The sequence below is a fragment of the Gordionus sp. m RMFG-2023 genome, chromosome 2 (assembly GCF_954871325.1).
Source record: "Gordionus sp. m RMFG-2023 chromosome 2, tfGorSpeb1-WG-v2, whole genome shotgun sequence".
NCBI classification, from domain to species: domain Eukaryota; kingdom Metazoa; phylum Nematomorpha; class Gordioida; order Chordodea; family Parachordodidae; genus Gordionus; species Gordionus sp. m RMFG-2023.
Genome location: NC_088776.1, coordinates 3,465,374 through 3,609,552, shown reverse-complemented (window position 1 = coordinate 3,609,552; position 144,179 = coordinate 3,465,374). Strand labels below are relative to the sequence as shown.

The following is a 144,179-nucleotide window of genomic DNA, read 5'->3' as shown; positions in this document are numbered from 1 at the left end:
ATGTAAAATGGTGTACATTTATATTATTCATAACAATTTTTCTTTTATACATTTTAAATTGATTAAATTTTGTGATTAAAAACTGTAATATAATTGTACTTATATTATAAATAAATAAAAGTAACTAATAAAGTTAAATTCTACCATAAAGTTCTCTTATTATAGGAAATATTTAAGCAACAATTGATATATAACATTAGATAATTTTAAATGGCTCTTAATAAAATAATTATAATAAAGTAGTAATGATTTTGCAAGATATATTTCAAAAAAATCTGAAAGAGATTCAAATGATATTTATAAAATGATAAATATGATATTACATACACAGAATAATATATTAGAAAATAAAACTAATTTAAAAAATACATAAATATCATAATTCACAAACAATTAATGATAAATACTTATTAAAGATAATGAATAAAATAAAACTAAACTAGTATATATATTTTTTTTATTAGAGATGCCATTTAGGCTTATATGCTGAATACAAGCTATATTTAAAATAGCACAGAAAAACCAGCAAATCTAATATCATAAAAAAAATGATTTAACCTAGTATATCAGAATCCTTTAATGCAATTAATAAAATAAAACCGACAATTACCCAAAATAAAATTGATAAATTGATATGTGCATTTTTGTCAAGGGTTTACACCCTTTGAGCCTAGTTGAACAGCCTGAATTTGTTACAATGATGGAAGGTTATATAATTTATATATAGATAAATATTGATATGATACTCTAGATATTCTTAGTAACATTGGATCATTTAAAAATTTTTCGAGGTGGTCTTTGCAGAGAAGAATAGAAATTTTTAAAAATCATGTACATACTTTAAAAAGTACCTTAAAAGCTCAATCATATATATGCACCACGGCAGATTTGTGGTCTTCAAAAACCCGTAGTTTTATGGGAATAACAGCTCACTGGGTAATATTAATATCTTATTTAATTTTTCTTAATAAATTATTTTTAAAGATAACACGAGAAGAAAGGCAATCAAGAGCCTTGGCATGTAGAAGAATGCCCGGCACCCAATCATTTGATAAAATTGCTGAGTTATTGGAAGAAGTCTATATATTAATAATTTTATCTGTGCCAGACCCTATAATTAGTTGCTTTTCCTCCATTATCTGAGAGGACGAATATCAATTCCTCCAGATGCTGCAATACACAAGTGACATATTTTCGATAACTATAAAAATCGAATTGAATATCTTCCGCACATATTCAACTCGACTAAATTCTATTAAAAAAACTTTTTCGGGGTCGTGAAAACACATATAAATCCCACGGTAAAAAAAAAATAGAGATCAAATAGTTGTATAATTAGATTTATCTATAAACAAAACAATAATAATTAAAAAAAATATAACCAATTTATTTTAAATAATAAAATTTTTTTTTAAAAAAAAAACATTAAATATCGCATCTTGTGTCAATTGACCATCCAAGATATAATGGCCAAATAATATCAGGAACGCATTTGGTGACTACAGGAGGTTTTTGAGTTGGTCTAGTTATAACCAAAATTTTGGTCTTTTTCGTACTGAATTGATCAAGACCATCGCCAGCACCCTTAGACGCCGCCCTCTTTTTCAACAAAGCTCTTTTCACCCTCAGCGCTGAATTTTGGTTAATATAAATTATTTATCTGGGGTTTATATTCAATAGCAAATTATAATAGTTTTTATATTTGAGTTTTTCAACGTTATAATTAATTATTTAAAATTATAATCCTTTCATTCTTTTTTTATTTCTTTCTTTCTTTTTCCTTTGTTTCTTTGTTTCTTTCATTCTTTCTTTATTCTTTTAACAATTTTCTAACAAAACAAATTCCTAATCCATACTAAAAATCTCTATAAACTTTAAATGCTGATTAAATTAATAACCCACTAAAAATCTGTACTGTTAGAACCCCTGCGTGGTAAGCTTTCTAGCCCCGACCTAACTAGTAAACAATATTTTTATATGAGTTCGAGTTTCCTAACCACCATTCGTAAATCATTTTTTGCAGGGTTTTCTGCACCCGAATTCGGGTGCTGTTTTGAACACTATTTAGCGGAAATCTGATAATAGGGAACTTAACCTAAAACCAATTTTATAAATGAGATCGAACCAGCCCCGGTCCAGAACCCTGTTTTTTATTTTTGGTGAATAAACAAAAAGAAAAGAGAAAATTTGGGCGTGGCCCAAAGCCTTATAATTTTACACCCGGCCCGCGGCGGATCAAGATTTAAAGCCTAGTGACATGGGGCCTAATTTTTCAAGCCCGTCCTGGCCCGAAATTTTTCTTAAAAATTTTTCCGGTCCGGTCCGGCCCTAACCCGAAATTTTTCTTAAAAATTTTTCCGGTCCGGTCCGGCCCTAACCCGAAATTTTTCTTAAAAATTTTTTCGGTCCGGTCCGGCCCTAACTTGAAATTTTTCTTAAAAATTTATCCGGTCCGGTCCGGCCCAAACCCGAAATTTTTTTAAAAAGTTTGCCAGTCCGGCCCGAATTTATTTAAATATAGAAACTAATTTCTTTAAAAAAAATATAATTACTTTTAAAATAAAAGATATATGTCATGTGGCGTCTAGTTCTTGCATAAAAATTTAAACCTAAAATTGATAAATTTAGATAATTTAAAAAAAAAATTTCAAGGCTCAACCCAACCCCCCCCCCCCCCCTAATTTTTTTTAAAGAAATATTAGGCCCGGCTATGGTAAAGGCCGGGCTTACTTTTTCCAGATCTCTAGCTTCACATTATATATATTTAGCCTCTACCACTTTAATAAAAGAATTAATAAATTTTTAAATGTTAGTTATAAGTTTATTTGTTTGTACCATTCAAATTAACGTCTACAACATCGTTTTTCTGACGGGAAGCTATTGATTCCAACATTTCCATCTTCTCCCTAGATACCCTATTCTTTACGTTTTCTCTTTTATTTAATGATTTTTTTTTTAAAAAAAAAGTTATTATAAATCATATTCCAGAAACGGAGGTAAGAACATCTACAAGATTTTCAGCCATCGAAACTGATTGCAACAAAATGGCCAATTTAAATCTGTATATATATTTTAAAATTTTTTAACCTCTTTTCGAGAACAGAGTTGCCAGGTCAAAATTTTTCGATTTGAAAAGAGGAAAATTGTATTTTATATAAAAAAAACAATGTAATTTATTTCCTTTATAAATAATCCTAAATTAAAAACGTTTTTTTGCGTTTTATTTTACGAATAGTAGTTTTTTATTAAGTTTTTTTCCCCTTTAAATTTAAGGCTATGTTCCTAGGTCGGCTTAATTTGGATACTTAATTGCTTTTTATCATTGACTAAAAAGTTTTTGAACGAGGACTTTTAAGTATTTGGCTGTTTTTTTTGTTTATTTGGTTATGTTTTTTTTCGTTTTTTAAAAAAAATTTTCCTTCCATGTTTTTGCTTTTTAATGTTTTTTTGTTGTTTTTTTTCGTTTTTTTTAATAAAATTTTTTGGCTATTTAGTAATAAGCCGACCAAGAGCACACGGCCTGATAGGGTATAGTTTTTTTTTACATACAAAGACTTAGCGCAAAACAAACTTTCAAATTTAGAATTACTTAATTGGTTATTATTTTAATTATATTAAATTCATTGTAAGAAATATAAACAAATCACTGCAAGTCACCCTCATAAACCAGGAAAAATTTATTTCTGCTCCTACTGTCCAAATAATTGAGAAATAATACAACATTAAAACTCCATTATATTTTACAGTAAACGCTTAAGCTTTAACTTATAAAGTTAATTTATACTTATTGATGATATCATCTTTTCGTTATTTAATGTTAGAACCAAATTATATACGATTGAAGATATTTTCTAAATTTTTAAACGATATTTCAAAATATTTTTTTATATAAAATGCGATACTTATAAAATGCAATGGGCAATTGAACATTTGAAAATATCATCTACAAAAACTTTAAATTTATAATTGTATACAAGAAAATACCTCGCTTTACTCGCAAACTAAGGGTTGGGGGGGGAGGGGGGATGCTCGTATTGTCGTGTTTAGTGGTTATTAAACAGCTCAATTTTTTATAGCGCAATATTTTAGCCAAAAATAGTATTTCTAAGCCTAGCGATATCGTTAATAGATTTTGTACAAACCTTTCTGCCATCAATGAGTAAAATCTCCAGGGGTGCGTAATATTTTTTTCGCTAGAATATTGAGCATTTTGAAAAAGTTTACTAGTCGTGTTACTGGTTAAAAACCTATTTTATTATTATTATTATTATCAGAGTTGTTAAAAGATACTTTTTAAATGGATCATACAGAATCAACGTCTAAAATAATATCTAGATACATATTATTTAATCAAATAGATACAGATACAGATACCACATTTTTATATCCAGATACAGGATCTAGATACTTGTATGTAGATCCTTTAACAACTCTGATTATTATAATTTAGAGACTAGCTTATAAATAGAAAATAAAAGGAAGGCTTCTGATATTTCTTCACTTGAGAATAATCGCTTATAGAACAAACTGGACATGTTTATTGACAATTCCTTAGATTAAACGTTAGAATAGATATAGATTTAAATAGCGCCTTAGAGCGTTTCTATGGGTGTTTGAGAGAAAAGAAAAATTAAAGGTATTCTCATGTTAATTGGGGGGGGGGGGAGAGAGAACCTGATAATCCTGTAGTGAATTATTCTAGATGGTTTTCATTTAGCGCTAAGCTTGAAACCAGAATTAAGAACCCCGTTTGTTTAAACAAAAAGTACACATAATTTATGTGCAACATTTTATTTTGCCCAAAATGTGTAAATTCATTTTAGAGAGTTTATTTATTGTCTAAAACTTCTTCTTTTTTTTAAAAAAAAACATCAAAACTCGAATGTAAGAACCAACAAAAACCGCGCCAAATCTAAAAACCCAAAATCTTCTTGGAAAAATTATAGGAACCGGAAATCGAAATCACCTTTTCCAAAAAGTATTTAGAATAGGAACCCGTATTTAGTCCAGGGCTCCAAGTATTTAAATTTTTCGATTTTTTTTTCCCATTCAGTTTTGACAGTTCTGGCACCAGAATTTAGTTTTGATATTTTAGGAAAAACTCAAACCCAGAAAAGTATTTATTAAAACAGGAAATGGAATCAGAATTTAATTTAGTTCATATTCCAAATATTCCTTAAAAAAATAAATCATTTTTTTTAAAAATAAAATTTTACTTCAACGCTAAATTTGGATATGGTAGAACTTCATCGACCATGGATAATCGAACCTCTGGCGCTCTCTAAAAGTGCGTGAAAAGATTTAGGAATTGATTGAATTATAATCTTACAAAAAAAACATCATTTGTATACATTTGAATAAATTTATAAAATCTAATTTTTAAAAATCCTTCTTTCCTTCCTTCCTTCCTTCCTTCCTTCCTTCCTTCCTTCCTTCCTTCCTTCCTTCCTTCCTTCCTTCCTTCCTTCCTTCCTTCCTTCCTTCCTTCCTTCCTTCCTTCCTTCCTTCCTTCCTTCCTTCTTTCCTTCCTGCATAAAAATCAATGATGTTCAAAGCTATACATCTTTACTCTAAATTATTAATTATTAAAAATATAATGTTATTTACGCAAATTAAAAAAAAAATTATATGCCATTAATAAGCAATAAGAATAAGATAGAGAATATATAGGAGAAAAAAAAGAAACCAATATAACAAGTAGTGATCTGCTTTGGGTTGGGCCAGGCCTAATATATTTTAAAAAAATTCGGGCTGGGTCGAGTCGGGGAAATCTCGCTTATATCTCCTAGAAAAAATTTTTTAAAGTAAATTTAAAAATTGATATTAATAGATGCTAGGGGAAGTAAATACATCTATTTATTTTAAGTTTTTTTTACCAAAAATGGGCGAAATATTCTTCATACTTTCTTTCTTTCTTTCTTTCTTTCTTTCTTTCTTTCTTTCTTTCTTTCTTTCTTTCTTTTTTATTTGGGAATCAAATTGAGGACAAAGATGATATAAAGTCCATTTTTGGAGATTTTTCTTTAAAAAAAACTTAATCTTATATATATGTATTTAATTTCCCTAGCATCTTATTAATATCAATTTTCAAAATGTACTTTAAAAAGAGGTTACAAGCGAAATTCTCAATTTTTCACTGTTTCGTAACCGAATTCTTACTTTTTGCAGAAGAGTTTGGAATAATATCGTCAATATAAAACATTCGAACATGAATGACATTATTATATTAAATTTAAATATATATAATATTCTTTTTAAAAACTAATTTCTTTAGATTTAAAATATGATTTTAAAATATAAATTCGTTTTTGTTTTCAACAATCAAAAAAAAAATCCACAAGTACATTAAATTTACTCTCTTTAAGGTTACGTCCAAAACTCAAAAAAATATATATTTACAAAATTTGCCCAAAAATAGAGAAAAAAAAAGTATCCTTGTTAGGAAAACTTAATGAGACCGGCAAGGACACCTGGGGCAAGATGGCAAAATGATGGGCAGTGCCGTTGATATTATAGGGAAAACGGAAGCGTGCATAGTGATGAAGAAGGAGATCCGGTGGTGGAATGGGGAAGTCCAAAATTGAGTAAACGAGAAATAGAGGACGGTACAAGGTATGGTATATTTCTCAAGACCCGAACTACAAAAACGCTTTTCAGGCAGTTAAAAGAGCACCAAACAAAGCCGTCTTGATGACACAAAAAAAAACAGGGCGTATGGTGATGACTAAGAAATTGTATTTGAAAATGGGAAGATAAAATAATGTAGAAAATAGTCTCCAGATTCACTTATTTTATAACATTGAGCATATAAATTATAGGATATGATAAAATTTTTAAATCGCCATTATTATATATAAAAATTAAAAAATAATTATTATATATTTTTTTAAAATATCCTGGTCGGGCCTTGGAAATGGTACCATCTCTGATATTTATTAATAGAAAAAATAATTTTTTTAAAAATTTAAATTGTTTTATTAATAATATTTTATCTGTGCCAGACCCTATAATTAGTTGCTTTTCCTCCATTATCTGAGAGGAATAGCAATTCCTCCAGATGCTGCAATACACAAGTGTCATATTATCGATAACTATAAAAATCGAATTGAATATCTTCCGCCCATATTCACCTCGACTAAATTCTATTATAAAAACTTTTTCGGGGTCGTGAAAAACAAATATGGGCATATAAATCCCACGGTATAAAAAAATAGAGATCAAATAGTTGTATAATTAGATTTATCTATAAGCAAAACAATAATAATTAAAAAAAATATAACCAATTTATTTTAAATAATAAATTTCTTTTTTAAAAAAAACATTAAATATCACAACTTAAGTCAATTGACTTTCCAATAAATAATGGCCAAATAATATTGCATTTGGTGGTTAATAATACTACAGGAGGTTTTTGAGTTGGTCTAGTTATAACCAATATTTTGGTCTTTTTCGTACTGAATTGATCAAGACCATCGCCAGCACCTTTAGACGCCGCTCTCTTTTTCAATAAAGCTCTTTTCACCCTCAACGCTGAATTTTGGTTAATATAAATTATTTATCTGGGGTTTATATTCAATAGCAAATTATAATAATTATAATAGTTTTTATATTTGAGTTTTTCAACGTTATTTAATTATTTAAAATCATAATCCTTTCATTCTTTCTTTCTTTTTTCTTTCTTTCTTTCATTCTTTCTTTATTCTTTTAACAATTTTCCAACAAAACAAATTCCTAATTCATACTGAAAATCTTTATAAACTTTAAATGCTGATTAAATTAATCACCCACTAAAAATCTGCACCGTTAGAACCCCTGCGCTTCTAGCCCCGACCTAACTAGTAAACAATATTTTTATATGAGTTCGAGTTGTTTCCTATCCCCCATTCGTGAATCATTTTTTTGCAGGGTTTTCTGCACCCGAATTCGGGTGCTGTTTTGAACACTATTTAGCGGAAATTTGATAATAGGGAACTTAACCTAAAACCAATTTTCTAAATGAGGTCTAACCCGCCCCGGCCCAGAACCCTGTTTTTTATTTTTGGTGGATAAACAAAAAGAAAAGAGAAAATTTGGGCGTGGCCCAAAGCCTTATAATTTTGAACCCAACCCGCTTAGGGTTAATATTTTAAGCCTAGTGACATAGGGCCTAATTTTTCAAGCCGATCCCGTTCCAAAATTTTTTTAAAAAGTTTACCAATTGAAATATAGAAATCAATTTCTTTAAAAAATATTTATAATTACTTTTAAAATAAAAGATATATGTCATATGGCCTCTAGTTTCTATATATTTTTATATTTGCATAAAAATTTTAACCTAAAATTGATAAATATAGATTAATTTAAAAAAAAAAAATTCCAAGGCTCAACCCAACCCCCTACTTTTTCTAGATCTCTAGCTTCACATTATTTATATTTAATCTATACTATTTAATAAAAGAATTATAAATATAAATTTTCAAATGTTAGTTATACGTTTATTTATTTGTACCATTCAAATTAACGTCTACAAAATCGTTTTTCTGAAGGGAAGCTATTGATTCCAACATTTCCATCTTCTCCTTAGATACCCTTTGCTTTAAGTTTTCTCTTTTTTTTATTAATGATTTTTTTTTAAGTAATATAAATCATATTCCAGAAATCGGAAATAAGAATATCTACAAGATTTTCAGCCATCGAAAATGATTGCAACAAAATGGCAACTAATTTAAATGTATATATATAGTTTAAAAATTTTTTAACCTCTTTTCGAGAACGAGTTGCCAGGTCAAAATTTTTCGATTTGACAAGAGGAAAATTGTATTTTATAAAAAAAAAACAATGTAATTTATTTCCTTTATAAATAATCCTAAATTAAAAACGTATTTTTTTGCGTTTTATTTTACGAATAGTAGTTTTTTATTATGTTTTTTTCCCTTCAATTTAAGGCTATATTCCTAGGTCGGCTTAATTTGGATACTTAATTGCATTTTTATCATTGTCTAAAAAGTTTTTGAAAGAGGACTTGTTTTTTTTGTTTATTTGGTTATGTTTTTTTCCATTTTTTTTTAAAACATTTCCTTTTTTTTGTTTTTTTCATTTTTTTTGTTGTTTTTTTCGTTTTCTTTTAATAAATTTTTTTAGCTATTTAGTAATAAGCCGACCAAGGGCACACGGCCTGATACGGTATAGTTTTTTTTTACATATAAAGACTAAACGCAAAACAAACTTTCAAATTTAGAAATACTTAATTGGTTATTATTTTAATTATATTAAATTCATTGTAAGAAATATAAACAAATCACTGCAAGTCACCCTCATAACCAGGAAGAATTTATTTCTGCTCCTGATACTGTCCAAATAACCGAGAAATAATACAACATTAAAACTCCATTATATTTTATAGTATAACGCTTAAGCTTAACTATATAAAGAGATGGAGATTATGACATTTAATATCTTGTATTAGAATCAAATATCATTTTATTCTCATAGTTTTAATTGATACTTATTGTTGTTATCATCTTTTTTTAGTTATCTAATGTTAGAACCAAATTTTATGCGATTGAAGATATTTTCTAAATTTTTAAACGATATTTCAAAATTTTCTTATATATAATGCAATATACTTATAAAATGAAATGGGCAATTGAACATTTGAAAATATCATCTACAAAAACTTTAAATTTATAATTGTATACAAGAAAATACCTCGTATAACGCAATATTATAGCCAAAAATAGTATTTATAAGTCTGGCGATTTCGTTAATAGATATTGTACTTCTGCCACCAATGAGTAAAATCTCCAGGGGTGCGTAAAATTTTTTTCGTTAGAATATTGAGCATTTTGAAAAAGTTTACTAGTCGTGTTTTTGGTTAATTTTATTATTATTATTATAATTATAATTTTGAGACTAGCTTATAAATAGAAAATAAAAGGAAGGTTTCTGATATTTCTTCACTTGAGGATAAATCGCTTATAGAACTAACTGGACTTGACAATTCCTTAGATTAAACGTTAAAACAGATATAGATTTAAATAGCGGGAGATTTTCCTTAGAGCGTTTCTATGGGTGTCTGAGATAAAAAAAAATTAGCGGTAGTCTCCTGCTGATGGGGGGAAGAGAACCTGATAATCCTGTAGTGAATTATTCTAGATGGTTTTCATTTAGCGCTAAGTTTGAAACCAGAATTAAGAACCCCGTTTGTTTTAACAAAAAGTACACATAATTTATGTGCAACACTTTTTTGCCCAAAATGTGTAAATTCATTTTAGAGGGTTTATTTATTGTCTAAAACTTCTTCTTTTTTTTAAAAAAAAACATCAAAACTCGAATGTAAGAACCAACAAAAACCGCGCCAAATCTAAAAACCCAAAATCTTCTTGGAAAAATTATAGGAACTGGAAATCGAAATCACCTTTTCCAAAAAGTATTTAGAATAGGAACCCGTATTTAGTCCAGGGCTCCAAGTATTTAAATTTTTCGATTTTTTTTTCCCATTCAGTTTTGACAGTTCTGGCACCAGAATTTAGTTTTGATATTTTAGGAAAAACTCAAACCCAGAAAAGTATTTATTAAAACAGGAAATGGAATCAGAATTTAATTTAGTTCATATTCCAAATATTCCTTAAAAAAATAAATCATTTTTTTTAAAAATAAAATTTTACTTCAACGCTAAATTTGGATATGGTAGAACTTCATCGACCATGGATAATCGAACCTCTGGCGCTCTCTAAAAGTGCGTGAAAAGATTTAGGAATTGATTGAATTATAATCTTACAAAAAAAACATCATTTGTATACATTTGAATAAATTTATAAAATCTAATTTTTAAAAATCCTTCTTTCCTTCCTTCCTTCCTTCCTTCCTTCCTTCCTTCCTTCCTTCCTTCCTTCTTTCCTTCCTGCATAAAAATCAATGATGTTCAAAGCTATACATCTTTACTCTAAATTATTAATTATTAAAAATATAATGTTATTTACGCAAATTAAAAAAAAAATTATATGCCATTAATAAGCAATAAGAATAAGATAGAGAATATATAGGAGAAAAAAAAGAAACCAATATAACAAGTAGTGATCAGCTTTGGGTTGGGCCAGGCCTAATATTTTTTAAAAAAATTCGGGCTGGGTCGAGTCGAGAAATTTAGCTTATATCTCCTAGAAAAAATTTTTTAAAGTAAATTTAAAAATTGATATTAATAGATGCTAGGGGAAGTAAATACATCTATTTATTTTAAGTTTTTTTTACCAAAAATGGGCGAAATATTCTCCATACTTTCTTCTCTTTCTTTCTTTCTTTCTTTCTTTCTTTCTTTCTTTCTTCTATTTGGGAATCAAATTGAGGACAAAGATGTTATAAAGTCCATTTCTGGAGATTTTTCTTTAAAAAAAACTTAATCTTAAATATATGTATTTACTTTCCCTAGCATCTTATTAATATCAATTTTCAAATTTACTTTAAAAAATTTTTCTAGGAGGTCATAAGCGAAATTCTCATTCACTGTTTCGTAACCTAATTCTTACTTTTTGCAGAAGAGTTTGGAATAATATCGTCAATATAAAACATTCGAAAATGAATGACATTATTATATTAAATTTAAATATATATAATATTCTTTTTAAAAACTAATTTCTTTAGATTTAAAATATGATTTTTAAATATAAATTCATTTTTGTTTTCAACAATCAAAAAAAAAATCCATAAGTACATTATATTTACTCTCTTTAAGGTCATGTCCAAAACTCAAAAAAATATATATTTACAAAATTTGCCCAAAAATAGAGAAAAAAAAAGTATCCTTGTTAGGAAAACTTAATGAGACCGGCAAGGACACCTGGGGCAAGATGGCAAAGGAAATGATGGGCAGTGCCGTTGATATTATAGGGAAAACGGAAGCGTGCATAGTGATGAAGAAGGAGATCCGGTGGTGGAATGGGGAAGTCCAAAATTGAGTAAACGAGAAATAGAGGACGGTACAAGGTATGGTATATTTCTCAAGACCCGAACTACAAAAACGCTTTTCAGGCAGTTAAAAGAGCACCAAACAAAGCCGTCTTGATGGCACAAAAAAACAGGACGTATGGTGATGGCTAAGAAATTGGATTTGAAAGAAGATAAAATAATGTAGAAAATAGATGATAGCATAGGTAAAATTCTGGATATCATATGTGTAATGATAAAGAGGAAGATAGAATAAGCGTGAATCGTCAGCACGTGGTGATCGGTGCGACACTACTTTCAATTTCTTCTAAACAAGTGAAAATCTAATGGATCGGTTGGTTCCACTAGGTCCGCTAACATGGACAGCTGTTCTACGGTCAATAAAGTAAAGTCTGAAAGCATAAAGATGAAAAGGGGCAAAGCTATGGGCAGAAATATTGATATAAATTTTAAAAAATAAAATCAAAGAAAAACATTTTATTTAAAAAATTTTTTTTTTAACATAAATCATGTCATCAAAAAAAAATATAGTTATGATATGTGATTATAAAAGTCACTAATCAATCATTCATAAAAAAGTGAATCAAAATCATTTAGTAACCCTTACCCCCCTCCCTCTAAAGACTGAAAGCAAGTTGCACCTACATTCCCCTGCTCATGTAGACGCTACATATACGAGCCGAGTTGGTTATTTCCTACTTGGGCCTTTATTTAAAAAAGGTCACATGGCATGTTACATGATCCTTTCTAAGAGATTGGCCCAGCTGTTATATTTTGTAATTTAATCGCCATGATCACTGATAGATAAACGATAGCTTAGCGGTAGTATTTTCAGTTGCGTATTTTGTCATTTAAGCACTTCAATTTAAAGATCTTGTACGATACCCAAATGACATCTAGACTGACGAAGAGCAAATCAGCTGGGGACACTATTGATGCCATATTAATTTCTCCTTAGCAAAAATTTGTAATATAAAAAAAAATATTATAAGACTAAGGCAATGACTTCAAATAAAATATCCTACCAATTATTGACGATACCTACAAGATTTCTAAAAAGAACATATTTTTTAAAAAAAAACATATTAAAAAGAAACATGTTAAAAAGAATATTCGATTTAAAATATATATTATTATTTTTTGCATTTATAATAGAAGTCTTATTTAAAATATTCCCAAGGAATTTATAATAAAAAAAAATATATCACGAAATTTGCCGGGAAAAGCTCAGTTATATTCCGAAGATTTGATATAATAATATTTAGCCCAAAGTAAAAAAAAATCTAATTTTCTAACAGGTTATTTCTATTTTAATTTTCTGTTAGGAAAAGGAACAGCAAATAAAAATATATTAATAGTGTTAAAACATGGGGCACATTTTTAAAGGATTTTGCCTACTTTTCAACCTTATAGTGTTCCTAATGGTAGTCTCAAAGGTCCCCTGGGTTACTTTTGGTATTTTAAAACAAATATTTTTATAAAAATGAATTAATAATAATTTTATATATGATTTTTTACCTTTACTATAACATATATATACATAATACGTCGTGTTAAGAAATTGAAGAGCCTTAATATATATATATGTCGTATTAGAATTCGGAATCCGTGGAGATTTGGAATCTCTTGATTTAAAATCCTTTACCGAGAGCAAAGTCCGATTTAACCGGAAATGTATTCTAGCATGGTCTGGGCAGAGCACCCAATCTGTGCCGTGAACTTTAGAATTACTTCTAAATTTACATTTTTTATATGGATTTTTTTCATATAAATTAAAAAAAAAATACTAAAATGTCTATGGGTGAAATTGGCTGAATTTATAGGGGTAAATACTCTACACATACTGAAATACAATTCCTGTAAAATCAGACTTTTAAAATCCAAAAACCGCCATTAGTGAATGATTTAAAATTGAGAGATTCCGAATCCCAATACGACATATATATAAAATTCTCAAAAAATCCATTCGTGTATTGAACGCCATAATTACCTCCTTTTCTCACGATCGGTCAGATACTTTTTGCGATGAATAAATGGGTCACCACATTTATTCATCGCAAAAAATGGCACCACATCGCATCGTTAAGTTTAAGACCCCTTATTTTTTAGTAGCGAAATCTCGTGGCCATAGTAGGTAATATTTCCTGACTAAAAAAAAAAAATATTGAGTTAACCATTTTTAAAAAACCGGCTCAAATTGTGCCGTTTAACAACCACTAGTCGGATGTAACCAAACGAACTGACTCATTTAGAGGATTAACCCTATCGGTGGCGGTTGCAAATAGAAAGGAAGGAAGGAAGGAAGGAAGGAAGGAAGGAAGGAAGGAAGGAAGGAAGGAAGGAAGGAAGGAAGGAAGGAAGGAAGGAAGGAAGGAAGGAAAATAGTGCGACATCGCGTTGCCTACACAATATATAAAGCTAAATTTTACGTGCAAGTTATAATTTAGCCACGAATCGAGCACCGTATAGCCAGCGATATTTGTGCCATCTGCGAACAAAATTCTCTGGCCCTAATATTTTTCTGGATAAAATATTGAGGAGTCAGCTGTTTATAAAAATCGGTTTAAATCGAGCAGGTTAACAACAGCAGATCCGTCCCAAATTTAACGCTTTACTATTTGTTACATATGCGACACTTATTTTGGAATAATTCTTTGCGGGATACCTTCCAGAATATTTTTTTAAGATAGTATACGTATGTTTTCTTTCTCTACACCTCATTCCTTGGGGGGGGGGGGTGATTCCTATTGACAATTATTCCATTCTTGTCATCTCTACCCTAAATGTTCTTATAATCAACTTTCATACATGAAGATGATAATAAATAATGAGGTCTCTATCAAATAGTGCTGTAATTGCTTATCTTTTCTCTCTTTTATAATATACAATTTCAAAAATATATCGGCACCTCCTTGGATATTTTTTTTTAAAAAAAAATTTTAAAATTTTAAGTGGTTTAGATAGTAAAACACTATTAAATATTATAATATAATAAATTTAATCAAAAAAAAATATTTGTTCACATTTCCCGGTAAAAATGAATTTTTAAAATTTTTTAAATACGCCCGCAAAATAGGTCCGTGAAGTTGGCAGAATGACTTGAGGTGCAATTGACAAAATTTATGCCTTTATTTAGAGTCTTTTGCACTTCTATCCGGACATCAGCAGAATGAACCGTTCGTGAGTTATGAAATAAGGAAAAATAAATGATTTTAAAGTTGGAAAAAAAATAAATTAACATTGATGCTAATGCTAACATATATATATTATTTATAATATTTCGACAAATTCAATTTAGACCCATGGAATGGAGAAGATGATTATAATGATAAACTAAGACGCTTTAGGTATAAAGGATGAACAAAGGTGCCGAGGACCTATCTACCAAGATGGGGTTTAAATTGTTAAAAATTATTTTATAACGTAATTTTTGCAATTTTACAAAATATTTTCGAAAATATAATTAACCCTACAATGTTATTTATTTTCATTTATATTATATATTTTCTTTTTGCGAGAAAAAAATATTATCATTATTCAGTAAATAAAAACGCGGTAAAATTAAATTACAGTTTAAGCGCAACCACAATTTTATGACATTCAAATTAAAACTAAATGTCAGTTTTTCTCTTTCAATTTTTTTAGCCAATTTTAGTATAATTTTACAACTTTGTAATTCTTCATTATGATATATTTTTTTGATTTATACGTAAATTTGTTTGTTATAACTAACATGATTATTCTTATTTATAATTGTTGGATATAATTTACTATTGCCTTTATATATAAATTATTTTACGGAATTCTATAGCCATATGGTCTAGTAAATTTGTTTGTTATAACTAACATGATTATTCTTATTTATAATTTTTGGATATAATTTACTATTGCCTTTATATATAAATTATCTTACGGAATTCTATAGCCATATGGTCTAAATATTTCTCACACATGCTTAGTTGTAATCATTAGGGATTTTTGGAGCAGTGTTTTTTTTTACAATCGTGCCCTTCCTGACATCAACCCTCTTAGATGTTTTTTTACCCTGCTAAGGGACGGTGATCTTATTCTGAACCCAGACTAAACCTCCATTGGCGACCAAAAGACGTTGCCACTACCCCTATACGATAAGACTTAATGTAAGATTTTGGGAGAAACCCTATTCTATTTATAATTTAGTTGTTCTCGATGAATATATAGAAAAGAATGAGCTTAGATATCGCGGATAAGAAATCGCTTAACCCAAATCATTCTAATCTCTATCTATAAAACTCATTCATACAAAGATATAATGGGATATATCATAGATGCCATACAGAATTGCCAATCTAATTCTCTGGGGAATTTGTTAATAATTTACTACTACTCCAAATTTAACTTAATATTTTTTTTTACGGATATAATAATATAATGCATAAAACTTTTATTATCTATTTACTCTACTAATTTAAAGTATATAAGTACGAGATAAATATAAGGATGCAGCAATTTAAAATATTTAGGACATAGATGGCCAAAAACAAATATTATTTTTTTGCATTTTAAGCGAATTGTAATATTCTAGAAGAATGAAAAGTATCTAAAAAAATTTGGTGTACTATCTATGCTACAATATTAGTACCAGATATTATATCTCAAAAATTGGCTGATACAGTCCTGATCTATCTTATAATTGATACATACAGTTCAGCTGATTTACTTGGTAGACAATCTCTCAGTTATCAATTCTATAAAAACATATCTTCAAGGTATCAAGATACATTATCGGCAAATGATGGCAAGAATACCGGCTAATATTTAAGAAATGAAAGTTCTTCTTATAATATTAGGGTAAGATTATGTTTGCGAGCACCATTGGTTGGTTGAATTTTATTAATTTATTTTTTTTAAATGAATTTTTTAAATTTTAATAATTTTTTTAATAGTGAGATATAAAAATATAGAATACATATTTTGTTATAATTTTTATATGTTAAATTTGAAAAATAAATATTTTGAATAAAGAGTCAGGAATCTAATTATATGCTCCGTTATATGCAATTAAGAAAAAAGCCTATAAGTAATGGATATAAGCGACCATTGAGAAAGAATCATCTGTTAAAAATTATTATAATTCAAAGTATGAAACAATTGGAATAGGTATCTGAAAATCTGCAAGGCATCTCTATAATTCATCAAGATATTTTACCCTTATCCTGCTCTTTATTTAAATTTTATCCTGTGCATCCCATTTTTATTTTGTTTCAAAGAATGTTGATCAAACCAATCATATGACAGATAAATAAAAGATAACCAATGGTAATTATTGCTTATAAACTATAAACTTACCAATATAAGATCTATAAAATGTCTCTTACACCTGAATAATAGCAGATTGTTGGACTCATAACAGAAAGGAGGATGCAGGGCTCTGAAATAACTTGTGGTACATTATTTTACAAATTCGTTCCTTTCATATTATCTCTATGCATCATGCTGGAAAATCAAATATCGGGGTAAATTTTCTTTTTAAGTTTTGCGGATCGAGTTTGGTCAAAAAAAAATATATTTTTCGGTTCGGGATGAAAAAATTGTTTCCTTATGGGTATCTAATTTATATAACTTGTAGCTAAGATATAGTAACTTAATGCAAATAAAAAATTGTAGCTATACCCGAGCTCCAGATTTTCTATGGTAGCCCCTAGCTTGTAGCAATAGAGAAATCATATATTTTCTAAGGCAGTTTTAGCTTGTAGCGCTATGCTGCAGATTTCCTACAATAGCAAGGTTCTAAGGTAACCCTAGCTTTGCTATACCGAATCTGCAAACTGGTAACTCTGCAGCCATAACAATTTTCTAAGGTATTTATTAACTTTTAACTCTAGCGAGCCTACCGATTTATTAAGGTAGATCTAGCTTGAGGCTTATAGAATGATTTTTTTTTAAAGATAGGTTGCAGACGCTCATCCATGGGTATTAAAACAAAACGATATTTAGAATGTATATGAGACAATCTCAGTTTATGCGGAATATGGACATCAGGAGTAACCAATTTTATTATATATATATATACATTATTATAATAAATAAATAATTAAATACAAAAATATATTCAATATTATATCAATTATTTATATTTCTTGCGTCTATTTGATATTAAATCGGGATTAAATTGGGAATTATAGTAGGTATCCTCGTTTGCACGCCGATCGTTTGATATCGCTAAAACAGTTTCTATAATTTTAAAAAACAATACACATTATAATATTATATGATTCGTGGGTGTCATTTTATTTAGTATCCTAGATATCTTATGTTTAAATTGTTGAGAAAATGTTTCTTTTAAAAAACATTTTTATATTCGTAAAACGAATAAACTTAAATTTATTTAAAAACATATTTAAAGTGTTGTAAAACCACCTAACTTTGGCCAGCTCTAAAACTTTTTAATCCAAAAATAGTCTCTATCATTAAGTTGAGGCTAAACTTAGACGTTTAAGTCAACTTTTTTAGGGGATAATCTTGACGACGCCATATTGGAGTTGGTTCATCAAAGTTAGGTGATTAAACATCACCACATATTTAGGTAACCTCAATTTTTATTTTTAAAACAACTAGATAATCGTTTATATTTTTCTCCTCCACACATTATTATTTATTCTGATTCCTCCAAAAAGCAATTAGTCAGTAAAATAACAACGAATTGAAACGTTTCTTTTAATAAACAAACAAACAAAAATAGAAAAAAATAATTATTAATTTACTAAAATGATGGATCAGGACAACGAAAAAAAAATGAGGTATCCGTATTTTAGCGTTGTTAAGCGGCTCGTTTTCGAGGCGATTATTTAAAAACGGCGAACTCAATATTTTAGCCAGAAAAAAAATCGCCTAAACCTCGAGATTTGGATAATATATGTCTTGAACCTTCGTACCTTCTATGAACAAAATCTTCGGGCTTACGTAACATTTTTCTGGGTGAAATAGTGAGTTAGCCGTTTTTAAAAATCGGCTCAACACCGGTAAAATAAATTTTTATTGGGGAAAAGGGCTAGAAAAAAACCCCCCATCTCGTATAATTCGTTTCAATAATTCAATATTTCTCTATAATCGGATGACTATCCGATTCCGAGAATCGTGCCTCTATAAGTGCAAGGCCATAGTTAAAGCTAGAGATCTAAAAAGCCCGGCACGATACCATGCTCGGGTAACGTCTGACAATTATTTATTTGAGCAGGGCAAAAATTATTAACGGGCTGGGCAATTTTTTTTCGTAATTCTGTTAATCTTATAAATTATAGACCCCTCCCCAATATTATAGATAGTTGTTTATTTTGGTGTTCAACAACGTGTATTTAGATCTTGTATTCAAAATGAAAATGGGCTGGGCCACCTTAGTAAAAAAAATTGAAAGTAGGTTGGGCCAGGAAAAAAATAAATTCCCACCAGGCCGGGCCGGAAAAATCAGAGCGATCTAATGTTTGGGAAATTGAGCGTTTGGTAGTCATTACTATAGTTGGGTAATTACTATATTTTTAGCCGTTTACGCAAATTTAGCTGAAAACTAGCACTTTTGCATCTGGGCTTTTCTTAAAAAGGTAGCGCCTCAAATTTGGAAGAAACTGATTATATTAAGACGCCTCAATGTTAACGTATTTTTTCCGTCAGGGGCCTGAAGATTTAGCCATTACCCAAAATTTACAAAATGATTAAAACTATACCGAATAATTTTAAGTACATTATATATACATATGCGTCCTATTGCTATGAGATTACCGCTGTGGTACGACTTTACCCTATTTATTACACAGCCATCTTTTCTAAAAATAAATATATTTATAAAAAAATAAATAACCAGCTTGAAGTTCAACACGATCACGATTCGACCCAGACATTTTAGTCATGGTGTGAGCCTTGATATAATTTTCGGCCTTAAGACGCTCATCCATTTCCCGTTTAAGTCTTTCGCGTCTGAGCTTGTCCATATCTAAAGAAGATGTTTCGTCTGATTTGTTTTTCTTTCGTGTAAAAAAAAATATATTATTTGATTTAGTATAGAACCGGAAGTAATTGTTTGCTTCCTTCCGGTTTTGAATATACATTTTTATAAAGGCAGTAATTTCCTAAAATTTTAAAAATGGGCGTTCTGGTTCTACTTTCAAAAAAGATTATGGGTTTTATTTCCGGTTCTGATAAAAAAAATTGACAATTTTCCCCGGGTTCTTGTTCCGTTCCGAGAGTTCAAGATTCTGGTTCCAATCTCTGATTATACCGGCCTGGCCCGTATTTTTGTACATCAAACCCTACCCGTGATAATTATTTATGAATGAAAACTACATAAATTTGCTTAATAATTAACTATAAAACAACCTTTCCAAAATTTTGACCCAGCCAGTATAAATATTTTGCACAACTTACCTGGTCCAACCCAAAGATTTGCCTGGCCTAGTCCATAAATACAATTTATCATGATAATAACATTGAAAAGTCCGCTCAAATATTAGGTAGCAGGTTTCAAAAAAAAATTGTATATTTTTAGAAGAATTAAGTGTGATCCGGTATAGCCAGAGCATTTAGTGGAATACCTTTTTTATTATTAGAAAAATTTCGCGGGATATCGTTTAATGGTGGGAAAAAAATTGAAAAGTAGCTTTATAATGTCTCCGATTATAAATTTGTGATTTCTTATTTTATTTGAATTTATAAAAAAAAAATTACTTTGTAACGATAAGGTAACTAATATAATGATATGGAAAATTAGACCGGATTATTTTCCTCCTTAATGGTTAGGTATCCTAATGTGATACTCTTTAAATAGAGGAGATGAGCAAAGTTCAGCCAGAAAATTTTTTTAAAAAAATTATAAAGCCTGGGCCACTTGCGCGAAAATTCTTAACGGGCCTAAACGGTCTAGGTCGGGTGCATATCTCTAATTCCTTACGCTAAAAATTACAAAAATTTCCATGATTTGTAAATAAAAAAACTCATAATCTGATAACAGAAATGCAAATTTTAATTATTTAAATATAATCACAAGTTTTAATTAAACTTTCATAATAAGCAATATTTGGGATATTTTTTTAAGGTTGGCACAATTTACCGCTTTAAAATCCTATTCTTTAACGGTTAACATTGCCGTGTGGACCGCTTGTGAATGGTAACTAAAAAGGAGGTCCCTAAAAAGATATTCCACAAACCCCTGACGTGATACTGAATATCCATGAGGAAATTTGGATTAAGATTGTTAAATAAATTACTTTCCTTAGTTTTTTTCCTTCCTTCCCCTTTTAATTCTCATGTTGCAATATTAGTTTTTTTAAATATGTAGGTTTGTATCAAATACCTTTCGCAAACTTGTGCATGATTGGTCGGAACTACTAGATTCAGATATACTGCGCGAATCTCGATGCTTCCTTGAAGATTTTTTCATCAATTCTTTCGTCGATTTCCGCTTGTGTCCTTTTTTATGTTTGTGTGATTTTTTCGGTGTTGTGTCAAGGATTTCATTAATTAGGATTCCTGCCTAATAAAAAAAAAATTATAAAAAAAATTATTAAAAAACAAAGGATTCAACTATGGACCTAACTCAAAAAGGTAAAAATGCAAACATTGTGAAGTCAATGTTGACAGGGTCCAGACTTTGCTTCCACTGCCGATTTCGCCGACCGTTTCCCATGATACCAAGACCTTATTTTGCGAGGCGTTAAATTGGCGAGTATCACCTCTATTGAACCAAGAGCCTATTTAGAACTGACGAGCCCTCAATACCTTAGTTAAGAGGGGGGGGCAGCTTATGGTTTGGGGCTTTATTTGCATTATTCTAAATGCTCCATCCAACAGTAGCATCGATGTTCTCGCTTGCTGAATCTCAGAAAATAAGTAAATATAATTCTTTCCACCCCCATCTTACAACATTCTAACCCATCACTAGATCCCCTCAAAGCTGAAACGGATCCCCAAAAAGACCGATCAACACAAATATTCGCTCTTCTTATGATAAAAGGCCGAATAAGCTCTCATGCCCCCCTCCCATATTACCTTCTTCTCTTCTCTAGATTATCTTCTTATTACTTTCTTGAATATCTTCTTCCATTCTTTTTTTTCTATCCTTTAATCATAGTTTTACATTTAACTATTTTTATTTTTACGAAAAAAAAATGGCACTACGTTCCTCCTTCGTTATATTATGACATATTCAATATATTCACCTAAATAATGAAAGAATTGCATTTGCATTTTAAATCGCCGGTTGAGTATTATAGTGTTCTATCCTTCGATTAGATAAATAATTTCTTAAGTTTCCATATTAACCAAAAGGTAAAATAAAAATATATTAGAATAATCGTTTTTTTTATAATCTTATGTTTCCTTGTAATCTCCAGAGTGATTCAATCAACGCGCCGCTTTTTCTCAATACCGAAAGCTAACGCTCTCCTTTAAGGAGAGAATAGCTAAATAGCGCGCTATTCCGCTATGGTCTACATTGGGCGGGTGACGGATTTTATTGATGTACCTATTTCAACATTTATGTGTGCATTTGAACTTAGATAATTGTTATAAGGGATGACGTATCGATTATCGAAAGGGCTTATCTCCTTACTTATCTCTAAGTTGACAAAATGGATATCCATTCGCATCGTGTTGAGTGAAAATCTTTCGGAAGTTTTTTTGTACGTGAACCATTTTCCATGCATGGTGAGTGAGGATTCAAAATACCACAGGGTCCATGTATCACAAAGCGAGTTACAACAATATTATATAATCGGGGTTCGACATTTTTATCTGGGATTTTAGCTCGAGCATAATTAATTATCCATACACTCAGCTGTTTCGATTTTATTATTTTCGCGTAATATAATGAGCAGATGAGCATGAAGTAATCCTCTCATTTGAAACTCTATGGTATAAAAGATTTTTTTTAAATGATATCGTGTAATAATTCAGATAATTTTAAATGAAAAACTCTGGCTAATAAATCAGGCCTATCTGAAGGATTCTGGCCTTTATAAAGACTTTCTTTAATTTCCCTCCAATTGGGATTGCCTGTAAATGTTTTAAATAAATCCGGTTTACCTAACCTAGAAACGATTGTCATAACGTCGTGATATCGTTCACGCATGTTTCTATGAGACTCCTAAAAAAAAGAAGGCAGAAATATGATCCATAGGCCCTGAATAATCCTCTACACGTAATTTTGATTGGTTTCATTTTATATAATTCAAATTATTAGCTTCGACTAGGAGATAGGAATCAACAACATATTGATGAAATAATCGCCCAGCATAAAGAATATGATTTAAAATATCAGCACGAACTTGGTATTTTAAATTGTAACTTAGTTATATTTGATCTTGTTCCCTTGTTAAATGGCTAATTAAATTTCATATCATATGTCATCCATGATGGATTCATGATAAAATTTACCATCAAACTTCGCATTTATATCCTCCTAATGGCGTTTCCCCAAAATATGCACAATTATATGTTCTTGAAACATCTCAGGGATAATCGTTCACTTTTAAAAGAAAATTCAGCCTGTGACATTCATTTATTAAGAAAACTTGATATTTTAATTCGTCAAATCCGTATGCTATTAGCTTTAAAACAATAGATGAGGTTAAGAAGGTCTTTAGAAACCCGTTCAATATCAAAGGTAAATATGATTCTTCGCCGTGATCGCACCAATGATCGAAGAAGATTTAATATTCCTACTATTGATGAAGTAGCAATGATTTTTAATAACAATGATGGAGAAACCACCTTTTCAACGTGGTGTTAAAGTTTATCCACGAAATGATTACTCAAATTTTAGTTATCTAAAGATCCTATGGGTGTATCCTTTACTATTTCCTTATGGCGATCATTGTTGGCATACTGATATGAAATTTAATGGGCCATTTAACAATCTCCAAGTCGAAGCTAATAATTTGAATTATATAAAATTAAACCAATCAAAATTAGGTGTAGAGGATTATTCAGGGCATTTCAAAAGTATAAGATAATACTAATTTACCTATAGGAAGAGCCGTTGTTTTGCCTTTTTCTTTCAAAGGGCCAGATAGAAACATGCATGAACGATATAATGACGCTATGGCAATCGTTTCTGAGTTTGGTAAGGCGGATTTATTTATAGCATTTACATGCAATCCCAATTGGAAGGAAATTTTAAAAAAATCTTTATAAAAGCCAGAACTCTGCAGATAGACCTGATTTATTAGCCAGAGTTTTTCATTTAAAATTATTAGAATTATTACACGATATTATTAAAAAAAATACTTATTTGGCAAATGTTCGGCATACGTTTATACGACAGAGTTTCAAACGAGAGGATTACCTCATGCTTATCTGCTAATTATATTACGCGAAAATAATAAAATCGAAACAGCTGAGTGTATGGATACTCATCGTGGCGCAACGTCTGACGACTAATGGGAGTCTAAAAGGTTCCCTGTGGTCTGGGTCTAGAATAGGACACCGCTTCCTCGACGGGGTGTAAAAACCACCTAAAGGGGTTGATGTCAGGAAGAGCATCCGATTGTAAAAACCTTGCTACAAAATTTCCCAATGATTAAATCGAGGGAAAACTGGCCAACCAGGGTAAATCTGGAAATCGCCATTAAAGAAGAAGATTATCAGAATTGAAACCTACTGCGCATTTCGGGAAAAAAACGCGTTGAGCTATCGCCTTATCCGTATATTATCATAACTTCTTTGATTAAAAACATAATACATAATATAATATTTACGTTATTGTCAGTAGATATTGTAGAATTGTTATTGAGGTAATCCAGCGTTTTTTGTTTGAGTTCTTTCTGCCGATCCTCTTCGAGCTTCTTCATCTTGGCAGCGGCAAATATATCCTCTATTTCTTGACTAGCATTTCATTTTTATTTTTTAAATTTTATATCAATTCCAATTCGAGAATGGCGTGGCCCAAACAGCCCTTTAAGATTTTTTTTATGATGGTTTTTATGATCAAGCTCTTTACACAAGTAAATTGGTTACATTACATCCATAAAAAAAAATGTCAAGTCCTGATATGCTTTAGAAGGGGGGGGGGGGGGTCATATAGGTCTGTAATATAAATATTTCTCCTTCCCTATCAAATCAGACCTAAAACTAAAGCCAAATATTGGACCTCTTTAACCGTTTTAAAATCTAAAAAACCGGAAATAGATCCAGTTTTTTTAAAAAAATATTAAGAATCGGAGGAGGGAGGGATTCCAACTTGTTTCCACTTTTTCAATCCAAGTATCCTTTATTTTTAAGATCTGTACCATATCCTAAATTTTACTTTTAGAAGTAGGGATTTGAATTTCTTTTATTGGACTGTTTAAAAAAAAGGTAAAAGAATTAGACAAAAGTGGATTCAGGATCTTTCTATTGTCCGATAAAAAAATCTAGGTCACCCTGCGCATTCACAGCTGACTCGAATTAGGGGCGAAGCATTAAAAAAAATGCAGTGTATTTTGTATAATTTGCCGGGAATTTGCGCTAACTATGAACGAGCGGGGTTAAGGTTCGAATCCAACCTAGTCCGAGCAAATGTCTCTTCCAACACGAGCAATGTAAAATCCATTTGGATCAGTTGACGTAGGAGTAGGATTCTCTTACAAACGAGTTATTTGTATCGTTGTTAAAAACGAATTGGGGTCAATTTTCTAAAAAGGGTCCAATTAAGATTTTAGCCAAAATAATATTCGCTCAAGGAATATATAAATCCTTTTCATTTTAAAATATAAAAGTGAATATAAACTTTTCTCTCGAGAAATCCTTGTTGGCACTTTTCTCCTTATCTTGTTTGGACTTTAAATACCAAGGAACGCATTCTGTTTTCATAAGTTATTTTTCAATATATAGATTAATTGTATCATAATTTCAATGCACAACAATCATTTTGCCTAATAGGTGAACCTTCGAATAAAGAAAAAATTTTAATCCGATGATTTATGACAATTCCTTTTCTGGGAAAATATGTGTTCAGGAAATTTAAAGATTTCTAAAAAATAATTTCATTTAGAGATGATTATTCTATATCCATAAGTAAAAGGTGGTCTCTCACTTTGGGTAAAGAAAAGTAAAGATTAGAGATAAAATTATATGACTGACCTAAGCATAATTAGTTAACTTTAAGAATTGCTTCCTTTCTTTCTTGCTTGCATATAAAATATTATAGTTATTCCATCAAATAATTAATACTCATCTTTCTAAGACCACCAATTTTTGTTTCGCTGTCCTTAATAGAAACGTGAAACTCTTTTCGGGTTTTATTTTAATAGAGCAGAGTAGTGTTGTTAAAAAGCGAGATTAAGATCTTAGCCAAAATAATTAATGTGTAAGCCTCGGAAGTATGGCAGATAGATGTATAAATAAATAAAGAGAGAAAGAGAGAAAGAAAGAAAGAAAGAAAGAAAGAAAGAAAGAAAGAAAGAAAGAAAGAAAGAAAGAAAGAAAGAAAGAAAGAAAGAAAGAAAGAAAGAAAGAAAGAAAAAAAAGCCATCTATTAGCAAAATCTCCAGGCTTGCATATTAATATTTTAAATAGACCCAAATTGGGCTTTTTAACAACACTAGAGCAGAGTTTTAATTTAGGGGTTAAAAAATCAATTAATTCGGCTTCGTTTTAAAAAACAATATTTTGAACCCGGTTTGGTTATAAGTGAATCCGAAAAATAGGGAAATATTCGAGTAAAGGTTTAAAAAATAGATTCAGAGTTCCGAGTTTGGGTTTGATTCGAAGCCTAGATTCTTATTTTATTCATTCTATTCTATTCTTTCTTTCTTTTTTTATTTTCTTTCTGCAAATTTATTTATTTTTAACTTTGAGAGTCGACCGCACTTTGGCCCAAATAATTAAGTATTCCCATCTTCTTTTCCCAATTCTCTATTTCTTCCTTTTTTTCCGCTTCTTTTTCAGCGTTTTCGAAATTTTCGATCTTATCCTATACGGAAAAAAAGAAAGAAGGAATGAATAAATCAAATTAATAAATAATTGTTATATATGGAAGATGTCCCAAAAAGTAGACTGTTAAAAAAAAATATGTCGATTCCAAAATCAAAAGATACGAATAATGCACAAGGATTCACCCAATAACCAGATGTTTCGGTTTTGACAATTAATAATGCTCTAATTTATCTTAAATCTTGAACAAGAGTCTATTAGTAGTTTTATTTTCTATCACTTCTAATAAATAAACCTGTACACCGCCCGTAAATCCGACACCGCTGGTGATTGAGCCGCTAAAAAGCGTCAAGCAAATCAGCCACAGTGTTTGATTGGACCGCTAAAGTGTCGGCTCTAATCACACCGTCGTAATATATTTATTTTATTAGTATTAAATAATACATTCAAATGTTTATTCGAATATATATATATTAATATTATATGATATTTGATATATATATTAAATAGTTTTTGAGTTATTAGAATAATATTAAAATAGATGCTATCAAATTAAAAATGTACAAACAACATATATATTTTTGAGATATACAATATATTTTATTTTGTTTTAAAAATGAGCTATTTAGAAATAATATACTTTAAAATATATAAAAAATTATCGTATTTTATTTTAATTGTATTCTAATATATAAACATATTATAAGAGAAATGCTATATAAAAACATAGTTATATTTTTTTAAATAATTTTAAAAACACCTTTATAATTTACTTATTGATTATGACTGCAGCTTGCAATACATTTTTTTGGAATTTCTTCTTAATAGTAGATTCATATAAGAAGTAGCAGTGAATATCAATATGACGTTTATAATCATATTAAGGAAATATTTTCTAAGTACAATTGATATAAAATTAGTTTTATTCAAATTATTGTGCCTTAAGCTTAAAGAAATAGGATCTTAAATTATTCAGCTCTGAATGGGACTTTGAGAAAGAACTTTGAAATTTTCTTAATACCTTCAAGAACACCATTTTGTTTTCCTCCATTCAAAAAGATATATACCATAAACATATCCTCATTATTTCAGAGTGAAATTAATAATAATTTGAAGAAAATGATAGTTCTGCTCTACATTACATATACACCCACCTATGTGCAATAATATTTCTTAGGCATAATATGTAGATTTTCAATAAATCAATCTTCAGATATTAATTAAAAATAAATAAAATAGTGTGTTTTTAAAAAAATTATATATCTCTTTGTTAATTATTTTTTATATTTAGGTATTATGAGGAGCACTTTTAGACCCTCACTTTCACACTTTCACTTGATAAACATAATGAATGGATATTCTAAAGAAAAAAAGGTGAATTCAGTACTCTGCAAACTTGCTGCATCTCTCCTTGCTTGCATAATCTACCAGATTGTGCCACCAATATGATTTCTATTTTATGCTATTCATAAATTTTTGTTGGAGATCTTTAAGTCCACTTATTATGCTTTTTGGCTATATGCAATTTTTGTATAAATATTTTTGGGTTTTCACATTTTTATATAATTAAAATGCTTTTTTTCTAAAAATTTTGAATAATTGTTAATTAAAATGTTATTAACTTTTACTAATTTTCCTTTTAAATTCTTCCTTATGATATATTGTGTGCATTTTTGAGGAGAGGGGTGGGGAGTGTGTAGGGGGAAAATATTACCTTAAAATATTTATTTACAATTGGCAAATTTGTGATGAGGGAGGGGCTTTCCCCCTATTGGTTATACATCTGCATTAAATAAATAAATTTAGTAAAAAAAATAGCCTAAAATATATTAGGTGCCATCACATCACTACAAATGATTATGACAGTGTGAAGTAAGGGACATGTCTGCACCAGTTAATCATTTTAAAGAAGAAGCTCCCACCAATAAAACTGTTGGTGCACAGGTCTATCAATAGTTATTCAAATGTTAAAAAGAAAAAATAAGAACTTCCAAGACCTACAGTTTTAGCTAGAAGAATATGTCCTCTATAAAAAATCCAAGTGAACATGCTCATTGGACTCATTTTAACTCAAAAAGGATTATTTCAAAATTGCTAAATTTCTAATAATATTATCATTAAATATGAAATAGTAAATTTTGTTAAGAAAAGAATGTTTCCACAATCTATGTGTAAAATTTCTTTTAATAAGATAAAAAATCCATTATCAGGGTTGGCTTAAATACATTATATACAAAGATATAATTTTTAAAGCTTAACAAAATATCAGACATATTTTGCCCATCATTGCTATAAACCAGAGTTTAAAAAAAAATGTTCAATAAAAGATTACTTACACATGAAAATTACTAAAGATTTACTTATAAAAGATTTCGCATTTTAAGGTAAATTTTTTATTCAAACTCTGTTATAAACAATGAATGGGCTCAAATAATTAACTCAAATTTTCTACATTCAGATAGTACATTATTAATGAATCATAAAAAAAGGTTATCTAAATATATATTAGGATAATATTATAGCTTGTTGTGTTAATATGCATGCAAATATTTTAAAAATAAAAGTTGTGAATAAAAATTAATGAATAACAAAAGAAATTAGAAAGAATAAAATATTAAAAAATAGATAAATCTCATTTTATTTAAAGATTATTTGTAAATATTTTAAAAAATTACTCCTTTTTCAATATTTGCAAAAAAATTGATATGAGAATCTGAGGAATGAGCTGTATTCATTTCATCTACAATAAATCCTTGCTTTTTCATTAGCTTTTGCCTTAATATATTAAGTCTCGCTTCACTTTTCTATAAAAGAATTATTTTTTTAATTAATATTATAATAAAAGATTTTACATATTGTGTTTGCTTATGTTGTTTTTTCATGTCATCCTCCAATGCTTCCGCCTCATCTTTTCTAACACGAGCAATATTATGCTTTCTTCTAACATGCCAGCTAATTTTATATAATATCACAATATAATATTCAAATTAAATTATTTAAGGAACCTTTTCGTTGATAACAGATTCATTTTTATTTATGTATGAATGATTAGAAGCTAATATATTAGCATATTTTGTTCATGCTAAACCTTGACCTGCCAACACAAGCTCTAAGATGGAATGAATATAAATGGTGAAATGAATAACAAAAATTATAAATTATAAATTTTTGATTTCTTTCTTTAAAATAAAATAATAATATTTTTTAAAATACAACATATATAATAAATTAGTTTTCTGAATCATAAAATAAATAAATCAATAATTGAATAATTATTAGAGATAAAGTTTTATTTGTGTTTTTTATAAATTGGGAAAGTGAAAAATTGTTCTTAAATGGGGGGCTTTTAATTTTGCTGATAAAATTTTAATGATAAATATGAGCAACGCATATTTTAAAAAAAATTAATATTCTGCATATCCCGTGCATATATATAATCATTGTAAACAATAGAATATTAGTTTAAGCATTTATCTGCCTAATCTTTTATTTAAAAAAAAGGATATTATGTTGGTACAAGATGCGATGCCATTTCCGACTGAAATTAGTGATCGATTTACGAGGCAGTCTTGCACCTCGCAAAATCTTAGTAAAGCCTAAGATAGCATGAGCTTTAATAAGTTGTCTTCACTGAAGACGGCAATTGGAATTTTTAGAATAATCCTATATATATGGTTTCATTTAACCTATTATATATGAGAAGAGATCCAATATATCAATATAACACATTTATATTGATTTTTAATTAATCTTGATCCGTTTATAAAATATTTATTTGATTACAATATTTATTTTTTATCATTACAGATGTATTTGCCAATGCAGATATATCGAGTAAAAACCTAAATTTTAACTGTAAATACTCTTTCAATGAATATTCGCTCGGTGTTCATTATCCATATCGATTATTTCTTGCATATAAGATTGGAGCAACATATATATCTTTTTTTAGAATGTTTAAAAGAGCTCCTATTTGAAAATTAATAAAATCCGCATCTATCTTATTTCTATTTTTGTTTCTCAGCCCCTGATTGTTTCCCATCTTTTTAAACTCTTTATAACTTATGAAATAAATGTTTATATGGCACGTTCGATCAGTTCACTATAAAAACATCTTTTTATTGATCTAGTTTGACATTTTTTAAGGGTCTAAAATTAATATATATTAAATTAAACATCTATAATAGTCAAGCTTAATTAAAATAACTCAATTTAGAAGAAGATAATTTAAAGTATACCCACCCATAAAGTTTATTTTTTATCTTAAAGGAAAACTAATCATAAAATTTAAAGAGCGCCTTCTAGGCGATTTTAAAAACCAGATATTTAAAATTTATAAAATATAATTCATACTATTTTTTTTATAAATCTATTATATTTCTTTTCCCTATAATTTACCTTGTATCTTGAATAAATAACTTAAATTTTTAAAAAAAATATAAGATTATTTATAAAAACAAAATTTTAATAGCTAAATTTTTAAAAACAAAATTTTTGAATTTGGCATATAAGAAACTTATTTAACCATTAATGGCCTTTTGTACAAAATGAATTATATTTCGACTAAATCTTTAATCTAGGTTTCTGTCGAATATGACCATTTTTTTCCATTGACTGTTTTGTTAAGGTTATTTACTTTTAAAATATTAAATAAATTTGCATACTAGATGCTAATTCAATATGCATTAAATATCTGAACCATAAATTATAAAAATTTAATTTTTGAAATAAAACATATAAGATGTAAACAATACTACTATAGAAACATTATTAGAACCACATGTTTCAACTATATTTTAGAAAGTTTTATTTTTAAAATATTTAGTCAATAAGAAAAGTAAAATCTCCAGTTCATTTTCTGTGTGGATAAAGTATTGCCAAAATTCTATTTCATATTTAAATGTCAAATTTTTATCATATCCGATCATGAGCTCCTCTAAAAAAAATAAGTACAATTTTTTATTCTTAATCTTTCCCAGGAGCCTAAATTCTGAGGAAACTCGATAATTCAACTTGTTCCTCGGGTTTTGGATCCACCTCTACAAATTTACAATCTTGTCATGGAAATATCAAACCTTAATTAATATTATAAAAAATTTATGGAAAAATTGATTTAAATTAAAATATTTTCAAGATTTTATGGTAAATAAAAGTTATTTGGAACCAGAATATAATTCCAGATTTCACCTTATTAAAATCCTAAAAAATAGCTAAAAAATTTTTTTTAGCTATAAATGTTTTAAATGTTAAAGATTAATGCGTATTCAAGGGAAGGGGGGGGGGGGGGGGTTGTGGCAGCAATATGCGGTGTAATATCTTATATAATAAAATGATTTTTATAAGGAAGTATAATTTACGGTTGAAATTTAAAAGACTCTCTAAATAAATGATTTAAAGAGTTTGTAAAATGGCAACAAAGTAAATTATCAGGACTATCAGGACTTCTGAAAAATTGGTCATCAATATCTGCATTTTCTTATTACGCATATTGCTGGATTTTTTTTTCTTTTATTTCCTTCTTTTATATCCATTCCATTCATTTCTCACTTCAAAAATTCTCCTCTGTAAAAAAAAAATTGTCTGGAGTTCTTTAAATTTATTCAAAATTACATTTTTCTCTTCTCGTGTAATAGAAAAAAAATACCCCTCTCCCCCCTCCACTTTTTTAAAGAATTCAAAGTGGATCACGTTAAGAATCCTGGAGAGAAATCTCTTGAACAAAAAGAGCTTGACTAAAAGATTCCAATTTATACAATCTTTCTAAATACTTAAAAAGGGGAAAGTATTTTGGCCCTGTGACGTGTTGACCGGGTGTAATTTTATTCGTCTTTGTGACGGGGTCTTTTTTTCCCAGAACATTTCTGGCGGGAATTCAAACTTTTTAAAACGTAAACATATTTTATAATAGCAATAAACGATTTATTTAAATTTAATTTTGGAAATGTCTGGATCTCTATTTAATAAGGAACATTTTTTTTTATTTTTAAGTTTCAAAAGGCTCCCATATTTTATGTTATAATAATAAAAAAAAATTTATTAGCCAGTTCAGCATTTGGCGCCAAATCGCAATAAAAAAAATTTTAGTCAGCATTTGGCGCGAAATTTTTATTTTATTAAAAAAATATATTTTACAAAATATAAATATTAAATATAGATTTGACTTTGAGTATATAGAAGATACGTTCTGCTTAAATTAGACAGTGGACTAGCTAATGTTCTAAAACAGAGATCTACAGGCAGGGGAATTGCAAAGTGGGTTAGAAGCCCAACCAACCCCGGGCTTAAGAAAAATTTAAGAAGGCGTGGACCCTAAATTTTAAAAAATCCGCATCTGCTCAGGCTTGTGAGATTTAAAAACATATAGAACATTAATATTTTCTCTTATTTTTATCAAAATAAATTGTAGTTCGGATTTATATATAAGGAAAAAGTATCGATTACCCGGTCGCGTTTATAAAATTTCAATCAAAAATATAGGATGGTGTTCGATGGGCCAAAAATTTGCATTTTCACGTCTCTTAGTTAGAAGTATGTAAATTATATTAAAAATTGCTAATATAAAATATTATGAATGAATGGCTTTTATAAGTAGTGTGCCACGACGAATCTATCGTTCCGCCGGCGCAAGTTTAAAAAATCTAATCGGAGGCATGCATGCCAAGTTCAATGTTGGCCATTTTTTTGTGAAAATAAAAATTCAATTTTTTCTATAAATTTTGTCAAAACACTATTAATTAGATTTTTATTATTTCCAGATATGCTTTCAAACACATACATTATTCTATAAAAGAAGTGGCATTATCATCATTGGAATAATCGTCAATTTTGAAATTTTGTAAAAATATTAATATTATTTTTTAAAAAAAAAAATTTACGCGCCAACCGCGAGACGCCCTTTATGAAGATCGCCGCCGCTTCCACATTAAAAATCTAGCATAAGAATAACGGCGGGCGATGATTAGATCCTGCTTATAAGGGCTTATGCATAAAATAATCGTTTTTTTTATAATTACACGCAATTCCCAAAATATATTATAATTTTTTTTTTTGAATGGAAAAATGTTTATTTATATCTAAAATTGTTTCCTGTTGTAAAAATATAAAATATTATTTTTATCAATGGGCTTGGGCGGTATAGGGGGATTAAGAAGTTTTGTTTTTTGCTTGCTTGCTAACAAAAATTTAACTATAAAATTTGTTTTCATTTTATCAAATAAATTGATAAATCATTTTATATTTTTCATTCATTACTTTTTTTTTTGTTTTGCTTTCTTCTTTTGTAAACAATTTGTACTTTTATTTTGTTTTTCTTTTAAATTATTTTTTTTTGTATGTAAAAATAATAAATAAATGAATTAGAAAATCAGCTGTAAAATGGGGATTTAAATTACTATAATAATATTTTTTTTTAAAAAATGACAAGGAGGGGGGGGGGTGGACGGTAGGGGGTGGCGATAATAAACTTATCAAAATAAATAATTTTTATATTTTATTAAATTTTATTTTTATTATTTTTTTTTGGGACTTCTTTTATATTTAATTTATTTAAATTATTTTATTTTATTATATATATATTTTTTTCTTTAAAAAAAAAAATTAATTATTGATAAATTCACAAAAAAACTTTTCTATTTTCGCTTCAATAATTTCAAATTTTAAATTAGAAATCATTAAAGTTCAAATTCGAAATAATTAATCAATTCTCAAAAGTCAAAATTAAAAACACCAATTCTTATTGTTTTTAAATCGCGTTCTAATTTTAACTCCTAAAAATAATTATTAACTTGATAAAATAATGAAGAATATATTTCTAAAAATAACCTCTTTCCCCAAAAAATTATTTAATTTATAAACTTAAAATTAAATCTTTCGAAAAAATAAAGATTAATTAATAAGTTTTTTTAATAGTATAAAATGATCAAAAAAATAAAAACCATATTTTATATATAAATAAAAAAAAGTATTATTTTTTTTTCCATTTATTTCTTCAAAAAAATTTAAAAAAACTATAATTTTTGTTATAAAAAAAATGGAGAGTTTATGCTCATTGTATCGTGGCTCGCCCGCGCTATACCTTATATCGCCACCGGAAAACGAGAATTCATCTTCGCCTCTAAAATGCCATACTCCCATCTTGCAATCCGGACTCTCATCCTCGGAAGAATTTAATACCCCGGAACCCGCTTTACGCCACAACCGCTTTCCTTCCGAGTCTCTTAACCAACCTTCGTCTTCCCGCGCCCATCAAACGCATAATGCTATTAACAACTACGCTAACCATCATCGCACCAAAAGGGCCAATAGAATGACCGAAACCAATCCCGGTAAAAGTGATAACCGGATTGGGTTAGATTACAATTACTCTTCCAATCTCGCAAAAAGTCTTCTCCCTAACGCGACTAACTTCGACCACCAGCCTATCCCCGCGCCGTTAGATTGGGACGCCATAATTGCTAGTCGATTGGGGAAAAAGAAAAACCCAATCTCTCCTAACGACGATATCATAAAGAGACCGGAAGTACTGTACCACCTGATATCCATAGAAGATAAATACCTCTCGTCCCCATCCTACTTCACCTGCCTTCAAACCGAAATTGAGCCCTACATGAGGAAAACGTTGGTTACTTGGATGTACGAGGTAAGAAATAATATAATTTTATATAAACGCGGGGTAACATTGGGGGATTCATTAAGCTCCTAAGATCTTCGCCGACGCCACAGCTGATAAATTTATTTCTTAAAACAAAACAAAAAAGGTATGCGAAGAATTGAAACGGCGCAAAGATGTGTTCCAATTGGCCGTGAATTACCTCGACAGATTTTTATCCTCAATTAACACGCCCAAGTGCCATTTACAACTCCTAGGGTCCGCGTGCATGCTTCTAGCATCGAAATTCAAAGAGGCCCTACCGCTTAGCTCTCAGATATTGATAGTTTACACGGACCATTCTATCACTTTACCCGAATTGTTGGTGAGAATTAATATATATATATATTTTTTTAAATGAATGAATGAATGATTAAAACTATAATTTCATAAATTCGTAGAAATGGGAATTATTACTATCCAGTGTACTGAATTGGGACATAGCCGCACCCACGTCCAGCCTAATTCTAGAGTTACTCGTCCAACTTCACCCCCATTTTTATAATATGAATCCTGATTTGAAAGAAAATATTCAAAAAACGACCCAATTTTTCTTGGACAAATGTTCGTTAGGTAAATATTAATAAATTTTTATTATACATATATTATTATTATTACATTAATAATATATATATTAATAATAATATATATATTCAATCATTTAAATAACCACGGAGCATATGTCTTGGACAAAGCTACCCCGAAAAAATATACCCCCCCCCCTTAAAATTTTATCTTCTAATTGCAATATATTTTGGTAAAATTATTTGTTATTCTATAAGTCCCAGCCCTAATGAAGAAAACTAAAAAAATCGGTTAAAATCTACAGGCGAATTCTAAATCTAAGATCTTCTAAAAATTTAGGGCTCGATATTTATTTATTTTTTCTTCAAAGTTGAGTTATATTTTTAAGAAATGAATCTTCGGATGATTGACGTAATTGCTTTCGGCTAAGGTTTAACCATTTTTCTTTACCCATTTTATTCTCTAGGAAAACAGAAATTTTAAATTTAAATGCCCCAATTATATTCTTATTTTAAGGGACCATGTTATTGTGGTTTTAAATTGTCATTTTTAAAGTATCGTGAAAGGAATTTTAGTTTAAACGTTATTTTAAATTTCTCAAAAACAAAAATGATTGAATTATATAAAAAGAACAAAAGTTTCCCGATAGAGATGACATATCTTTTGTTACACTTATGTAACAAAACAAAATATTATATAATTATTATGATAATATAAAAATCTATTGTTTTTATAAAAAAAATTTAAAACCGCGCTCGATAAGGGTTGGGTGGGGGGGCTCCTTAAATCTCCCACGTAATATTTTTAATTAATTTTTATTTTTCAAAAAAATTATAATTGTTTAGAAAAACAATTTTTATTTTTCACATTTTTTATAATTAAACTTGTTTGTGCCATTTAAATTTTTTCTTTTTTTTTTTATATAATTGTTATCTTTCATATGTAACTCTTTCTTATAATGATACAATAAAAGTTATTATGATGGTGAAAATTTAAATTATGTGCCTATAATAATATTTAATCATTTTTGGTCGTAAACAAGCTACTTACTTTTATATTAAAAAAAATTATCATTTATTTACATTCTATAACACTAAATAGCCCCCCCCCCAAGTGAATAAAGACATTTGTTGTATTAAGCATACGAAATCATATCGGGATGGCTGCTAGATTATACGATTTAGCGGTGATTCCCCTTCCATACAAAGGTGGACATAAGGCTCACCCATAAAATGGTGGTGCGAAACTCCCATTATTAAAATTATCATAAAATAGCAAATGGAAAACATCTGTCCACCATGATTCGCGCCTCCTCTAAAATCAATTATAAATTAACCTTATGGAAATCTTGTCACTGAAAACTAATGTAAATATATTTTTGGGGGTTTTTTTTAAAAAAAAAAAATATAAAAATTCAAGATTATTTTATTTTTTTAAAATGTAGAAAAGCGTGAAAAAGATTTTTGATTCTCAGCTGATATAATTAAATCATATATCAAAACATATTTTATTTTTTAAAGAAATAAAAATTTAAATATGTTAATGAAATATGTGAATTAAATACATAAGTTCGTTTTAAATGTAAATAATATAAAATTTTTATAAAAAAAATGTTCCCACCAAAAAAAAAATTTCTCGTTCATTCCTCGGATGGAAGGAATGGGGGAACATTTAATAAAAATTAACTTCAAAAAGTCAATAAGAAAATACAAAACAAGGAATATAGGTTTTCTTTTGGTTTGTAATTAAAAATAAATAGAAAAAAACCAAAAAAAAAATTAATAGTTTTTTTTTTTAACTTTTTAACCCCAACGAAGAAAGTCCTTATGTAATTTTATTTATTTGATATGAACTTTTTGAAAAGGAAATAATATAATGAAATGTATAAAAGTTAACTTTAAAAAAAATATATATATTAAATGTTATTAATTACATAAGTATAAATTTTCGATTTTATTTTCTGTTTAAACCCTTTATAGTTTGTTTGTATTTTACCTTGCCTGTATGATTCAAAAAATATAATACAGAAATCTGTAAAGCCCTTAGTTTTTCAAAAATAATCACGTGGGCCGGGCCTGACAAAAAAAGAAGACAATTTGTGCAAACATTCTTAACGGGGTAACGCGGGTCGGGCTCTGCAGACCTCTAATAGAAATAACTTGGGTATTAGCAAATCAGCTGATTTCTAAATATTTTTAACCACCCGGAGCTGTAATTGGGTCAGAAAATTTGTTATGATTTAAAAAATCGTAGCTGGACCGAAAATAAATAGAAATCCAAAAAATAAACCGTTTAGTTATCTAAAATCATCGCCAAAACAGCTATAAAATCGATTTTTTTTTTAAAAAAAAATTCTAGGAAATGATCATCTAATAAATATCCTTGACTTTGTCAGCCAAACAGTGGCTTAATTACGGAGGGGAAAAGCAGAATCTGCCCCTTCATAATAAATCAGAAACGAGACCCGAAGACAGCTAAAGATGGAGATTTTTCGGGCTAGGTCGGGTTTGGCGGACCTCTATTATAAATTTTATTAATTGCTTCATGATATTTCTGTCCGTGCCCGGGTTAAAAAAGGCCGGTAATTGTAAAAACCTTCACATTTGCTCTTAAAATTTTTATTGTGGCTAGTAGTGTTGTTAGACCGTTCGATTTTAGCCGAATTTTAAAAAACGGCTAATTTAATATTTTATCTAAAAAAAAATTCTGCAGGTCTGAAGATTATGGTCATAAGTAGTGCCTAAGGTTTGAACATCTTATTAGCGAAACCTTGAGGTTTAGGCAAGATTTTTCTGCCTAAAATATTGAGTTAGTCGTTTTTATAAAATCGCTTAAATAGTGCTGGTATACTTTTGTCCTGTGGATATTTCTGTCAGTGGATTCATTATTTTATGAACCAAGTTTATCACCAACAAAATTAATTTCTTAAAATGAATCAAAAAAAATTGCAAAATAATAAGCAAAATATTATTTATTTATCAGTGAATATAAAATAATTAAAAAAATTATCTTTAAAATTTTATGATAAACAAAATCTTATTTTTTTTAAAAAAATATTTAAGGTCCATTTTTATGGTTTTACAAATCTGCCCCTATTCTTATACTTGACCAAATTTGATCCCAAATATAAATGTCTACCATCAGATTAAAAGACACCGGATAATAATATCCCCTTTTTATTCGTGGAGTACTTTTACTTAGGATATTTATGGCGATTTTAGGATTTAAAGCTGTACAGAAGTGAGTTGAAATAATTTGAATAATTGAAGTAACTTCTGACTAGGACTAGAGTATTATACCAATACTAAGTATTAGTACTGATGAACTATCGTATAGGTTTAATAATTTTCCTATATTGTATTGTGTTTCCACTGTTTTATATTAAATATTGATTTGATTGTGGTATTTTAATAAAGCATCATCATTTTCTAAAAGAGCATGAAATTGGATGATTGTCTTTGTTCATTTAGAAAAGTTTTCAGTGTCAAGTTTATTTAAGTTTGTATTTTCTATACCCTTATTTCTATTTCACGTATGACATCCTAAATAAATAACTGATTTTATGAATACATTTCCTTTTCATAGATACAAAAATATTATAATTACCGTTCCTTTAACGCCAAAAATTTGCAATAAATCGTTAAATAATTGAATTTCAATGGGCAGATTTTTAAACCGAACATTCATTGCCCATTGTTTTAAAAAATTTAACCCCATCACCCGTCCGCCAATGGGGTTTTTTACTCTCCCGCCCACTCCTACCTATAATATAGGCGAGCTGGCTAAAAACCCGCCCATTACAGACCTATATTTGATATCGCTTTTAAGCCAATATATATTACTATTGGATCGATTTATCAGCTGTTTATAGTGAGACACTGAATTTTGTTTTAACGATATCTTATATTATTGGATTGGAGTTGAAGACCAGGAAAATATCGGGATTGTTTCAGCTATTTCTAAAAGGAATATAATTATAGATAATAGAAGAAACGGATTTTAAAATTTGAGGTTAATATCAGATGGGGTATAAATCTAGCTGCACTATTTTGAAGATAATGAACCGATTGGTATTATTTTTTTTTCTTCTAGATAATGAGAAAGATAAGTAGTCTATACTCTAATCTAATAACCATATACCCTTCCTACTAAATCACCCACCCCCTCCAATTTCAACGCTGATCTTGCGTCACCCCCGTGATAGAAATCCCTGAGATAATTACTAAATAAAAATAAAATAAGAATAACCCCAAAACATTACCCTAAAAAAAATATTTAAAAAAACCTTTTTTCTTTATGCGTGCAAAATTTACAATTTTTACAAAATATTATGTAGTATAATTAAATAGATTTTTATTAATCCGCTTACATAAAAATTTCATAATATTTTTATAATCTTTTAAATTTTTGCAAATATCTGCAATGTTTTTCAAATTTAAAAAAAAAAATATAATAATAAATTTTTATTATATATATATTTTTTTTTACTATGTATTCGATACATTTACATTGTTATATATTGTTTCCGGAAAATATATTTTTTAAATATATTAATATATAATATTATGCATATAATAATATTTAAATAAGATGATTATTCTGAAATGTTACTGAAGTTGAAAAAGGAAGAATATAACAAAAAATACACCCCATCCCTAAAAAAAATTACCAAAAATATATAGTTTATTTTTAGTTTTCTTCTTTTCATTCAACTAGGAAAAAAAGGTATTAAAAAAAATAGACGATACCAACCAACCCCATACCTTATTAGTACAGATATGTTCGTACTAGCATCTGTCCTTTTCTTTTTTTTTGTTTAAAAAGTTATATTATGTCAAATTATTCAAATAATTTTTTTTTGGGCATAAATAACTAAGTGTTTTATTCAAATTTTGAAAATTAAATGCTTTTGAGCTATGTAAATGTAATGTCACTAAGGAATTCTTGTTAATTTTAGTCAAATATGATAATTTTTATTACTGTATGCGTGTAAACGTGTAATTTTAAAAATATATAAGTTAAGTTGTTTATATGGCATGGAGATGATTTATTAAAAAACCATTTTGTTTTTGTTTTCCACGGAAGAACGTGATCAGTTTTTCTTGCCTAGAATTTATGTGGAGTTAAGTAGAAGTTCGGATAAAGGTCCGGAGTTTTTTTTAAAAAAAAGCGCACAATTGATAGACCGAACAATTTTATTTTTTGACCCCGGTGGGTAAACGGGTTTGGTCAAAAAAGTCATCTCTAGGTCTGAGCCGAGTTTCTAGATTCAACTTTATAGGCGGCCATACAACATGGGCCAAATACAGGTATATATATACAAAAACAGTCACGAATCATAACCTAATTTCATTGTTTAAATACCGTTTTAATGATGATATCGATGCATCTTTCCCGTTAAATTATCATTAGAAGCATAAAAATATTCGATTTGGTAACCGAGATCTTCGGTCAAGTCGTTAAATTTCCATGATACTGACGAACTTTATTCTTATGCGGTTTAAACATAGTTTTTTAGCCGGTAACTTCCACCTCAGTTTCGGAATTTTTTGGGAGTAACTCAACTTTGAAGAAAGGGGAAATAATTCATAACTCGCGTCTCCTTGGATAGCGGATTTACTTTGACACGCGTCTGTTAGAACCGTGCCAATTTTTTTTTAGTCATTTGCTAAACTACAATTTAATACAGCGGCCTTGATGTCAAAAACTTTTGTGATAGTTGCAATTTTATCGAATACATTGCTAAAATTTTCATACTTACTACTAACAAAGATAGTTACGTTAAACTACTCTTTTGGCCTGATTTTCAAAAACGGCTCTAACTCAATATTTTGTTTAGTAAAATATTATGGCAGACCTTAAGATTTTTGCACTCTTTCTGGCTAAAACATTGATTTCGCCATCATTAAAAATTTACTCAAATCTAGCCCTTTAAAACACTATAAACAAAGAGAATAAATTTTATGGTTTTTTTTAAAAAAAAATTAATTAAAATCCCAATTAGTCGATTCTATGATGAAGTTATTGACAATGGAAAAGAAATTTTATACTTATATATTAACCATAAATGAGTTTTCTGTGCATAATTCTTGAAAAAGGTATTTTAGTTTGGCAAGAAAAAAAAAGGAGATATGTCAATTACATTACCTCTTCTTTTTTTTTTATATAATGTTATAAAATAATATACGCTCAATTAATTTTTTTGCTGGATGTTTATGCGATAATAAATATATATTATATTAAAAAAAATACCCAAAAATTTTTATTTCGTCTCGAACTAAAATTCATATAATATAAAAATGTTTGCATTAATAATAGCACTAAAATAATCATATAAATATTAACCTTTGGTATGAATACCAGTTTTAAGTTCTTTTTATGGTAAATAAGTTTATATGTGTATACAATACATTCACAAAACATATCGGGGTTCCTTTGTTATCTAGAATAGTCCTAAAAATATTGTTATCAATTATGAATTTTTTCCAAAAATAAAATTTTTATTTTTTGTTGGTTAAAAGAATAAATTAAAGTTATGATTTTGCTTTTATATACATATATATATATATATATATATGTATATAATGATTATGATATAGCTTATTTAAGTCACACACACACATATATAATGTCTTACTATGTGGCACTCTGGCTCACCTCGAACTTAGCGAAATAAGCACGATTTCACCTGAGGGCCTAAAAAATTTACATTAAATTCGAGGCTGTTTTTTTTTCGTTTAGCTTGAGGCGGGCCTATGAAGTTACCTATATGGTATCGCGAAATGAAACCGATTTATAAGCCTTTAAAGTGAAACTTTAAAAAAAAATATATATATTTCATTTATAGAGTTCCTATATTCCTCTTTTCCGCCCTCCATGATGGCGTCATCTTGTTTGTGCATCGCTTACATCATGTACTCGTACGAATATTATCCAACTTTTCAAGATAACAGTCTCTTCGCCTTTTTGGATAATTTGACACTGCTCACCAATATCGAAACGGTAATAAAGACAATATATAATTTTCCCAAGAATTTGCGAAACTATGACCTTAAACCAAAGGCACCAAATCTTGGAACCGTAAATTAGATCTCATCTAAAAAAAAATTAAGAACCTCTAGAATCCAATATTCAAAACCGGAACTTCCTTTTTTAGTTCAGGTCTTGACTGATTGGATAATCGAATTTATATTCCATCCATCATAAATATAAGTTTGCCATTTAAATAGCGTGAGATAAAATTGATTTCACATCTTCAAAAAAACAAGAATTTTTTTTTTCGTTAAGTTTAAAAGAAAACCTCCCAAATGAAAAAAAAATCAAAACATATGGTTTTTTTTTAAATAAAAAAAAATGCATTCTATTTTGATTACCCAGGAATATAGGAAAGATTTGGGATGGTTTAAAAATATATAATTCTCTCTTTTTTTTTAGATATATCTCCCTCTTACATACCAAAACTATATTTTATTTTTAAAAAAAAGGATATCCTCAAAAACTTGATACCGGTTGTAGGCGACTATTTGGAAGGTTTTTACGATTCCAAGAATAATCTCAAAGTACCTAATAGCAATACCAACAACGATGATAAAAATAATTCGCATTTTCATGGTCGCAATAACGATACCAATATCAATAACACCCTACCCCCCGAATCACCGCCTATTCGGCCCGAAAGTCAGGACGATAACCAGCTCGTCGCTATCAAGTTCAACGCCGAGGGCCATCGTTATTCGGTGATTGAAAATGGTCACGATTATTGTACCAATACATTCGCCGATTCGCAGCATCCCGAAATTTTTTACGATACAAACAAAATGGATTCTTCCGAAACGCGTGATCATAATTCGTATATAAAAACCGACGATGGCCATATCAGGAAACTAGAGGACATTTATCCGACCCCTCCACCAATCGAAAAATTTGACAATTATTGAAAAAGAGAGGAGGGGAGAAAAGGGAAAAAATTAAAAAAAAATAATTTATCATTTTAAATTTTTTTTTTATATATATACATACCTCATAAAAACTCATATTTATTAAGAAATAATCCTAATTTTTATTTTAGATAATTTTTTTTTTCAACTAGATATTTCCTTCACCCAAAAATATAAATAAACATAGATCCTTAACACTAGTAATGGTATTACTTTTCAAAAACACTAAATCCTTACGAATAAAAATATAAAAATAATTATAACCGCCTTTATATTTGTATATATATTTAAACTTACCATATGATGTGGTTCGTTCTTATATAATAAAATCATAGTAATTTTTTTATTTGACTTGTCCAAAATATCAAAGCTAATCTTAATAGTCAGTGTTCAAACCTGTATAATATTTATAATAATTAGTCTCGCGATACCTGTACTTTCAAGAATAATTACCTGTTGATAAAATATTCAAAAATAACTTTTTTATATATATATATAAATTTTTTTTAAAATACATCTTACTAATTTGATAATATTTAGCATCTTTTATTAGTATTTACCACAAATATCCTTTTTTTTTTAAAAAAAACTAAATATATGTTCTACTAAATTAATTATATTTCCTCCAATGCAAACAAAAAAAAATCCAAAAAAAAAACGATTTTTTTTAAAAAAAATATTAATATTTATACATTTTTTTAAAGCTACGTCCCCCCTTTATAGTAGGCTCGAAATATTAAAATGTATTTCAAACAAAGCGTAATTCATCGCTAAGATGGAGTAACTGTTTAATTTAACATATATTAATGTCGCCCCCCATCTTACTATAAATGTAGGCCTTCGCCATTATAGCTGTAGCACAAAACCTCTGAAATTTTATAAATATTTAGAATTTTTTTTCTTCTTGTATTCCCCGATGATCCCAATTATCGCCCACAAATACAAGTTATAGTCCTTTTGTTTTGTTTTTAAAAAAGAAGATTAGTTTTATAATATTTATCTTCATATATAATAGTTATAACTGCGTATTAATGTTTCAAAATAAATCGATACATTATAATTGTACCACTTTACTTTATATTTAAAATATTACATTTAATATTTGGGAATATGAATTAATCAATAAAAAAAAATTTTTTAATTTTCTTTGATTTGAAATTAAAATATATTCTGGAGATTGTAATTATTTGATAAAATGTTATTTTGAGTGGGTAAACCTTTCTAGAAACTTCTGCTTGTTGTTGATATTATGAGTTTAAATTTCATTCATAAAATAATTATATTTTATTTAATAGAAGCTCAAATAGTAAAAATAAAAATTTATTTTTTTGATAAAAAAAATCACACCTTTATTTGAAAATTTTTTAAAAAGGGAAGAAAATAAACAATATATATTTTATGATTAATACTTTAATTCATTTATTTATGTTTTTAAAAAAATATTGAAAGTTAAATAATAATTTCATGGCAACAAGAATAGTTTAGTTTTTACTACTAATTTATTATAATAGAATAACTAAATAATCACCTGGGCAATTATTTAAATATATTTTAAAAAAAAATTTTTTCGTACAAAAATGTAATTTGATTTGAAACTAAGTATGCCTTTAAGGTTCAATAAACTTATTAGTGTATTCTTTCTTCTTTTTTTTGTAAAAAAAAAATTCTATAAATATTTAAAAATTATTTAACATTTTTCATTTCAATTTTTATTAAAAGTATTATTTAAAAATATAAATGAAATTCTAAATTTTTAAATGTTATAAAAATTTTCTTCTTACTAAAGTATAGATAATTTTTTTTTTTTAAAAAAGGTTTAGATTTTTAGAAGGATATACAAAAATATTCCAAATATTTTGCCCCTAAAAAGTATTTAATGTCAAAAATAAAATATATATAATTTTATTTTTTTTATTATATCATATTATGAATGTCGGTAAAAAAACAATCATCTGCTATAGTCTTTTTTAGATAAAATGGATGATATAATGGTGAAATTTTTATATTAGCAAAACTTAAAGGTTTGTTTTTGCTATTTTAAAATACCCCCACGACTTTAATGTTTCTTACTTTGTCTACCTACATCTTCTAAGATAATTATTATATTTTAGACCTATTCGAAAAGCCAATAATAATCGAAAATGAATTTATCTATATTTTTTTTGTATATATATAATTTTATTATCGGATTTTAATAATGAAAACAAAACTGATTGCAAATTATATTTATTTTATGAGAAAAGAAAGTTTATTATCAATAAATATTTTTTTGTCATAAATTATTCTTTTATCTTCAAAAGATATTAATAATTTTACAAAGTGATTCCTAACACAATTAGGAGGGTACATTTAAAAAAGAAAAAAAAATAATATTTATAGACTTACCCTTATTTCGTATTATAGTCGCATAATTATAACAAGGTCCTGAGTTTTTTTAAATTTAATTTTCGAATATAAAATGGCAGACGAGATCTAAAAATAAGTACATGGAAAACGTGATATAAGCACGTGATCGCTAAAGCAGACGATACCAATCATTAAATCAAATGTATTCTCGCAACTAACAATTCATTCAAGAATCATTTACGTTTCTATCTACTTTATTTTCTCAGAGTATAATTCTACCTAAAAGAAAAACTTAAGCATAGTTCAAAAATAATAATCATTGAAAGAGGTGAGGAGGAACAAATACGATCTACCTCTATAAGTAAAATTTCACCATTACCATTCACACATTCATAGTGCAAAAATTATTGTACTTATATCATATTTTGTATACTTACTCATGAACGCTAAGCAAAAAATGATATTTAACCCATAATTTTTTTGAACTAAAGTGATAAGAAAGAAATAGTGCTGCTAATTTATTTCTCAACATTCCTTTTACTTGGGCATGGTATATAAAGATCTAATCTTATATTGTAATATTTTAAAAGTGAAGAATTAAAAGATCTAAATATATGATCGAAATAATTTTTCTTTATTAGGTAATAATCAATTAATTAATTACATGATTCAATTATGTACATAATCTAGTGTTTTTACAATATACATTATGCAAATTTCAATATAATAGAAGTTTTGAATAATTGTCTAATTGTCAATGCTTTTTCTTTTTCGATTTTTTTATTTTCGGTTGGTTACCTATTCTGTTGCGTCCTTGAATTTCTTTTTCTTCTTGTCCTTTTTATCTAGTCAAATTTTAAATAATATTTATTAAATAAACTAATATTAACATTAAATAATTTTACTTTTAACATCTGTTTCAGGTACATCTGTCCCATTGACATCGGTAGTAGAACTTTGCAATTCATCCAAGATATCCTTGACTTTCTTTTTACTCTTTTTACTTTCTTTCTTTGCTTTATAATAAATAATAAAATTTACTACTACTACATCAACGAATATATTTATTTCTATTATGATTTCCAGCTTTGCCTCAGGCAAAGGCAATTATGTATTTCTTAAACCAAATTAAAGCCCGGAAGCCCATATGACATTAATGCTAGATCTCTGCAGATATTAAATATAGAATCAAGCTGACCCCTTTAAAAAAATATCTTTATTTGTTATTTTATGATTAAGGATCTTTGATTTTTAATTATTTATTTTTCTTTAAGATGGGCACCTGAGTTATGGAATTTTATTATTTTTTTTTACAAAAGATAAAGAGAATTTTCAGGGAATAAAGATAATCCGCCTCGTAGAATTCTATTGCCAGAAAATCTTAAGAATTTTTATTTTATTTAAAAAATCGAAAATATATTATGAATTTTATATATTAAATATAACTATTTTGATATTCATACCAACATATCGTCGCCCGAGAATTAGGTTATTCTATATTCACTTTTTGTAAAAGTGATTTATTTAGATAAATAAATTTTTTTAAATAATACCATTCTTATTTACATTTAAAAAAAACTCAAACTCATTTTTTTTGTATTGCTCCTCTGTAAAATTATGAAAAGTGGAGATAGAATATTGTAATTCTCAGGCGAGGATATATATTGCTCAAAATAAAATGCATATGCATACATAAAAATTTTTAAGTCTTAGTAGAAATAAAAAAAAAATTTTTTGCACAGAAAATTTAGATTTTTTTAAATTACATTTGGCTGAAAGGTAAATGGTAAACAAATTAATATAAATATCGAATCGGTTTTGAGCGAATATTGGATCGGATCGATGTAAAATATGTGGATCGGCATAGCGCTAATAAATATTAACTTAGATAGAAGATTCATTCATTAAAATTCTTTAAAAAGTTTGAAGACCGCCATTGAAAAGCCATTTAAGCGAATGTCTTTCAATGGCCTCTATTACAGCCAATGATATTTACCACAGCTGATTAATATTTATTATAGCTGAATTTCAATGTAAGTATATTTTTTTAAATAAATGAACTAGGTCTAGGTTAGCAATTAATGTAATTTGTTGAACCAGACAAAATTCCCAACATTTCAAAAGATTAAAACCTTTAGCATAATCAATCTCGTGATCACTTTGATCAGATTTGGCCTTTTTAGCTGTTGCATTGATCGAAGAAAAGGAGGAATTGCTTTCAAGTTCTAGTTTTCTCTTATGTGCTGTGGTGGGCAGGGTTGAATCTAATCCGGCGTCGTAAGGTTGGAATTGTGGCCTTCGTTAAAGACATTTAAAAAGGTTTTTAAATTTGAAACAATAAACAATTATCTTCTCAATATATATAAGTGTAGGATGAAACCGAACTACTTAAAAAACTTGTTTGATCTAACCGAAACTTAAGCAGTTACCACTTTTCTTTTAATCATGGCAACAAAAAATAAATAAATTATAATAAATATTTTTTGGTGCAAGTTTAAAGGAGGAATTTAAGAAAATTATGATATTTTGACTAGTTGTAAATATAGTTCCAGAATGACGATTTATATACCACAAGGATAGGAATCTCTGAGTTTTTACATCATTTACCGAGAGATTTTTAAATTTTAAGAGTCTATTATGATGGGGAAATCTATTCCAGCATTAACCAATCCATCTTATTTTGATATCACATTTAACAAAGAAGCCACAAGTCTAGTCGACTACTTATAATTATCAAGGTTACAGTCAAATACTAATAAATAGGTTTTATAATAATGATAGTTAAATTTTATATGTATATATTTCGTTTATTTAAATTGCCCTATAAATTTTAGAAAATTGTCGCCACAAAACTTCGTATTTTTATTTTAAAATTATCATGAAAAATCTACACAAAAAAATTGATATATATTACGAATATTTCAAAAGTTCTAAGCTAAATGTTTGAATTTCTGAGTGAGGGTCTATTCATGTTGGAATACGTTTCTAGGTCAGATCGGATTTTTCAAAAATTAAAAGATCGCGAATCACAATGAAATACGTATCCCCCCCCCACGAATACGGAATATATTTACCGACGATTCTTGCAATTTAATATTTCATCAATCTGTAATAGTCATCAAAATAAGCTAGAGCCTAGGCCAAAATTTTCAAGTGATTGTCGTGTCATTAAGCCCTAGAGAATTAGTATTATTTTCTATTTTATTTACCAAGATTAATCTAAAAAATCGGCACTGAACCAGATTTCGGAGCGGCTTATCTTAAATTAAAAATTGATGCTTAGTCCACATATTGAAATACATTATCTTTTTCGGTAAAATCTTTTTAAATTTAAAATCACGCTAAACAAATGAGCGCCTATTATCTAACTCGAAATAATTTATTTAGCGCGTTTTTTAAAAAATTTTTACAGAAAAGGTATTCCCAGATCTGCCCCCATTAGTGAGAGACTCTCTCAACACTCATCGGAACCAGAAAATTAATTACAACTAGCCACTACTCGATCCCTCAATGCTCTTCCCATGCTCGCTCTTACTAAACAACTTCTACCTATCATTCTTACCCTGTTGGCTGAAGTGCACACTAGCCTAATAGTCCCTATCTCCATTGGCGCAGATTGCAAGAAGATTGATCCAGACGTTTCAACATGTGTAGAAATATTTCACCTAAGGTTGCAAGACTTCAGGTTGTCAGACACCTGTCCATAAATTTAATTTCTCTGCTAAATAATTATCAATTAGTGAGCTATTAACTAAACTTTATGTCATTTGCCTATAAGACCTAACAAATCCCCATAAGAGACTAGGGATGCGACTATCTACGCCTAACCCCTTTAATCGCTTTGCCATGTCCTTTAAGAGTGATGAGTAAGGATCACAAATATTATAAGTAGAGGGTAAAATCGGATTTAGAATCCTCCCAATACGTTTTAAAGGCATTTGAAAAATCTATTTTAATCAGGTCACCAGGGTTTGTATCCAGATACAACTGGATGCAGAGAGATCTCACACCCGCCTCTTATTTTGGCTCCCAATTGATTGTGGGATAGGTTATATGGTATGGTGAATAGTATTCTACTGAAGGTAATATCATTTGAGCTAATAAAAAAAATACACTCCCCTCATCCAACTAAATTAAGAGTAATAAGAACTTTCCAAAAAAAAAATGTAGAACCACAAATATCTTTAACAAAAATGTAACCCAATCAAAGGCCCCAGTAAAATACTGGCCAAGTTTACTCTATCAATTTAACGGTATAAGATTGAGAAAAGGGTTATTTAAATTGGCCTATAAAATGAATATTACTCTGTGATATCGAATTTTTGTTGAACGAAATTGGGCTTCTTCGATCCAGTCAAACCTTTATTCTAAAAATATATATATATATGTATACACGCGCGAATGCAAAATTATATATATTTTTATATTTAAAATTCCTATATGTAACTCACTATCATTTATTTTAAAATAAAAATAACGAATACAAAATTATTGAATAGCGTTAAAAAATAGGCACAGTTGCGAAGTATTCTCGTTTATGAATAAATAAACAAGAAAGAAAGAAGGCAAAATTCTAAAATGGTGTGCGCTAGAAGATATTAAGTCAAATATCCTTTTGTATATAAAATAAAATGCGGTTTAAATTTGCATCGGTTAATAAATTCACAGTAGACAAAAAAAAACTAGTAAAAAAAATATTAATTCTTAATAGTGAGCACAAATGCAGCGCTTCAAAACGCAAATAATACATTTTAAATGTATTCGTTTAAATTGTATAACATTTTTTTTGTTTTAATTTTAGACGTTTCATATTAAAAAAAATAAATAAAAAATTAACGATTCAATTTAAACATGCGTTTACGTTTTTTTATTTGCGTATTTAAAACGTTCAATTTGTGCGCACTATAAGTCTCAAAAAAAATTTGATAATTATTTTGTATTAGGGCTGTGCCGATATTAAATATCGGCGGATGAGTCGATATTAACCGTTTTATTAAAATGGTCGTATGACCGGATATTTTTTTTAAAAACCGTTCGTATATTATCATTGTTTTATAATTATACCTAATTGTATTGTACAATATTTATTATTTTATACATAATTTCCTATATTAAAATCAATGACATATAATAATAGTTAGACTGACGATGCATTCATTAAACGAAGAAAATAAAAACAGCTGGGTACGCCATTTTGATTACCTATATCATTATTGAAAATTCTAAACGAGAGGCCAATTTATTCCTATGTCTGACGAAAACTTTATTAAAGAATTGCTTTATCAATTTAATAGTCGTTTTTAACATGAGAATAATTACTATATGGGTTAACAAAATGGCGGCTCCAGCTGATTTGCATTCAACGACGCTTTCAAAAGCATTATTATGAATGCATCGTTAGTCTAGGTATTATTAAATGTCATTGAATAAAACATATGAATAAATGGACCCGAAATTAAATTCTATTTATTTTGTTTTACAAAATTATTAAATTTAATAACATAATGTTATGTTATATTCTATTATAATAATATAAATTATATATAATATAAATATATTTCATCATAATTTTCATCCATCATATGTTAAAAAATATAAGAACATAAAATCAAAATATGTTTAAAAAAAAGAGGATTTTTTAAAATTTAGTTAGGTTTTATTTGCAATAAAAGTAAAGGATTTAAAAAAATATTAACGAGTCATGTTAAGCCATAATCATTGTCCACATGTTTAATATGATGATTCACTTTTGTAAAATCAGAAAAAAAAGCATATTTGGTGGAAATTGTTATTTTTCGTATTTTATCGTTTTTTTTACTAAAAATGTAGTCAGCTATTTAGTAATAATTCGAACCATGCATGACACATCCTATACACTTAATTTAATATCCGTTATAGATATCAAATATCACCTTGGCCATGAGATACGGAAAATTTTAAAATCTTTATTTTGTTTCGCTCATAGTTTACAGTTATAGTTTACAAATTTCTTATTTTTTTATGATATTGGTTGAAGGATAGATGGTAAATAAAAATAAATCTAAATATTGGATATATCGTTATATAAGAATATAGGATCGGTGAAAGATTTGTGGATAGACACAGACCCTATTTTGTATATACTAAAAGTAGGCTTATTAGGGGGAACATGATTACAGTATAATAAGATGATATTCTGAAAGAATTTTCAGGAAGCAAATTCACATACTTACATCATATAACCATTTTGTCAAATTTATTAAAAATCAGAAGTAATTTTGATATCATATTTTAAAAGAAATAATCTTCGAGGTTACTGTCAAAAATAGCTGACAGGGAAATTTGATTAAGCTGGATACTATCGCACGGGTAATACTAAATATATTACACTGGGCTTATATTCCTTTTTATTTTTCTTTACGGTAAGCTCTTTTTATTTTTCTTTACGATAAGCTCTTTTTATTTTATTTTTCTTTTAAACAAACCTTTTTTACTGAAAAAAAATCAATCAAAAACAAAAATTTAAAACCCACAAATAATTATTTGTTATTTTTTTCTACGCTATTTATATACATATTAATAAATAAATATTATCTTTTTCTAAAAAAAAATAATATTTAAAAAAAATAATAACTATTACTATTTAACTAAATGACGGTAAAACGATACATGTTAAAATAGAAATAACTAATACTACATATAGATAATATAAACGAAATCCCTAGCTACGACAGTTACAAAGGTAAATTCAATACAACTTATATATCATTAAATACCCAATTAAGTGACATTTTTACAAAAATTCTAAATTCATTCTATAAAATAACCTGTTGTTGTTCGAGTTGCCTGAGTCTAACTTCAAGTTTTGCCTTATGTTCCAAACCGAGTTCCATGTTAACTGATACGTTTTCTCCAAGAGCATCATATCTGGTGGCTAGAGCAGCTTTGGCAGCCAACATCCTGGATATCTGATTTAAAAAATTAACTTTTTTAAAAAAATATTATTACAGTTTATTTCGCTTAAAAGACGATTAATAACAGTGTTAAAGGGCTCGATTTAAGCCGATTTAAAAAAACGGCTACCTCAAAAGGAAATATTTACGGCCTGCAGATTTTATTCATAGAAATTTCTAGGTTTAGGGAATATTTTTCTTGTTAAAATATTGAGTTATAAAAAAATATACTTTCCGTGATGAATATTATGTTAATGATATATAATACTAGCTGATTTTTAACTTATCAGCTGTCCTTAGGATATTTTCCAATCATTACTGACCTAGACAAGTACGTCTAATCCTACTTAGTTTGAGGTGGTTACTTTAATTAATTATATAAATATAAACAACCGGATCTGGCAGTGAACTCAAATGGGCTTGGAAAGAGCCCACGAAATGAAATGATAAAAAAATCTTTTTTTTCATATTTAAACCTTTAATGTTTGCAAAAAGTTAGAAAAAAATTTCAGGTATTCCCTTTGACATTTTAATCGATAATTGATCAAAAAAAATTTTTTTATATTTTTATATTTTGACCATAATAATGCATTAACAAACAATTTATTATTTTATATATTGGTATGAGATAAAATAAAACAGTTTTTATTTGCATGGAAACATAGTGCACATTGACATTTCTAGAATTTACATGTGTAACACCTTTACATAGTGGATTTTTGCACCTTTGACGATTATTCGTCCACTCTGGGAAATGTCCAATTTGATCCGTGGGAATATCAAGGTACGAAAGACGTATAGGCCCCCTTCATTTTTTATCTAAATGAAAATATAATACAATAATAAATAATCACCTTCTATAAGATTTTCGACCACAAAAGAAGGACGTCCCGCGTTTCATTTCTCTTTTAGCTTCAACTTGACACATTTTTGTGGCTACTTCTTGGCGAAATTCCGATAGAGAAAAAACAGAATTGTCATTCTCACCTTGAATACGCCAATATAATAACCAGGAATTTACAACTGCCATATCAAGACTCTTATATACCACTTTTTGGATCTGGTTGTAATATGGTATCTTCCAATATTGCTCTCTAACAAATCAACTCCTCCCATATGTTTGTTATATTGTTTGACAAGCATGGGACAAGCTAAATTTAGTCTTTTCATGGTTTTGCGGTCATATCGTTCAATATGACTCTGGGGTAATTTCCCGTACAATGTTGACAAAAAGGTTACCGTTTTATTATCTTTCCATACTAAGAAAGTTATATCTACCCCTTCAATATTTGCCATGTATTCAAAGGATGACCCTCTGATCTCTTTTTTCATTTCGATCTCTGTAGGAAGCTTACAATTTGGGATCCTATTTTTCCTTACAGTACCAAGACTGTATATACCTATAAATATACTTGAAAAATTAAATATATAATAGATTTATCAAATATATCAAAAGGTTTATTGAGGTGTAGTAATTATCAAAATATAACTTAAAATTTTGATAGGTATTATTCAGCTTAAACGTACAACAATATTGCTGGACGCTCCTAAATCTGGTTCTGTCGTTGGTCTTTTTTCAGAATCATTTTCCTGCCCAGAATATAGTTCAAAATCATAGGCTTATAAAAGTAGTCTCAAGTGTGAAACACTTTCGATAGGTTTCGCACAATTCCTAAAGAGGAATGCTTGATGAGCAAATTTGCTCAACCAAAGCTCGTATACATTTAAAACAATATATGCCAATGAAACCTCACAAATGGGGCTTTAAATTCTTCATTCTATGCGGTGTATCAGGATTTGCCTATGATGATTTTGAACTATATTCTGGGCAGGAAAATGATTCTGAAAAAAGACCAACAACAGAACCAGATTTAGGAGCGTCCAGCAATATTGTTGTACGTCTAAGCTGAACAATACCTATAAATCAAAATTTTAAGCTATATTTTGATAATTACTACACCTCAATAAACCTTTTGATATATTTGGCAAAAAGAGGCAAAATAAATCTATTATATATTTAATTTTTCAAGTATATTTATAGGTATATACAGTCTTGGTACTGTAAGGAGGAATAGGATCCCAAATTGTAAGCTTCCTACAAAGATCGAAATGAAAAAAGAGATCAGAGAGGGTCATCCTTTGAATACATGGCAAATATTGAAGGTGTAGACATAACTTCCTTAGTATGGAAAGATAATAAAACGGTAACCTTTTTGTCAACATTGTACGGGAAATTACCCCAGTCATATTGAACGATATGACCGCAAAACCAAGAAAAGACTAAATATAGCTTGTCCCATGCTTGTCAAACAATATAACAAACATATGGGAGGGGTTGATTTGTTAGACAGCAATATTGGAAGAGATACCATAATACAACCAGATCCAAAAAGTGGTATATAAGAGTCTTCCAACACCTTATTGATATGACAGTTGTAAATTCGTGGTTATTATATCGGTGTATTCAAGGTGAGAAAGACAAATCAGATAACAATTTTGTTTTTTCTCTATCGGAATTTCGCCAAGAAGTAGCCACAACAATGTGTCAAGTTGAAGCTAAAATAGAATTGAAACGCGGACGTCCTTCTTTTATGGTGATGATTTATTTATTATTGTATTATATTTTCATTTAGATAAAAAAAGAAGGGGGCCTACGTCTTTCGAACCATCCACAGATATTCGCACGGAAAATTGGACATTTCCCAGAGTGGACGAATAATCGTTAAAGGTGCAAAAATCCACTATGTAAAGGTGTTACACATGTAAAATGCTCGAAATGTCAATGTGCACTATGTTTCCATGCAAATAAAAACTGTTTTATTTTATTTCATACCAATATATAAAATACAATAAATTGTTTGTTAAATACAATTTGTGACTTATATGTAACATACATTATTATGGTCAAAATAAAAAAAAATGTTTTGATCAATTATCGATTAATATGTCAAAAGGAATACCTGAGATTTTTTTCTAACTTAAAAGCAAACATCATGTGGTAAAGGGTTAAAATGAAGAATGGATGGAATGCTTTCAAATTTAGTGATAATCATAGTCCTTTTTATAAGATCATTGCCAATTACATCTTTCCAATAGTCTCTTATGGACGGTAATTGGACAATCGACATGAGAATATTAATCCCAATGAATTTCCTTAACTCCATTATATAAATATTTATAGGTTTGTGAATATTTTTTATTGCTGCATATATTTACCACCCAAAATATTTTAAAAATTAATCAGCCCTGTTTTTTATACAAAATCTGCGACAGCTCCAACTGACGATTCATTCATTAAAATGTATTTCTAAGCGTCGTAAAAAGCAAATCAGCTGGACCCGCCATTTTGGTAACACATATAATAATTATTCTCATGTTAAAAAACTGCTATTAAATTAATAACTTGCTTCCTTATTATCTCGATGATCCGGTAATTCTTTAATAAAGTTTGCATCAGATATAGGAATAAATTAGGCTCTCGTTTTAAAATTAATATGGCGTCTCCATCTGATTTGCATTGATGTACACTTTTAATGAATGTCAGTCTAGGTTATATATGTCATTGGACAGCTCATAAAATAAATAAATGTAAAGTATATCAGTGAACCTTACAACTCAAGCCCAGTATTCGGGATAATTTGTTCAAGATTTTTTTTTACATATTTGAAGTGCAAATTCATGATTTCTCTTAATATATATATTTTTAAAAAAATTATGGGACAGGCCAAATAATTTGAATGTGCGAGCAAATTGAGCATTTCAAATGCTGCGTTGCAATAATGCCTCTCAAATGACCTCCTGCAAATTGGTAAAATTATCGTTTGTCATTAGCAACCATATAAAAAATATAAAAAAGAGGTTTGCCTTTTCAAAATGTAACATAAATAACTTACTTATATAACCTAAAAAGGAATATTTAATTAAAGAAATAAGAAGGCAGACGATAATATAATATTCAAAGACAAATCCGATATTTTTAGAATTTATTTAAAATTTTGATAAAAAGGCAACCTCGATTTAAACAAGAGATGTGTTACGTTTTTTTTATCAAAAATTTAAGACAAAACGTAAACGTTCAATTTGCGTGTATTAGATTACCATGTAAATATTTTTTGGCCTTCCAAATGATATTATGTTTTTATATAATAATGATATTTTTCTACAAATATATTAATTTTGTTAAATAAATATTCTCGAAGTGAAAACTTAAGCCAGATTTATTATTGATAAAAAAAAATGGGTAAGAAATAGAAATTTATTACGAAACCTTTCCTTTGTTTTTTTGTGTAGCCTGGCCTACGAGAGTTGCGTGATATAATAGACCATATTTCGGAGTATTGTGCCTAGTTTTGAGGGCTCTGAACATGGCCTTTTCGGAACCCAGGATCTGAACCGTAGAAGCGGGACATTTAGCAAGATTCATCAGGGAACCTTATCATGTATTTAAAAATATTATTCTAATTAAATTATAATTCTTAAAAAAAAATTCTATAATATCACAATTGGGAAGGGGGGGGGGGGATCTGATAAAAAAATGTAGAGCTAGATTGGCAGAGCTTCATTCTTAATTGTATTCATAGTGGGACGTATATGATTTAACAGCTGTTCAATTTTTTTAAATTGTAGTAATATTATATATCATCTGTTTGTCTTTGCACATTTTTTTTGCGGTTATAAATCGAATATTTAATTTCTTCTTGAAATAATAAGTTTTTAATATATCCAATTAACTTTTACCGAAAAGGATATATATATATATATATTTATAAATTATGATAAAAATTATTATTTTAACGCCACTTAAATAAATATCTTTAATTTTTGCCTATCTTAATCCTCCAAATCCCTACAAAAATGTGTTTACAAGATCAATTTTCTTTAAAAAAAAATCAAATTCTTAGTTTATATCATGAATAAAATTAATATTAATAAAGGAAAAGGGATCTCATAAACAGATTTTAAAAATAGACCAGTTGTTAAATCGTGGGGGATAGGATCCCACTATAAATGAATCCTTAAGATTATTTTTCCGGATGGGGCTAAATGAAGTCTAGTATATATATAAATTAAAAACGAATGCCAATTTGACGTAAGCAGAGAAAATACCTATAAAAAAAGGTTGCTATATCTTTTTGTCATATTTTTTTTACAACTAAGATTCTGCCCCAAGTAAAAATATAAATTAATAAACTTTCGTAACTTTAAACAGAAAAAAAAGCGAAATAAGCTCTTTTTTTTAATGCAAAAATAAAATTGTAGCCTAAATCATTTTTTTGTCGAATTTAAAGAAAATTATTAACTTTTTATTAGCTTAAATTATTTTTATAATTTTTCAAATTATTACAAGAAATGGACAATTCTGTTAATCTTAGACCAGCAGTTACCATTTGCGAGGCCTGGATTTTTTGTCCCAGGAAGGGTTTTATATTTTTAAAAATATATTTTATTTATTTTTAATTTTTATAGCTAATAATAGCAATCTAAAATATTAGGTTTTACAATGGCCCAGGCGTGAACCCAGGTTAGGCCTGCAGGTCTCTGATATTAATCAAAATGGGAAAATAGAGAAAGTAATAAGAATAATTTGGTAGAATTTATAAATTTCAAAATTTACAAAACTTATTTTATTTTAATGGAATATTTTGGGCATGTTTTACATTTATTTTAAAATAAAGTTTTGAAATTTTTAAGATTTTTTAAAATATATTTAGGACATAGCTCAAAGAAAATATCCTCCATCCTTTTCTTCAACAAATTTACTAAAACATGATTTATTTTTTTAAAAAAAAAAGATCTCACGAAGAGATTGGAAAGAAAAAAAATGGATACCGGCATGAGCAATAAGACGGGAGGCAACCAATTCGCCGACAAGTATAGATAAGTTCGGAGCAATCGCCATGACTCGATTTTTGAGGTAATCGAACAGCTGTGATCTGTAATCGTACATTTCTAGGATCTAGGGGAGAGATAATTTAAATCGAAGTTATATAATACAAAATGAATAGTTGTAGAAGAAGAAAAGGAGGCAAAATGGAATCCAAAATAATTATTGGTGGATGGTAGGGAAGGTGAAACAAACTCTTGAACCGGTGGTTCATACCGGATTTTCTTTAACTACGCTAATAATTAAATTCGAATTTGTGTAGATTAAAAAAAATAGATAAAATAATCGGAATCTGAATATATATATAATTTTTTTTAAAACTTGTTCACACATAAATCCAATGTTGAGTATATCGTCCAAAGATATTTCCGTTCCCATGGATATTTGTGCAGCCACTTTGATTTGCTCCTCCACATCTTCCGAAACGATTTCGGATAAATCAGTGTTCGGAGCATTCGTTCTCATCCCTTTAAAAACCATAATTTATAAAAAAAAAAATTTAAGAGATACCAAAGTGTAGCGTTGTTAAACGCCTCGATTTTTTTAAAAAACGACTAACCCGATATTTCAGCCAAAAAAAAATACTTACACAAGCCTGGAGATTTTACTCATTGATGGCAGATGGGTTTGTATGTCTATCAGAGTTGTTAAAGTATCTAGATCCTGTATCTAGATATAAAAATGTGATATCTGTATCTAGATAGATTTTTGATTAAAATATCTGTATCTAGATATTATTTTAGACGATGTATCTGTATCTAGATCCATTTAAAAAGTATCATTTAACAACTCTAATGTCTATTAACGAAATCTCTAAACATGCGTTTAACAACATCAAGCCAGTATTTAGGGGGAAATTTTTTTAAGGGGGGGAATCAAATTTGATCCCGAAAAATAATGAGATTGTTTGACGGAATAATAAACATGACTTTAATAAGATTCAGTAAACCTATAGTTTAGGAATATGCCTAAAATCATATCCTTGTTCACCTTGATTATTGGGGTTGTAGACAAAACACATGAATATAAAAATAAAATTAATATACCTCATGTACAAGTTATTACAATAACCAAGGTAAACAAGGAGAAAAGTGCATCAAAGTTTACTAAAACATGTTCCCACTCTTATAAGAAGTACCCTTAACACTGAAGGGTAGGAGATATACCCTAATACTAATGTATTTCGAAATTTTTTTAATTGGGTATTATATTTTGGTCATGTTTTTTTAAAAAATATATATTTAATGTAAAAATTTCAAAAAGCATTTGCTAATCATATTTTTTGATATTCCAGACAACAGACTATTTATATTTAATATATATAATTATTTTATTCTTTCAAGCCCAGTTTTTTTGTATATCAATTAGATATAACTTAAAATACTTGACAAAAAGAATGCCTCTGTTAGTGATGTTAAATGGCTTAATTCGAGCCGATTTATAAAAAACGAACTGAATATTATATCCAGAAATATTACGCGAGCTTGAAAATTTTGCCTATTTATAAGCACAAAGGTACTGACATCTAGTGTTGTTAAAAAGCCGAGTTTTATCGCGACCTCGAGGTCGTAGCCAAAAAATTTGCTCAGGCTCAACAGGAGTTGGCTCAAGCCTAAATTTATTTATTTGTGATTAGTGTTGTTAAACGGCTGATCCAAACCCGCTTCTTGGCTTACTAGTGTTGTTAAACGGCTGAGCCAAGCCGGCTTCATGGCTGCCATGCCGGCTTATCCCTAAACTCAGTCAAATTTTGAATCGAAAATTTGACTCAAGAGTTGACTCAAGCCTACTTTTAAGCCAGTAATTAATTTATTTGTGATTAGTGTTGTTAAACGGTTGACCCAAGCTGGCTTCTTGGCTTATTAGTGTTGTTAAACGGTTTAGCCATAATTTGAAGCCTTTCATTGATTTTAAATCAGTGATGTAATAATATAGTAAGGTATTGAATGTTTTTCCTAGGACCCTTGCAATTTATTTTACTATCTCTCAGCCAATATTATCTTTAGAAATAAAATATTATGTAAAAAAAAAATAATAGCATAATTGAGGATTTTATATAGAAAACTGTTTTAATAAACAAATTTTCTTTTATATATAAAATATCAAACTGAATAAATTTTATTTTGATATTTTACACTCATCTTACATGATTAAAATAAAAAATTTATTTAAAAATCTTGGTATATTAAGCTTTTTAGACCATGTATCTATCTAGATAAATATGAAAAGTATCATAACAACTCTGGTGTATCAGGATATATAGGTTGTAATTTACTTTATTATTAGCATTTATTTTTTTTAAAGTTATTAAATGAATATTATGAAGATAAAATTGCATGAAGGTTAATTTTTATAATGAAATATTATATTTTTAATAGTATCATAAGATTTTAATAAAAACCGAATTAATGATTAAACATATATTCAATTAATTCCCATTAATTGGCCCTACTTTGTTTGAGAATGTTGATAAATTCCTCAACATCTATAAAAAATTTTAACAATTGTTTGATTAATAACCTTTCATTTCATTACAATAAAAAATACCCAATTATTCTCTTATATAAGGTAATTATAATATACAACATTAATACAAATAGTGTATTTTTTTCCCCCTATGTATGCGCAGGCGCACCCTACCTAAGTAATAATTACACAAATTTATACAAAATTAATTAACATTTTTTATAAAATAATCATTCGTTAAATAAAATTCTTTATAAAAAATTCTCTATAAAATCATTCTCTGTAAAATAAATCTCTATAAACGACATTCTCTATAATTGTTTTCTCTGTAATGGTTTCTCTCTAATTACGCGATACCAAAAATATATTTATTTGTTAAATTTTATATAACAGCATATAAAATTTTCACCAGATTAATCCATTCTCCCCTACCAATTTTTGTTTTTTTGCAAAGTCTGCACTGATTCTTTTTACTTTTTATTTATTATAATTTGTTTTTTTATAGCATTTTTATCTTATATTTTCAATTATTATTTTATAAATGAAAAAAATAAATTAAAAATACAATTACAAATAAAAAGAAATTATTATTATTTAAAAAAATAAATTTTATAATGGATTCAACAACAAGTTCCTATTTTTTTTTTATCGTTGAATGTAATTTTTTTAAATTATTATTTAATATTATTTATGCTTATGCAAGGCCATAAATAAAAAAGGCAAAGTTACATACATCCTATTTTTTAATATTTTTTGTACATATTTTATTTTTTAGGTATGAATAGAAATTAAAATATAAATAATTTTTTTCTTTTAAATGTCCTTTATTGACTCAACATTTTATTTCTTTATTTTTTAATAGAATTTGATGTAAATATTTATTAAACATTAAGGTGGTTTTTATTAATATTATTTAAAATTGTTTATAATATTTAACCTTAATTAGGAAGGTTCAGTGATTGCCCTTGGATTGTACTGGCTATTGGAATATCACCTATTTTAAAATTTGTGCTTAGATAATGGTATTATAATATGTTGTACCTAAAATGACAATATTTATTTAAGATTGTTTATAATATTTAACCTTGATTTGAAATGTTAAGTGAAGGTGCCTTCTATTTAATATTGAGTTTTTTGTTTAAAAATTATGGGATAAAATATTTATACCTTGAAAATTTGAATTGAGTTGTCTAAGATAATATTAGATGATAAAAGTAAAACATCTAAAAATATAATAATATATATTTGTAATTAAATTTAAATACTTTGGATTGGTTTACAGGTCTCTGCATGACTTTTAGTTACTATAAAGTCACAATTTATGCTGAGTTTTGCTCTGCTGCCACATTTTTTGTTGCGGCAATAGTAATATATGGCACTTTTACCAGATTTATGTAGTAAATATTGATATCCCAAATATTCTATGTAATTTTTATTTTTGTTTGTTTTCTAAAAAAAATAATTTTATATGTAAATTATAATAAACATACTTTGATTTCTAATTTCCTAAGCTTAAGTAATTTATCATGTTTTCTGCGACGGTTTGAATCTTCATAGTATTGTTGGCCATCTTTGGTAATCTTTTTGATAATCAAAATGGGTGTCTACCTATTTTTTAGCGCTTTTTGGTTTCGCGATATAAAACGGATACGATTACTTAAGCTTAGGAAATTAGAAATGAAAGTATGTTTAATATAATTTACATATAAAATTTTTTTTTTAGAAAACAAACAAAAATAAAAATTACATAGAATATTTGGGATATCAATATTTACTACATAAATCTGGTAAAAGTGCCATATATTACTATTGCCGCAACAAAAAATGCGGCGGCAGAGCAAAACTCAGCATAAATTGTGACTTTAGTATAACTAAAAGTCATGCAGAGACCTGTAAACCAATCCAAAGTATTTAAATTTAATTACAAATATATATTATTATATTTTTAGATGTTTTACCTTTATCATCTAATATTATCTTAGAACAACTCAATTCAAATTTTCAAGGTATAAATATTTTATCCCATAATTTTTAAACAAAAAACTCCATATTAAATAGATGATCCATTACCAACTACTTCTCAAGCACCTTCACTTAACATTCCAAATCAAGGTTAAATATTATAAACAATCTTAAATAAATATTGTCATTTTAGGTACAACATATTATAATACCATTATCTAAGCACAAATTTTAAAATAGGTGATACTCCAAGTCTTTACACTTCTCCCCTTTGCTCATATATTTCCACATGTTATCCTGATTTTCATAGTAACATTTTTATAACAGGTAAACTAATTATATAAAATATAAACTAATTATATAAAATATAGATTCTCCCAACATTAATGATTCATATACATCTCAACTTAATTCAGAAGTGAGTATTACAAAATTCTTTTAGATGAAAATATCTATATCATATTTATTTATAGGTGAATATTATTTAGAAAGCATGATTAATTATGGGATTGCAGAATCTCTTGTAGATTATCATGAAAATAAACGTATTTTTGGTAAATTACTATATAAGCATCTTTAAATTTTTTTTTATATATTAGAGGAGCCAACTTTTATTGATAGTCAAAAGGGCAAAACATTGCTCTTTTTTGAAAATTTTCTTTACAGATACAATGGCACATATAGGTATACAACCTATTTGCCTAAAATCCAATTGTAAAGTTACATGTAAATATATTGAGCGATACACAGTATCCAAAATTCATGAGCATGAGAATCATGCAATATTATTCCGCAAATTAAAGACTTTACAAACACTAAAAGTAACTGTTCAACAAAATCCATTAGATACAAGGATGAATATCTATCTTAATGCGTTGAATCAACAATGTGCTGAAGATCTTGATATATATAATTATCCTGGAGCCCTTCCACCATTTGTTTCAGTTAAAAACACGATTTATCGTGTTTTAAAACAAACTCGGTCAAATATTCCCAATAGCAATGATGCTATTCTATTAACCACTGATCTCGTAACAACATTCAGTGGTCATAATTTTTTAATAAAAAACAATGATAATAAACTCATTGTATTTGGATGTGCAACATTAATCAATTTATCCTCATATTCTAAATTTATTTATCATGTCCACGTTTATTTACCCAATTATATACAATTCATATATTGTATAATCAAACTATGATCCCCATTATATATACACTTCTTCCAGATAAAATGAAGGAGACATATATTGAACTCTTTCAAATTATTGAATGTACCACATTAAATGGTATCCATTTTTTGCCAGACATGGCACTAACAGATTTTGAAGCAGGTGCGATATCAGCTCCGAATATTTTAGTAAAGGGTAATGTTTAAATTGTATATAGTCACAATATAATTTATTTCTAGGCTGCTTCTTTCACTTTACACAAGCTGTTTGGCGTAAAGTACAACATTTAGGCTTGGTAAAGCAATATAGAGAAGAGTCCTCTGTATACACTATTGTTCGAAGGATGAGCGTACTTCCTCTATGCAAAAGAGAAGACATTGAAGTTGTACGTGATTCTTGTGTAGATTTGGCTGGTAATGACCCATTAATATTAAGCTTTTTAATATATATGGATACAACTTGGATAAATTCTGATGCAATGTTTCATCATCAAATTTGAACAAGGTAATTATGTTATAATTTTTGAGTCTGAGTCAAATTTTCGATTCAAAATTTGACTGAGTTTAGGGATAAGCCGGCATGGCAGCCAAGAAGCCGGCTTGGCTCAGCCGTTTAACAACACTAGTAAGCCAAGAAGCGGGTTTGGATCAGCCGTTTAACAACACTAATCCCAAATAAATAAATTTTGGCTTGAGCTAACAGCTTGAGCCAACTCCTGAGCCGACTCGAGCAAGCCAAGTCAGCCAGCTCGAGTCTAATTATCGGCTCAAAAACTGGCTAAGTTTAGGGCAGAGCCGGCTTGACTCAGTTTTTTAACAACACTACTGACATCTATTAGCAAAATCTCGAGGTTTAATCAATATTTTTCTAGATAAAATATTGGGTTAGCTGTTCTTAAAAATAGGTTCAAATCGAGCCGTTTAACATTAGCCTTAATATTGATTATAATTTACCCAGCATTTTGACCACTTTAGCATACATCGTGTGATCCGAAACAATTTTGCCGAGTTCGGGAAAGTGCCACCCATACCACTCTCTACATCTCATTATATAATTATTCAGTTCCTTGTCCATGTCATCTAGTAAAGCTTTAATTATTTAAGAGAAAATAAAGAAGTAAAATCTGATTTCAGAAAAATATCATTTATAAATTCTATCTTGAAGCATCATTTATATTAAATCAAAAATATTTTATTGATTTTAATAAAATCATCAATAAATTTAGACATGACAAAATATTGAAATTCTTTAAAATATATATATATAACAGAGATTTGCAGGCCCAACCCAGGCCATATTTTAATTTTTTAAAATATATATGGGCCGAGCTGGGAAATTTTTTTAAAAAAAATCTGGGCTGTGCAAATGGCACTTCTGCAGATCTCGGATATATATTAGATACTATTCAAAAGTTAAGTAGTTTGCCAAAAAAAAATTACTTTGCAAGTCAGATATTTAAAAAAAAACATGTTAGAAATAATATGCAAATTTTATAGAAAATTGAATTAAATTACGTGGAAAAAAAAAATAATATTTACAAACCCAATTTAAAAAAACTTTTGATTGCTTGGCCTACAAAAATACAAATTGAATTACACTATTTGTATGCAATTTGAATAATGAAATATTTTGATATTTAGTATGGATAAATTAATTGAATTCCTTAATTATATTCATATCAATTGTGTAATAAAGGAACATGGAATATATTGTGTTGTAACATAATATTTTAACTTTAAATTATTACCACACATTCGTAAATATTATAAAGCATATTTGGCAAACATGTAAATTTGTATGCTTACAAATAATAATTTTTTTCCTATCATTTATAATTATTTAAAATAATTTCCCCATAAAAATTTTTTTCCTTTCATCATCATTATTTCCCGTGGAGCACTTTATTCATAAGAATAATGATAAGTCAAAACACAAGTTTCTTTTTCACACTTAAACACTCCAGTTCATGATTGGAGATATACTAGGAAACCCCACCAGAAGAAAGGGCAAATCCTTCTAAATCTCTTTGTATTATTTGCAAGTTTGGTCCATAGAGGTATATGTTAACAAAATCTAAAGACACTGCAAAAATTGGTAATATCAAGCATAATGCTGCCATGAATGCAATTTTTATAAATAAATTTTATTTACAAAGAACATACTTGTATTCAATGTTTTGTGATTATTTACAATAGAAATTGTTTAAACACTCATTTGGTTCTAAAATTATTTAAGATTTTATATTGCATACTTTTTAGGTAATATTAGTAGAGATCTGCAAAGTTAGGCCCGGCCCGTACCCAGTTCGAGTCTGGCCCGAACAAGCTTTGGGCCAGACTATGGCCTAATTCTATTTAAAATAATCGGGTTTGGGCCAGGCCAATAATATTTTTTTAAAAAATTTCGAGCCAGGTCAGGTCGGATCTTGGAAATTTTATTAAATATATCTAAATTTAACAATTTATATTGAATTTTTTTATGTAAAATAAAAAATTTTTAATTTAATTTATTGAAACTAAACTCTATATAACATGTCTTTTATTTTAAATAATTATAAAAATTAATTTCTATATTTAAATAAATTCTGGCATGGCCAGGCCCATAAATTTACTTAAAATAAATTTCAAGATTGGGCCGGCAAAACTTTTTTAAAAAAAAATCAGGCCGGGCTTGAAAAATTAGGCGCGATGCAGATCACTAAATATTAGTATTAAAGTAACTTGTTCAAGATTAAAAGTGCAGGATTCAAATATTAGTACTAGATGAAATGGTGCGAAGGGGAGAAGATGAGCCAATGAAAATTTTTTTTTTAATTTATTGTGATTTATATAATAGAATGAGTGTTTTATCTAACATGTTCTAAGGTTTGGCTTGTCAAAACATTCTAGAACAAATGAATTAATATCAAATACTATGTCATTTTTAAATTTTGAAGCTAGCCGCATAGTGAACCCAGAAATATTTAAAAGTAATGCATATTCTGACACATTATCATTACATTTCTCAAAAAGTTTAAATAATATTCAAAAGGTATTTGCAGTCAAATGTCAAGCAATTTGTAAGTTATGATCCCTTCTCTAACACACCATGCTTAATCATAACCAATATCCTGGAATGAGATTAAACCAACTACATTTCAAAAATATTCCTGGTTCCATGGCTTATACATAATTGGTCCCTGTTAAGTCAGTGTCCTAATTATAAATCCATATTTGTTCTGATGAGAATATTAAATTTGCATATTTTTTGAGTAATAAAATTAATTTTTTATATCAATTTCATTCACTTTTAATAAAAAATTATCGAAATCTTAATTTCTTAGATTTTTTGGAGTATGTCTAAAAATTAAAAATAAATAATATAAGATTTGCAATCTAATTTTTAAATAGTTAGACATTTATAAAAGGTACTTTTATTTAGCATTTATTGAAATTTATAAACAAATAATAAATTAATTAAGGTAATCTTTTGAACATATTAATTTAATCATCTTTGACCTGATTTTTTTATTGACAAACTAGTTAATTTTAGCAATATATACAAACATAGCTTAAATGTAAACAAAATTAATAGCTTACATATGGTTTGAATTATCATTGTATCAACTTTGTCTGGACTAAATTTGAGTTTGTATCGTGATAAACTATTTTGTAATAATAATATAATTCAGTATTAATTTAAAAAATATACCTATGAGCTAGACCTAAAGACATATCTAAAAGTTCTTTTGCTGGAATGTTAGGTATCAATGAGTCTATTTGATTTCGAATACCTCTCATCAAATCCATGATTTTTGAGTTATGCACACAGTTAATTTGAAATTTTTCCTGATAAGTTATAAAAAAATATATGCTTATTATATTAAAGATACAAATAATAAAAAAAATGGGCAAATAAAATAAAACCTATTTTATATAAAAGATATTAATATTTAAAAATGTGTCAATAAAAGTTATTATAATTAGAACTATTTGATGTTTTTAAATATGATAATATTATACCTTTATCAAATTGCCTAATTTGGCATCAGCAACTGCTATCTCTTCATGCAAAGATTGAGGAATTATTTTTTTCAAAAATTTTCTCAAAACTTTTCCCATTTTCCCTTCAATCAACGCAGAAACCGCTATATAAAAATTTACATTTATTATATAAATAAAATTATATCAGTATAATCTAAATCAGCATTGGGAAAATAATTCATCATATAAATTTACCATCTAGGGCCTCAGTTGTATCCCCAAATTTGTGAAAATGCTTTAATTTTAAACTAAATAAATTTTTTCAATCATATTGTTTAAAATATAGTTACATTTTCCCAGCATTTTCAGAATCCTGGAATTCAGCAAGTATATTATCAACCATTGATAGTTTTTTTTCATCTAAAACCTAATATTAAATTTAGATACATGAGACATAAAGTATATTTATGTACTTTAAATAGGGCAAATCCTGCAGCAGTTTCAAATAAAACAAGCATGGTAAAATTTAAAAAAATCAAACCTTTTTACTTGTTTAAACTCGGATAATTACTTGGACCATTAAAAATTAAAATCTATGATATATTCCCATCAAATAATTGCAAGATTTATGAATTTATATTTACGCATTCAATAAATATTTTAACTATTTATAAGTATCTTTTAACAATTTAAATTTGGTGTATATCATGAAATAATTCAAATTAAAAAATTAGTCATACTTAGTTATAATAAAAGGATTTCAGATTAAAATCTAGTAGGTTTAGTCAAGACAATGTTATGGGAAGAAATTTAATATTGGGTTAGGATAATTAAATTATAAATATCAAATTTTTTATTATATTTAAAATAATTTCATCACACCCAATTAAATATAATGCATCCTTATTCAAAATTTATATGGACTCTCGTTTAAAGGTTAAAACCTCATAAGGACAAATTTATTTAACGAATATATATCCTAGAGAACTTGTGGCTTTTATCAATAATGTCATTATAATATTTTAAAGTATTTTCTATTATTCTAATTTTACTATTCGTTTATCTTTTCTAAAATATATTGCAGCGTAACTAGATTATTAACTTGAATTTTAATATTTTAGTATATTTAACAAATATCATTTTAGTTATATTATTTTATAAGTTATATCATAACAATTTCTTAATTTATTTTATCTTATTAACTTAACTATTTTGTTTTAATTATTTTATTATTATATTTTTTCTAAATATTTTTTATATATAAGAATTGAAGAATTGTTATTATTGCATTAAGCTAATATTTCATTTTTAAATCCATATCGAACTAACTATAATTGTGATATAATCAACCTTTTCATATACTAATACATATTCAATATATATGTGTAAAGACTAATAGAGATCATGCAAAATTTTATTTTGCGAATGACACTAGATGGTATTTTTACACACTAGTTTTTTTTGACCCCGATTTGTAGTAATTAAAGGTTGAAAGAACAAAAGTTTGGAGAATACCTTATAGTTATACTTAACATTTGGGCATAATTACAGAAAAAATAAAATTGCTTCTAATTAGTGTTGCTAAAATGCTAGATCTGGGTCACTTTTTAAATAACTGAAATAATGATATGTAAGGCTGGAGATTTTCCTTATAGAGGAAAAGTTTGGATCTGTATGCTAAATCTCAAGGCGTGATTTTCGTTAAATTTTAATTGTGCTGTAATAAAATTTGACCCAAATCTGGCGTTTAAATAACACTACTTCTAATATTATGTTCTAAACATAATCCGATTTTTATTATAACAATATACCCTCTGAATTATAGTGGAACCAAGTCAAAGATACCCAAGGAATGCACCCAGAAACATCGGTTAGTTTTCAATAATTCTGAGAAAGGTGTACTGCTTAAAAAAAATCTCTTTTAGAAAAATTAGTAAAATAATAAACCTATTAATTAATGTAAAATGAAGATGACAGGTAATAGTAAAATTAAATTATCTATCCTCATACTAGAACCTTATTATATTTTGATTATGGCTAATGTTGCATTTTATAATATGGCTGATTTTATTTTATGATATATTTTATAGCTATGAATTAGCAATGTTATAATTTGGACCATATTACTTGCATCGAATGTTAAGATTAGTAATCTAATATATTGATAATGGTAACTGACCACAATTCTTATCCGATAATAAACTTGGGTCATGATCTTATAAATATTATCAAATGGTAGGGAAGTATAGAAGAAGAATCAAATTTACAACCTTTTTATCAATAAGAAAACCATACAAAATATTAAGATTTATATATGGTTTTTATGTTAAATACTGAAGTATTAAAATTGTCAGATTTTGAATTTTTTTAAATTGAAAATAATGTTAAATTAATCAGTCGATAAAATAAACTTTTATTCTTTGTAATAGATTAAAATTTCCGCTCTGCATTACTGTTTTTGGAGGCAAAGTTCCAAAATAATGTGAAATTTTTTATTAAAATCTTGCAAAAAAATTTTATTTCTTACTTTTTAGATAATCGATTCCTTCATATCAAAATTTTTTGAGCTAAGAGATATTTTTAATAACTTTTCAACCAAACAATTTTAAATTATTATTTTAAACAAAATAGAAGAGAGATTAATTTATAAAATTTTTTATAAATTTTTTTTTAATTTTCCTGCTATTTTGATTTATTAAAGAAATAATTATCTATTTTCCCAAAGCTTATTTTTAAAAGGTAACATAAATTTTTTCAAAATTACCTTTTGATTTTATTTTTAAATTAGACTTTTTATATTTGGCATCCAACTTTGTATTTTCTGTAAGGCTGTTTTTAAAATATCAAAAAATTAAATCAGACTATCTAAACCTATAGTCAATAAATTAACAAACTTTAAAAATTTAACCTCCTCTAGTCATAAGCCAAAAGTCAACCAATTATCAATACTTTTATAATCACTATAGATCCCCATATAACCATCGTTTTAAAATAAAGAAAGAAAGAAGGATTAAAAAAAAACAATTTCAATCAATTCCTGTAATCTAACAATCATCTATATTATAATTTTCCGATGTCCTCACTACGTCATCGTGACGTCATGTCATCGCTACGTCATGTCATCGCTACGTCATGTCATCGCTACGTCATGTCATCGCTACGTCATGTCATCGCTACGTCATGTCATCGCTACGTCATGTCATCGCTACGTCATGTCATCGTTACGTCATGTCATTGGTACGTATTTATTTATTTATTTGTTATATTTTTTTAAACAGATGTTCATACCAACTTCGAAATCAGAAGAAGTAATTTATTTGTTGATTTTTTATGAGACTATCATTTTCCTTGACTGAAATCGGAGTGCCAGATACCAATTTTTAGAGATTATCATTTTATTTGAATTCCTGAAATCAGAAGAAGTAATTTATTTGTTCTTTTTTTATGATCATATCTATTTTTAGCTTATGATGGATGATATTCCCACTATTTCTAGAGAGGTTAACCTAATATTGACTCTATTTTTTATTTATTCTTTTGTTTTTATTTTAGATCATGTTCATTGCATTTATATTCTTTGTTTTTATTTTAGATAACAAGCCCTGTCTTACCCATATTTAATGATTGTACAGGTGGTATATTGACTCCTCATCAAGTTCAATGCATTTATTTTTTTTATTTATTCTTTTGTTTCTATTTTAGATAACAAGCCATGTCTTACCCATATTTAAGGATTGTACAGGTGGTATATTGACTCCTCATCAAGTTCAATGCATTTATTTTATTTATTTATTCTTTTGTTTCTATTTTAGATAATAAGCCATGTCCTAACCTCAGTTAATGATTGTATTCCCACTATTTCTAGAGAGGTTAACCTAATATTGACTCTATTTTTTATTTATTCTTTTGTTTTTATTTTAGATCATGTTCATTGCATTTATATTCTTTATATTATTCTTTGTTTTTATTTTAGATAACAAGCCCTGTCTTCCCATATTTAATGATTGTACAGGTGGTATATTGACTCCTCATCAAGTTCAATGCATTTATTTTTTTTATTTATTCTTTTGTTTCTATTTTAGATAACAAGCCATGTCCTAACCTCAGTTAATAATTGTATTCCCACTATTTCTAGAGAGGTTAACCTAATAATGACTCTATTTTTTATTTATTCTTTTGTTTTTATTTTAGATCATGTTCATTGCATTTATATTCTTTATATTAATCTTTGTTTTTATTTTAGATAACAAGCCCTGTCTTACCCATATTTAATGATTGTACAGGTGGTATATTGACTCCTCATCAAGTTCAATGCATTTATTTTTTTTATTTATTCTTTTGTTTCTATTTTAGATAACAAGCCATGTCCTAACCTCCGTTAATGAGTATTCCCACTATTTCTAGAGAGGTTAACCTAATATTGACTCTATTTTTTATTTATTCTTTTGTTTTTATTTTAGATCATGTTCATTGCATTTATATTCTTTATATTATTCTTTGTTTTTATTTTAGATAACAAGCCCTGTCTTACCCATATTTAATGATTTTACAGGTGGTATATTGACTCCTCATCAAGTTCAATGCATTTATTTTTTTTATTTATTCTTTTGTTTCTATTTTAGATAACAAGCCATGTCTTACCCATATTTAATGATTGTACAAGTGGTATATTGACTCCTCATCAAGTTCAATGCATTTATTTTTTTTATTTATTCTTTTGTTTCTATTTTAGATAACAAGCCATGTCCTAACCTCAGTTAATGATTGTATTCCCACTATTTCTAGAGAGGTTAACCTAATATTGACTCTATTTTTTATTTATTCTTTTGTTTTTATTTTAGATCATGTTCATTGCATTTATATTCTTTATATTATTCTTTGTTTTTATTTTAGATATTTGTCAGGACGCTCAATATGCCCTTTTATCTCTGATGAATATTTGTCTAATTGAAAATTATATCAAAGTACATTTTTAAAATTTAAATAAATGAATATAACAATTTTTAAGGATCCTACTTTTTTAAAAGCTTACCATTTTGTCGGATCCACCATATCTCTATTATCCCTGCTGATTATTTTGTATAACGCACAAAAAATATACATAGTATATTATTTTTATTATAAATAGTATTATATATTATTTTATATCTATTCCAAAAAATCTTCATTTTATTTCAATAATAATGTTTATTTATATTTTTGCCTGATTTTTTTATTTGTCTAGGCTAACCCAACCTTATTCCCTCACATTGCTACAAAACATGATGATTCTATTATTAAAGATAAGCAAAGAAAATAATGACGAATAAACAAACGCCTTACCCGTTCTAGAGTTACTGGTAGACAAAATAATAAAGAACTACGCCTGAAATGAACTCATCTGGAGGTTTTTTTTTATCTTATGTTTTATATCTATGTTTATTTTATTTTCACCCAGTTCTCCAAATGATATTTCTATCACCACTATCACAATCCCTATGCCACCTCCACCTATTTTTTAACAAAAATAAACATTTTTATTTATCACTAAATTTTATTATCTCATTCTTTTCTTTCTATCTCTATTATCTATTAACCACTATATCTCAAAACCTTATCACCTTTAATTTATATAATATAATATAATAATTTATACCTTCTTTTTCCCCCCTTTTTTAATCTAATTTTTTAATTACCTTACAATTAATTAACCTTTATCTTAATAACATTACATTTATCATGTTATTTTTAACTTTTATAATATCATGATAGACTTGATAAGTCCCCCAAAAATTTTATTTGATGATAGCCCTCCAACTTATTAGAAATATGCATCTGACACTGACCCTTCTACCGGTTTTACATTATTTTAATGTTTGTTTAATTTCAACAATAGTATTTTATATTTTTGCCTGATTTCTTTATTTGTCTAGGCTAACCCTAATCCCGCACATTGCTACCAAACATGATGAATCTATTATTAAAGACACTGTGAACTCCTCTGGAGGTTTATTTTGTTTTTTATCTAATGTTTTATATCTATATGTTTATTTTATACACCCAGTTGCCTCCAAATGATATTTCTATCACCACTACCACAATCCCTATGCCACCTCTGCCTAATTTTTAACAAATATAAGCATTTAATTCCACTATCATTCACCTCATTAGGAGTTATTATAAATAATACTTTATCCGATTCCCTGAGGAACTTTCATGAATATTTAGAGAGATGTTCAAACGTGAATGTGTAGTGCAGCCAATTTCATTAACATTATTAATGGGAAAATATGCGATAGTTTTGTCATGGCCTTTATAACAATACTTACGATCGTTTTATGGTTGAGTTGACAATGTCGTTCATGATTCTATTTTAGAGGGGTATACCAAAATTGACACTTTGGCAGAAATATAATTTCGCTTTCTTCTCCTCAGCTTTATCAGGATGCAATGGGTGTTGTACACTGCTTTGGTAATCCGTCATTATTCATTACTTTCACCTACAACCCTAAATGAGATGATATTATACATTAATTTTTTCTTCTGCAGACGACTGCCCAGATTTATGTTGTCGCTTTTTCCATCAAAAATTAAAATGTCATAAAGGATTTGCTCTTATTTTTACCAGACACACAGAGTAATAATTAATCCTCAGCATTTTTAAAAAAAAATACCTAAATTTATATGGCAAGAAAAACAAATTTCTTAAAAAATATATAAATAAATTGCATATAAGTTTCATTAGTATTGAATGGCATTTTTGTAATTTAAATAGATAGCATTTTTTTGTACTTAACAAAAGATATAGATAGCCCTTATCAAATTTTTTGATAAAAGGAGTTAACTCACTAATTGGTAAATCCGAGATTTCCCCTTCATGTGTTGATAAATTATTTAGAAATTTAACTACCTCCGGGTTTGGGAAATAGTTTTGAAACTTAATATGTGATGGACTGGGCTTGAAAAATATTCCTCAAGATTAATATTTGCTTGCACCTGACTTGGGAATATCTTATACAAATTATTATGGGCCGGGCTAGGAAAAAATTTTCAAAATTATTATGGGTTGAGCTAGATTTGAGAATTTTTTTTATAAATTATAAGGTCTTGAACGCGTGGAAATTTTTTCCAAATATTATGAGCTTGGACCTGGCTTGAAATTTTTTAATGTTAAATGTTAGTCTTATGTAACCAGTAATATATTTACAAAGAATTTTGGTATTGGGTACAAGCTCATTTAAATATATTTTGACTCAAATAATAGTTTCCACTCTTAGTCCTAATGGGTTGGACTCAATGACATTGCTTGGACTTGACCTAAATGGGGAGGGGGGGGATTTAAAAATTATATAAATTGGATATGATTTTTAAATAAAAGGTAACATCTTTCTTAAAAAAACGAATAAAATTCTCATTCTCCGTCATTTTTGACGGGCTATCTACTAGTTTGATAAATAATATAATTATAATTATTAAAAATTATGATAATCTAGTTATATTAAGATATATAATTATTTTTATCCATCAACAGCGATTATAAAACTGATTTAGCTATATTATATGTTATTCCTAAGGTGAAAGCCTTGTTTTGTATTTTAGGTCTTCAATGTAATACGATGCCCTATATCCTTGAAAAAGGCCAAAGCGTGAGTGGCAAAATAAGTTATCATTTTAGCAATTATTAGTAGGAATAAATAGTTGGAAGGTAAAACGAATAAATATATGGTAAATTTACTTCCTTATGCGTCTACTATAGCATCACGGTTTAAACTAGTGATCTATAGAGGAAAAATCCCAGGTTACATACTTACCACTCATGGAATCTTAAACAAATTATCAAGATGTTTTCCATCTGCGTTACGATCTTCAGGAATTAGAGCAGATTACATGGCACGAGATATGGTGTCATTACATTTCTATATCTTATACCTCTACATCGTTTACAAAGCATAGTGGTCAAAAACAGTCTGTATTAGACATAGGTATAGCCAGGGGGGAGCAAGGTAAAATCCACCCACCCCCCTCAGAAATATATTACTTTTTGTGAATATCATTTTAAGCTTAATCCCCCGTAGTCCTCCCCTCAGTCCCTGACCCTCAAAAATGTAGGCATATATCTTAAACAATAATTTTAAAAAAGAATGTAAATGTTTATATTTTTTTATAAAAATATTCATCATAATTTATATATTTTTGGAAAAAAGCATTTATATATATAAAGTGAACCAAAAATGTTTTTTAATAAATGGAATGTAAGCCAAAGATAAGTCTTAAAACAAAAGTGTAATGTATTTTAATTATGAATAATAATAGATCCATAGAATTACTAAATAATATAATATATCAAGTATAATTTTATATAAAGTGAGTAATTTTAATTTACTTATCTTAATAAAAATAAAATATAATTATAAAACTATTGATAAAATTAAATCATAAAATAAATAAAAAAATTAAAGCACAATACAAACATTGGAATATTATATGTCGTAGATTTCCTGTATATCTAATTTTATCAATTATCATATGACAATCAAGTAATTTTTAATTGATAAGGACATCAGAAAATATCTTTTAAAGATATTGTGGGACAAATAATATGAAGAATCATTTTTTATAAAAAATAAATAGATGGCGTTAAATAATGGTATGCAAATTATTGCTATATTTATTATCAAGAGCATTGATTAGTAAAAAATTTTTAAATATTAACTGTAATATATTCTCTTGTTAAATATGTCTGTAAAAGGGAATTTTACCTAGTTTTTTGTAACTAATACTATATAACAGAGGAATATCAACTATATGACTACTTACTTTCTATAAACTAGAACAAGTAGAAAGCCTGTCAAAAATGACAGGGAATGAGATTTTTATTCATTTTTTACGATAGATGTCATGCCAGGTTCAAGCTCACAATAATATTAGGAAGCATCATTAAATATAACATACCTAACTTAAAATAATAAAAAATAGGCTTGTAATATCGATATGCACAAATTAGTAAATAAAAGTTAAAAATAGATATATATTTATTATTAAATTATAAATAATTTAATAGAAAAGCTAAAACATAAGACCCGAAACCCCCCCCACCCCATAAGAAAATCCTGGATATTTTTAACCCCCCCCCCTCCCCTAGGAAGAGAACACGAGGAAGAATAATCTTATTGCAATTAAGCCTGAGTCATATGGCATGACATAGATATAATTATAATAATACCTAAGCTGAATTCCCTCATTAAAATGCATTTTTAAGCATGTATCAATTGAAATCAGCTGGAGACGTCATTAACACCATGTTGATTACGATGATAATTTGTCTTACTATCAAATGTTTAAATTCTTAATATAAAAAAATATTTTAATAAATACGATGGTTATATTTATAATAAATATTTTCCCATAGTTAGTTCTTAATATCATGACCATGAGACCATTATTAATTGTTATTTTATATTTAATTTGCTACTCATTCAATTTTATTAATCAAACACTTTATTTTATCACAAGCATATTTTTATTTTCAAAGTTATTAATATTTACATTAATTATATAGTTATATCTTCTAAAATAATTTTAAGCTCTTTACTCAGCTGATTTCAATTGATACATGCCTTTTATGAATGAATTGTCAGTCTAGGTATTATTATATGTCATTGCGTAGATCATAGTTTGTAGGTAGTAAATTAAAATCACTAGAAGGGATGGCTTAAAGAAATTCATAACCATTTTCTGATAAAGTTGAAATGAGAAGATAATGTTCACAGGTTTACTTATTGATTAAGAGCGATAAAGTTTTCAATCATGGGTAAATCTCATTCCCTCTGCAATGACGTTTAAGGAGGATCTACTAAGAAATAGCGCTTATAAAAAAGAGAATCTGAAGAGTTTTAAATTTGATGAATTGGCTCTCATATATAAGTTCAACTCTCGTTTTAAGCGCATTATGACTTTCCATTTTATTACAATATTTGTCATTTTTGAAGGATATAGGCCATAGATCTAAGTAAGAGGATTCTCTGATGCATTTTCACCTGTTGAGTATGATTGGAGCAAAATGTAAGGTGTGGAAAGCTGTTGAATATGATTGAAGCAAAATGTAAGGTGTGGAAAGAGAACGATAAAAATCAAGCCAATCGATGACTAATGCAAAGATGTTAGATTCTTTAAACAAGGTCACGCTATTTGAAGCCTTGCACCTTTGGGTATTTGAGATATGATGTGAGGTTTGGAGGTAATGTGAAATGATTTAACAGCATTGTAATCAATCAGAATTTGCACCGTTTGTAAAGTTATCAGAAACGGATTTGGTGCGCATAAGAATGTAAAGTAGTATCAGGGTCATGCGCGTTGTAAGAGCTAGAATAAAATGGTTATAGACGATATTATATAAACATTTTTAATAGAGAAATTTTAATTTTTCTAGAATTATGATGTAGCTGTCTATCTATTTAGTGATATGAAATAACTTTGTTAATTATAGCGTTATTATACTAATTAAGCATACACAAATATGGATGGCTTTATTGACTGGCAATCACCTTATAAATATATAAATATGATTGATTTGTATCTATGATATATGTATGACATTTATAACATTGTTAATATATAATATAAATCTCATTTATAACATATCCCCACACATATGATCTTACAATTCCTCAATCAACCGATTTGTAGGTTTCCTGGCTCTTTGTGATTTCCGCGTTTCTAGTTTTCCGTTATCTTCCACATTTTCTAAAATCTCAACTATATCCGACTCTTTATTTTTTATATTTTCCTCTTCTCTCTCTGACTTCATATTTTCTCCATTTTCTTTCCCTGGCCCAGACTTCTCCATTTCTTAAGCTACCTCCCTTTTTCGAAGTTGATCCGCATGCTTTCGTACCATTCTATCCTTGCTTTCTACCAAATAAAAATATCTGCCAGTTCTGGATTTTATAACTCCTTCTCTTCAACCTGAATTTATTTCATTATGCACCCATACCGGTTGTGCAATCTCAAATTCTCTCATATGACTATGTTCATCATGCGCTACTTTTTGTCGTATATTCGATCGTTCTATTTCATAACTAACATTAGGACGTAACCAATTCAATCCCGTTTTTAAATTTCACCCCAATAATAACTTAGCCGGTGAACGTCCAGTTGATTGATGCTCACCCATTCTATATGCTAGCAAAACTTCTCCCATGGCTTCCTCGTGCTCCCTGATGTCTTTCCTAGTTGCAAAATATCGACTCTTGAAGGTTCGTATCGTTCTTTCCGCTAAACCGTTCGTTTTTGGATGGTACGGTGTTGTATGTATCATTTTAATATTTTTCTCGAAACAAAATTTTAGAAATTCTCCAGAAAAAAATTGAGGTCCATTATCTGATACGATTTGTCTAGGTGTTCCAAACCGTGCGAACCATTTTCTTAAAACCCTGATCATTGTCGTGGACGTGGTCTCTCTCATTAACTCAACCTCAACCCATTTAGTCTGTGCATCAACTCCAACTAACCATGAATACGAATCAATAGGCCCCGCGAAATCCAAATGAATTCGTTCCCATGATATATTAGATATGTTCCACGAATATAAAGGAACCTCCATAATATTCGACCGATTACTTTGACAAGGCATACATTGACGAACATATTGTTCAATATCTTTATCGCAATTCGGCCACCAGCAATACATTCTAAAAATTGATTTCATAGCATTTATTCCTGGATGCCCTCTGTGTATAATCGTTAAAATTGATTTCCTCAAAATGGTTGGAATTACCAATCTCCCATTCCATTCAATAACATCATGATCTACTGACAATTCCTCTCTACGATTATAAAAACAAACTAACTCTGTATTTTTTTCCGCATCAAAATCCACCCATCCATGCTCAATGTTTTTAACTACTTTTTTAAACAAGCTATCATTCCTTGTTTCCTTTTGGAGTTCAACTTGACTTATATTTATATCGTGCAAATTTATAGCTCTAATTTTTAACGCGTTTTTTGATCATTATTTGATTTTATGCCATCTATTGGCAGTCTAGATAATGTATCAGCTACTTTATTTTCTTTTCCAGGAACATATTCAATATCAAAATCATATGCGGACATTTTCCAAGCCCAGCGCGTTAATCGACTATTGGATATTTTTGGTAGTTCCCGTTTATCACCAAATAATTTTTCCAAAGGTTTGTGATCTGTTCGTAATAAAAATTTTTGACCAAAAATGAATGTATGAAATTTTTCCATACCAAACAAAAGTGCTCGTGCCTCTTTTTCTATTGGTGCATAATTTTTCTCTGACTCTAGAAGTGTTCGCGAGGCAAATGCGATTGGTCTGCTAATATCTTTTTTCACTAAATGACATAACACAGCTCCAAAACTAGTGTTGGAAGCGTCACATTCCAATATAATTGGCAAGTTTGGCGAATATGGAATTAGCGTTTTATTTGTTGACAAAAGCTGTTTTATTTTATCAAATACCTATTGTTCCTTGTCCGACCAACCCCAGCAAGATTTAATGCTTGTTAGTTTATGCAGAGGAGCGGCAATTCCATGTAGATGTGGCAAAAATCTCTCGCGATAATTCACAAGTCCTAAAAAAGATCGTAATTGGTGTATATTATTAGGAGTTGGTATCCGTCGAATAGCATCTATTTTTTCTTTCGCTGGATGTATTCCATATTTGTCTATTACGAAACCCAAAAAAGAAACTGATTCATTTAAAAAACGTATTTTGGCCCATTTTGCCTTCATACCCACCTGTTTTAGTTTAATTAGTACTTTTTTTACGTTATTCAAATGTTCTACATCATTTTTCCCCGTTATGATAATATCGTCAAGATATACTCCGGTCATTTGGCAGTCTTGTAATAAATTGTCCATATATCTTTGAAATATGGTTGGCGCACTTGAAAGACCGAAAGGCATACATTGATATTGGAAATAACCAATGTGGGTCGATATGGTTAAGTATTCTTTTGAACTTTCTTTTATTGGTAATTGTAAATATGCATCTTTCAAATCTATTACCGTAAATTTCAATCCATCTTTTAATTTGGTTAAAAGATCATCCACCGTTGGTATAATATGATAATCGTACAAAATATATGGGTTTAATGTCACCTTAAAATCCGCACAAATCCTGTTTCTCCATTTGTTTTTCGTACGTTTACCGTTGGAGTGGCCCATGTAACCGTTTATGTGTTGGATCAATCGCCTTCAATATTCCTGATTTAACCAATCTATCGAGTTCCATTTCAATTGGTTTTCGTAATGGAAAAGGTACTATACGAGCTGGCCATGATTTCGGCCTTGCTGCCTTACTCAAATGTATGCTAACTTCTATATCATTCACCCGTCCAGGCTTGTCATCAAAAACACTAAAAAATTCTGTTGTCATGCCAGCAATTTGTTTATTGGTTGTCATAACCTCTTTATTTGTGATACTACGTATAGTCACTTGTCGTGGAATAAACATATTAAATGCCAGTATCCATGGTAGTCCAAATAATGGAATGTCATTTGAACGGGTCACCACAATCGGTAGTGATCTGCTTATCTTTCCAAGACGAACCCTCACCATAGTTTTACCAAGCACATCTAGCGGTTGGTTACCATATACTGATAAAGGTTTGGTTGGTCCAAGTTTGGGTCGGCCAATTTCATCCCAATATTGTTTCCCAATCACCGATACCTGTGCCCCCGTATCATAATCAAATTCTATAGGTACTCCATTTATCCAAACAAATATCTTTGCACTATTTCTACCAATTTGGGAAATATTAATAATTGAATCTGATGAATAATTGTCATCTATATGCATAGCATGTAACTTCTGTCCCTTACAATATTTAGCATAATGCCCTACCTTTTGGCAATTATAACATTTCACCCTTGATGCAAAACATTGGAAAGGGGGATGAGTTCTCCCACATTTTGAGCATTTATTAAACTTATACATATCATTATTGTGTTATCTCTAAACTTAAAATTATTATTATTGTTATTGTAATAACTAAAATTTCCCTTTTCTTTGTTAATATTATTATATGAGTACTTTTGATTCGAAAAATTTTCTTGATTATTCTCTATCTGCTCCTTAGGTTTATTGACTTTTCTTACCATCAAAATTGTCACTTCATCCTCAGCCCTTTCCATTGCCAAAGCCATATTTAAAACCTTTGGAAAACTCACACTTTCTCCCAAGTCATTTATTCCTTCTGGAAATCTAGTGCGAATATCTTTCTCCAATGCACCCGTTTTGATTCCAGCCACCATCTGATCCCTCAATCTCCCACCTAGGTCAGATTCAAATTTACATTCTTGAGCCAATTTTTTAAGTCGAGCTGCAAACTCCGCAACTGGTTCACCAACCCCTCTTTCTATCCGAATAAATTTAATTCTCGAGCTAAATAATGTTGAAATAGGCTTAAAAACTTTCTTACCCACTTCAATAATCTCTGCATAATTAAGATCTTTCAATATTTTTGGATAAACAAAGGACCTCATCTCTGCTAAATTACTAATACCCATATACGCAAATAATATTTTTTTTTTGGTTTCATTATTTATTAATATACCTCTTATCTCCAACATATCATCAATATATTCAATGTAATCAGCAAAGTTGTTTTGATTGTCGAAGTTATCAAATTTGATCATAATATTATCATTTTTTTCTTCTTTATTCATAATTACTTTATTTTTGTCTTCTTTGTTCATAATAAGATCATCGACAACGTCGCCAATATACTAATTAAGCATACACAAATATGGATGGCTTTATTGACTGGCAATCACCTGATAAATATATAAATATGATTGATTTGTATCTATGACATTTATAACATTGATAATATATGTATGACATTTATAACATTGATAATATATAATATAAATCTCATTTATAACAGTTACCTGCTGACCCCAAGTTCCAAAAATAGCTAAAACATTTAAACTACTTAAACAAAATCAAAATTAAATTTATACATTTTGCCTTAAAATATTATGCTACTAAAGGATCTAGATAGAAATATCGAAGTTTAAGTAATAAAGCTTTATAAATGACTGAGACCTGTCCCACATGTGCTATAAAGGGTTAAGAATTTTTTAAAGCAAATATTAACATTTTTGAATGATACCGAAGAGTTAAACTTGATACTATATTTTTTTCTTTATTTAACCAATAATTAACAATAAGTTGTAGAAATTCATAATGGAATTCGCCATTATGACGAATTCACTATTTTGCTTTCTTATAAGTTTCCAACCAACACATTTTAGAAAATCTTTGATATGCTAATGCACTGCCCTAAAATCATATAACATACGCATTGAACGCTTTATATAGTTTTATATTAGATCTACCATTTAAGTTAAAAATAATTTTCATGCTATATTAAATTTAAACAAAATTGATTTTTTGAGAACTTGGAGAACTTGGGTGTTTTTTACGTTTCGATCTTTTGCCCGAAATTTAAAATTAATAAAAACCCTCAAATTTACTATTTCTCAATTTCATGGTATTTATGCGTTTACCATAATTAGCAAACAAAATAGTATTTTATGCAGAGCACTTCAGTATTACATTAAATACTTCAAAATAAATTCCTAAATTATTGCAAACCTACAAGTAAATTTACCAAGATTATATATATATGTTGTTGAATTGTAAGTTATAATTTAAATTATATTTTTAATATATTCCCAAAAGAAAGTTGATATTAATTGCTATAATCCTGCTTGATTATATACACAGTTTTTTTGAAAATAAATCATGATTATATGTTTTTGATATTTTTGTCAATATTTTTATTATTTTACATCAACATATTAATTTATAAATGATTGATAGAAATTATGAATGCCAATGGGGTTAAAGATTCAAATAGTAATGATGTTGATTCCATATTAAGCTCCTACATCAATTTTTGCCTTACAAAGAGTACTCCAAAGACTCATCCAATGTATAAATATATATTTGAAATTTATAAATTTAGAATTAATAACCAATAGATGAAAATACATATTTTTTAAAATTTGTTTGTTATCTTCCTAGCTTGCCTAAATCAAATCACAACAATATTCTAATTACAAGTGCTCTCCCTTATATAAACAATGTTCCACATCTTGGAAATATAATTGGCTGTGTTTTAAGTGCCGATGTTTTTGCCAGGTAATCCTATAAATTAAATATTTTATTGATTACAATCAGAGTTTGAAAAAAAATCTTTAAAAATATAATTTAAGAAAACCTATTTTTTTTAATAAAAAAAATTGTAACTTCATAATGAAAGGAATTTTTATGCATAAAATTAAGAAAAATTACTTATAAAATATTCTTAAATTTTAAATAAAATTTTCTTTGAAGAGCATTTCAAACTTTGTACATTAAATAATACCAGATGTTAGAAAAAAATATTGTTGTTACAATAAAATAATAAAAATTCTTATCAACCAAAATGATTATAATATTTAAATTATATACATATCATTTTGGGCGCTAGTGGGAGTCATCATTTTTCAGTGGAAATTTTGGACAGATTTATACAGCTATATCATGATATATTGTCGGGCTAGAATTGTAGTGCACCAATGTAAAATAAGAAAATCAACATATGGTACACGATACATAGCACTTTTGCCCTTTGAAGTTGAAAGTTCAAAGGCGTTATGCTAGGTTTTCCTCATTTCCATCAGATTGTAACAAATTTAATTTGGATGAAAAGAAAAAATATGAGGAGCCCTCTACACGTTTGTGGGCAAGCCACACATACTTATATGCAAAACATTTTGAAAAATGTTGCTTAAACATCTATGGGCTTAATAAAAAATAATGGGGTAAAAAAGAAGCTATACCCATGGACTATAGTATAACACAATTTTAATGGTGGGAGGATAATTTTAAGTTTAAAATATCTTGGTGTGAGTACTGGTATAACAAAATTAAAGTTTAAAATAAAATATAGAGAAATTTATCGATGAATTTAAGGGAATGACTAAAATACGCGTCCCCGAAAACTACGCGTCCCTACGCGTCCCTACGCGTCCCCGGTCAAAACGATTTATTTTTATTAATATTAATGGGAAATCTTATTAAGCTTTATAAGATGAGTTAGAAAATGTTTTTTTTAATTTAAAAAAAATACGGTAACTATATAAAATTTACAAAAATTTATTTTTTAAAAAAATAAACTACGCGTCCCTACGCGTCCCTACGCGTCCCCGGTCAAAATACAGTTTTTTTAAAAAAATCAAAACGGATTCATATTTAGCTCATTAAAAGAATACAGAATATGTAAATATTATATTTTAAACTATTTTATAACTTAGTGATTTTTTCAAAAAACACTTTTTTTTTCAAAAACACTACGCGTCCCCGGTCAAAAAACCGTTTTTTTTAAAAAATAATAGCAGATTCATGTTTAACTTTTTAAGGAGATTCAGAAAATGGTATTAATAAAAAAAAAATTTTAAAAAAATTTTTTCCAAAAAAATTTTTTTTTGGCTAAACTACGCATCCTTACGCGTCCCCGGCCAAAATACAGTTTTTTTTTAAAAATCAAAACGGATTCATATTTAGCTCATTGAAAGAATACAGAATATGTAAATATTATATTTTAAACTATTTTATAACTTAGTGATTTTTTCAAAAAACACTTTTTTCGAAAACACTACGCGTCCCCGGTCAAAAAACCGTTTTTTTTAAAAAATAAAAGCAGATTCATGTTTAGCTTTTTAAGGAGATTCAGAAAATGGTATTAATAAAAAAAATTTAAAAAAAAAATTTTTTTCGAAAAATTTTTTTTTGGCTAAACTACGCGTCCCTACGCGTCCCCGGTCAAAATACAGTTTTTTTAAAAAAATCAAAACGGATTCATATTTAGCTCATTAAAAGAATACAGAATATTTTAATATTATATATTAAACTATTTTATAACTTAGTGATTTTTTCAAAAAACACTTTTTTTTTCAAAAACACTACGCGTCCCCGGTCAAAAAACCGTTTTTTTAAAAAAATAATAGCAGATTCATGTTTAACTTTTTAAGGAGATTCAGAAAATGGTATTAATAAAAAAAAATTTTAAAAAAAATTTTTTCCAAAAAAAATTTTTTTTGGCTAAACTACGCGTCCCTACGCGTCCCCGGTCAAAATACAGTTTTTTTTTAAAAATCAAAACGGATTCATATTTAGCTCATTGAAAGAATACAGAATATGTAAATATTATATTTTAAACTATTTTATAACTTAGTGATTTTTTCAAAAAACACTTTTTTCGAAAACACTACGCGTCCCCGGTCAAAAAACCGTTTTTTTTAAAAAATAAAAGCAGATTCATGTTTAGCTTTTTAAGGAGATTCAGAAAATGGTATTAATAAAAAAAATTTAAAAAAAAGATTTTTTTCGAAAAAAATTTTTTTTGGCTAAACTACGCGTCCCTACGCGTCCCCGGTCAAAATACAGTTTTTTTAAAAAAATCAAAACGGATTCATATTTAGCTCATTAAAAGAATACAGAATATCTTAATATTATATATTAAACTATTTTATAACTTAGTGATTTTTTCAAAAAACACTTTTTTTTTCAAAAACACTACGCGTCCCCGGTCAAAAAACCTTTTTTTTAAAAAAATAATAGCAGATTCATGTTTAACTTTTTAAGGAGATTCAGAAAATGGTATTAATAAAAAAAAATTTTAAAAAAAATTTTTTCCAAAAAAATTTTTTTGGCTAAACTACGCGTCCCTACGCGTCCCCGGTCAAAATACAGTTTTTTTAAAAAAATCAAAACGGATTCATATTTAGCTCATTAAAAGAATACAGAATATGTTAATATTATATTTTAAACTATTTTATAACTTAGTGATTTTTTTCAAAAAACACTTTTTTTTTCAAAAACACTACGCGTCCCCGGTCAAAAAACCGTTTTTTTTAAAAAATAAAAGCAGATTCATGTTTAGATTTTCAAGGAGATTCAGAAAATGGTATTATTAAAAAAAATTTAAAAAAAAAAATTTTTCGAAAATTTTTTTTTTGGCTAAACTACGCGTCCCCGGCCAAAATACAGTTTTTTTTTAAAAATCAAAACGGATTCATATTTAGCTCATTGAAAGAATACAGAATATGTAAATATTATATTTTAAACTATTTTATAACTTAGTGATTTTTTTCAAAAAACACTTTTTTTTTCAAAAACACTACGCGTCCCCGGTCAAAAAACCGTTTTTTTAAAAAAATAAAAGCAGATTCATGTTTAGCTTTTCAAGAAGATTCAGAATAATTTTGGTAGTTGAGAATTCAAATAAAATATTTAAAAAAGCCAATGTCTAGCCCATATTTAAAATTAAAAAATTTTCAAGGATATCTATTTTAAATTTTACCCAAGTTGATTTCTATCATAAATGTAAATTATGATATTTCTAATACCCTTACATTGCAACATTTTTACCTCTTTTTCTCCTAAATATTAATATTTTTATGAAATATATTAATAAAGCATATTTAGTATCGATACACCTAATTAATTAGTAATTACCCATCAACCCCGTCATTCTGTTAAATTAATTTTATAAAAAAAAAAATTTAATATATATATATACAAATATATCAAAATATAAAATTGACGGGGGGCTCAATGGTTAGAACGTATGCCTTCCGAACGATAAGTTGCGAGTTCGAATCCCGCATTGCCATAAAAAATTTAAAAAAAGAATTTTTAACATTAGCGAGATAATAATAGCTCTCGATTTATTTAACATTAAGATGATAGGAAAGTTGATAGAAAAAAAAAATTTTAACATTAGGAGAGTGAAATTAACGTTAAGAAGATATTATAAAGTTGATAGAAAAAAAATACGAAAAGTTCATTTCTTGATTACATTTATAGATAGTGTGTTAAAAAGCTAAAAAATCAAACAAAGTTGAGGGTTCTAAATCTGATTGATGAATTAGAAAATATTATAATTATTAATTTATTTTTCATTTATATAAGTTTTTTAAAATAACTTTCTAATCTTACATTAATAGTTAAAATTTATCATTTTATGTTTTGTATATGGGAGACTGGGGTTAGGACCCCGGGCTTGGCAAACCACTTAATCTCATTTCAAAATTAAATATCCTAATATAGTTTTTATTAGTTTACATCTATAGACAAAAAATCTTTTGAAATATTTAATTTATTAAAGATTTTATTTAAGAAATAAAATTTTGATGAAATTTTCAAAATTTTTACATGACAAAATTTTAATTTTTATTAAAATATATAATCATTTATATCTAAATTAAATTTTATAGTTAATTTTAAACACTCTTCTATAATTTGGAAAAGTTCAATGTGTATTTATTATATCTAGATAATATTTCAATCATAATTTGTCAATAATAAAATACCATTTATATTACATATTATTATATACAATCGTAATAGGTAAAAAAATGTAAATATTCATTTGTTGTAAAATAATGTGGGTGTTTCAATCACGGTAGTCTTTTTATTTCCGACGTATCACGATTTAGTTTTCCAATTTCAATCATTGACCAAACTATAATATGATGTTGTTTTCATCTTCGATATCTATTTATAGTTTATATAATAATATAATATATTTATTTTTATATGCCTTTTTACCTTCAATAATTATAGTCAAAAATTTCAAATTATAGGACTTTAATAATTGGTAATATTTAAACTTAAAAATAACTATTTATATTGTTATTACAAAAAAATAATTGGATGCATTGTTCTAACTGTACAAACTTTCTCTAATATTAGCTAAACAATATTACATTATTTATACTATATTAATGATTTGTCCCGCTATTGCTTTTGATCTTATATTTAATATATTTTATAGTTATACTATTATGGTTTTAGCCATAAAAATATAAAAATTATTAATTTTAATATTTTTATGTTTCCGCTCTTAGCCACGTGGAGGCAACCAGTTGAAAGAGCTTTTAGGTCTTAGTTTAAAACAAATACCAAGACCATGGATATATAACAGGTTTAAAATTTTAAACCTGAAATATAACCAAAATATAATATATTAAAAAGTTTACATTAATTTTAAAAAAAAATATTAAACAAAAAATTTATTTGTCATAATCTACTTTTAGGTCTTAGTTTAAAAAAAATACCAAGACCATGGATATATAACAGGTTTAAAATTTTAAACCTGAAATATAACCAAAATATAATATATTAAAAAGTTTACATTAATTTTAAAAAAAAATATTAAACAAAAAAAATATTAAACAAAAAATTTATTTGTCCTAGTCTAATAACTCATCTTCTATATGATGGTCATTAGACGTGACGTTTAAATCAAGCATATTAACCTCCGACGCCAAGTCAACCTGTTAACTTGGGCTCGGTGGTGTTGCCGATACGGTAATCGGCCCGGCTGGAATGAGCGCCCATACGTGAATCGGCACGGCTGGAATGGGCGCCGTTAGGGAGGGGGCAGAAGTGCGCCTTGTCGTTTGTCTCCAAAAAGTGACGATTAGTTGGGCGCACTGGGGTGAGGTTTGTCTCCAAAACATCATAATAGGTTCGGCGCAGCTCTGGACAGTATCTTATATAATGATTTCCCTCACATCTCCAATAGCCCGAGGCTTCCCTGGCGCCTCCCGAGAAAGACTCTCTTATTGAAGGTAAAAAGGCATATAAAAATAAATATATTATATTATTATATAAACTATAAATAGATATCGAAGATGAAAACAACATCATATTATAGTTTGGTCAATGATTGAAATTGGAAAACTAAATCGTGATACGTCGGAAATAAAAAGACTACCGTGATTGAAACACCCACATTATTTTACAACAAATGAATATTTACATTTTTTTACCTATTACGATTGTATATAATAATATGTAATATAAATGGTATTTTATTATTGACAAATTATGATTGAAATATTATCTAGATATAATAAATACACATTGAACTTTTCCAAATTATAGAAGAGTGTTTAAAATTAACTATAAAATTTAATTTAGATATAAATGATTATATATTTTAATAAAAATTAAAATTTTGTCATGTAAAAATTTTGAAAATTTCATCAAAATTTTATTTCTTAAATAAAATCTTTAATAAATTAAATATTTCAAAAGATTTTTTGTCTATAGATGTAAACTAATAAAAACTATATTAGGATATTTAATTTTGAAATGAGATTAAGTGGTTTGCCAAGCCCGGGGTCCTAACCCCAGTCTCCCATATACAAAACATAAAATGATAAATTTTAACTATTAATGTAAGATTAGAAAGTTATTTTAAAAAACTTATATAAATGAAAAATAAATTAATAATTATAATATTTTCTAATTCATCAATCAGATTTAGAACCCTCAACTTTGTTTGATTTTTTAGCTTTTTAACACACTATCTATAAATGTAATCAAGAAATGAACTTTTCGTATTTTTTTTCTATCAACTTTATAATATCTTCTTAACGTTAATTTCACTCTCCTAATGTTAAAATTTTTTTTTTCTATCAACTTTCCTATCATCTTAATGTTAAATAAATCGAGAGCTATTATTATCTCGCTAATGTTAAAAATTCTTTTTTTAAATTTTTTATGGCAATGCGGGATTCGAACTCGCAACTTATCGTTCGGAAGGCATACGTTCTAACCATTGAGCCCCCCCGTCAATTTTATATTTTGATATATTTGTATATATATATATTAAATTTTTTTTTTTATAAAATTAATTTAACAGAATGACGGGGTTGATGGGTAATTACTAATTAATTAGGTGTATCGATACTAAATATGCTTTATTAATATATTTCATAAAAATATTAATATTTAGGAGAAAAAGAGGTAAAAATGTTGCAATGTAAGGGTATTAGAAATATCATAATTTACATTTATGATAGAAATCAACTTGGGTAAAATTTAAAATAGATATCCTTGAAAATTTTTTAATTTTAAATATGGGCTAGACATTGGCTTTTTTAAATATTTTATTTGAATTCTCAACTACCAAAATTATTCTGAATCTTCTTGAAAAGCTAAACATGAATCTGCTTTTATTTTTTTAAAAAAACGGTTTTTTGACCGGGGACGCGTAGTGTTTTTGAAAAAAAAAGTGTTTTTTGAAAAAATACTAAGTTATAAAATAGTTTAATATATAATATTAAGATATTCTGTATTCTTTTAATGAGCTAAATATGAATCCGTTTTGATTTTTTTAAAAAAACTGTATTTTGACCGGGGACGCGTAGGGACGCGTAGTTTAGCCAAAAAAAAATTTTTTTTTTATTAATACCATTTTCTGAATCTCCTTAAAAAGTTAAACATGAATCTGCTATTATTTTTTAAAAAAAAAGGTTTTTTGACCGGGGACGCGTAGTGTTTTTGAAAAAAAAAGTGTTTTTTGAAAAAATCACTAAGTTATAAAATAGTTTAATATATAATATTAAGATATTCTGTATTCTTTTAATGAGCTAAATATGAATCCGTTTTGATTTTTTTAAAAAAACTGTATTTTGACCGGGGACGCGTAGGGACGCGTAGTTTAGCCAAAAAAATTTTTTCGAAAAAAATCTTTTTTTTAAATTTTTTTTATTAATACCATTTTCTGAATCTCCTTAAAAAGCTAAACATGAATCTGCTTTTATTTTTTAAAAAAAACGGTTTTTTGACCGGGGACGCGTAGTGTTTTCGAAAAAAAGTGTTTTTTGAAAAAATCACTAAGTTATAAAATAGTTTAAAATATAATATTTACATATTCTGTATTCTTTCAATGAGCTAAATATGAATCCGTTTTGATTTTTAAAAAAAAACTGTATTTTGACCGGGGACGCGTAGGGACGCGTAGTTTAGCCAAAAAAAAATTTTTTTGGAAAAAATTTTTTTTAAAATTTTTTTTTATTAATACCATTTTCTGAATCTCCTTAAAAAGTTAAACATGAATCTGCTATTATTTTTTTAAAAAAACGGTTTTTTGACCGGGGACGCGTAGTGTTTTTGAAAAAAAAAGTGTTTTTTGAAAAAATCACTAAGTTATAAAATAGTTTAATATATAATATTAAAATATTCTGTATTCTTTTAATGAGCTAAATATGAATCCGTTTTGATTTTTTTAAAAAAACTGTATTTTGACCGGGGACGCGTAGGGACGCGTAGTTTAGCCAAAAAAAAATTTTTCGAAAAAAATTTTTTTTTTAAATTTTTTTATTAATACCATTTTCTGAATCTCCTTAAAAAGTTAAACATGAATCTGCTATTATTTTTTAAAAAAAACGGTTTTTTGACCGGGGACGCGTAGTGTTTTTGAAAAAAAAAGTGTTTTTTGAAAAAATCACTAAGTTATAAAATAGTTTAAAATATAATATTTACATATTCTGTATTCTTTTAATGAGCTAAATATGAATCCGTTTTGATTTTTTTAAAAAAACTGTATTTTGACCGGGGACGCGTAGGGACGCGTAGGGACGCGTAGGGACGCGTAGTTTATTTTTTTAAAAAATAAATTTTTGTAAATTTTATATAGTTACCGTATTTTTTTTAAATTAAAAAAAACATTTTCTAACTCATCTTATAAAGCTTAATAAGATTTCCCATTAATATTAATAAAAATAAATCGTTTTGACCGGGGACGCGTAGGGACGCGTAGGGACGCGTAGTTTTCGGGGACGCGTATTTTAGTCATTCCCTGAATTTAATGAAAAATTTCACAAATAATTTATCATAAATTATAGTCTAAAAATTTAAATATAAAATTTATTTGATAAATCAAATGCAAGTGAAGCAATAATAGATATTTTTCAATATTCAAAATGTTCAATTTACATTTTTTTTAAAATAAAATAAATTTGAAATAATAATTTCATATCATCAAAAATAACATATCTATATATTTTTTTTCTAATTTATTCATACAATTAATTAAAATGAATATAAGGATAATGCTAATATTTTATTAATAATTTTTTCATATAATTCTCTATCAGCTATAGGTATAAGCTCTAACATATTTCTACTTTTTTTTACTTTCATCGTTAATTTTGCCCTTCATTCTTGGGATCAATTTAATATTTTGAAAAACCTACCTGTTTTCAAATCCTGTAAAAATTGATACTTTTATCATATTAGATTTAAATTGTAATCTATATGGCAAATAAAATGATTCCACTTTTGAAATATTAATTAACTTTAATTTAGTGAATGAAATATAATTAAATTTGAAATTTTTTGATGCAGAATGGAAATCTAAATAATTATTTGGGGTCATTTCAAACACTTCAAATGGATTTTTTATGATTTGCATCTCTAATTAATTTATAAAAAAAAATGAGAGAGCTATGGATTCCATTTTTTTAAAAACATCTTAATTTGGCTCACTGAATCGACCTCCCGTAAAATTGAATGGCCAGGAGCACCATATTTGATTTGAATTGCTTCGATTACACTAGTTGTATAAGTGTTGTTAAACGGCACTCAATATTTTAGCCAGAAAAACATTGTCTAAGCCTCGATATTTTGTCAATATATGTCTAGACCTTTGTTTCTTCTATGAGCAAAATCTTCGGACTTGCGTAGTACTAATATCTTTCTGGATGAAATATTGAGTTAGCCGTTTTTAAAAATCGGCTCAAAACGAGCCGTTTAACAACACTAAGTCGTATTATTAGCTAAATAATAGTGTTTTAAAGCATAAATTATAATGGAATTTTTATTTTATTTTAGATATAATTATTGCATTTCATGTTCAATTTTTTATACATTTATTCAAGGATTACACATGAAAACTATATTAAGAATACTATAAAATAATAAATAATTTAGCTTGACATTAAAATAATTCGGGGATGTATATGGAATGAAAAATATTTTACGATTCAATATGGAAGTCGAGAAATTGAAAAAAGGAGGGAAATACAACCCGCGATTAAATAAGATAATAGGATAGGTCGTGAATATGAAGCAAAGATTACGTCCGTTTTATTAGCGCAAAATTGACAAGAGCTATAACTTTGGCCAAAAATTAATATTTTTTTAAAATCTAGTTTTTATTTATATATATATTGGGAATAAACGAGTTTATTTTATCCATTTCTAACTAAAAAATTTTTAAAATATTGAGTAAAGCACTCCAATTCTAGATCAATGCTATCAAGTTAAATTTCTTAATATTTTGTAGCAGTAGTATTTTTAATATAGTTTTCATGTGGAATCTTTAAATAAAGATATAAAAATTGAATTTGAAAACGAGTATAATATGTAAAATTTATCACAATATTTTAATAATCTACTTGCTCCTAATTTAAATAATAAATTATTAAGCATTACTTGTTCATTAAATATAGCTATGGAAATTGAATTAAGGAATCTCATTATTTTTTACTTTACCTAGCCCTCGAACTTCTAGAAGCAAAGCAAATGAAAGAAAAAGACTAAAGGGAAAGGTGATTTGAAAAGAGCAAGGATGGTGCAGAAATGATCGTTCTCATAAATCTATATTTCAATGTCATAAAGAAGTTTATGCAGATCAGAATAAAATTATTCATGCGGCTTTTTGGAGATTGGCTGATGATGCTAAGGCACCTTTCTTTAGAAAATTTATTGTTAGGACTCCATGTAAGAGAAGGGCAAAAGATTCTTTAAATTATAATAACTATTCATACTTATATTTTTTTTGAAGTGGAGAATGTTAAAGTTAGAGTTTGCAGACGATTTTTTTTTTTAAAGAAAAACTTGATATATGTAATAAACCGTTATTTCTTTAAAAATTTATACCAAAATACTGAAACTTATTTGGCTCCTAGAGAAGGTACAAGCGGAAAGATTCTTCAAAGGAATACTTCGAGGGAAGTCTCAATTATAGCAATGCCCTAAGATTTATATTCTAAAAAATGAGATGAATTATCAAGAATTCCTGTTAAAGATCAATAACACATAATAATATTTAAAAATAATTTTAATATTAGATTTGCTAAACCAGTTATAGGTAGATATGAAGGAAAATTATGAATGCACAAGATATTAAATAATTACTCTTCTAAACACCATGAAGATTATGTTGAAAATAGCATTGATAAGAGGTATGGATATGATTATAGCCAAGTCAAAAAATTTTTTTTAGTCAGATCCTTTGACCCTCAAAATGTTACAACATTACCAGGATCTGAGGTTGGGTCTTCTTATTATAGAAGATAAATTATCTCTTTAAAAATGAAACCGCATATCTTAGTCAAGACAAAGGTGGGAGATTATGCTATTTGGCGTCAATGCAAAAATTGCTTGCAATGTGTGATAGCATTAAGTAGAGATGTGATATTAAAAAAAAATTTCCAACTTTCTCGCACCTAATTCTATGGGCTGATTCCTGTGTGGCCCTAAATAAAAAATTCCGTTATAATTTATGCTTTTTTAAAAACATTATTTAGCTAAATAATACAACGAGTGTAATCGAAACAATTCAAATCAAATATGGTGCTCCTGACCATTCAATTTTTACTAGAGGGCGATTCAGTGCACAGCCAAATTGGAAGATTTTTCCTTTTTTCTTTTAAAAAAGAAGAAGATGAAATCCATAGCCCTCTCACTCTTTACAGATTAATAAGAAGGGAATGAATCCCAATTAATTATTCAGAATTCCAGTTAGCATTCAAAAAATTTTCAAATTCAATCCCATTCACTAAATTAAAGGTCAATTAAAATGTCTAAAGTGGGACCATTTTTATTATTTGCAATGATAGATTATCATTTTTAAATCCAAATAATATGATTTTAAAAGTAACAATTTTTTTTACAGGATCTCTAAAACACTTAGCCAAATTTTGACCATGAATTTGCTACAACAAATTTTTTTTTAAATATTAAATTGATCCCGAAGAGTGAATGGCAAAAATTAGCGACGAGACTAAAAAAAAAGAGGATATTAGAACTATGTTTAGAGTTTTATGCTCTGAGTTAGAGCTGATAGGGAATGTATGGAAAATTTTTTTTAAAAAAAAATTAAATATCAGTTTTTTTATATATAAATTTTATTAAGAAAACATTTAATTGTTTAGAAATAAATTAGGAGAAAAAAAAAAAAATAAATAAAATGAAGATATAGTGTTAATTTCGACGATTTGGAATGTTATTATCTTGAATTTATTTATTAAATTTCTAATAGTGTTGTTAAGTTACCTAACCTTGACCATCCTCTCTTGTGTCTTAGCCAAGCCTTAACAAGGTTGTACTCTATCGCCACTCCTGTCGAGGCACAGGGCGCATCCGATCCAGCAGATTTAGGGTCACACCACGCGATACGTTTTGCAAACAGAATAATATCGTGCGCAGATGACATATACTTCCAGTTAGATGGAAATGAGGAAAGATTAGCGTAGCTCTGTTGAAACTTCAACGCTAGAGGGCAAAGCTTCTAGTTGAGTCTCACCTGAAGATCGATTAGAATATTTCTGGATAAAATCATGGCTACGCTGTTTTATAGTTGATTTAGAGATGGATAGTTTAACACAATGACATATATAATACCTAGACTGACGATTCATTCATTAAAAGTGTACATCAAATGAAAATCAGCTGGAGACGCCATCTTGGTTACACTAATCATATTATTAAAATTTTAAACGAGAGTTTAATGCATTCCTATATCTGATCCAAACCTTATTAAAGAATTACCGGATCATCGAGATAATAAGGGAAGCAAGTTATCAATTTAATAGCAGTTTTTTAACATGATAATAATTACTATACGTGTTACCAAAATAGCGGGTTCAGCTGATTTGCTTTTAACGACGCTTGTCATTGGTTTAATAACACTAAATTCTAATTTAAAAAAAAATTATTATAGATAGAAGATTTTGAACATTACAGGGTTGCATGTTTTTCATTTGGTGATATAATAAAAACAAAAACTATCAAGTGGTATAATAATAAGTTTGAAGCGTTTAAAAAAAAACAGAAATACCACATTTAGTATGTATTAGGAAAAAAAATAGTTTAAGTGAATATTTTTTCAAATTTTACAATATAAGAATTTACCTATGTTTCTAGAATATCGTATGTAATTGGAAAATTAATTTTTTGGAAGATTTGTAAAGTATAAGTGGTATATTACTTGTATTGTATACAAAAAATAATACTATGTATTTATTGATCTTTATTACAGATTCTGAGAACCTTGAATCTCAATATTGATCATAAAGACTTACACTAAAGAATTTAAAACTTAAAATCAGCCACCACCCACCTTTTATAGTAATTAACTTATATTGCAGATACAAAATGTAAATGCCATTCTTTTTTTTTTCTATAGAAAGGCGCTCAGAAAGAATGAAATATAAAAATTATCAACCAAAGAACATTTTATTTTGTATATATTTATAATAATCTAATAATTACAAATACAAACACAAACACAATAATTTACCATAATGATTTGATTTTGTAAGAAAATATTATATTTTAAAATTGCAATTCTCGTTTAGTTTTGAGCGTTTCGACATTGGTATCTTTATTTTTATATAAATAGAGAAAAGATAAAAATAATATATAAAATATTAAATTTATATTACTTTTAATTGATTGGTTGTTCCCGAAAACCAAGTTCCAAAAAATCATGCATATGATTATAAAAGTTTGTAAAATCGTAAGGGTTTATTATAGTAGAATTGGCACTTATATAGCAGATTGCGAAAATGATGTGGAAAAGGAATGATTAGTTAAAAAGGAATTATTATTATAATAAAGAAGAATTTTCTAAAACTATTATTGGTATTATTTGGATAAAATATTATTAACTATCAGAGTTGTTAAAAGATACTTTTTAAATGGATCTAGATACAGATACATCGTCTAAAATAATATCTTGATACAGATATTTTAATCAAAAATTTATCTAGATACAGATACAGATACCACATTTTTATATCTAGAGTATCTAGATCCTTTAACAACTCTGTTAAATATTAAACATTTTAAATTTAAAAAATTATTTTTTTGTAATTAAAAAGTGTTGTTATGAAAAATTTTTATTAATTATTAAATTTTTTTTCCTAACCATAAATGGTATTTCTGTTATTTTAAACACTTCAAACTTATTATATTATATCACTTAATAGTTTCTGTTTTTATTAATATCACCAAATATAAAACACATGCAACTAAAAAAAGAAAGAGGAAGTCATAACTAAAAAAAAACCTACAAACACAAACTAAAACAAATCTAAAATCTACCCAAACAAATCCTAGAAACTTAACCAAACTTTCTAAAAAACGAATCGTCAAGAATTATATAAAATTATCAAATCAAAAGACAAATAAAACTACAATATAAATCCAATTATTCGAAAGAAAATTAATTTCTTTTTATATAAAAATTACGGATATTTTTTTTATAAAGAAATTAATTAAAAATATAATAAAATCCACATATAATATATTACATCTAATCTTTCTATCCAACCTTATTTTAATTGGTTGATTGGCATTTCGCGTAAAAAAAAATATAAAACGTTCACGTATTTACAAATACTCAATAAAGTTGTCGTGTTTGCTTCATTTTTAATTTCGATTTTTTTATGAAATAAAAATTTTATATCTATATTTTTTTTAGGCAAAATTATTAATTAATTAATTGATTAATATGATACATTATTTGCGAAATTTTTAATTTAAATTGATCGATAAACTTTTCCTATAGTTGATTTTAAAACTTTAACTGTGGATTTTTTTTCTTCTCATTTTTAAACATTTGGGAAAAATGGTGCACCCCAATTCTAGACCGAAGATGGAATGAAAATATTTTTACGATTCATATATGGAAAGCAAAAAATAAAAATTTTTTTAAAAGGGAGGGAAATACAACACGTCATTAGATATATAAGAAGGATAATAAGGATAAGAAGGACATGCATATGAAGAAAAAATTACGTCATATCCGTTTTGTAAAACGAGGGGTAATGTATACGGTGTTTGAATTACAATATTTACACCCCAATTTATAGGCTAGGCTCTATAAAATGTTTTCAATAACCTATTCAAAATATTTATCTTCTTTTTTGGCCCTATAAAACAATTTTTTGTTTTATATTTAAATAAAAACATACTTAAAACAGGTATTGCCGATTTAAACCTTATACAAACACATTATTCCTTTGCGGGACAGATGAATACGGGACTGCTACGGAATTGAAAGCTTTGGAGAGTGGTCAAACTCCCATGGAGATATGCGACGCCTATCACAAGGCTCATTCTGACATTTATGCCTGGTTCGATATATCCTTTGACACCTTCGGAAGGACTACCAATAGGCATCAAACTCCGTAATTATATTTAATATCCCATATATATATATATATGTATATTATATTTCGCAGTTCTGAAAACATGGACTAAATATATAAAAAACTATATCCGGTTTTTTAATATTTTAACAAAGTACTTCTTCAAGTATTTCTATATATAAAAAACCATATCCGGTTTCTTGATAACTTTAAGTCTTCCTATTTCGAGTGTTTCGATATATAAAAATAACTATATATCCGTTTAAAAAAGTTCATCCGGTTCAAGTGTTCCGATATATAAAAAAAAGTGTGTTCAGGTTCCGATAGATCCGCGATTACAGTGTTTCAATTTCCGGTCACTATTGCGAACTTTAAGCGATCAATAATATTTCGAATAATCAATAAAACCCTCTAAATTGAATCATCACATATTGGCACTTCAGTTGAGACTTTATTATTTTTTTTAAAAAAAAAACTTAGAGAGGGCTGCTAGATTTGACGATTTCGTTTCCTCATTTTTTTTTTCGCCTCTCCCCATTTTCATCATTCTTTACCCTTTATTTATTAAATTTGTGGCGAAGTGCATTAAATTTGTGGCGAAGTTTACTAAATTTGTGGCGAAGTTTACTAAAATCATGGCGAACCCTAATTCGTGGCGAAGTGTACTAAATTTGTGGCGAAGTGTACTCGTGTAAAGTATACAAAAATACAGCATATTCTGTTTACTTCGCTGCGAATTCGTGCTAACTGGAAATGCAGGGCTAAGGCTTTTTTCGCGCCTTTTTTTAAAAAAAATGGAAACAATTTAATTTCCTTTTTTTTCACCCTAATATATTTCAAATTGTAACGGTTGTTGCCAACTAACCATTCACATTTCACGGGTTAGGTTCTAATTCGCCGAAACAAAAAAAAAATCGCTAAAAAATTGGGAATCTCACTTATATCTCCTATAAAAAAAATTTAAAAATAATATTAATAGATGCGAAGTGGTGTTGTTAAACGGCTCGTTTTGAGCCTATTTTTTAAAAACGGCTAACTCAATATTCTAGCCAGAAAAATATTGCCTAAGCATCAAAATTTCGATAATACATGTCTAGACATTTGTTCCTTCTATGAGCAAAAACTTCAGGGAATATTTTTCTAGATGAAGTATTGTACCGTTTTTAAAAAATCGGCTCAAAGCCAGCCGTTTAACAACACTAGATGCGAGGGAATTAAACACTTGTATATAAAAAATGAGTAATTTAAAAAAAAAAAATGGCTAAAATTTGAGGAAATATTGTCCATCTTTCCCGGAATTGGGAACAACATTTGAGAATATTTAATTATATTTTCCAGAGTTGTTAAAAGATACTTTTTAAATGGATCTAGATACAGATACAACGTCTAAAATAATATCTAGATACAGATTATTTAATCAAAAATCTATCAAGATACAGATACCACATTTTTATATAAGTATCTAGATCCTTTACAACTCTGATATTTTCCCTCATTTAGTAGCCATTTTTTTAAAAAAACTCGATTTAAATTCCATGTGTTTACTTCCCTATCAATATTAATTTCATATATACTTTAAAAACATTCATTGATCAACATTTTAAAATTTTATAAGACTGAATAAAATTTTATTTCACGAAATATTTTTTTTTAAAAACAAAAAAATACATGGAAATGTTTTTCGTCAAAATCTACACAACATTGCCAATGCCATAAATATTTTTTATATATGTATATATATATATATATGGTATTATCTGTTTTTTTTTTCACATTTAAAAAATTCAAGATTAAAATTTAATATTTGTACTGTATATTATTTTTAATCGATTTATAATGTTATTGTATCCTCATCCTCCCTCGTTTTTATTTCTATCAATTTATATTATATTAACTAGAATAAAGATAATACCACATAATTATGTATTAATATTGTTATTTTATTGGTAGATATCGTATTTCAAAAGATACGCAAAAATTTATTCGTCGTTTGAGCGAATCGCGTTACATTTTAATAAACGAATTATTATACCGAAGCTAATTCTGAACGATACATATATTTTTTTTAAAAAAAATATTCCACCCTATATCAAAAGAATTGTGAAAGAGGGTCAAAATTTTAGGGCCCGGTTTTTGGGTTTGTATATATATATATATTTATATATTTTTTAAAAATTTTGAATATTGTTGTACGACCTTGATCTATTTTCTTCGCCATCTTACATCCCGAACAAGCCCATAAATCCAGCCTAGGTGCCCTCCAGCCAAAAGTGGGGTAAAAAAAATACCTTTGTTTGAATGGGGAAATACGTATGGGAACCCTGGATGGGGCCCTATGAATGAAATGTATCAGAGACCGGCATGCCTGGCCGTACCCGGACCGGGCCGAATTTAATTAAAAAATACTCGGGCCGGGTCGAAGATTTTAAAATCGCCATAAAAAAAATCCGAGCCTGGCCGCTCAAATGGTACCTCTTCAGGGTCTCTGATATATATATATTCAATATAATATAAATATGCCCACCAATATAATGGATTTTAGTTACTAAACTGTATCTCTTTACTTGAAAGAGAGCCACAAAGAGCTCTACTTGACTAAACAAAGAAAGAAGGCTATATACTTTGTAGTGCTTTTTAAAAAATTTCAAGAGTATGCTTCAATTAACCCCTGGTTTTCAGCAAATTTCAATCTTCCTTTTCTTCTTTTTAGTTTTTTAAAGGACATAATTTTGCCGGAATCGTATATTTTCAACATGTTTAGATATATCCACTCCGTGAATTCTGCTCAATTTCTACACGAAAAATTTGTTATATAGCTATTAAGTAGGGATGTACCGATATTTTATATCGGATCGGATAGGGCCGATATTTCGCCCATTTTTAAATATCGATTATCGGCAAATATTATAAAATTTCCGATCCGATCCGATATAAATTGGCGCTTTTAACAAAATTTAAAAAAAGTTATATCTAAAAAACCATTTATTTTTATAAATAAAATCGAAATCCATTTTTATGTTTAATTTTTTTAATAGTAATAATTAGTTAATAAACATTCTGCAATATAGTTATTTTTTTTCGCATTCTGTTTAAAAAAATGTTCATTAATCTCTTAAGAATTTGTTTTTTAGTGATGATAGTGATATTAACAGCCCCATCACCGCAGACCGATCTCTGCTAAATTGAAAATTTTGGTATTTCTAAAAAGAAATCTTCGATATATTAATTTTAAATTTCAATATATTTGTTTATTACTAATTATGTAAATAGATTAATGTTATTACTTATTATATAAATAATTGCAATTGAATTGAATATAAACTATAATTGATCATTATAATATATTTAAATGACATATGTTATGGTATAGTAAAATTATAGATGTTGTACTAATAAAAAGTATATTAAAAATTATAACCGGTATCTTTACAGAATACAAAATTAGATATGATATCGGATCGGTTATCGGCCGATATCAATTTAATATCTGGAATATCGAATCGGATCGGATCGACCTCCAAAAAGTGGTATCGGTACACCCCTACTATTAAGTATGTAAATTGAGTTGAAGTTTCAAGAGTTAAGCCTTGATAGCACACGTGCTATGTTCAAGCGTTGCTTTATTTAACGCAGCGTTAAAATAGAAAATAAAGCGCTATGGCGATAACGATACCATGAAATTATTAAAAACATATGTTTGCGATGCGTTGATATATAAAAAATGTGCAATACGATGAAAATAATAGCTGCTAATTCGATAAAAAAAGTATCTCTATTTTAGCTTTATCTTAAATTAGTTTTTAAAACTGAATCAGCTGTGATAACGCTGCGTTAAATAACGCAACGTTCGAAGATAACGCGTTTACTATAAATGCAGTGTGAAAGAGAAAATTTTTCCTAATATTCACAAAGGTAAGTGGTGCTCTGTATATTTTGGAACACGAACTCTACCATTTTCAGGTCATTCAATTTTTTTTTAAAAACAAAAACGCACGTTAGAAGTAATGTTTGGATAATTTCTTTATTTTAAGCCGTTTAAGCCCCAATTCTTAGTCGGCTAAAACCAGGTTTATAGCCGAAAACTATCACTTTTAGTCTCGGGGATTTGCTTAAAAGGATAGCAGCTCAAATAATTTGGAAGAAACCGATATATAACGCCTCAATGCTAACGGATTTTCTCCGGTAGGCGCCTGAAGATTTGAACCCGAATTAACCGACATTTAGCCATTACCCAACTATATAGTTAAATTGAAGTCTTATAATGTTAAGTTGCGTCCAATGACATATAATAATTATACCTAGACTGACGATGCATTCATTAGAAGTGTACATCAGTGAAAAACAGCTGGGGACGCCATTTTGATTACCCATATCGTTATTAAAAATTTTAAACGAGAGGCCAATTTATTCCTATGTCTGACCCAAACTTTATTAAAGAATTGCCTGATCATCGAGATAATAAGGAAGCGAGTTATCAATTTAATAGTAGTTTTTAACATGAGAATAGTTACTAAATGGGTTACCAAAATGGCGGGTCCAGCTGATTTGCATTCAACGATACTTTCAAAAATGCATCGTCAGTCTAGGTATTATTATATGTCATTGGTTGCGTCACGGGTTTTAGCATTGTTTCGCGTTTTCCCCACTTCACTTTTTTTTTTCTAAAACGTTTTTAAGAAAACTTTATGTCACTCCCTCGACAAAAAAAAGGATGTAATAAGAAGATTTGTATATTCTTACATATTTTGTACGAATAAATTATCAGGGAAACGTACAAAATATATTTTTTTTAAAACCCTTGGCACTGAATTTCTTCCTATATATATTGTGCCTCAATTTTCCCGGATTTTCCTCGGTAATTATATTAGTTCGGGGAAAAGTGTTATTAAAATTTTCATGTTTATTGATTGCGTATTCTAGAATAGCTCGAATTCCATGGTAGAATCTAGGTTTATATTGGATCTTATTTCCGTATTAACAACTTTAATGTTTAAGGTAGAAATCTCTTTTCTTCTCCTCCCCCCCCCCCCCCTTATCCACTTTTTCATCCTTTGATCCTTTGATCCGCATTTTATTAATTTCCAATGTTTTTTATTTCTCCTTATCATCAATTTCTTCCTTCCAATCGTATCGACATCCTTCCTTTTTTTTGTTTTTCCTTTTATTTTTCCATTGCTTCGCAATTTCAATCATATTATAATATTTATATATTGTACATTTTTCCCAAAATAACGAATGAATGATTAGAATAGCCCAAGATATATTTCGTAAGCTCAATAGCGACGGTTACATTTTCACCGAATCCACCGATCAAACATACTGCAAAAATTGCCAAAGGTAATTTTAAAATGTTTTTAAAAATTTGAATTTTTTTTTATATTTCCGGTTAGAGGACGGGTTGAGGGGGGGGGGCATGAATGATCCGGAGGTCAAATGGAGAAAGAAGGGAAACAAAATAAATAAATGCAAGTAAGATAAAAAAAGAAAGAAGAAAAAGGAATTTTTTAAATCTTTTTTTTTAAAAAAAATAAATAAATTAAAGATTTTTAGCGGACCGCTACATAGAAGGTAAATGTCCACTCTGTTCCTACGATAACGCCAGAGGAGATCAATGCGATAAGTGCGGCAAACTCATGAACGCTTCCGATCTTTTAAATCCCTCTTGCAAGATATGCGGCCTTTCCAACTCGATAATGAGCAAGGCCTCTACCCACCTGTTCCTGGATTTGCCGAAAGTTTGAATAATCGATGCTAGATTTGAATCATCCTCATTTATTCAAGTGTTTCGGCTAAAATGAATATTGACAAATAAATGACAAATATGTTTCTAAAAAGAAATAAATTTAGTAGACCCACAAATGGGCAAATTTTGAAACCCAAACAGCCGCCCATTCTTTTGAATTTTTTTTTTAACCCCGCCCATCGTTTTAAAAAAAACCAACTAAGACCATTTCCGGACAGAACGTTATTTTCAAAGCGGTTTTTGGGGTAATGTTACCAGCAATTTTACGGACCCACATTTTCAAAACGCGATTTAAAAATAATTATATGTTATATAAAATTAATTGCCGCTTAACCCCAAAAACCGCTTACAAAACGTTCTGTCTGGAAACGGACCTAACGAAAATATTTGCCATGCTTATAGGTTAATCCATGACACATAAATAATACCTAGACTGACGATGCATTCGAAAGCGTCGTTGAATGCGAATCAGCTGGACCCGCCATTTTGGTAACTCGTATAGTCATCATTCTCATGTTAAAAAACTGCTATTAAATTGATAACTCGCTTCCTTACTATCTCGATGATCAGGCAATTCTTTAATAAAGTTTGCGTTGTCAGACAGGAATAAATTGGCCTCCCGTTTAAAATTTTTAATAATGATACGGGTAACCAAAATGACGTCCCCAGCTGTTTTTCATTGATGTACACTTTTAATGAATGCGTCGGTCTAGGTATTTTTATATGTCATTGATGAGGTTAATACAGTGTTATCTTAAACAGTCCCATTTAGCCCGATTTTTTTTTGAAAGGGCGAAATCAAAATTTTTGCTAAAATATTATCACCTAAGCCTCGAAATTTCGCCAATAAAGGTCCAAACCTTTCTGACCATCGTTAGCAAAATCGAATAAGCTCGAGTAATTTACCAATTTGGCCCAATATTTTGAGGTGAGCCGCTTAACAACCCTAATCTAAATGTGACTCGTTTAGATATTTTTAAAATCCCTTTCTTGTCGCAGATAATACAACAACGAATAAACATTAACATCAAATAAATTGTATTTTATAGCTTCCTTTCATTAGGAAAAAAAAAATATATATGAATATATATATATATATATACAATCATAAAATAACCAAAAGGTAAGATTAAATATCGGATCGGATTTCTAAATAACATCGGATCGGATCGGGTTTTTATCCAAATCGGATTGGAGTTATAAAAATATGGCCCCTTCTAATATTTTTTAAAATTGTTAATCACCCCTGCACGGTCTCAATTTTATTTTTAAGATCGGCCCGGATTTTATTTTCTTGTCCAGTTATGGTCCGGATCGGATATCTCTGACAATTATACATATTATGTCACACTGGTTTAGTAAAATTCAGGGCTACGCATTATCATTTAATAGCCCTCTCATTTTTTAAATTAGAAAAGGCACGATTTTGCCTGGAATTTTATTCCATCATAGCAAGCTCTATTCAATAATCGAATAGTTTAACTGATACGGATAGCGAATTATTCTTTCTGTTCGAATACAAATAGACGGTTACTCGATTTGATTGACGCGAAAGAATGCGAATAATGTATTATTCGTTTTCGAATAGGCTTCAACGAATACGGATAGCAAATTATTCATTTTGTTCTAATACAAATAGACGGTTATTCAATTTGAATGACGCGAATAGAATGCGAATAATGTATTATTCGTTTTTGATTAGAGCTACCGCTTAGAGAGCCTACCCCATGAATTTCATTAATTTTTTTTACTATTTATAATTTTTTCAAAAATTGTGGTATTTATGTCTATGATGTATATATACTACCAGCGATTCATTGATTAAAAATTCCCATACATAGGAGTCAGCTGTAGCGCCATTTTGTGGTTTGCACTCCGACTAATCATCTTTACTTATCAATATACGAATGCACATTAATGTCATTTAATCGACGCGCAAAGCACAAAATGGCGCTACAGCTGACTCTTATGTATGGACCACCTTTAAAATGCACTTTTAGGAATGAATCGCTAATCTAGTATAGTATATTATAACATCATTGGTTTTTGTACAATTTCTTTTTATCCTTGTGGATATTTTTGTCGATAAAGTGTTACGACATGTATATAATTTTTTTGTTTTGTTTATAATAAACTAAGAGTTAGTGATTATAGACTACACATAAATATTGCTCTTATCAATATATATTTTTTTCTCTTTTTGATTAGTATGAGAAAGTAAGAAGTTCAACTTAAATACACATAACTTAATCGCCATCAAAATTGGTGATCACTAATTTTTTAAGGTTTTTTTTCTTCATCTTCTTACTAAAGAAAGAAAGAAAGAAAGAAAGAAAGAAAGAAAGAAAGAAAGAAAGAAAGAAAGAAAGAAAGAAAGAAAGAAAGAAAGAAAGAAAGAAAGAAAGAAATAAAGAAAGAAAGAAAGAAAGAAAGAAAGAAAGAAAGAAAGTCCAAATATTAAAGTTTTAGGCATGAGCAAAATCTTTTTATAAATAAAAATCACTAAAGATTTCATTCTGTTGTTAATTATTTTTTGAATTTTGAGCAAAAATTGATCATAAATCTTGCGTGTAGATACTCAAGATATTCAATGATTAAAAATCGAAGATTTTGAGTCCTGCTTGAAAAAAAGTTATTTATATATATTTTTTTGCGCCTTTTTTTTCCAGCTAGAATACAAAGTTAATACCTGGTTCGCTAGCAACGTAGAAAGTTCAAAGGATCACGATTGGACTACGACCGCTACCGTTATAACCAAGGCCTGGCTTAAGACCGGTCTCAAACCTAGATGCATAACTCGCGACCTGATATGGGGGACTCCGGTACCCCTCAAGGGATTCGAAGATAAAGTGATTCGAATTTTTTTTTTGAATATCGATGTTTGGGTTTTAAAAAGTCAAAAATAAGATTAAAGAGGGAAATGGAGAGGACAGAGGATGGATGGTCCGATTATTTTGGGTTGTGCAATGACTAGCAATATCATTTTACTAGATAACGTTCAGGTTCTAACCTATTTTTTTTAATGGAGTCGTCCAACAAAAACTTTAAAAAAATTAATAGTAATTACAAATTGAGGCGTTTGGTCGTTTTTCTAATAATAAAATACGCTAACCCATCCTTTGTTGTATTAAATTGAAGTGGCCATTTTATTTTAGAATTAATTATCAGTGTCGTTAGAGATACTTTTAAAATGGATCTATATACAGATACATCTGCCAAAAAGGTTTAGATACAGAATTAATTTTTTCCTATACTCATAAAGATGCGCGTAATGCTTTATTTAGGATTCGATTGTTAAAATTCAAAATTTGAAATGAGTTAAAATATATATTGAGCTGATATCACATCTATAAACAAATATATATAATTAAAATGATGACTGTTAGATTTTAATTTTCCATATATTAAATACAAAATTAAATGATTATAAATATACTTGTTAAATTTTAATGATAAAACGTTCTCTTAAATTTTTATCAGTTTATCTATAAAAGAAATTTTTAGTTCACACTAAACTCTTTCTACCGGTGTACTTGATGGCAGAGTGATTGTTATATATTTAATGAAATGAAAACTTTATATTGGTTTAATCATTAAAATATATTAAAATTACGAAACTTATTTTAAGAAAAAAAATTATTCAAAAATTTGGTGTGTCTCAAAACTTTATATCAATATTTATATCATCTAAGGGGGTGCCCAAAAAATCTAATATTAAATCATGTATGGATATAAAAAATTATGATATATATATGTGTGTGTTAGCGTCAATGTGTTTTTTCCGGCAAGCCGGGGGCGGAACGGGCAACGCTGGCATCCCCTTCCTTTAGGATCTATTGTGGCATTAAATCAATTTTTGGGCGCATTTTTTAAAATTTAAAAATTAGAATTTTTTTTTCGGAAATATTATTTTATCATGTTTGGAATACTATCTTATGAGTTCTAGTCAATTTTGCTGTTAACTTTTGAGTCATTTTAATTGGTATCGTCCCTCTAAATCGTATTTTTTTTATGAAAGATACATATAAAAGTAGTATCTAGATGCAGATACTTATGCTATAGCAACATTATACATGATACGATGCCATTTCAAATGCAATATTAGCTTTCGCAAAGCGCTTTTGAAACGCTCAATATTTGTGCGCACTGTTACAATGATAATGTACCATAGATTGGGGATTCATTCATATTGCACATACATTGAAATCAGCTGTTAGCGCCATTTCTCTCGATCATCATAATAATTTTTTTAAAACATTCATATTTGTAAACTGTTAAAATGTGAATAAAAATTGCTTGTTAAAACTCAAATTTTGAATGATCCCCATATTTATCAAAATTGAGATGCAAGAATTATACTAGTTTAGCAAAATATAATTCTCTTAAAATTTTCTGATCATCTACAAATTGGATAATATATTTTCATATATTGCCGTGCCATCAATTTGCATACAAATCAATTACACTCTAATAATTAGTTAATAAATATGACTAAATAACTAAGGAAAATAATCGAGTGATCATAACCTCGACTGAAGATTCATCAAGTACTTTCTAGTAAAATAGAACCTTCATTCTCAATGGAAAATGAAAACATATACTGGTTTATCCTAGTGATCCACATCGGGACTAATTTTTCACATCCGGCCCGGTCTGAGGTCCGGAAGAATTTACTTTTTATTTGTCCCGAAAAGCCCCACCCGAAATAAAAATTAATGAACCGCCCGACCCGACCCGACCCGAATTTATTTAAATATAGAAAAATTTAATTTTAAATAATAAGGCCCGACCCTTTGCGGGTTTCTGCGAGGGCGAAGGCATCGACGTTATGGTTATGCATTTTGGTCTATGCAGATGAAGTTCCAGACCAGGAACTGATCCCTTGACCAAGGAATTAAGGACATTCCATTAGGACGTTTTCCATCGGTTCTAAAAATACCGGTTAGTTGAAGTCTAAGGTGGCAATTTTTCAAACTACAATATGCCGCTATAGCTGACTCCTCATTTAAACGAATGAATCACCAATCTATGATATATTAATATTATATTATTGGCACTATATAGCGTACGCAAAGTTTAAAAAAGTACGATCTTTGGATGGATGATTTTTTTTCTCCCCAGTTATTTTTAAAAAATTAATATTAATTCACACATGTTATACATGTATTTGTGAAATAAAATTTAAATGTCAAAAGGGAGCATTCTCACCACCGTCATTAACCATTTTTTTTTTAAAATATATAAAATAAGGTATTTTACGTTTGGTACGACGCTCCTATTGGTTACTTATCGATTACAGCCGATTATACAGACGATTGGGAACAATGGTGGAAGAATCCAGAAGAGGTTTTATTTTCTTTGTTAGAAAATTTTTAAATTCAAAGCGTAAAAAAAATGTGAAGCTATTTGTAGCAAGAAAACACCGTTCGCTATCGTATACGTAATTGCGTTCATAATATAAAAATCGTCTGCGATTTATTATTATTTTTAATTTTACAAAATGGTATCTTCTACCTTAAAATTATTATATTTATACAATTATTATGTTAAAAAAAACGGGGAAAAAAATTATCTAAACAGTAAGAAAGCTGAAGAAGGAGATTTTGCAGTTTTATTTCCTAAACTTCTAAGCAAACCAAAAGAATTTTTTTTAAAGTTATATGAAATTGACTAAAGTATGTTCAATTTTTGTTCATTAAACTTTATTATAACATAGCTCAATTTTTACAACCTAGAGTATTAATCAAGACATCCATCTCAAAAAAATTCACATTTATATCCACGCGGTAAATGTTAATATATATTTGAGTGTGGTTTGAAAAAAAAACACATTTCAACACTATTTTGGTAACAAAAATTATTATCTCGAAATTTAAATTTTTTGTTATCTAACATTCAATTCCATAAACAGTTTAAAATTATTTTTTTGTTTTTAAAAAAAAAGAAGAAAGTATTTATAATCTTAAATCATATAATTATACTAAATAAATAATGAATAATAATATTTCGTTATGTGCGAACAAATTATATTATATTTATAACTTGCTCCCAAACATTATTGTTTTTCGTAACGTCTCGGAACCGTTCCGCGCTAAACGTTTTCATGATCATCCCTTCCGTTTTGTTCGCGTTCCATTATTTTTTTCTAAGTTCCATTTCCGGAAGTGTTTATTCTACATCCTTGATTGAATATTTTAAAAAAAGGTGACCTTATACAATTTCATGGCCAAAGATAACGTTCCTTTTCATTCGGTAATATTTCCTTGTTGCTTATTGGGCACAGGCGAAAATTACACCTTAGTTAATCACCTTATAGCTACAGGTTTGATATTTAACGCAATAATATATTATTTTTGTGAACTTCGTTTAAAATCAATTTTTTTTTTTTTAATTTCAGAATTTTGTTGTCAATCATTTAAGGTTTAGTTCAGAAAATTGTCACTCATCCGAATTATATTTTTTTCTTTCCTATTTTATGCCCAGTGCAATCCTAAATCTCTTTACCCCCCCCCCCCTTCCTCTCCCAATAATTGAAAATTTATAAAATAGTTACCATGTTTGTTGATTAAGAGGGCCTACCTCCTTTTCCATGGGAGGTTTAGTTTTGTTAACCGGCTCGATTCGAACCGATTTTTAAAAACGGCTAACTCCATGTTTTATCCAGAATAATGTTACGCAAGCCCGAAAATTTTGGCACAAAGGTCCAATTAGCGCGTCCGGAGGCTTAGTCAATATTTTTCTGGCTAAAATATTGAGTCAGCCGTTTTTAAAAAATCCGCTCAAAACGAGCCCTTTAACAACACTAGCTCCTGCCCTAATATCTTTATTTTAAGCCTGACATTTTCATAATTTTAAAACCATTAATTTACCCTTTTCATTTTTTTTTCTTTCTTCCAGAATACCTAAATTACGAGGACGAAAAATTTAGCAAGAGTCGCGGGGTAGGCATATTCGGGGACCAGGTAAAAGAGACCGGCATTCCCAGTGATATTTGGCGATTCTACCTTCTTTCCATTAGACCAGAAACGCAGGTTGTCTTTAAAACACCTTTTTTTTTCGTTCCTCTTGGAACGATAATTTAAGTCAAAGGAATATGTTATGAGAAAAATGAAAAATGTAATATAAGGAGGAAGCTGCGTAAACAAAATTCGGTGTTAGATCGGCATGACTGAGCAGGATGTTTAAAAAAAGTTGTCCAACACAATATTTAATAATTTTATCCATTTTAGATTAAACAATACAAAAAGGCACTTCTTTAAACCAATTTTAGACAAAAAAAAAGTTCGAAATATTGATCACACCACAATTTTTTTTTAAATCAGCTGATATTAGAATAATGTAGCTTTTCCCGCCGCATTAAAAAATTATCGAAAAAAAAGTTGCAACATAAAAAGAGCTAGGACGACCTCCAATCTTTTCCAAACATAAAATATCTTTATCTCTTCCTCCCCCCAGCAGTGGACCGAATTAACTTAACTCTATTCTCTAACCCGCTTTTGTTTTGCCGATATTTTATTGCCTAGTTAAACCCGACCGGACTGCATTCCTAAGAAAGTTCGACCAGTTTGATCCGCTAGAAACAATATAATTTTTTTAAAATTAATATTCATTAGGACTCTAACTTTAGCTGGAACGATCTTTTAAACAAGAACAATGGCGAGCTTTTAAATAATCTCGGGAACTTCGTCAATAGGTAATTAATTTATAAAATTATTAATTCTGTAAACAAAAACAAAAACAGCCTTACTTTTGTTTGATTATATTTCTAACTTCCATTTTTTTATCTAAATTTTGTCGTGGTCCCCACACAAATCAGCCCTTAACCTAGGTTCACAGTTAAATTCATGGCGAAGTATACGAAACATATGAAACAATGTTAATTCGCGTAAACTATGAATGTGGGGTGAGTCATCTTCGGGTTTGGGGACTAAATTTTTTAGAAAAAAATTGCATTTTGCATAGATTTCTTATTAGTGTTGTTAATTAGTTGCCAGTACTGATATTTGTGTAATATCCAATGACATTTAATAATACCTAGACTGTCGATGTATTCACTAAAATTGTACATCAATGAAAACAGCTGGGACTGCCATTTTGATTACCCATATCATTATTTAAAAATTTTTTTAAACGAGATGCCAATTTATTCCAATGTCTGAGGCAAACTTTATTAAAGAATAGCCTGATCATCGAGATAATAAGGAAGCGAGTTATCAATTTAATAGTAGTTTTTAACATGAGAATAATCGCTATATGGTTTACCAAAATGGCGGGTACAGCTGATTTGCACTTCAATGACGCTTTCAAATGCATTATCATGAATGCATAAGTCTAGGTATTATTATATGTCATTGGTAATATCCCATAAAAGGGAAAATATTAAGTCCACAAACTTTCGAAACTTTAAGTGAAAAATAAATAAATAAATAAGACATTTTAAATATAAAAATGTGCCCAAAACATAATTCTAGAAAAATTTCAAAAAAACGTACGACTTCAAATTAAAATTTGGGGAAAGCTTTCAAACTTTTTCTAATTTTTTTTTAAAAAAAATTATTTTGGACACAGCCTTAAATATTACTTTATAAAAAAAAATATGGAAATATCGTTAAAACAGGAGTTTATCACTCGTTATCCAATTTTATTCCGGAAAAATTCCACCTTTTTACGTGACGTCTACTACTCCTTGCGATATCGGTTTCATTCAAAACGTAAACTCTACGCTAAAACGTTATCTGAATTACATGAACCATGTCAAGTTTTTAAATATATATATATATATATACAAATTTTGTTTTAAGGATCAGAGAGGCTCTTTACACCATTTTAGAAATATCACATTTTGGAAATCAATACATACAAGAAAATAAGCCTTGGGTGCTGAACAAAAGTTTAGAAGTCACGGACAAGTATATCATATACTTTTTAAAAAAAATTTTTCTCCTGAATTTACTATATTTCTGGTGCTGTATTAAGCACCTTTACTTATTTGAATATTGATTGTTTTGGGGTTTAAGTGATATATCACAGGGGTAACATGTCCTTTTTTACGATAAATACATAAACAATTCTTTAAAAATTCCTTGCGTTGATTATTTAAGTCACCGATGGTTATATGTCTTAGTTCCGTCCACACTTCAGTTCAGTTAATTTTTTATCAAAACTATCTTGGAATTCCTTAAGCTTAGACATTCATGATAAAATACTTTATTCAAAAATAGGGATAAAAATAATATACCCTGTATAGCTATTAAAAAACAAATTGTCTATAATCTCCATAAAATATAATTAATCACGCATTAATTCTAATGCTGACCAAAATCAAGTCATGAACTTAATTGCCAATCATAACACTTATAATATTTTAAAAAAACTAAGATAAAAGGCCAATTTTTTAAAGTTTCTTCTTCTTTTTTTTCAACATTAAACGCCATTTTTTCTGATAATTATCCTTTTTAATCATCATTATCAAGGGAAAAATGCTGCAACGTTATATCATTATGCGTTAACACAGTCAACCTGCTCGCCATTTTGCTCGGACCTTTTATTCCGAAAACGAGTGCCTCCATTTTCCTCCAAATCGATATGCCGTCAGATCAGCTCATGCCGGAAACATTTGGGATGGCTGTTAAGCCTGATCACGTTATATTTAAAGTAATAAGTTGGGAGAAAATTAATAAACCTTTTAGACTGTTCCCAGTGTATAACTAATTCTTTTACTATCTGTCATCTATTAGCAAAATCTCCACTCCACCAGGCTTGCGTAATTTTTTTTTGAGTAAAATATTGGTTTAGCCGTTTTTAAAAAAATGGAGCTGTTTTAACACCATGTTTAGGAGTTAATTTATGTTAAATTAAGGGTTTTTTAAAAAAAATAGAATATAGTCATGCCTATAATCGGATAGAAAGCACGATTTGGAAGCATTGAATTTCTATAAGGATTTGAATATTTTTTTCCATAAAAGTGTAGATGGCCATCATCTGCATGACAGAAAATTCAATGGAGACAAACCCTCTAAAATCTATACCTAGCCCATTACCCCTTCTTAATTACTCGTTTTTATTCATCCTAAAGAAAAACTTGTCTCCAATCTTTAAGCTGACGCCCACCCAATCATATATATATCTAGAACTTTATTAATTAAAATGCGTTTTCATCGCTGAATAAAATTAATTGGTGACACCCCCTTTTTGGGTTTTTTTAAAAATAATTTTTCTTTATTTCTAAAAAAAACAAAATATTTTAGTGCAAATACTTTATTATAATGGCGCACCACCAGCTGATTTTGTTTAAATACTTATTTTTAAATGAATGAATCGCCAGTCTAGTTATGGTGTTAAACCTTCACTCTCGATTAGCGCAAAATCGCCGCGAATTATGCAAAATATGAGGTATTATTTCTCTTTTTTTTGCCGCTAATTTGCGCTAACTGTGAATGAGGAGCCAGTCAATTTTTTAAGACTAATAGCTTGGCTAATCCATATTGAATTGGCCAAAGTTAGTTGATTAAAAACATTAACTACAGGTATTTTTTTTTTCAAAAAAAGCCTACACCGTTATTCGAAAAGCTGGAGCTGGAGAAGATTTTAGCGCTGAAAAAACAGTTTGCCGGACCTATTCATACTGGCGGCGATAAACGCGAATCAAAAACGCCGAAGCTTAATCTTTCCAAAGATGATCAGGTTTTTTTTTTTTATAAAAAAAAATATTGTAATTTATAATAGATATTCTCTTTATATTGTTGATTGGTGGGGAAAATAATATGATTATTTTGGGAAATAGATTTTTTTTTTCGAGGATGTAAAAATATTCATCATTTTTTTTATATATTCTGACTTACGGATATTATAATTAATTTGACTTACAAGAAAGAGAAAAAAAAATTGAAATAAAAATTTAAAAAAAATTATTAAATTGTGTATTTGGAATTTATTAAGCGTAATTAAGAACTTGAGTAAGATAAATAAAGTTAGGAGTGAGATAATTGTGGTTAAAAAAAATAGACTTATTCGAGCGACTTCACTAAGCTCGGCATTTAAAAAACTTTTTTGTTTTAATATATTTTTTTTAAAAAAAAATAGATCGTTTCTCTCCTAGCTAGCCTTTCGGTAGAATGCAGCAGTTTTAACGAATCGTTAAACACCCCTAATTTAACAGCAGACGCGATAAATATATGTATCACTAAACAAGTTTAAAATATTATTTAATATTTAGAATAAAATAAGCGTGCCGGATAGATTAGCGCAAGGGTTCTTAATTTACACGAATTGCCTATACGATATATCATAATTTTAAAAAATTACATTTCAACGAAAAAAGGAAATTTTTTTAAAATGTTTTATCATTTCAAGGGTAACCGGATTAGAGAAATGAAGGCAAACAAATCCGACAAGATGCTCATACAACAGCAAGTCACGATTCTTTTAAATTTGAAAAAGCTGGCTACCTTGATACAATAAAAAAAGAATTTTATTATTTTTTTTTCTAATTTACTTTCTCCTTTTCCCGGTGGATGTATTTGTTCGAATCACGCATTAAAAATAGGACAATTTTTTTTTGATAAAAAAATATATTTTCAAAGCCACATAAATTTTGTACATTCGTTTTATTTTTTCACTGGCATTTTTTTTTGATATACAATACGCAGAACAAAGAAAGTATTATTTTTATTTTGATATTTTTTTTTGCGTCATCGTGATTTGCTTTAATATTATATTTGGTGTATTGTAACAAATTTTTTTTATAAAGAAAAGTTATAGTAAAATTTACACGCGGAATAAAATAATATCGCGATTGTAGTAAAAAAAAAATACGCCTCATCTTTTATTCTCTTAATATAAAGCTCAAAGTATCTTGCGCGGGCTAACTAGGATTGGTACACTTCACAAATAAAATTTCCAAATAAACGGGTCATATGCATTCAGATCTAGTTTAAAACCAAATTAAATTTAGGTTATTTTGTCTGTCACAACGCGAAGGGAACTAAACTATATTCGACTTCTAAACTCGATCTGAATGCACAATTGACCACTTTAGTATAGCAGTCTGAACCAGTCCAGTTGACCCTCACTATTTTAAAAAGTTTGAAATGATGATAAGTCACGAAACAAAATTGCCAAATTAACTAAAAATGGGTCAATAATTCGAAGTGTGTATCTATCGTAGATGGAAGAATTTCTTCAAAATGCACTTTCCTTACAAAAGATAAGTCCCGATCTAATTTATGTAGATACTCTCGAGCTGATGGCTCATCTGTCATCGAATCTTTAATGCGTTTTCGGTTAGCATCGAACTCACTTTTTATCATAAGGGAAAATTGGGCTTCCTCTTCCCCTATCCAAGGTCTGAAAGCGCATTTGATTTGGTAAGGCGTTACGTGCACTTCTATATTCATAATTTTCGCGAGAGAATTACAAATCCTTCGATCGTAAATATTTTTTACAAAATTTTTGACTATAGTGGGATCAGTTATCCAGGTACGTTTCGTTGGTCCAGAGTGGCCACCGTCTAACCAATACATGGCGGTGATGTTCTCAAAGAAAGTTTTAACCACAATCTCGGCCAAAGGTTTAACGGGTTTCGATTCCCCCATTCGCGATTTCACTTCTAAGGTGGGCTCCCGGAGATAGGTTAGAAGGGAAAACTCGTGCGCGAATTGATTTAAAACCATGCACCCCTTGCTAAATCCTACTAATTTCCAATAGTTCCCACTAATCACATCTTTGATACCCATAATCCATTTACGGCTAGCGTCATTGTCGTCTCCTTCTATGATGGTAGTACAGGGTAAATTTAACCTCACTTTTTCATGTTGAGAAGAACATAGAAGAGATGAAGAGAAGTTTTTCAGCAAACTAACCAAATGGCACACACCACTGTTTCCGAAAGATAGTGATGTCAAGGAGATAAACGGTTCCGGGACTCCAAATTTATCACTAGGAACAAAATTGTTATAAGAAGCAAATGTGTTCAAGTAAAATTGGGAAGGCAATATGATCCAGATGTTGTGATTTGGAAACCTTTTGCTAAGTAGTAGTGCCGTGTTTTCAGCACTCCATTGAACAAAACGCTTATTGTCTCCTCGACTTGCAAGCATAACGTCTTTAAGATTCTGTGAATAAATATATAATATAATTATGTAAAATTGCCGATGAAGAAAATATATTAATTCTAACTAAATGTAAATCAGTTTTAAAGTAAATATTGACTGAGTACTCAGATTTTATAACTACCGTTTTGTTGGAGGAATTTAAAATATTTTAAAAATATCAACATTATATTTATAATATGTAACAACACAATATACAAATTACATATATATTTTTAAAGAGAATATGCATTACTTGAACATCCCCGCCAAAGTATATAACGTTATTTTTTGATTGTGATTTACATATTTTGAGGATCTTATTGTATTGTGAATTTAGCCCTTGGACAAGCCTTCAAAAAATTAAAATGAAAGGTTTTGTGACAAATCATTGGCTTATAGTGTATCAAATTTACTATTTTAATGAAGTTAGTTAAACTAATAGAATTATTATATATTCGAAAGCGTTAAAATTGCCTATTTTTAATTTTAACCCCTTACTCTCAAAGTAATAAACCAAGGGGGTTTAAATTCCACTCCTGTTCTAACTATAACCAATGCTGTTAACGCTACTTCAAAAAAATAGTGCACTATGGCTACAATTACCATCCAAAAAAATTAGCTTCACTACAAATAAGCTACTTTTTTAAAAATAACACATTATTGCTTTGCTATTATTAAGTAGCTACCTTAAAAATTATGTTATATATAGATCTGCGGGGCATGCTGAACCCTTTTGCCACTGCATTCACTTTTAGTGCTAATGGGTGGCAAATTATATAAAATACAGCATATGAATGCAGGGCAGAGACCTTCATGTGCCTTGATTTTATGACCAAGCCCAGCCCAGGCTGCTATAAAAAAACTTGTAGGCTGGCCTTATGAACCCTAGACCTCAGATTGCTAGGTAGTCATAGTTAGGGATGAGGTGAACTATTAGAATAATTTGGTTTTAATTTGTAAACCTTCCCCACTGATGCTTACTCAAGCAGAGACTTAAAAAATAAGCAAACACAAAAACTTCAGCAATTTCAAATTTTCTTCATCAATAGCAAGGTCTACCTATAGACAGTTCACTCCTATAACTTTAAGCTTTTAAAAAAATTATTAAATTGTAAAAATTTGAACCTAGGGAATTCTTATTCTATAGGCAGAACATACAAATCAATATTTTTAAATTTAACTATTGTTCCTTTAAGGAACTCAATTAGGTTTTTCTTGAAATGATATATATAATTTTTAAAGTTTATATTATTTTTTTTACAATTTTATAGATATTATATATAAAAATTTTAATAAAATCAAAAAATAAAATAAGTTAATCAAAATTGACTATCGATAGTATTTAAGTATACCTTTTTAAAAAAGTCAAGCTTGTTCTACTTAACAAACCTAAATAGGGTGTCCTAGTTCAAAAACTTTTAGCCCATACTATAAAGTAACTTAATCTGAATGTTTGGTATTTGGATGCTACACTCTCAGGCCCTTAAATAGGATAAATAAAGCCTTCGACATTGCACCCTTAGCTTTCAACAATAAATCTATCATAAAATTATAAAAAATGTGAAATTTTAGACCTATTTACTCCTTAACCAAAAATAAAATCTGGGTTCTTGTCACTAATAGGTGACCAGGATTCAAACATTTCTCGAAAAGAACTACTATAATCTAGCATCAAAATATTCTTAAACTTTTTTCTACACCTCAGACCTATTATATTATTGAAAACTTCTTAAATTACATTCAAATCCATGTTGGATAATTTTAATCTTAAATTTTGTAAGAAAACATTGCAACAAATTATATTTCCAACAAAATCTGAGGGATTTGGGCTACATGAACCTTTACCCCTATCAATATCATCTTATTAACCATGAACTTATTCTGAATCTAATCCAACCAGCCGAGATTTGTTACTTGATCTTGCTTTAACTATTCGGTTAACAAACGTGATAGACGGAAAATATATTTAATTGTTAAAATGAAAAAAATATCGTTTCTAACTTGGAATATTTAAAAGTAATAATCGAATATGTTATATATGTACTGAGATATTAGAAAATAAAACCTCACTTCCAGTTCCATTAAGCCTGTAATTTGGCAAAATACGGCTCACATTCAAGTGTGTTAATAAAATTTAAAATATTGATTATTTAAAACATATGGTATCTCTATAAATGTTTACTAACTATTAACCATATAGTTTTAATTTTTTCGATATCTCATTTTAAATATAATACATATCCAATATTATTAGTGTTAAATGATTCTTATCTAAAGCATAGTAATTATTAAAATAATTATATTTTTTAAAATTATTATTGTATATAATTGCTTCGGGGAAATAAGCAACGTCTACATGAACGGGGGATTGGGGTAAGAACAGTTTACATCCTATTTTTTGAGAGAATAGGGGGTAGGCGGCGTTAATGGGGATAGGATAAATATTTTGGGGGGTTATCTATTAAATTTTGAGATCAAATAGGACAAAATTTATTGCTGTAAAAATTAATACTTTTATTATAGACCTATTATAATACAATTCATCAACCAAATCTATATATCGTAAAATATCATTGTGGTAACTGTTGAAAAAAAGAAGAAATAAATTTAATATAATACATCAAATGTCAGTTATTTTCTGACAGGAAAATTAAGTTTTCCTTGGGGGAAGAAGGGGAGATAGGGATCACGGGGTGTGTTTCATTGTTCGGAAAAACCCGTAGTTGGAGATTAAGAGATATTGGATTAGATGACAGCTGTGGACCTTTGAGAAATGAAGAATTGGATAATTATATTATGTTATATTTTTCTACATATTTTATGTTAGATTGTGTGGTTTTATTGGAAATAAAGATAATTATGTTAAATATGGATCGTCGTTAATGGTCAATGGTATTTATTTAATATTATTAGAAAGAATTATTTTGGGTTGTTAAGTTATATAATTGAGAGTAAAGGGCATTTTTATTATATTTAAGGTAACTTGTAATATTATCCTGGTCACGGCACCAATGACAAAAACAAAAGAGGAAACAAGAGGGGTTCAAATGTTAATTATATCAGAAAAATTACTAAAACGAAATTCTAATATAAGAACAAACTCAGAATGAAAACTATCAATTAATGAACTAAATTAAAACTTATAAATTAAATGCCACGCGAACTAATTTTTGGATTTATATCTTTATTAAATAAAAATATTCATCAATTTACAAGGGTCAAAAATTAAAATCGCAAAAATATTATTATAATTTCAAAAGGTTTTATTACAATAAAAAAAGGTTATCAAAAATTGAAAAGTCACAAAAATCAAAAATTAATCAAATTCAAAAGTGATAAAAATTAAAAGTAATTTTCTTTTTCACAAAAATATGATATCTATTAATTTCTAATATTTGAAAAATGACTGACATTTTTCTAACTAAAAATACAAAACATAGATAAAAATATGAATGACATTATCCGATAAATGTATTTTTATGACAATCATAAACATTATTTACCAAATAAAACTTTCTGCTATCCTTTCAAATGTAATTTAAAAGGTTAAGACATTTTCAGCTCTGCTATAATTATGATGTAATTGTAAATTATGGGGATTTTAATGAATTTATTATCTAAAAATTAACTCCTTTATACAAAAAATGTCTATAATTGGTAGTAGAGATGTTATTTTTTTTAAATTTTCTGAAAGAGCAGCGTCTACATGACAGGATTTTTGCTGGATGCAAACCCCCTTCAAAAACCTTTGCCTATCCCCCTAAAAAATTTACCATCTTCGGCGGCGGTGACTCTCTATTATTATTTTCACCTTTTTATATTGATACTCTTTTCAGAGAATTTATAAAGGGCAACTTAAATTAATCTATCTCTACTACCAACTATCAATATTTTGTGAATATAAAGAATTTATTTTTTAGATAATAATTCAATTAAAACCTCCATTATTTACAATGAATTAATTATTATGGTATTATGAGCTTGCTGAAATATCTAAACCTTTTAAATTACATTTTAAAGGATAAAGAAAGTTTTATTTGGAAAACAATGTGCAGCGTGAACAGTTTGCATCCTATCTTTTTTGAGGGGGTAGGCTGCTTTAATGGGGGTAGGATAAATTTTTTGGGAGGTTATCTATTTAATTTAGAGATAAAATAGTACAAAATTTATTGCTGTAAAAATTAATACTATTATTATAGAATTATTATAATATAATTCATCAACCAAATCTATATATTGCAAACAATCATACACATTGTCACCGTCTACATGATAGGATTTTCACTGGATGCAAACCCTTCAAAAACCTATGCCTACCTCTTAAAAAATTTTCGCCGCCTTCGCATAGGAAATAAGGTTGAGAGTTTGGAACTGATGGGCAAACGTAAAAGAGGAAGGCCAAAACTTCGATGTGGCCATAAAGTTAGAGCCAATATGAAGAAGTATAAATTAGATGAAAAAGTTAGTATGAACATAAAGTGAAGAGAGATATCGAAGAAGCTTACCACCAGTATAAGTGAAAGCTAAAGAGGAAAAAAAATTTAAATTATGATACTCTTTAAGGACTGATGGAAAGGTAAAAATGTTTTAAATAGTTTCTAATTAATCCCGGGTGGAATTAGTTTTAGTTTATCTTCTGCCTATTTACAATGTAACTAACCATTTGGGATAAATAAATATAATATTGCTAGATATATTTTTTGGTAATTGTCACAATCTTAATATCGTTAATTGAAAGTAAACAATATTTGCCATATTACATATTGAAATTTAATTTTTATGAAACATAGAAATTAGCATTTTTAAAATTATGAGAGAGTATATTACTAAGAGTTTGGCGATCTATTTAATTTCTCTATCAATTAAGTTACCTTGTGGCAGTAGCCCTCTTTATTCCTTTATTTGATTTGTCTATCAGTTTTGACTTATCCTGTGACAGTGGCTTCTATACTCCTTAAGCCTATCAATAAAATCAAAATATCCCTTAAATCAGAAATATTTATCAAATTTGTTCACCCTCCCCCTTTTAATTATATACTAAAAAAATAAAATAAATAGCCTTTATTCCATAATTTACATAATATAACTAAAAAAAATTATTTTATTTAGTGTCTATAAAATTAAATAAGGTTTTAGAAAATAAAACAGATTGACAAAGTCCAAACACAAAAAATAAATTAAGTTTTACGAATTATATCTTACCTGTCCATTGTTTTTATTCTTTGGATTTATAAGTGCCCTTAAAATAGTAAAAAGTTTAGAAGAAATATTTAAATCTTTGTAAAAAAAGGAAAAGGGTTAAATGAAATTAAAATTTTAAGAAAAATAGTTTTTTTTTTAACAAATAACTAAATTAATAATTTCGATAAACTGACTATTGGGCTCAACGGGATGGTTCGGTCCTTTCCCACGAAGACCGATTATAAAAAATATAAGTTTACTATAAATTACTTTTTAATTGATGTGCATGAACACGTAAAACATGATTATTTAATACCTAACCTATTCATTAGGGATTTAATTTATAGGTATAAATTTATACTCAGAAATGGAATTGAAATCTTGTTTTTAAAAAAAGTAAATCTATTTTTGAAGATTTTTTGGATTCTAGAATATCGTATGTATGGAATATTAATTTTTGGAAGATTTGCAAGTATAAGTGGTAATACTGTATTGTATGGATAAATGATCAACAAAAAAATAATACTATATCATAGTAATCAAGCTAATTTTCTTTATTTAATCATCTTTATTTACAGATTCTATGAACCTTAAACCTCAATATTGATAGCAATCATAAAGACTTACACTAAAGAATTTTAACCTAAAATCAGCCACCACCCACCTTTAAAGTAATTAACTTATACTGCAATTCTTGGGCATAGGCTCTTTTTCTTAAAGCCTATGGACGTCTGTAACATTTTTCGAAATATTACGTGCGGACAAACGTGTAGAGGGCTCCTCATATTTTTTTAACTATACACCCTAATCAACTTATGTTCCAATTAGATGGAAATGAGGAAAACCTAGTGTAGCTCTGTTGTTTATTTAACGTCAGCGGGCATATGCGCTATATATCACGGATCACGGAATTGGAATCATAGATGATGATAGTATTATTGAATCTACCTCCTTTGCAGGTGAAAGAATAATTATTGATTTAGAAGATAGTAATGCAAATGAAAAAAAAAATATCAAATTTAAATTTTAAAGATGTTAGAGAATTGTATAAATTTTTTAGAAAGGATAATTCCAGAAAAAATGTAATACATATTCTCCAATTTTCGAGCACAAGTAGATTATGTGAATATCAAATTGAGAGTTCAAGATTTTAATTATATAAATTAAAACTTCATCAAAAATACCTTCTTATAGTTATGCATCTTCCTCTCCTCATACTAATTTATATATTGCATATTCACATATGTAATTTATTTATTATTTTAGCTATTATGAGGCGACATAAGTTTCTCAAGTATAAAAATGTGTCACAGGAAAAAATATTATTTCAGAAATTTCGGTTAAATTTGTAATAATAATAAATTACAACTTCTCAAAACCAAGAAATTAATATATATATAGCTGAAATGACTCTAATGTCTACTATTCTCCTACATGCACTGATTATTATTAAATTTATTGAAGTGTTCAGATATATAAATATTAACATAAAAAGTTTTCTCATATAATACTTTTAAAGCAAATATTTAAAACAATTGCCTCAATAAAAAAGGACATGTTATATCCAGGCCTGGAAAATTGTCAGGAAAATGACTATTACAATAGATTTATGGATTCTATTCAAAATTTCTATTGAACCGTGGAAAATGAGAAATATTATATTAATTATGTACCCTATCTTAACAAAAAACATTTATAAATGTCTCTCTGAATAAATTGATGAATACAATTTGGAGGAAAAAATCATAAGTTTAACTAACTAAGATAAAAATCAAATAGAGAAACTAATTCCTTTTATTAAAGCCCTTTTATGAAACTACTTTAGATTTATCTGGATTCTCACATCCTTCCATTGGTTGAATAAATAATATTTTATTTAATATTTTAAAATTGATGTGACTTTTGCAATAAAAGTCGCTAAAAAGGTTAACCGCTACATTCATAAATTTTTAAATATGGAGTCCTATATTGGTATTCTACTCAGAAAATTAAAAAAAAAAGTTAAAATTTCCCAATTCTTTATAATGTATTATAAAATTAATTTTTTATTCAAGTTCACATGTATAATGTTAACAAAAACGGCGTAAATCGGCGCAGTTATAAATTTTTATGACATATATTTTTTTAAATTGCTTATGTTCTTCTAGGTCACCACGTAGAATCATAATTTGTATTTGTTGAATGTTTATTTGCCAATTTTATCTAATAACTTGAATTAAGGTATACCCATACACACCACTCACCATAAACAAATCAAAATTTCCATCCACCCCCCGGGCCCTAAATTTTCAACGTAATAGTAATCCCACTTGTTTCAATTATGGAAACTTTGGACATTACCAAATCAATTGCCTAACTATACAAGCATACGACAACACAATACCATCATTTTACAATTCACCAGAAATAGAGTCGAAACCACCCTTACCAGCAATATCCTACCAAGCAACTAACCTGGACCCGAGCGAGAACACGAGGAACCCGCCAGATCGTTGTGACCCCTCCCCAGGATAGCGAAATGTAAGCGGGGAGGAGTGTTGTAATCTACGAAACTTCGTATTTTTTTTTCTTATATATTCCGTAGGTTTTTTTTAAAAAAAAATTAAACTAACTTAGGACAACACTCCGCCTTAACCCAGCGGTGCGGCGAAAGCCGTTCGTATCGTACATTTTTTTTTGGCGAGGACGTAAATCCGCCTTAACCCAGCGGCGCGGCGAAGGCTGTTCGTATTTTTCCATTTTTAATTTTTTTTGTGGACGTAAATCCGCCCTAAACCAGCTGTACGGTGAAAGCCGTTCGTTTTTTTTACATGATTAAGGTAGGAATTAAATCCGCTCTAATTCGGCGGTGCGGTGTATGCCGTTCTTTCTTTTTGTTCGTTTAGTAAAATTTATTTAGGCCTTAAATCCGCCCTGATCCAGCGGTGCGGCGGTAGCAGTATTTAAGTGGGGAGGAGTATTGTGTTTATCAGAGTTGTTTAAGGATCTAGATACATCTAGATCCTGTATCTAGATATAAAAATGTGGTATCTGCATCTGTATCTAGATAGATTTTTGATCAAAATATCTGTATCTAGATATTATTTTAGACGATGTATCTGTATCTAGATCCATTTAAAAAGTATCTTTTTAACCATAATTTTGTTATGAAATGTTCATCACTTAAGAATCTATTACAATAGTACTTCTTTCAAAACTTTCCCACATTGATTGTCACATTTTGTCACCGTCCCTCATAAATATCTATATTTTGTTTAACACGATTTTTTGTAAATTATAAAAAAAAGAAGCTTGTTTTTATATTTTTATTCACTTGAAACTGGTCCTAGCCAGTTTTAAGGATGTCCAATACGCAGAGACCTGCATCGGTACCATTTGTACGTCCCGGCCCGGATATTTTTAAAATATATTTTATTTATTTTTAATTTTTACAGCTGATAATGGCCATTTTCAAATATTGGGTTTTAAAATATACGGCCCTGGCCCGGATATTTTTTTTTAAAAAAATTTTCGGACCTAGCTCGGTTAAATTTAAATAAATTAAAATACGCCGGGCCTGCAGGTTGCCAATACTTATAAAATCTTTATAATCATATCATCTCATATCAATCATATCGAGCACGTGTCGATAGATTTTTCTTTTGTAAGACAAAATTTGAATTGAATAGTACATTGTGATGGGCATGCTTACTTTAAATTTATTTGTATTGTTTTTTTTTTATTATTACCAATATTTTTTTTTAATCGATACTATTTGTTTTTTTTATCAATATTATAATTTTGTCAATATTATTTCCTTTAATCTATATTATTTGTTTTTTATTATTAATGTGGGTTATAAAAATCTTGAAAAAGAAAAAATTATAACACATTATTATATTCTTTCTTTTTCTTCTTTTTTAAAAAAAATGTTATATTTGAAGAGCAAATAGGTAAATAAATTAAAAAGGAAAATAATATATAGTATTAGAAAATTTACATAATTCTTTTTGGATTACGGTTAAAATTTTAGATACAATAAATTCTAGATTTTTCTACTTAAAATCTTGTTTGCACGATGACCAAAGGTATGACTAAATCAGGGTTGTGCATTTGACCGGTCAAATACAATTCGGTCAATTGACCGATATTTGACCGATCAAATATGGTCAAATTCAAATAAATGTTTTTTACACCAATATTAACTTTATTTTGCATTTATATAATATTATAATAAATCTATGTATAATAATAAATATCATAATATTTTTTAATTCATTCTTTAGTCAATGTTTCACCCTCCGTGGCAGAGTCTTGTTCCGATTCATATTCAATATCATTATTTTCTTTAATATTTTTAATCAATCTTAAATTATGATACACTCTTACTAATTTTCCTGCTGTAGAAGCCTTTAATCTATTTCTGTTTTTCGTGTGAATATTGCCCCAAACCGACCAATTTCTTTCAGAAGAAGAAGTCGAACTAGGAAATGTTAGTAAAATATTAGCGACTTCTCTTAATGGGCAAAATGCATTCCACCAACTTGAGGCCGAAATTTGATTGTTTCTTATGGAAGTTACAACTTTTTACATATTATGGCTATTAAATATACCGCTTTTGCTTCTGAAATTTACTATATTACTCAAAATATTTTGATTATCACCACCTTGTAAAATACCCAATTCTTGTATTATATTACATGCTTCATCAAATTCAGTATTAGTAAGATGCTCCCCTTGATATTGGGGGTCCAATAAATAAGCAGCATTGTGAGCACATGTATTTATATCAGTTTTTCTCTTTTCAAACATAACCTTAATTTTTTTTTCTTGAGATGGAGAAAATATAGAATCATGGCATGATTGTATTATGTGTTTTTCCAAATTAAGCATCTCGTTTTTTACTTGGGCCAAAGTACATTTATCCCCTTGCACTTTAAACAATGAGGTAGCTAAAGGTTGGAGTATAGCTAAAAATTTTAAATTTTTCGTCCAAAATTCTTCGTTTAATATATTATTGGTAATTTCTATGGGACAATTATCACAAACAGCTTCTTCAACAACTGATGCTTTTAGAGCTTTCTTGCTTGAATTTGCTCCATACATTTTATTGACGATGCCCATCTTGTTTGGCTAATTGTACTTAATGTAGATGGTATGCCATGAAGATTCTTATTACGGGAAAATACTGCAGCTGGTATGTGTTTATTCTTGAAAAATTTAACAATTTTTTTAATTATTGAAATATGGTCACTGAAGGCGTCCAATCGTTCAAAATCGTGAAAGAATAACTGCAATGTATGCGCTGCACAACTATAACATTGTATATGATTATAAATAGATTCAGATTTTAGAATTCTCCAGGCTGCTTTCATGTTAGCGGCATTATCAGTAACTAAAGAATATACTTTTACCGGATTCAATTCATGAATTACATTTTTAAATTCCTGGGCAATATAATCTGCCGTATGGCGATTTTCCTCAGTATTTAGAAATTTGTAGAACACTGGAACAGGCGTCATCACCATAAAATTAATAATACTCTCGTTTCTAATGTTGCTCCAGCCATCTGATACAATTGATAAGTAAGGAGCTTTATCTATTATATCTGCAACTCTCACCTCCATATCACCTGACGCTTTATCTAGAAGATATCCAGCCAGCTGCCTTCTCCTGGGTAATGTGTAAATAGGACGTATTTTTTTAAAAAATTCTTGGATGTAGGGATTTTCAGTGATGTGGAAAGGTAAATTGCTCGCATATACAGCCTTTGCAAACAATTGATCCAGCTCATTTTTTTCTTTGGAATTAATTCTATCTATGAAACCGGTTATACAAGATTGGGATTTATATTTAATCGCCTTGCTTGTAGATTGATTAGAAATAATGGAATCAAATTCTCCTGAGTCACAAGACAAAATATTGTTCATTTGATAATCATTCTCACTAATTTCACCCAATTATTCATTAGAGTTAGACTTAGAAGTATTACAAATTACATTTGTGATATTTTTTGTAGAGGTTGATATTTTGGAATTTGAATAAAATTTTTCCTTAATTATAACAGGGCACATAGTACAGCTGCTTAATAAATGTTTGACCATTCTATCAACGTGGGTGATATAGGACATCTTGCAAAACTTGCACACAGCTTTAACTGATTTACCATCGCGTACTTCTTGAAAATGTTTCCAAACATGATGCTTTGGTTTGACCATAATCCCTAATATATTAAAATTTAACAAAAAATGATTTTGATTATTGTAAAGTTAATCAATCTTAACTATTTTATAATTATCGACCAATTATTCCAATAATTTCTTAATATTATAAATATAATATAATATATATAACTTTTTACCAGAATTGAATAATTTTCCGTAAATCTGACCAGAACAATTAAAATGAAAATTAATTTTAAAAACCAAATATAGCAAGTGTAAGTAAAACAAATGAGAATTAATATAATTTATACTCGGCTAAATATTAAATAAAATTTAAATTTATTAAAAAATAAGAATGAAAAAATTATATTATGATTATAATAAATCGGGTATTTTTATTTTTTTTAAGAAAAATGAATTGAAAAAAATAAAGAAGGCGAGAAACGGCAATGATTAGGCAAAAAAATAACTAAAAATATTACTATATTTAGAAAAATTACATATTTATATTTTAATAAAAAAATAATAAGATTGATAAACATGCTTTTAATGCATACTAGTTAATTATATCAAAATATTTATTCGCCATTAATATTTTAGAGTATTTGACCGTATTTGACCAGTCAAATACTCCTCCGGTCAATTGACCATTGACCGAATTTGACCGGTCAATTGACCGACATGCCAACCCTGGACTAAATACTATAACTCTATTTTTTATTTAATATTAATGAGGAAAAAAATATATATTTACTAGCTTTTTTAAATTTAAAATTTAACAAATATATATCCATAAGAGGGCGTTAAATATATAAATATGAAAATATAACTTTAAGAAAACCAGAATTAGAGTTCTTTATTAGATTTTCCAAGAAATCTTTTTAAAAAAGATAAGCAAATAATCACTAGAATTCTTAATTAGATTTTCCAAGAAATCTTTTTTAAATAGATATGCAATATTCACTAGAATTCTTTATTAGATTTTCCAAGAAATCTTTTTTTTAAAAGATAAGAAAATAATCACTAGCATTCTTAATTAGATTTTCCAAGAAATCATTTTTAAATAGATAAGCAATATTCACTAGAATTCTTTATTAGATTTTCCAAGAAATCTTTTTTTTAAAAGATAAGCAATAATCACTAGAGTTTTTTGTTAGATTTTCCAAGAAATCTTTTTTAAATAGATAAGCAATATTCCCTAGAATTCTTTATTAGATTTTCCAAGAAATCATTTTTTTAAAAGATAAGCAATAATCACTAGAGTTCTTTATTAGATTTTCCAAGACATCTTTTTTAAATAGATAAGCAATATTCACTAGAATTCTTTATTAGATTTTCCAAGAAATCTTTTTTTTAAAAAATAAGCAATAATCAGTAGAATTCTTTATTAGATTTTCCAAGAAATCTTTTTTTAAAAGATAAGCAATAATCACTAGAATTCTTTATTAGGTTTTCCAAGAAATCTCTTTAAAAAAGATAAGCAATAATCACTAGAGTTCTTTAATAGGTTTCCAAGAAATCTTTTTTAAAAAGATAAACAACAATCACTAGAATTCTTTATTAAATTTTCCAAGAAATCTCTTTTAAAAAGATAAGCAATAATCGCTAGAGTTCTTTAGATTTTCCAAGAAATCTTTTTTAAATAGATAAGCAATATTCACTAGAATTCTTTATTAGATTTTCCAAGAAATCTTTTTTAAAAAGATAAGCAATATTCACTAGAATTCTTTATTAGATTTTCCAAGAAATCTTTTTTTAAAAGATAAGCAATAATCAATAGAGTTCTTTGTTAGGCTTTCCAAGAAATCTCTTTTAAAAAGATAAGCAATAATCACTAGAGTTCTTTGTTAGGATTTGGTAATTGTATATTTTTTATATTATAATATAACTTTGATTTCGCCTCTTAAAAATTAATTAATTATCTTTTATAAAATTTATTAATGCTTTAATTTGGGGTTACTACTTGTGTAGACATATTCGAAGAATCCAACGCCCACTAGAAGGCTTCTTATTTGTTCTTGTTGTCACATCAACCCTCGGAAACTTCGGGCACTTCAGCACATCTCTCCTGAAGAAGATTGGAAAAAAAATTACCCATCTCAGCCGCGATCCTAAAGAATATTTCTATATTCCTTAGGAACATTGGCTTAGAATTTTCCCTACAAATATCTTATCAATTCATGGTCCATGTAACCTATCCAATCGTTTATAATAGTACTTTTATTAGAGATATATTTTTAGTATTGTTTGAAATGAATATTTTCCTTTTTTTTGGTTAACACTGATTATATTTTCCTTATTATACTAGTTAATTTATTTTTAAACATATTGCTGGTAAATATATTTAATTTATACAATCTTTTTTAAAGAAATTTATATCCTTCTTCCATTTTGATAAAAATCTTGATGGTTAGATTTATAAGAGAAATTTGACGCTAAGATATTTATCTTGCAGGATCTGGAAATTTATGCCGATTTCCATAACTCGGAAAAGTATCGGTAAAAAAATGGAGTTCACTGATGGCTTGGAGGAGGTCACTGATTCGTCAAAGACACACTACAACTTGAAAGTAATGAGCAAGTTTGTATCGATTCCTTTCCACATTTATATCTCGACTTTTAATGAGGGGAGAGGGGAGGGGGGCAGGGTAAAATCATGTCTAAAGGAAATGCCTGTTAGATTTAAGTGCACGCTATGTGCTTTTATGAGGTGTGCCATCGTCTTTGCGGCAACGATTATATGCCTTCAGAAAAAAAAGGACCAGGCCTTATCTAATATTTAAATAATCCCCTATTTTCTTATTACAAAAAAAAATAAATATATAAATTAAATGGTAATAAAACTAGTATTAAATACGTTTCCCAAAATCTTTCTTTCTTTCTTTCTTTCTTTCTTTCTTTCTTTCTTTCTTTCTTTCTTTCTTTCTTTCTTTCTTTCTTTCTTTCTTTCTTTCTTTCTTTCTTTCTTTCTTTCTTTCTTTCTTTCTTTCTTTCTTTACTTTCTTTCTTTCTTTTTGGATATCTGCCCAAAATTATTCTTTATCCATAATAATGCTAATTTTTTTTAAAAATATTTTATACAAGATATTATATTAACAATTTGTAAATCCCTATTAGATAATCCCATCATAAAAAAAATGATGATATAACAACTATTTTTTTTAAAAAAAAAACGAATTAAGATAATATTATAAATCGTAAATAATCTTTTTAAATCGAAATAGTAAAAGTTTTAAGTATTTAAGAGACAATTACGAAGACAGTATGATAGACGTAAGGACGATAACTAACATTATAATTCTCGTAATCCTTGAATAAAGCGCATATAGTTATTCTATATTCGAGCCCAGATTTCACGTTACTAAAGTTAAATGAAGTCACTCTTGGCTATAATAATTATATAAAAATATAATAATAACATGTAAAGAAATTGTTTGCTCAGTTAGAATAGCCAAAAAAAAAATATTATCGGCTACGGAAATCTTAGGCTTAGTATTTTTAGCATAGACCTGTAAGAGGTACCATATGCACTACCCGACTTTTATATTTTCAAGCCCGGCCCGGATTTTTTTAAAATATATATTATATTTATTTTTAATTTTCATAGATAGTAATGGCGATTTTAAATATTCGGGTTTTATAAAATACGGCCCGGCCCGGATTTTTTATTTAAAAATTTTTTCCGCGCGACTCGGGCATATTTAAACCGATTATCCGGGCCCGGCCTGCAGGTCTCTGGGTTTTTATTTCTTCAAATCTTAATTTATTTTTTTTACATTATAAATACAAATGTCGTTATTTACGTTATTTATAATGCGTTCTTGTCCAAGAAAATATTTGTCTATTCGGGTAGGTGACAATTCAATGATGAAGCCTTTATAACGTTCTTCGATAAGATTAGTTTTCCAAGACACCGACATTTTTAATTTTCCTTTGCCCAAATCAATCACGCATGCATTCTTAATCCTCGGGGTATTCCTGAAATCAACTTTTTTTTAAAAAAATAAAATAAAATAAAAATAAAGATAATCGAATTAAGGATTTTTTAAAAATTAAATGCCCACCTTTATAAAAAAAAATATTTATTTATGATTTATTTTGTGGAGTAAAATATTATCAAAATATTATTTTGAAAAACTGAATAATTTGATTAAATCAAAAAAGGTTTTACATAAAGGATAATGCAGGAATGTGAACACTTTCACAAAATAAAAAAGGTTCTGGGTTCGGTTATAGGAATAAAATTTAAAAATTAGAGTTTAGAGAAATGACTCAAAATAAGACTTTTTTTCTTCATTCATTTATTATTATACTTCATATATATGTTTAATTTTTTTCTTTCTTATCTTTCTTTCTTTCTTTCTTTCTTTCTTTCTTTCTTTCTTTCTTTCTTTCTTTCTTTCTTTCTTTCTTTCTTTCTTTCTTTCTTTCTTTCTTTCTTTCTTTCTTTCTTTCTTTCTTTCTTTCTTTCTTTCTTTCTTTCTTTCTTTCTTTCTTTCTTTCTTTCTTTCTTTCTTTCTTTCTTTCTTTCTTTCTTTCTTTCTTTCTTTCTTTCTTTCTTTCTTTCATTTTTTTAGCGCCTTTTTTTGATTCTTAAAAATTCTGATCTTACCGGAAATATATTCCATCATGTTTGGAATAACCTACCCTAAGAATTCCGGGTAATTTTATCGTGAACTTTAAAACTTAATACAATTGATTTTTCGATATAAATTATAAATAATTCTCAAAAGTTATCCGCAAAATTATCTACGATTCATAAAAAAGACAGGCATTCCAAGCATGCTGAGATACAGATAATTAGTAATATCTGAGATGTGAATCCTTCGACAAAAAAAAGGTCCAGGTCCTGGTTCAGGTACATTAATAAAATTTAAAAAGTGTCCTGGTTCAGGGGTTGGGTTCAGGTAATATAAATTGAATGACTCAAAAAAGACTTTTTTTTAAAATTAATTTGCTATTATACTACTTACTATATATACACATTCATAATTTACGAATAAAAAAATTTCAAAATGAAATAATTTATATTTTAAATGTTATATTTCAATCACACAATCATAATTATCTCGTAAAATATCATCCTTGAGATTTTCCACGACAATAAGACGATATATATTTTAAGGAAGAAAACGCACGATCTACGCTGACCCTAAAATAGATTAGTTATCTTTTATAATACATAAATTCTTGTTACTTGTGTCGCCGGTTACAGCCATGACTATTTCAAGACCACGATACATAATTCTGAATATATTAAAGAATTTTCTTTCCCAGAATTTTAAAACATTCGTATCCCTATTTATTTACTTAACTTCTGAGAACTTTTCTATTAAAGATGTAATAGGTATTTGATGTGATATTTTTTCTCTATATAAAAGTAAAATTTCAAGATCATCAATGTTGCTAACATTATTATTTACTATAGCCAGTAGGCATTGTAGATTATTTCATTGATTTTCGTATTCTTTCGCAATTGTGGGAGTTCTTAAAATATTTTGCAATATCCCTTCCTTTATCAATGATAGTTTTAAAGTGAATATTTTTTTTAGGCAATCATTAATCGCCAATTTTAGAGTATGGGCTGCGCTTCTGATGCAACATATATTTGTGGAGAAATCTGTTTATAATTTCCTGAAAATTAATTTCCTTTCCGTCATCATATCATCCTTCTTTTTCACTGAAAATTCATTTAATAATTTGATTGATTTTGCAAGATTAGCATCTTTATCCTTAGAAATTGTATAGGAATATGAAATTTATTTAATGTTCCTAATATCATTCTTTTTACATATATATATTCAAAAGTCGCACTCTCTTTAATCTCCTTCATAAGCTAAATTTTGCCATATTATATTATGTGCTTATTTTATATACTGTTATATTTATTCCAAGAATATTTTATCCCCAAATCTTTTGGCGGAAACAAGTTTTTTAATGAAATAATTTTATTATTTTTGCTTGTATTTTTTTTTCTCGATTCATTTAATACCGTTTAATTTTAAAACGGCTAATTGATTTTCCAATTGACTTGATCAATAATTTTTTTTAAAACCAGAATCTCAATTGTATTGAAAGATCTTCCATTTATTGTGACTAGTGTTGTTAAACCGATAACTCAATATTTTAGCCAGAAAAATATTGTCTAAACCCTGAAGATTTCGCTAATAGATGTCAGAGCCTATTTACCCAGCTATGAGGAATATCTTTAGACTTTTTATAATACGTTTCTGAACAAAACATTGAGTTAGTCGTTTTTAAAAATAGGCTAAAATCGAGTCGTCATACAACATTAATTGTAACTAACTCAAACTAACGCATTCAACAAAATTCTTCTTCTAACTTTAACAATATGAATGCTTTTTTTTTAAAGCGCTATAATTTTCATCCTTCTTTACAATACTGACAGTAGACTTTGTAACAGTTATCTTCTTCCAAAATATTTGGTTTTTCTTATTTAGTTACATTATAATACTCTAACAAAAATATCTTTTATTTTTCTATACTAAAAAAATATATAAACAAAGTTTGTTTAACAAATAGATTAGCAATTTAAAAATAATAAAATACCTAATTTTTTGATTTGAATTAGAATATATATTTGATAACTTATAATAAAAAAGATATTATTTGCAAAACACTGCCTGCACAACTACAAAATAATTCCCAATATTTCACCTTTCAAATTCAAAATAATAAAAGTATTTCTATTTGTGAGAAGTATATCAAATAAATTATCCCTTTAAAATTAAAATATTATTATTTACTCGCACTAAATAACTTTCAAAAATAATCAACGTATTTCTATTTATATAAGGCATATTTTAAAAAAATTTTATACCTACAACTAGAAAATATTTTATGATTATTTCACTCTTTAAATAAAATGGAAGTTCAGGAAGGAAAATTGAAAGAAAAATGAGAAGATTTTAAAAAAAAATAAATGATTCCACGAAAAAAAAGAGTTTTTTGAGATCTTAGAACCCTTGGATTCTCCAGGTCCGGGTTCAGGTTCGCGTTCACATCACTGGGATATATTTATATTTATTATATTTTTAAATTTAGAAATTTATATAGTATAATAAATAATAATAAATACTTACCGCGTTTAATTCCTTTTGATAATTTTCCATCTTGTATAATGTTCAAAAAATAATAATAAATTATTATATTTTTTAATTTTTTTTTTTTGAAAATGATAATTTTAAATTTAAATCATTTTTTATTTGATCGCGTAAAAAATTTAAAATTCTGATTTTAACCGGAAATGTATGCTGTCATTGGAATATCTAACCAATTAGATTCAGACAATTTTTTCCGTGGACCTTTTAAACCTCATACACTTTTTTATATAAATTATAAATGAACTCAAGGGTTAACAGCAAAATTGTGCAACAAATCACGTGATAGGGGTATTCCAAACATGATAGAATATATTTCCGGTTAAAATCAGATTTTTAAATTTAAAAAAAACGGCCCACATTGTCGGAAATAAAAAAACACATTGACGCGCTAACGCATATCATAATTTAATTAGCGATTAATCGCGGTATTGCCTCTTCGCGCTTTTGGTTAATAAATTCGCGATATATGATTAGCAAAATAGTTTTCGCTATATCGTCTTACAAGCGATTTGGATTTCGGACTCATAAAATTATTAGAGATTAAAGTTTTCGTTGTTTATGAATTAGCTCTAGAAGAGATCTCGATAAAGGTTTTGTTTTGCTATTAAATAAAAATATTCCCCGATTATGGGCTTCGTTGAATAGCGTGCGAATGTTAGATTCGCGACAAAAGTTTATTCTATAAAAATAAATTCGTTTTTAATAAACATTGACTATAAAAAGATATCGCTAAAATGTGTCTCACGATGAAAGTTTTGTTGATGTCTTAATTTTTAAAATTGTTTGTTAAATTTAAAAACTTTTATTATTGGTTTTTTTATTTTTGAGCCAAAAAAATATTTGGATAAATTTTTTTTAGTATAAATTGCCATTTTAACTTGAGAGATTTTAATAGAAAAATTGCGAAAAGATTTAATTATAATATAAGAGAATTTTATTATAAAAAATTGATTGGAATTTTTAGGTAAAAATTTGATATCTTTCTTTAAAAACAACTTCACTCATTTTTTTAAAAAAAATAAGAGAACCCTCTGTCAATCAAAAACTTCGCAGGTGCCCCCCCCCCCCACCGGCCATCTTGTCATTGAAGGTAAAATATAAACTAAGCAATTCCGATAGATCATTTTGAAAAAAAAAATCTATCTCCTTATATATATGTGTTAGTCACATGATGTTCCATAACATGGTGTTTCATTTTTAAAAGACACTAAGGGGGGGTTTCTGAAAGTAGTCACTTATAATTTTTTGAAAAGAATATTATGCGACTTATAAAAATCTATTTAGTATAAATATATCTAAAAATAAAAGATGAAGAAGAAAATAGAAAGAGAACGAAGGAATCAAAAAAAAAAAATTACATTGGAATATTTGCCAGGCCGAATAATCTGGAATATATTCTTGAGGTGAGTAAATTACCCAAATTTCTATCAAATATTTGGCGCCTTTATCTAAATCTCTAATCATGAATTGGTTCCGTTTCTTATTTTCATTTGAATAACGAAGAAAAATATATATATATTTATTAAAAAGTTATATATGTGGTATATTATATCAGAAATTAAATTTCTATTTTAAACAAACCATGGGCTTGTTGTTGAACGATTTGAAAATCGGTAACGCCACCGCCATACCTCTAAACCTATTTAAATGAATAGCGTAATCTAGGGTTGGATGATGCGGCATCGACAATTTGGGAGATTCAAATACGATTTTTATATCGTAAGTATGTTTCCTAACTTTCACTAACTCGATTCTGAAATTTCGCGTACCGTAAAGTGACCGATTTCGCAAATGATATTTCTTGATATTGGGTTCTTGGAGTTCTTCACCACTCATAATATTAATAATTAAACTTTTTTGATAACAATTATTCAGTGTAGTATTGTTAAACTACCCTAACTTCAGTCAACGGTAAAACATCGTAGCTATGTATTTATCAGAGTTGTTAAAGGATCTAGATTATAAAAATGTGGTATCTGTATCTAGATAGATTCTAGATATTATTTTAGACATTGTATCTGTATCTAGAACCATTTAAAAAGTATCTTTTAACAACTCTGGTATTTATACAAAAATATTCAAAATCAATCTTCAAGTTGAGACTCTACTTAGAATCTTGATTCAATTTGTTTTTTAGGCTAAAAGCTTAACTAAGCCCACAATAGGGATGGTCAAAGTTTAGGTAATTTAAACAACACTAATTCTGTGCATGATTTTTTAAAAAAATAAATTCATTTTTTAAAAAAAATAAATAAATATTGAAATAACAACGATAATTTACCAGTTAAATTGTTTGCATTCACGCCCGTTATAGCAAAGCATACGAAGCTCAAGAGTAATCCGTATAAATAATCTTTCGACATCGTAGTTAGAAGGAGGTTTAAAATCGTGAATTAATTATAAAATTATAAGAGGTAAAATAAATGAGCCTTTCTAAAATCAAATTTGAAAAAAAAAAAAATTAATTAATATTTACACACAAACACACACAGGTATGCATAATGGATGCTCGCGATAGTTTAAAAAAATTAACATGAACCTTTACATTTAAACAAATAAGTGTAAAAAACAATGTGAGAACCGTTATCATTGGAAGCATGATGAAATATTATTATAATATCTTAATGTATGTTAATTTTTTTTTTTTAAAGAATTAAACCTACAATTACAGATAAATATTGCTCATATAATATTTATTTAAAAAAAAAAAGTTTATAAGGTGGGAGGGGAATGTTAGTGATGAATATAATATCCCCTATAGCGTTGTAAAACTGTTCGACTTTTAAAAACGACACACCGAATATTTTACCCAAAAATACTACGCAAGGCTTAAAATTTGGCTCATAGAGGGGCAGAAAGGTTATCTATTATCGAGGAAATCTCATGGTTTGCGTAATATTTTTTTTGATAAAATATTGGGTTAGCCGTTTAACAACCACTATCTCCCTCCTACGAAAATATATTAAGGATAAAAATGGCATACCAACAATTACCCTATAACCATTTTTGCCCTAAATAGGCACAAATCGCATAGTAAAAGGCTATCTAAGCGCAAAATCAGTCTTTTGCCCTATAGCGTTTTGCCATAATAAGCGAGTATAACAAAAAAATGTACTACGTATTTTTAAAATTTTACAATAGTGGATGGATAGGAAGGATGTGAAAAGAAAAGTGTTAAATAATTTTTCCCACAATGATAAATTGTCTCTATCTAGTAGTAATTTTTTTTTTATATTAAGTTTGACTAAGACAGCTGGATACTGCTGTGCGAGCTCTCCGTGGTATTCTAGATAGAGTTTCTGGAAAATCGAGTAAATAAAAGCGAGATTAAGTTAAATCAAGTAATCATCTATAACAATGTAAGGGTGGATTAGAGATAAACACTTTTCCCGGAAAAATCCTTAATTTCAATGAGTAGAGGAATCATGTTTATGTGGAACCTGGAAAAAAAAGGCGTTACTGTCTTGAATATATTTCAAAAAAATTGGCTACAGTTTTATTTTGAAAAAATGGGATTTGGTCCTTAAATTTAATGCCATTCTCTGGTGGTTGCAAACGCTGCAAAAGTAATCTTAAAAGTTTAGTCAACAAAATTGACTTAAATAGTTAATTTGGAAATTTCAAAATGGGGATCGTTTAATAATTTTGAGAGGCTATAAAATAACGACAAATATTTTTTTTTTCTTAAATAAAAGATCTTAGAAAACTTTATTCCCATTCCCTCCCACATTATAAAATATATATATATCTCAGAGCACTGCGATACAAGCAATAAAGTATCTGTTAAATTTCACCGGACTATGCTTAGACCCGAGACCACGCGGACCGTGTTAGCTCATAATAGTTAGGGTAGAAAAAATATTCATGGGATACGAATTATTATTATATTTAAAAAAGGGTTAATAAAAGAAGAAGAAAAAAAATAGTTATATGCCTTGCCTTTTTAGGATATATATATATATTAGTCTACATTTACTCAAATAAAAAAACACTTAATATTATTGGTGGCAATTTTAATTTTTTTATTAAATCTCAGATCGTGAATTTTTCAAATATTATGGTAGTCGAATAAATTTATTAATTTTTTAAATGATAATTATCCTCTATCTGTTTCCAGTATGAGAATCGTAGTGGGAGAGGGGGAGGACAGGGCAAGGAAATATCCCACATCATCAAAAATTTTATGTTCTTTGCAAATATCATCTTAAAAAGCTGGTAAAAAATTCTTCCCCCAAAAATCTATACAATATACCACTTTATAAACGTTAATTTTGGAAGAAAAATAAGCATAGTAATTTATTATAAAAATGTTGACTATAAATTACAAATTTTTATGTCAAAAATCAAAACTATTATTTAAGGAATGTAATATGGCCAAAGGCCTCCAATAGTTGATCTTAAAGATCTGCAATAAAATTTATAGTGGGATAAAAAAAAACTAACCTTACTCCTCCCTTCCTCTTAGCAAAATCCTGGTTATGCCTATAATTTCCAGATCTACAGTTTAAAAAAAATTATTATTACAAGACCATAATTATATAGAAATAATAATCATATGTTAACTTCATCTAAAAATTTAAATAAATTATATTTATTATCAAATATACTTTTCTTAGAAAAATTAATGAGTGATATTCTTAAACTTAGCTTAATTCTAGAACTGGTAAAAACAGCGTTCCAGAAATAAAATGGACACAACATAGATTTGTAATTTATAGAATCATGTATAATCTAATTAGCGAAAAATAGAAATTATTTTATAGTTATCGTTTAGAATAGTGTGCAAATACAACTCTCTTATATAATTGATGTAATAATCATTTTAAAAAAATTTTTATTATAATTAAGAGAGAATAGGTAATTTGAACTCAATGTATAGTTGTTGTTGTTTTAAAGTTTAATGATTTACGTTTAGGAATTTTTTATAAAATTAAGAAATTTTGAACCCAAAAATTTTACCTCAAAAAAAACCTATTTGTTTTTTAAAAAATTATAAATTTTTGATAAGTAAAATAAACTTGAGTTTTTCGTTATAATTTATTTTTTTCAATTAGAAGGCCGAATATACTCAATTGAACTCCTATAAAATTGTTGAGTAAAGCAAGGATAAATATCAATATGAAAATCAAATTGACTGTTTTTGGTTGTTTTATGTTTGTATATATAATTATCAGAGACCTGAAGGCCCGGTCTGGCCCGGCCCAGTTTTTAGATATACCCGGGTCGGGCCGTGCAAATGGTACCTTTCCAAAATTCAATTTATTTGTAATGTTTAAGAAAAAAAAGATCGAATTATTATAAAAGATGATGCGACTGGAGAATATTATTTTTTTTATGACATTGGTTTTCGGTCAAAAACCGATGGATCAGTAATGCTCTACAACTGGGGATACTAGATGTGCCAGTTTATTTATGGCACTAATTTAAAAAATCAAGGGTGTTGAGAATATTCGAATTTAATTGAGTAAATTTGGATTTTTCAAGGATGGGCGTAATAAGTCCTATGGTGAATTCCATTTCGCAATGATGATAACAGCTTTGTGGATTTGGTGCTGAGATCACTCATGATTCCAGCATAAGTGTACCAGACGTGATGCGATAGTATATATGAGGATTATTTTTTATAGAATATTAACTAATAAACGCTCTCTAACCAAAGTATAACATTTATCAGTTAGGCTAGTATTGTAATTATATATTTTTACCTTATTTTATTTTTTAAGGATCGCTAATTTATAATGCAATAATTCTAAGAACAGCGAGGGCTTTACCCTGGCTGCATAAATTATAGGTAGAAGAACTAGAGGCCTTTTAGATCTTTTAAGACCGAAGGCAGTGACGTCGCTAGGGGAGGGGCGCAGGGGCTCGAGCCCCCTAAAAAATTTGAATAGCCCCCTGAAGCAAATTTTTTCTTTTAAATTGCTTCTTAATATCCCCTTGAATTAAAAATAAATTTTTTTAATTGCACCCTGAACGATTTCTTTTATAATTCTATTGAGTAATATATGGATTTAATTTTATTATTTAAAAATTAATAAAACTATCTAAATTTTTATTAAATGAATACTATTTTAATTATTATATTAGATTAATACATATAAATTATATGTTCACTCTGTCAGCTTGCAATCAAATTCTGTGTTAAAAATATATCAATATCACTCACTAAATATTAATTTAGCATAACAGTTGAAGCTTAATTGACTTTTATTATTTAAATTATTATATAACCTTAATTAAATAAATATAATCATTTATTAATTGAAAATTAACAATTAATATTGTAATTAGCCGAGTTCAAAATCACTAATCAACTACATTTTGATTTTTAAATTTAATTATGTCTCTTCTTAAAATTATTTTCAAGGTCCAAATCAAAATGAGTATAAGATATTTATTTATAAAAAGTAGATATAAATAGTTTATATTCCTTTATAATATATAATTATTTATAAAATATTATGTAAAATGCCACTTTTACAGACATATGACAGTTATATAACATATTACAGTTAATATTAAAATTTTAATAATAAATACTTTTGATAATAAATATAAGTAACAATTTGCATTCAATTATTTAACGCCATCTATTTATTAAATATATTATTAAAATTAAACTTCTTATTATTCATCCCACAATGGATGTAATAAATTAGATATCTTTTCTTCTCTTTTTTAATGTGCTTTTAGGAAAGCTATTTTTTTCTTCTTTGACAGTTTTGAGTTAAATTTTTAATACGAATATATTTTTGATATTATTACAATCTACTATTATTTTAAGATATAATATACCAACTAGAGGTGGTGTGACAATAATATATAAAATCTTAATTGCTTTCATCATATCACTCTGGTCCTTATTTTCTATTTACTAAATGTTTCATTTCTAATATGGCATCCTTGACATGTTAATAATTCAAGGCTTCAATATTAGTTGGTGTATACACCAACTAGAAGTGGTGCGACAATAATATATAAAATCTTAATTACTTTCAATATATCACTCTGGTTCTTATTTTA

At 28.0% G+C, this 144,179-nt stretch overlaps 6 protein-coding genes and 2 long non-coding RNA genes across 8 annotated transcripts; 3 read left to right on the top strand and 5 right to left on the bottom strand.

Annotated features, from left to right (window-relative positions):
• Positions 1–17,940: 17,940 nt before the first annotated feature.
• LOC135924563 (leukocyte receptor cluster member 1-like) lies at positions 17,941–29,881 on the bottom strand. Its single transcript, XM_065459631.1, has 9 exons — positions 29,808–29,881; positions 29,655–29,754; positions 29,478–29,606; positions 26,722–26,842; positions 25,658–25,730; positions 24,648–24,774; positions 21,245–21,424; positions 19,757–19,919; positions 17,941–18,135 (listed from the first exon to the last, which is right to left on the bottom strand). Exons 1-9 carry the CDS (start codon positions 29,828–29,830, stop codon positions 18,029–18,031), a joined length of 1,023 nt encoding a protein of 340 aa, XP_065315703.1. The 5' UTR covers positions 29,831–29,881; the 3' UTR covers positions 17,941–18,028.
• Positions 29,882–46,940: 17,059 nt separating this feature from the next.
• On the bottom strand, positions 46,941–69,164 carry LOC135923211 (nucleolar protein 58-like). The gene is made up of 15 exons (XM_065457846.1): positions 69,109–69,164; positions 68,986–69,062; positions 68,891–68,943; positions 68,675–68,799; positions 68,364–68,500; positions 68,252–68,316; positions 65,627–65,761; positions 59,395–59,540; positions 59,019–59,145; positions 57,457–57,620; positions 53,064–53,204; positions 50,563–50,624; positions 48,390–48,553; positions 47,163–47,273; positions 46,941–47,102 (listed from the first exon to the last, which is right to left on the bottom strand). Exons 1-15 carry the CDS (start codon positions 69,151–69,153, stop codon positions 47,056–47,058), a joined length of 1,599 nt encoding a protein of 532 aa, XP_065313918.1. The 5' UTR covers positions 69,154–69,164; the 3' UTR covers positions 46,941–47,055.
• Positions 69,165–71,931: 2,767 nt separating this feature from the next.
• LOC135925266 (uncharacterized) lies at positions 71,932–72,504 on the top strand. The gene is made up of 4 exons (XR_010571597.1): positions 71,932–72,057; positions 72,100–72,135; positions 72,228–72,290; positions 72,448–72,504. It is a non-coding gene; the product is annotated as an uncharacterized LOC135925266 (long non-coding RNA).
• A 1,371-nt stretch (positions 72,505–73,875) lies between these two features.
• Positions 73,876–74,938, top strand: LOC135924987 (uncharacterized). The gene is made up of 3 exons (XR_010571480.1): positions 73,876–74,021; positions 74,548–74,621; positions 74,679–74,938. It is a non-coding gene; the product is annotated as an uncharacterized LOC135924987 (long non-coding RNA).
• A 6,847-nt stretch (positions 74,939–81,785) lies between these two features.
• Positions 81,786–82,439, bottom strand: LOC135923233 (uncharacterized). Its single transcript, XM_065457878.1, has one exon. The coding sequence runs from the start codon at positions 82,437–82,439 to the stop codon at positions 81,786–81,788; it is 654 nt and encodes a 217-aa protein (XP_065313950.1).
• Positions 82,440–84,120: 1,681 nt separating this feature from the next.
• LOC135925351 (methionine--tRNA ligase, cytoplasmic-like) lies at positions 84,121–117,371 on the top strand. The gene is made up of 17 exons (XM_065460625.1): positions 84,121–84,248; positions 84,471–84,582; positions 84,675–84,791; positions 99,707–99,913; positions 105,122–105,211; positions 105,417–105,609; positions 108,287–108,466; positions 110,868–110,963; positions 111,822–111,939; positions 112,515–112,648; positions 113,231–113,310; positions 114,235–114,375; positions 114,419–114,526; positions 115,091–115,271; positions 116,166–116,300; positions 116,700–116,807; positions 116,970–117,371. Exons 2-17 carry the CDS (start codon positions 84,476–84,478, stop codon positions 117,075–117,077), a joined length of 2,103 nt encoding a protein of 700 aa, XP_065316697.1. The 5' UTR covers positions 84,121–84,248; positions 84,471–84,475; the 3' UTR covers positions 117,078–117,371.
• LOC135925352 (mitochondrial protein C2orf69-like) lies at positions 117,244–120,876 on the bottom strand. The gene is made up of 3 exons (XM_065460626.1): positions 120,774–120,876; positions 118,962–119,058; positions 117,244–118,729 (listed from the first exon to the last, which is right to left on the bottom strand). Exons 1-3 carry the CDS (start codon positions 120,788–120,790, stop codon positions 117,743–117,745), a joined length of 1,101 nt encoding a protein of 366 aa, XP_065316698.1. The 5' UTR covers positions 120,791–120,876; the 3' UTR covers positions 117,244–117,742.
• Positions 120,877–128,143: 7,267 nt separating this feature from the next.
• On the bottom strand, positions 128,144–129,798 carry LOC135923222 (uncharacterized). Its single transcript, XM_065457863.1, has 3 exons — positions 129,058–129,798; positions 128,512–129,001; positions 128,144–128,451 (listed from the first exon to the last, which is right to left on the bottom strand). Exons 1-3 carry the CDS (start codon positions 129,796–129,798, stop codon positions 128,144–128,146), a joined length of 1,539 nt encoding a protein of 512 aa, XP_065313935.1.
• Positions 129,799–144,179: the final 14,381 nt, after the last annotated feature.

Coding starts and splice junctions, on each gene's coding strand:
- LOC135925351 (XM_065460625.1), top strand. CDS start 84,476: ATGAATGCCAATGGGGTTAAAGATTCAAATAGTAATGATGTTGATTCC. Junction 105,212..105,416: donor TACTGCAAAAATTGCCAAAG/GTAATTTTAAAA, acceptor AATAAATTAAAG/ATTTTTAGCGGACCGCTACA. Junction 112,649..113,230: donor CCATTAGACCAGAAACGCAG/GTTGTCTTTAAA, acceptor AATATTCATTAG/GACTCTAACTTTAGCTGGAA.
- LOC135923222 (XM_065457863.1), bottom strand. CDS start 129,798: ATGAACAATATTTTGTCTTGTGACTCAGGAGAATTTGATTCCATTATT. Junction 129,002..129,057: donor ATAAACACATACCAGCTGCA/GTATTTTCCCGT, acceptor AAGTACAATTAG/CCAAACAAGATGGGCATCGT. Junction 128,452..128,511: donor TGATAATCAAAATATTTTGA/GTAATATAGTAA, acceptor ATATGTAAAAAG/TTGTAACTTCCATAAGAAAC.
- LOC135925352 (XM_065460626.1), bottom strand. Junction 118,730..118,961: donor ACTTTGGCGGGGATGTTCAA/GTAATGCATATT, acceptor ATTTATTCACAG/AATCTTAAAGACGTTATGCT.
- LOC135923233 (XM_065457878.1), bottom strand. CDS start 82,439: ATGCATATAGATGACAATTATTCATCAGATTCAATTATTAATATTTCC.
- LOC135923211 (XM_065457846.1), bottom strand. CDS start 69,153: ATGCTTGTTTTATTTGAAACTGCTGCAGGATTTGCCCTATTTAAA. Junction 68,944..68,985: donor TCTGAAAATGCTGGGAAAAT/GTAACTATATTT, acceptor AAATTTATTTAG/TTTAAAATTAAAGCATTTTC. Junction 59,541..65,626: donor TAAAGTGGTCAAAATGCTGG/GTAAATTATAAT, acceptor TGGTTTTTAAAG/GGATGAGAACGAATGCTCCG.
- LOC135924563 (XM_065459631.1), bottom strand. CDS start 29,830: ATGAATCTGTTATCAACGAAAAG. Junction 24,775..25,657: donor AAGGATTTCTCGAGAGAAAA/GTTTATATTCAC, acceptor ATGAAATGCTAG/TCAAGAAATAGAGGATATAT. Junction 19,920..21,244: donor CATGCACAAGTTTGCGAAAG/GTATTTGATACA, acceptor TTTACACGAAAG/AAAAACAAATCAGACGAAAC.